The sequence below is a fragment of the Mytilus edulis genome, chromosome 5 (genome assembly GCF_963676685.1).
Source record: "Mytilus edulis chromosome 5, xbMytEdul2.2, whole genome shotgun sequence".
Taxonomy (NCBI): Eukaryota; Metazoa; Mollusca; class Bivalvia; order Mytilida; family Mytilidae; genus Mytilus; species Mytilus edulis.
Window position 1 is genome coordinate 89802629 of NC_092348.1, and position 139402 is coordinate 89942030.

At 32.3% G+C, this 139402-nt stretch overlaps 5 protein-coding genes across 5 annotated transcripts; 2 read left to right on the top strand and 3 right to left on the bottom strand.

Annotated features, from left to right (window-relative positions):
* Positions 1–2698: 2698 nt before the first annotated feature.
* Positions 2699–30537, top strand: LOC139524770 (proprotein convertase subtilisin/kexin type 7-like). Its single transcript, XM_071319841.1, has 17 exons — positions 2699–2810; positions 4985–5554; positions 6229–6322; positions 6506–6607; positions 7223–7318; positions 7966–8056; positions 8726–8780; positions 9949–10087; positions 12690–12787; positions 19392–19559; positions 20199–20306; positions 21050–21155; positions 21462–21618; positions 22143–22237; positions 23145–23238; positions 23739–23856; positions 26429–30537. Exons 2-17 carry the CDS (start codon positions 4988–4990, stop codon positions 27095–27097), a joined length of 2757 nt encoding a protein of 918 aa, XP_071175942.1. The 5' UTR covers positions 2699–2810; positions 4985–4987; the 3' UTR covers positions 27098–30537.
* An 8304-nt stretch (positions 30538–38841) lies between these two features.
* On the bottom strand, positions 38842–66883 carry LOC139524773 (uncharacterized). The gene is made up of 8 exons (XM_071319843.1): positions 66700–66883; positions 58423–58483; positions 55125–56399; positions 52563–52721; positions 49295–49616; positions 47234–47415; positions 45949–46080; positions 38842–40952 (listed from the first exon to the last, which is right to left on the bottom strand). The coding sequence occupies exons 2-8, from the start codon at positions 58442–58444 to the stop codon at positions 38923–38925; spliced, it is 4122 nt and encodes a 1373-aa protein (XP_071175944.1). The 5' UTR covers positions 58445–58483; positions 66700–66883; the 3' UTR covers positions 38842–38922.
* Positions 66884–69645: 2762 nt separating this feature from the next.
* Positions 69646–93895, bottom strand: LOC139524771 (uncharacterized). The gene is made up of 8 exons (XM_071319842.1): positions 93746–93895; positions 87491–87545; positions 85293–86522; positions 84650–85036; positions 80840–81161; positions 77958–78148; positions 76385–76516; positions 69646–73457 (listed from the first exon to the last, which is right to left on the bottom strand). Exons 2-8 carry the CDS (start codon positions 87510–87512, stop codon positions 71440–71442), a joined length of 4302 nt encoding a protein of 1433 aa, XP_071175943.1. The 5' UTR covers positions 87513–87545; positions 93746–93895; the 3' UTR covers positions 69646–71439.
* Positions 93896–98701: 4806 nt separating this feature from the next.
* On the top strand, positions 98702–103275 carry LOC139524774 (sulfite oxidase-like). Its single transcript, XM_071319844.1, has 2 exons — positions 98702–99034; positions 100629–103275. The coding sequence occupies exons 1-2, from the start codon at positions 98767–98769 to the stop codon at positions 102125–102127; spliced, it is 1767 nt and encodes a 588-aa protein (XP_071175945.1). The 5' UTR covers positions 98702–98766; the 3' UTR covers positions 102128–103275.
* Positions 103276–114421: 11146 nt separating this feature from the next.
* LOC139522557 (fucolectin-4-like) lies at positions 114422–122084 on the bottom strand. Its single transcript, XM_071316025.1, has 3 exons — positions 121828–122084; positions 116731–116973; positions 114422–114705 (listed from the first exon to the last, which is right to left on the bottom strand). The coding sequence occupies exons 1-3, from the start codon at positions 122018–122020 to the stop codon at positions 114491–114493; spliced, it is 651 nt and encodes a 216-aa protein (XP_071172126.1). The 5' UTR covers positions 122021–122084; the 3' UTR covers positions 114422–114490.
* Positions 122085–139402: the final 17318 nt, after the last annotated feature.

The window sequence follows — 139402 nt, forward strand, 5'->3', positions numbered from 1 at the left end:
TTTTGTCAAACCTTTGCAATTACAATGGTATACAGACACTACATGACATCAATAATACAGACTAACATGTTTAACCCCGCCACATTATTTATGTATGTGCCTGTCCCAAGTCAGGAGCCTGTAATTCAGTGGTTGTCGTTTGTTTATGTGTTACATATTTGTTTTTCGTTCATTTTTTTTTATACAAATGAGGCCGATAGTTTTCTCGTTTGAATTGTTTTACATTGTCATATCGGGGCCTTTTATAGCTGACTATGCGGTATGGGCTTTGTTCATTGTTGAAGGCCGTACGGTGACCTATAGTTTATAATGTCTGTGTCATTTTGGTCTCTTGTGGATAGTTGTCTCATTGGCAATCATACCGCATCTTCTTTTTTTTTAGTATAAATACATGAATACACGGAGCAAAATATGAACACTATTTACAGTTATACTGATAGTAGTTATCCAGGAAGGCAGGCACACATGGGAATTTATAAATCTAATGAAAGTACACAGCTTTCTCAATTTAGATTTTTTATTTAAATTCATAATTTTCTTAAACATTATTATATTTGGACGATTTACATATTTTTTATCAATACATTTTTTCTTTTTTCTGACATATCTGTGCACATCATAATATGACGATACTCATCTCCAAGATCTTTAGAGTTACATAATTTACAATTTCGTCTATCTCTCTGAATATATGTCCAGCTCCCTATCTCAATGGGTAATAAGGAATGGATTGCGCATGTTATAATCATTTGATGGTCAGTCAGTTTATTCATTATGTAAACCGTTTTGTAAGTTAAACAAAAGAGAAGCAACGAATAACAATTTTGTTGAATGATCCCTGTCATTCTTATACAGGTAAACCGATGATTTGCATATATCTTTAACTTATGACGTGGAATTAAACAGACAAAGAAAAGTCCGGATTGCACGTGCTCGCTATCTATAAATTTATATTAATATTTATGTTTACATTAATATCCATGTTTACATTGGGTAATATGACTGTGGGCGGTCTTCAGAGGTCATATCGATAGATGAATAGGTGGCTTTTGTTCTTAGATACGAACGAAATGCTGGTATATTTTGGCACTCACACAACATCTTCCTATATCTATATATAGCAAGCTCATTTATAGTTAATTGTGACTTTTTTTAAATTTGCATATACGTTATTGATTAGATACGAGAATCATTTTGGTCAAATTGTTGAACAGGAATTTGACAGCTATTGTCCCTTTACATATAGACAATAATTGTGAATTGACTTGACTTTATCAAGATACACATTTGCGACTGTAAGACTACTGAAGAAATAAAGAGAATGCGAGGGCGAGGTACTAAATTTAAATAACGCTTTGTCCAGGTTTCCGCTTGTATATTTTTAAATCTAACTTAGGAAAAACCCACTGTATCTATTGTGTCCGCCTGAAGCCGGATCCTGTTTCTTCGATATTTAGATAGAAGCAACATTGTGTCCAGTTTGAGACGCCACTTTAAGTCGGCCTCATACCTTGACTTACATCTAGAAATTGACATTGAGGGTCGACTGAAAACAAAACTTTACGACAAAAGAGATGATTTCAGCTTTCCAATTGTGAACTTTCCATTTCTAAGTAGCAACATTCCAGCAGCACCTGCATACGGGGTATATATCTCCCAATAGATACGATATTCCCGTGCTTGCATTTCCTATCATGATTTTCTTGATAGAGCGTTGCTGCTCACAAGGAAGCTATTAAACCAAGAGTTCCAAATGGTGAAGTTGAAATCATCCCTTCGTAAATTTTACGGACGCCATCACGAGTTGGTTGACCGTTATGGGATAACCGTTTCACAAATGATATCGGATATGTTCCTTACTTCGTAACTACAATCCCCTTCCCTTTAATGAATGTGACCTACCGAATTAGACTATTTACCGGATTTGTTATCACATAAGCAACACGACGGGTGCCACATGAGGAGCAGGATCTGCTTACCCTGAATTTCCGGAGCACCTGAGATCACCCCTAGTTTTTGGTGGGGTTCGTGTTTTTTATTCTTTAGTTTTCTATGTTATGTCATGTGTACTATTGTTTGTCTGTTTGTCTTTTTCATTTTTAGCCATGGTGTTGTCAGTTTATTTTAGATTTCAATGATGATGAGTTTGACTGTCCCTTTGGTATCTTTCGTCCCTCTTTTAAAATCATAACTTTAAATTGAATTAATTTAAAAATCATTGTTTTCAGCCTAAAATTTATTGTACTTATGATTTCTAGTGTGTCATACAATTGTTATATCCTTTCAAATCACTGCATGTCCCTTTTTCCAATTTCTGTTAGGTAACGACTATTGTACTTTACTGTACTGAAAAAAGGAGGGTGTATTGTTTTTTTCCTAAACAAATATTCTGATCCCTAAATTGAAACCAAATATTGTGGCCAAGCAGATGACAAAAAAAATTATTCAGAATTCAAATTTTCCCAATACCTAATTGTGCTAAATTTTTAGGAAAAAACATTTGATGGAGAGCATCGAAAAACTTTATAAAAAATGTTCACGTTGTGCGCGAAAAAAAATCCGACTCAGACAAAAAAACATTAACCTTTTCAAGTTAATTGGTTGCTCCCCATATAAAAATATAAAACACACATAGAACTAATGACAGCATTTTATTTTTATTACGATGTACCGGTAGTCCCCTTTGTTTTACAGCTACTTCGGTTATTGGTAATATCAAAGCGCCAAAGAGATGCAGATAGTAGAAGAAGACAACTTCCGGTTTATTTTTCTGGTACAAATCCTTATTTGATCACAACCACCGATGAATTGTAAGTACTTTGGTGGCAAGGCATGATAAAGGATTCCAAAATGACATTCCATTTTTCTGTGCACTTTCATAGCTTCCTTTATAGTACACATTAAGCTCCGATTTAAGTATCCCCAAGTATGTGCTGAGACAACCAAAATATTTTTTAGGATAATTTCTATGGAAATGGTCTGAAGGATTTTTCTGACAAAGCACTCGTATCTTACCTTATGCAACAGAACAGGAACCACCTGCTTTATAGGTTTGCACTCTGTCCGTCTTTAAGGATTTGATTGTACAGTACAAATTTCGCGAAAGCCATCCCAAACTCCATACACCGAGTTTTTTTCTGGTGTGACACCAGGAAACTCCGACATCACTCCCTAAATTCTTGGAGAAATTTGGGAGTATTCCCTCCGACTTCCGCGTAAATCCGTTACCTTTTGTTTATTGTATTAGCGACATCTCTCCCAGTCTGGAGTGACGGGGTGTCACACCAGGTAATTAATAGTCCAAATAATTATGACGTCTGGCAAGGCTATTTTAATTTTTTTCTGGGACGCCTTCCTACGACTTCATGACTTTACAGGAAAAATACTCCCACTGCTGGGAAAAATCTGTTAAGAAAGTATTAGTTCATTATGTAAAGCCATTATTACAGCATATTTTCAACTAAAATAGAATTTGCAGCTAAATGATAGCATCAAAGGTATAAACCTTGCTACTTAAAAGAAGCAAAAATTACATTTTTTAAAAATTTTACTCATGAAAAGATATTATTTAAACCTATGTGTTTTAAATGTTGGTAAAACTACAAAATCACAATTTGTGAAAAAACTTCTAATTTGCTACTCAAATAAGTGATTTAAAAATCACTTATTTCAGTAAGTCCCCTGACTGCTGACAATGAAAGGACATTTAAATAATGTATTTTAAAGCACACAGGTGCAATCAAGATCGATTAAAGTTACAAAGGTAATAAATCTGGCTAATCCGATGATGTTGTCACGCATCATTAATTTTCAGTACATCCGATGGGCAATAAACAATAAACAGCCACGCGGTGTTGGGAGAGAATCTTTGGAGGAAATTGGGAGTATAATCCGTGATTCGTGGTGTCACATTGCTACACTCGGAAATCGGTGATTAGAGTTTGCGATTACATACTCTCTTGGCGTACTGTAGATCGACAGAAAAAACCAAATCCAGGTTACAAACTAAAACTGAGGGAAACGCATTAAATATAAGAGGAGTACAACGACACAGCATTAAAATGTAACACACACAGGAATGAACTAAGCATTAGACAAAATCCAATGAGAATAACAAATATAACATCAAAACTAAATACATGAGTTTGGGATAGAAAAGTACTGTGACACGTCTTATAGTAATGTGAATTCACACTCAAATATAAGAGGAAACGAACGACACAACAGAAACAACGTTAAAATGTAACACACACAGAAACGAACTATAATATAACAGTGGCCATATTCCTAACTTGGTACAGGACATTTTTTAAAGAAAAAAATGGTGGGTTGAACCTGGTTTTGTGGCATGCCAAACCTCCCGCTTTAATGGCAATGTTTAATATAACCCTGTCGCATTTTTTGCAATTATACATTTTTTTTGGTAATAAAACATCGCATTAATTTCTGAATTTACAGTAGTCTTTTTCTGGATTTTAGGCAGACAGGGGAAACATACAGTTTATATATAGTTAGCTAGATACATCCCACTTATTCATGTTGTTTGACAATTAAACCTGACATATTCAGGAGTTCAAACTGGCTAATATTTTTTCTGGATCAAATCTAAATAAAAACTGAACAATGCTGTCCTATCATTTTCTTACCAATTATTGGTTATGATTTTCTAGTCATTTCAGAGCAGTAATTAATGTAAACTTTGTATTCCTCATGTTCCTTGACCACCTACTGTGGATTCATTATTATTCGTCGGATATCAATTTTCGTGGATTTCGTGGAAACCGGTGAACCACGAAATTAAATGTTCAACGAATACTAAGTTTTCTAATGGCTTGTGTGCAGATTTCATAAAAACCACGAAAGTAAATATCCACGATCATGTTAGTTTTCCTTAATCCACGAAAACTGGTACCCACGAAAATAAATGAATCCACAGTATGTTTTTATTATTGATAACATATCTCGATTATTTTATTGATTTCAGGACATGCATAATGGAGTAAAGACTTTGATATTGCATGTATTGATTCTTCTTAGTCTTACATGTTGTTCATTTCAAAAACCTGCTGAAAGGAAAAAACAGATTCCAGTTGCTCCTCACACAGACAATTATAAAGACACTTTGTTATGGACCATTGAATTAAAACACAATAATAGTGAACATGTGAAACAAATTCCAGGTCACAGCCATGACCTTCAAGATGATCTCTTCAGATTTGGAAATATTTACATACAAAGTGAAGGTCAAACTGAAAGTGACAGAAATCTGGCAAGAAAAATAGCACCAGAATGTAATCTAACCTTCCTTGGACATATTGGACATTTAAAAAATATATATCTGTTTGGGCATGCCTTGTCTGAGTATACAGAACAGAACACAACACATCAATTTATAAATGTTGACTTTAAAACATTGAAATCTGTGATAGATGATATAGAAACAAAACTAGATAATCATGATAATGTGGTTTGGTTCCACAGAGAGAAAGTTTTCTCCAGGGAAAAGAGAAGGATACAGTTCAGTGATCCAGCTTATAACCAACAGTGGCATTTGGTATGGTGGTTATTGTTATTCCTCTGTTTACTTCTTGAAGATTTCTTATTCATGCTATTTGATATAAATTAGATTTGTTAATCATGTTAATGGCTGAATTATTTTTTTCCTCTTTTTTGCCAGCTGATGTTTCAAAGCAATAAGATATTAACATATTTTACAGTTGTTATTGTCAAGGAGACAATGTAATATCTATAAAGTTCCATCAAACCTAAATGACGATTTTGATACAAACATGGTCGGAAATTAATAATATAAAAAATATAGCCTTTGTATGAGGTCAATACAGGATATATCGACCCAAAGAATTATATCGACCTCGGACTTCAACCTCAGTCAATATACTTCTTTCAGGTCAATATATCCTTGTATCGACCTCATACAAAGGCTCTATTTGTATAATATTGCCAGAGTAAATTATATAATTCAAAAGTTCATCAGACTTAAAAATTATCAATTAATAAGATACGATGAGCACTAACATTGCTAACGCAAGTAACATGCTTGAAATTGATTAAATCTTCTTATTTATAATTAAAACATAGCCTGCTTCTTTTAATTCTGACAGCTAATATACAAGTTGCCATTATAATGTATTAATAATTTATTAACCAATATTTTTAATACGATTACGTAACACACCAAATTACAATACTAACTCCTCTTTATTTCAGAATAACTATGCTAGTGGTATGGATATTAATGTAACTGGTGTATGGGAACACAATATCACTGGTTTAGGTATCACTGTTGCAGTTTTAGATGATGGTAAGTTAGGTTTCACTGTTTCAGTTGTCACATTATAAGCACCTTTAAACACAATTGTTATTTTTTATGCGCCGCCATTAGGCTAAGGGGGCATGAATTGTAACCCATGACCCTGAAAATTGTCACATTGTTGGGACAGTTTAGCATTGAAATATGTATATTTGCATGTATTATTTTTTTCAGGATTAGAATGGACCAATAAAGACATCACAGAAAACTATAGTAAAGAAGGAAGTTATGATTTAAATTCAAATGATGATGATCCGATGCCTAATGGGAGAGTTGGTAAATATTGTTTAAATCAGAAATAAAAAAATAAAGCAATACAAACAAAGCAAGTGATAACTATGGTCTATCAGGGGATTTCTTTTGGGTAGCTGCTGAATTTATAAATTAAAAGCAAGTTCTCTTCCCCTCTGAATATTTTTGAAGAAGAAGAGACATTTATTTTTGTGTTGTTTGGTTGCTGTCTATTTGATGTATATCATATATCTTCATTTATTTCGGATTAATGCAGACAGATTATTCAGTTTTTGTTATGAAATCATTCCAAATAACAGGTATAAAATAAACAAAGGATATGGGATATCCATCCATGACACATAATCATTACATGCACATAAAAAAAACATTTACAAAAGGAACAGCACTGTTATAGTTTCATTTCAAAGATACAGTTAGGCCTCCAAAATATAGCAAAAAGACCAAACTCTCACCACACTGCAAGTTTAAGACACCCCCTAGCACTAAATTATTATTCTATTTCTTAAAAAAATATTCTTGGTATAAATGACTAGTAGAATTTCTTTTTGAAATAGAAAATGAAAATATACACAAAGGAAAAAAATCACAATAACGTTCCCATGTGACTTAAATGTTTACATTTTTCTATTTATATAGCTAATAACCACCATGGTACTCGGTGTGCTGGAGAAATAGCAGCTGTGGTGAATAACTACTGTGCTGTAGGTGTGGCTTATAAAGCTAAAGTTTCTGGTAAGTGGATACTACATGTATAATGCAATTAGCTTGTCTGTCCTATGATACAATGACCTAGTTCTTCAATTTGTCTAGCATTTTGTCCCATTGTGGTGCTTTATTGAGTTATGCCATGTATTTGATTTCTGGATCTGACTGCATAGGTTCCAACCTCTAGCATCAAGAAATCATGCCGTAAAATTGATTCCTGGTAGAATTTAACAAAAGACTTGCAAATTGGTATTTTCTGATTCTCTGCTAAGCACAAAGTTTCAAAGTACACCATAAATTTTGTCCCTGGGGTATCATATCTCCCCCCCCCTCAAATATTTTGAAAATAGTTCAAATCCTCACCATTTAAAATATGTGTTCTTAATTGCCATGATCAGACATTTCCAGTGCAGCAAATTTTTGTCATTAACTTGAGGGTCATTACCTGCCCCTTCATATCATACCATAACACCCTTTCGACCTTTCCATAGGTTTGACCTCTCCATTACCTAAGTTGCTAATGAAAACAAAAGGGGGATATGTGGTCAAGTCCACTAATATAAAAACAGATTCTACTTCTTTTCAAGTCAAGTAAAAAAGAAATGTATATTCAGTGTGGTGTTAGACACATGTTTCGATTGAGTGTAAATGATGTTAGTTATATTTTTGTTTAGGAATACGTATACTAGATGGACCAATGACAGACAGTCTGGAAGCTAAAGGTTTTAATGAAAGGATCCAAATCAATGACATATATAGCTGCAGGTATGGTATTTTTATTGCCAAAACATATTGGAAGTATTTCGGCAGAGCCTTGCAACTTTAGTTACCATCAATTAATTGGAAGCGATTTATCAACATGACTGCTTGTACCAATAAGGACTTATGCCCTTTATAAGCAAAAGTCTAGAATGGACTGTTTCATTTATGTTTTTATAGCCCAATCACTTCAGTCTTACCCTCATAGTGTTACCCTTACCAAATCTGTCATGCCTTCATGTGGTAAGGAACAGTTATAAAGCATTTTATTGTAAATGCCTTCACATATTCAGCTGACTTTTTGTACATGAGCTTACTATGAAGAGTTACAAATTTGGGTTCCCCTCTGCTGATTTTTACAGAAAATACAGTATTTTGACTTAAAATGGCTTCAAGCATTTTTTCAACATGTTCAAGCTAGGCCATTTATGTGACACATCTAGTTTGAGCATATGTTTTCTAATATCAAGATATTATTCACATATTAGGGCTGTTCCATAGAGCAACATACCTTCTTATAGCTATTGGACCCAAGGAATGCACTTTGAATTTGCAACTATGGGTAGGCCTCTTAAACTTTTTCCTACAGTTTATATTTAAGGGATGTTCTTAAATTGCTTCTATAAGTGGTTAAGCTGAAATGTAGTCAGTATAAGCTATGCTTCATATTTACAGTTGGGGACCTGATGATGATGGCAAAACAGTAGATGGACCTCATTTTTTGGCTGCTGTGAGTTTGATAATAAAATATTATTCTAATATATCTGTGATTAATACATTTTATTTTATTTTCTGTTAGTATTTTTAAAGATTTTTATACTTTGATAATGCTAATCTTTTTTTAGGTTGCACTTTGTAAATACAGCTGTTTCTCAAACTACGCCTCTTTTGGGGAGATTTAGAATATTCATAGAAAATTAATTTTGTTTACATACTGGTTCCCAGTTATGCTCACTGTGTTTCATCTCATAGAGACATAACTTGGGAATGTTACCAGTAAATATACATCTGCATGTTGTTTACATTGAAACCTGTGGTAACCTTTCATTCAAGGTAGGGGTAGTTAAGAAAATTAGTTTTAGTTTAAACTCTGAAAAGTTCAGGGCATATTAACGTTGAAAATATGCCGCACAGCCCTATATTTTGACCTTTGAAAAAAATTGTAGTGCATATGAACTTTCAATTCTAGGATAAGATTTTTTTCAAAACTTCATAGTAAAAGTGGTACAGTTTTAGCCGTAAAAGGAGTTCCTATGGGAAATTGCATTGTCAATATTTACAGAAATGCAATCTTTAAGTGTAATTCAAACCAAATGGTCAAATCCTTTTATTAATTTTATTGAAGGGTTACACTGCACATATCTTTTTTCTGTTCCTTGATGTAAAAATTTCCTGCTGTGATTTCTAATATTATGTTAATAAAATTTTAAAAGATGTTCTATCAGAGAAAATTGTTTTAGTTAGTGACAACTGCTTTATGTACAAAATAAATATGGTGATTAAAAGAAAGTTATGAAATAATACTAGATGTATAAAAATACCACATATATGCTGACAAGTCATATAATTTTTCTTTTGTTATCTAGAAAAAAAGGACCAGTGCCTAATCATCTTTCACAAAAAGAACACATGTTCTATGCAGATCCTGTAATAACATTGTTAAACTTACTAACACATCATTCATAAATATCCTTTGAGAAACAGATTTATCCATTGTATCTAGAGAGAAAAGATATTTCACATATATTTTCAAGTTTGACTATCTATCTTGTATAGCTCAATGTAGTTGTAGAATGTATTTAATATGAATATGTTTGTTAATGGTTTTCTATAACCTATGAATTGCAACAATGCAAAAAAAATGAGTTTACAATATACTTTCAATATTTATCTTCCAGAAAGCTATAAGATATGGTATAGATTTTGGTAGGAAAGGTTATGGTAGTATATATGTTGTTGCTAGTGGAAATGGAGGTCGTTACAATGACAACTGTAACTATGATGGTTATGCAAATTCTATATATACTGTAACAATTGGTAAGTAACATGTGGAATCTCCTGATGATTTTATGGTTAGATAAATAATGGTCATATTTTGAATATAGAAAAGTACATTTTTATGACATATAAGTTTTGATCATGGTCTACAAGTTGTAGAATTAAGGTCATGAAACAATCCTCTTTCTTAATTATCTGACTGTGTTTAGGTTATCCACCACTGTGTACAAAGTAATATGTCAAACTTTTTGTGGAAATTACAACAAATCAGTTAATAAATAATTTAAGAGTTATGTCCCTTTGAACTTAGAATCTAGTACTTAGGTGGCAGAAACCAGTTATTTTACAATAAATCTTTAGAATTTCATGGATTTATGATTTTATTTTCTTGAAAATTCATTCAAGCTTATATACAAATAAAATGTATGTTTTCAAGGAACTAAGATGTGTGCGTGCTTATGTAAATATATAGAAAACCTTTAAATTTGGGTGTCTGTCCAGCATGGAGATTTAAAAATTTATAAACGCATTGCAAATAAGGCAAAAAATGTGATGCTTTGATACCAATCTAATCCTCACCTGCAGAATCCTGCTAAAAGCTGAAAAAAAATTCAAGAGAGAAAGGATATTCAGTAAATTAGAGCCTTGTCTGAACCTATCCTTACCATCAAAATCTCAAGATATTTTTGTTTACATAAAACTGAATTTTCCCCCCACTTTGATTGGATGCCGTCAAGTGAGGAGACCACAATTTTGACATCTGATTGGACCTATATGTGAAGGAAATCGCCAACCTGTGTATGCAACTACTTACTTGTGTAGTACAGTAGCCTAGAATTTAACTTCATTTATTTTTTCAGTCCACATGATGCAATTATATCCTTCTTCTTCCGAATACGGGAGTAGACTCCTAGGTAGGAGTGTAAAACTTCCCGGAACTTGTGTGCTATGTACATATGGACTTAATTTAAAAATAATATGACAAAGAAAAATCATTAACAATAACATATATACATTATGTATATCTCAATACTTGACTATAACAAAATTTTTGCGTGGGACACATGTTCTGGTACACCAAAACTGGTACCTGCCACCTTAAAGGCAATCATCTGCATTCAAGTAGGATCCAGATGGCTATGGTTGTGCAATTATTATTGACTATAATTTATTTTAATAAATCTGCATTCATTAATTTCATTGATTTTTTCCAGTGTATTTTAACCTCAAACTAGGTCACACTTACTGTCAGTTTTGCACAGTTTTTTGTTATGCAGAACTACTTTATTCAGATGTTATAACTGTATCTTATTTAATCCATATTTGTCAACAACATTTTGGTTACTATTACATTAGTGTAAACACATACTTTATTTAGAGCATATTGTAACGATAACCGAGCGGTCAAGCTTTGGTGTTAACTATAAATATTGGAACCCTTAGTGTGTTGCTATAAGACTGGAATATATGAACTAAAGTTATAACTGGCGACTCTTCTTTGGTAACGTGGTTCTCTGGTATCGTGGTATTTGGGTAGATCTACAGTTGGTTCTGTATAGGTTTTGTGGTACGTTGTGGTATTCTGATAGATCTTAGTTTGGTTCCGTTTAGGTTTTTGTAAGAATAACAGACTCGTCGAATAAAAATCAACTTGTATTTTATACGTGCAATAAATATCAGCAATTCGTAGACATAATAAATAACTTAAGTAACAATATTCTAGTTTAACAAATAAATACCTTACTTTATTAGAATATCGTAAAGAAAATGAATAGCGGAACTATAATACATAAATACCTAGAAAGTTTACGAACAAGATAGTTTGGTAATCGGCAAATGGTAACGGAAATTCAATGTCAAAACTGATAACGTTTCTCTCGAGAAGTAATTCTCTAAATACAACTTGTTATGGAACTAACAAGCCAACATTATACGGAAATAGTCTGGTTATTTCTGGTTATTCAATCGCTTGGAATTAGCGTGTGTCACTTGCCCAGGGTAAAGTCGTACTGAAGCCTTTTTGGCTTACTCCACGGTATTTATACTTTGGTAAACCATTACCAAAATGGTTTAACATTTACCATTTCGGCTTACCATTTCCGCTTACCATTTACCTAAATTACCAAACCCAGAGCCGACGTCATAGAAAAATTAGGTCATTGGTGTACTTAAAATGAAGTAAACAATTCACAGCTGTTCCGAAAGTAAAAACATGGACGTTAAGAATAATAAAAAGTTAACAATGTTTACACAAAGATGTACAAGAAATATAAAATAAACACAGTCATTTAACGGTAAGGTTTTAACAACATCATCACACAATTTTAGGGAAAACAAGTTCCATTTCAAGGAACCCCCATTTTGTTACAATATTGACTTGGTCTCGCGAACGTTTTCAGAAAATATAGTCAGTTTCAAATTAGAGCTTTGAGTAAACAGTTTAGCAGTATTTTTGTTATTGAGGTATTTTGCACACACTGCAAGTTATTTAGCACATATATCAACTTATTTATATTAGTTAATTTATTCAAAGTTTTGAAGTAAAATACTGTGACATTTGGAATTGATATTTGCATAATGTCTGCCAACCATTCAAATATTCAGTTTTTAAACTTGACAAACAATGTATTTATTTCTTCAGGGGCAGTTGATGAGCATGGTAATATGCCATACTATGCTGAAGAGTGTGCCTCTATGTTAGCTGTTACCTTTAGTAGTGGAATGGGAACCAGGAGTATCGTAAGTCAGATAAAATAATTTACCAGATTCTGGTTCCCAGTAATAACCCCTGTCACAATATATGTTTAATATCAACTGATTATTTTTATGCCCCATTTATTGGCATTATGTTTTCTAGTCTGAGCCTCCGTCTGTCTGTTCGTCCGTTCGTCCGTCCATTTGTCCCTGTCTGTCCCATTTCAGGTTAAATTTTTGATTAAAGTTTTTGGTCGATGTAGTTTTTGATGAAGCTGAAGTCCGATCAACTTGAAACTTAGTACACATGTTCTCTATGATTTCATCTTTCAAATTTTAATTGCCAAATTAGAGATTTTATCCCATTTTTACGGTCCACTGAACATAGAAAATGATAGTGCGGATGGGGCATCCTTGTACACAGGAAAAATTGCAACATATGTTTATCATATGTTTTCAAAACATATGAAAAACATATGAAAATCATATGTTTTTCATATGTTTAGGACAAACATATGATAAACATATGTTTACAATCATATGTTTACATATGATTTGAAACATATGAAAACATATGTTAGCAAACATATGTTAACATATGTTTTATGACATATGTAAACATATGTTTACACACATATGAAAAACATATGATTTTCATATGTTTTCATATGTTTTAAAAAACATTAATGAAAATTGGAAAAATTTCTAAATTAGTATTGAAGCCTTTATCCCAACAGCAGAGCTTTCTAATTCTGAATTGAATAGAATGTAAAATAAGTGAATGAGTTATGATTAATAGATAATAATATGAATAAATATTCTTTACTTTTTATAGTTTGTTCTTTATTCTTAATTAATTTTTTTATTGATTATTCCATTATTCTCTATCTGTTCTTTATTATTTATTTTTATCATTTATTTTGCATTTTTTTTTCTTCTTATTCCCCTTTCTTAAATCCCTAATTTTGATTCCAGAACCTCGTATAATTTACGTACTTGGCACGTCGAATTCGAAAACCGGGAAAACTCGGAAATATTTTCACCGTTATCGTTTTGTGCACTATGACGCAAACCATGGACGCTCACGCGATCATTGCAAGCAGTCTACAGCTTTTATTTAAGTTTTAAGAATGGACAGAGATAGATTCTACTTCTTCTTCCACTTATAAACAGATAAATTGAATTGAGTAACTTGTCGATTAACTAGAAGAAACCGGGGAACGAAACATAGAAATGAAAGTCTAGAGAAAGTCAGGGCAACAAAAGTTCGAAATGTCGAAAGTGTTTTGTTTTCATGGATTACGTACATTTATGTAAATGTACCTTGAAAGGGCAACGAATGGTAAATATAATAATGCACCTTTTTTTATAATTTAATCGGACAAAAACAGGAAGAAGTGTGTGCAAATTTTTCACAAAAAAACCTATTTGACTGTTTAAACCCGAGAACGATATTGTAATGTATATATCCGATAGTAATCAGTAATTGCATTTATTAATTATCAGTTTCATTATCTATCATGAGGTTATTTTTAATTCATCCCAAATAACAATATTTTAAAACTCTGTAGAGATTAGTTAAATTTTAAAGAGAGAGGGGGGGGGGGGTCTATACTGAATGAATGGATAGATGTCCGTGAGGTTCTAGGTTCTATTACTCCCATTCTTTTTATATAATTTAGATTTATAAAAGGTATACAGCTTTTCATACATCGCATAGCCAAAGGTAATAATGTTAATGTAATTTTTTCCCAAATTTTAATTATGATCAAGCCAAGGACGTAGATTAGTTATACATCCTTGGATCAAGCTGAGACTACAATAACACTGTTATCAAGTGGTTCCAAGACGAGAATCACATTCCAGCATAATCAAGAAAATCATGATTCATTACATTTGATTGAAGCTCAAATTATTATGAGTGCATGAATCTGAAAGGTCTCCTTAACATGTATAATAATTTGGACTTCATGTTCATTTGTATCTTATTTACAAGTTGACTTCAACAATGAGCAAAGCAGGCTAAAGTGCGTAATGCAAAGTCCGCTTTAAAAGACGCAAAATGTAATGATGTAAACAATTCAAATGTGCAGATGTCCTGTAAAAAAAAACCTGGTACCAAAGTGAGTTCATATGTAGAATTGTATTTGATTGAATAATTTAATGTTATCTATTCAAAACTTTTTCAAGTGTAATTGTACATGTATACAGTTGTTTAATTTTCTGTCTTTTTGATGTCAAGTATGCATCGAGGAATCCTTACCAGTCTGATCTGCTTCTGCTGCACACGCATAAGAAACTAGAAGCTCAAATAATTATAGCATTTGCATCACAGACCGTATATTATGAATTGTATATTTAACATGATCAAAAGGTTGTTCTTGTCTTGAATATACATTAAATATTTGCCACTGTACATTAAAATAAACAAGAAAAATTAATTTAATAATTTTCTTTTAACCGTAGAGCGTTTTTAAAGAACTGGAATATTGATATAAGGAGATGGGGTATGATCCTCAATGACAATGTGACAACTATCAATTAAAAAACTAAAGAACGAAGATAAAACATCTACTGGTCACTGTTCAGCAAGGCCATAAAAAAGAATAGGTTTGTTTGCCCAAACGCTACCTACCCAGAAAAAAGCTGCCTACTCAAATTCTTTTATTGTCAAGATTTGAAGAAGTTTTTTTTTAATCAGATAGGCATGAAGACTAATAAACACCCGATACTTCAATTTCTCTTTTTGGAAAAAAAAAAAGAAAATGCCTACCTACCTACCCACTGTCTCAACCTTTGGGTAGGGTTTTGGCAAACCAAAGTATTTTTAATTGTGGCCCAATGAACAATTATCAAAATCCATACCATAAAGTAACCTTCAACTTGTTTAAGGATGTAAAATGTGAACCATTGAAAAATTAAAACTACATATTGTATGGCAGACATTAATTAATATGTTTATGGAATGGTTGTAAGGTGTTTATATTTGTCTTGCAGGTGCAATTCTAAACTTAAACTATATTTTAATATCAGCAATATCTTGGTAAGTTCATTACTTTTGACCGATTGATTATTTTCAAAAGAGTTATGCCCCTTGAAAATATTAGATAAAGGAAAATGGCCTTGTAAGCGCTCTCATCGGTTCAATTTTTAATAAAACACATAGTATACTGTAAGTGATGCCCTTGAAGGTCTGTTTGAAATATTTCGTATACAAGAAAAAGAACTTTTTTTCCGAGCACACTTTTTTTATTTATAATTTTATTCAAGTGCCTTTTTTAATTATTGCCCCATGCTAGATAAAATATGTGCAACTCAGTGGACATTGAAACTCTGTTCTGTTATTTTTATTTTCAGGAACTGTCAGAAAAGTAAAGAAACAGAACCAAAGAACATTCATTTTAAATTAATACAATATTGAACTCAAAATTCAATCTAGTTGTCTTTCTTAATTATAGATATTAGAAGATGTGGTATTAGTGCCAATGAAACAACTCTCCATCCAGGTCATAATTTGTAAAAGTAAACCATTACAGGTCAAAGTATGGTTTTCAAAACAGAGCTCACACAAAACAGCAAGCCATTAAGGGCCACAAAAGCGGCAGAATACACTAGCACCTGTTATAGCTAGCAGTGTAGACAATTACAATGTACATATCAATGTGTATGGTGATATAGCAATAGAAATATCACATCCATCAGAGGGAAATAGAATATAGACAATAGAAATATCACATCCATCAGAGGCAAATAGACTATAGACAATAGAAATATCACATACATCTGATTAGAATAGATTATCAACTATAGAAATGGTGTATGTCACAGAGACAAACATATGAAAATAAAATATAGACAATAAAAATTCGATATGTCATAGAGATGAAAATAGAATTAGGGTATGTCAAAGAGGCAAACATAGAATGGGATATGTCAAAGAGACAAAACCATGAAAATAGAATATAGACAATAGAAATGGGATATGTCAAAGAGACAAAAATATGAAAATAGAAGAGACAACAACTAAATAAAAAAAAGTTTTACTAGATATACAATGCAAATTATTGAGCACTGACTGTGATAATTATTTTTCTGCATAAAGGAATGCTAATGTATACAGTTGCTTTTTATTTGTTAGAGCTTTGGATTTTGCCATGTATTTTCTGTGGAGTCAAGTATTTGGGGTTATTCAAATCATCATATTGAAGTATTTACACTCAAAATGAGTTCCTGACAGAAAAAAAAGATGATGAAGAAGAAAAACATCAAAAACATTACCATTAAAAACAAACCAAATAAAAATACATATACATGAAAAAATAAATGCATTTGAAAAATAAAAAAAAAATAAAAATATACATATATTTTGACCAATATAAAAACATGAAAACATATGTTTGGGCCAAACATATGAAAACATATGTTTAGGCCAAACATATGAAAACATATGTTTAGGTCTGGGATGAAAACATATGAAAAACATATGTTTATAAAAAACATATGAAAAACATATGTTTTTCATATGTTTACATGTATGAAAAACATATGTTTTTCATATGATTTTATAAACATGTTTTTCATATGTTTAACATATGTTTTTCATATGATCAAAAACATATGTTTTCATGTCGGGCCTAAACATATGTTTACATATGTTTTCAAACATAAGTAAGTAAGTAAGTAAGTAATTTTTATTGGTTTAAAATCCAAAATTACAGGATTGATACCAAGACAATACAAATTTGTTATACACAAAAATACAAACATATATATATCATAGCAATTTCATAAACATTATATGAGGAGGTGGTACCACAAAGTTATTTAGTGCTTAATAAAGCATTTCTAGAAATGTACATGTCGCTTATAAATTTAACTATAATTCTAATTATATCAGTCTCAACACACGTATATAAAAATTTAAATCTTGCTTCATTAGTCATATTTAAAAAAGAGGGAACTATTTCACTAATTTTGAAAAACAGTTGGTCTCTAATTATATTTAGTTTTGTACATTTTAAAGTGAAATGAAATTCATCTTCAACTTCTAAGAGGCACAAAGGACAAATTCTTTCTTCTACAGGGGTTTTAGTGTGACGCCCTTGTTCAATTCTAAGAACACTGTTACTAATACGAATTTTAGCAAAATGCCCTATTACTTTTTTCTGTCTATATTTAACAATAAATAGTTTTCCAATTTATAATTTTCTTTAAGCTGTCTATATGTTCTCAGCTTATTACCATGTACTGATTTATTATCACAAAATATATTTTCTTTCCAATAATTAAGATATCTATCATTAAGTTTGGTATGAATTGCATATAATAAACGCCTTTTTGAAATAGTATCATGATTTTTCCAAACATGTGAAAAATTTAATGTAGCAAGTAACTGTTCAATCTTTTTAGCAAATCCATTGGTTAATTGCAGGTTGGAACAATATACATCTTTTAGTAAACAATTGTTATCAGATTTGATCACATGCAACCAGAAGCCAATTGACAGTTTTAAAGCTTCTATAAAAACTGGATACATACCAAGTTCAGCTAGTACTGCTAAATTGACAGCTGATTTATTTACTCCTATTAAAGTTTTTGCAAATTTAATTTGGACTTTGATGGTAGCCAATGACCAATATTTTGACTCTAGATTTGTAATATCTTTTATCATATACAGAGACCAAACTTCACTACAGTAAAGAAGTATAGGTTTAACACAAGCATCAAAAAGCTTTAAGTGAGGTAATACATTGATATCTTCAGAAAATAACAGTTTTCTAATACAAAATATAGCTTTTGAGGCTTTTTTACAAAGAAGTCTCACTGCTTCTGTAAAACTACCAGATGGTTTAAACAGTATACCCAAATATTTATATTCTGTACAGGGTTCCAAAATATTATCACTAAAAACAAACTTGTCTTTTGTAAGTTTTTTACCTGATTTGTTAAAAATCATAACTTTGGTTTTGTCAAGATTTACTGTTAAATCCCAACTAGTGCAATATAAACTAAGCTTGTCAAGGCATTTTTGTAAGCCATTAGCCGATTCAGAAATAAGGACTAAATCATCAGCGTATAACAGACATGATATATCATTATCATTTAACTTGGGTGGTTCACATGTTGAGTCAAAAATAGATGGTAAATCATTAATATATAAAGAAAATAATGTAGGGCTTAAAATACACCCTTGTTTTACCCCAACTGAGGAATTAAAAAAATCAGTGATACCTTCCGAGATCTTTACCGAGTACAAAACCTCTTTATACATATCTTTCATTATACTAAAAAAGGGACCATCTATGTTGTAACATATGAAAAACATATGTTAAACATATGAAAACATATGTCGCAATTTTTCCTATGTACATGGGACACATTCTTGTTTTTACCTAAAAACAAATAATTTGTGTATTCACCAGTCTGCCAAAATAGTAAAAAAGCTTAAATAGAATCTAGTAAGTTTTATTTTGCTTTCAATAATTTTGAGCATTATTAGTTTATTACAATATAGTTTTTATTATTTATTTAAGTGAACTTGTGTTTTTTTTTTATCTGTCATACCATTATTATTAAGTGTGTTTTTTCTTCAGAATATTTTTTTTAACATTCTTCAATGTATATTTTACCATTTTCTCTTTGACACCAGGTAACAACAGACTGGAATAAGCATGGAGCTACAGGATGTACATACTCCCACACAGGTACCAGTGCATCAGCTCCTATCGCTGCGGGTATGGTAGCGTTGATGTTACAAGCTAGACCTTGCCTGACATGGAGAGATGTGCAGTATATCATTATTATGACAGCACAAAAGGTAGGAGTCACATTAGTATTAGATTTACTGGTTGTTTGATTTAGTAAAGTTTATGAAATACTACTGTTTAAGGGGAAAGCTGCAATTTATTGCTTCATTTACATATATGATAATGAGAGCAGGAGACATTGGGAGATTTTTTTATAGTACAAGAAAAGAGACCGAAGTAATTTACAAAAGTAAAAGATTGTGTTAAGGTGGTACCTAACACTATAGGGAGATAACTCTGTAAAGTCAGCTAAACGTTTTAATTACGTTGTGTTGTAAAAGGAATATTAAGCTTCTCAATGATTAAAATTGGTGTTTGTCAAACTGCTATATGACCAGTGTAATTTTCTGACAAAACGGTTGGTTCAAAATTTTTGAAATTTTGATATTTTCGTCAAAGGGTCAAAGTAAATACTTTGATAAAATTTTATGAAAATTAAACGAGCCAAATAAATTTTAGTGAAAGTGTTGGGTACCACCTTAAATAAAATATTTACATTTTATGTCATTACTATCAAATGAAAAGGTAAATTTTTTACATGAACTTTTTTTTTACGATTTTCTTTAAAATGAATGAAATTTTTGCCACTTGACATTAGCAAATCATCAATCGATCAATTATTCTAATAACTTAACATGATTGTTCTATAGGTGGACATAGATTTAGCTCATTGGCAGAAGAATAAAGCCGGTTTATATCACAGCCACAAACATGGATTTGGTCTAATGAAGGCTTGGAGGCTAGTTAATGCTGCAAGGGTATGTTGGACTAATAATGTTATCTAATGAAGGAATGTGGTCTATGCTTACCACAACTTGAAAAAAGACACATAAAAATGATTTATATATAGATCTACAAATACTTAAAAGCATGAAAAGTGATTAGTCTAATACTTGTCAGATTTTTATCTTATTTTACACTTGGATAGACTATGTTCCCCAAAACTACTTTCTTTAAAAATGCAATCACTATTTTCAGTTATTATAAATTTATTGGTTATACACATCAATGGAATCCAGGAGTATGCCAGACTCACAAACTATACATAAAGTCTTTTGGTACACATGTTGGTGCTGTAGAGCACTCCCCTCCTCTGTGACTATCTAGTCCATATGTTAGAAAAGTAACCCAACGAAGAAAAAGAGCTGGAAATCCAAGTGACCTAGAGGATGACCACTTGAACGTGGAAATAAAAGGTGGCAGATTATTTAAAAAGCAAGGTCAAAATGTTCTCTTTACTTCAGGAAGCTAGCTAACAGCTCAAGAAAAGAACGAAACATACTTGAAACAGGTTTCATGTAGTCTATCGATAAAATTTAATTGAAATCAGCGATATATATGTTTAATAGAGACCATTACCCTTTCTTTTCAAATAAACTGAGTAAACTTGCTGGATACCTTCATATGAATTGTTAGTAGACTCTGCTATATGTGCTTAACTAATTTTAAAATGTTTTTCACATTTGTTATTGCAGAATATAAATGACTTTTTACTTTGTAGGTATGGGAACCTGTTCCCTGGTTGACCTCCTATATGCATTCCAGTGGTGATATCAATGTACAGATACCAAAAGGTGTAAACAAACCTCTTATAATCAAGTACAAAGGTATATAGTCAATTCAGTTATTTATGTTCATTTAACATTTTGGTTTTTATGCCAACCCTTCAAAATGTTATCTTCAGTCTTTCCAAACTAGCAGTTCTTACGGTCTGTTCAAATGACATTCTACATTTTTTGTCAACCTCTCATAATGTAACCTTCAACCTCTACTCAAGTCAGTGATTATTACTGATTGATATTTTTTGATGTTTCAAATTGTTTTTGTTATTTCAACCATACACAAAAAGCTGTGGCAAAATTAAATAGGTGTTCTCAAAATATAAGCAGCTTATAAACGTATTTTGGTTTTAGTTTCCAAGGCAGACATTGAAGGATTTGACCTTTTTACCCTTGAGAATGCCCAGTTAGCAGTTACAATAACACATGGTACCAGAGGGGACTTAGAAACTGTCCTTCTTTGTCCCAGTGGAACCAGATCTATCATGGGGGCTTACAGAATGCATGATAGGTGAGATATCATTGTTTAAATAGAATATATTTATCTGTATCTTAATGTTTTTCCAAGTGCAATTGAGAATTATTTCCCCTGATCCTTGTTCAGTTATATTTTTAAGGTTTTACAAACTCTGAAAATTTATTTGGATAAAACTATCTATACTAAAAGCATACAGGAGTTAACATTTGAAAAAAAAGACATTACACAATTGCCAAGTCATAAATTTTTATCAAGTTTATAGTATTTTGTTCATAAAATTCATAAAACGCGATTGTTTGCTATAAACACTAGAATTTTGTGGAGTTTCTTTTGTAAAGGAAATTTATGTCAGCACTACCAATAATTTTAACACCATTCTTTGCTTAAAGAAGGCTTTTACTGCTTTTGAATTAAACATACAATTTCTAAACTGAAATGCAACAGAATTGCATATTTTATTTGTTTTCAAAAGTCACCTTTTTTCTTACTGTTTTATATTTCTTCACATGCCATAATTTTGAGAATTGTCCTCTGATATAATTAAGTTGATATTACAGATCTGATAAAGGGTTGAGTGACTGGACATTTAACACTGTAAGATGCTGGGGAGAGAGTCCAGTTGGAGAATGGGTTATAAAGATTACTGATAAAGGTATGAACACATATATATACTTACCATCTTTTGGTGTGCATAAAACACAGTTATGCATAGTACCTTTTTAACCTCTGAAACCTGTGAAAAAAGTACTAAATTATAGGGGAAAAAAGAGTTTTAAATGACCGTTTAAACTATCCAAGACTCTGTAATGAGGCGAACGTAAAAAGTACACATCCTTGTGTATGTGTTCCTAAAAATTGACATATGTGTGTTTGTTTTATCTGCACATTTTTAATAGTTTGACTATAGTACTGTCCATGCTTGTTATGAATTTTTTAAGCAGTGATCATGAATACCTGCAACATATTCTAGCTACTTATTTTTGGAAGTCTACTTTTAGTGGATGTTTTTATATTTTACTATTTTCACTGGAGACAGTGTGACAGGTTTGTGTATCTTTAAAAAACATTAAACTATGTTTAAAGATGTATATAATTGCAAATGACGAAAAAAATCAGATTGTTAGAAACCTGTAAGATTTCTAGCTTCCTTATGTCAAAATGGATGCAAGTTGGATTAGTGGATTTACAACTTTTATATTAATTATATTTTTACATGAATACAACATGTAAAAATGATATTTTCAGCTCTTTTATTACTGTAAGCAAATAATGCTCATCAGTACAATGCCATGCATTATATATAAAATCAGATAACTGACTTAGTTTTTCAGAGGCGGATCCAGTCATTTTAAAAAGGGGGGGTTCCAAACCCAGAGTAAAAGGGGGGGGGGTTCAACTATATGCTCCCATTCAAATGCATTGATCGGCCAAAAAAAAAGGGGGGGGGTTCCAACCCCTGGAACCCCCCCTCTGGATCCGCCACTGTTTTGGCATCAATTTTGTGTAATTTAAAGGATTTCGCATACATGTAAATAAATATTTCTTACACTACATTATAGGAAGAGATATGTCCTCTATTGGATACCTGAAAAGATGGAAACTACGATTGTTTGGTACATCTATGTCTACAGATATGTTTCAACAAAGAAGAAGGTAGAATTTTACTGTTGTTTTCTATTATATGTTCCTAATATTACATACGAGTTAACTTCTATATATTTGCCAGTTGTCAATATCAGAACAGAAGGTTAGTGTTTTTTGTGATTTAGTTCTGAAAAAAACCAAAGACATCAATTATCATAGAATTTTATTGGAATTTGATATTGGGGTCTTAAATTTTTATGCTCTGCATAGCATTATGTATTCTGGTACCCCTGTTTCTCTGTAAATCTGTTCATCTATTTTGTATGTGGTTAAAGTTTTTGGTTAAGGTAGAATTCACAAGTTCATTATAATGTGAAATTTTTAGATTATATTCCAAATTATAAGTTTGACCCTGATTTCACATAAGAATCATCAAACATTGGGATTTATAGTAAAACATTATTTGTGAAAGATAACTTGAAACAAAAATTCTGCAAACTTTATGTGTTAAGTAGTTTTAACATTTGATGAATTCCTAAAACCATGCCACATTTTATTCTATTTAACAGTATAATAGAAGAGGCAATGAGTGGACAGTATTTGAACCAGAGTTACATTCCAGAGTGCCAGGCACCTCCCAACACAGCCAAACCTGATAGTACTGCCATGAGTGAGAAGACACTAAAGGTAAATACTATTTATTCACTTCTGTAAGCAAAAAACTTCATAAAACCAGATGCTCCGCAGGGCGTAGCTTTATACGACCGCAGAGGTTGAACCCTGAACAGTTGGGGCAAGTATGGACACAACATTCAAGCTGGATTCAGCTCTAAATTTGGATTGTGATTAAATAGTTGACACAGCATAGGTTTCTGACACAGAATGAATGTGTTCTAATGAACTTAAAATTTTTGTTTTCTCTTAGAGCAATTCACTATGTTGTTGAATATTAATCCTCTCAAAAAAATGTTTGAAGAAATTTTCTTTTTTATTTATGAAATTTCAAATGAGAAAAATTGAACCCAATTTATTTAATCACATTCCCCTTTCCCTTATTCCAAAACTAATCTCAATTAAAATTTCTAATGGAGTTTGCAACAATAACTACTCATTTAAATACATTATAAAATATTAAGATGTAAAAAAACTGATTGTTATCACTGAATGGTAAAGATTATTTTAATTTATCAGTTGGTAATAAAAAGTGAATATACATTGTATATTGTATATAACAAAGATTTAAGTTGATTCTGGACAAAGAAAGATAACTCCAATTAAAAAAAAATCTTGCTATTGCACAATATTTTGCAATTAGATATTTCTTGCTTAGTATTCTGGACAAAGAAAGATAACTCTAATTAAAAAAAAATTTGCTATTTCACAATATTGTGCAATTAGATATTTCTTGCCATTGCGCAATACTGTGCAATTGAAAAGACTTGCTATTGCACAATACTTAATATTATAATTTTGAATCCTGATTTGGACCAACTTGAAAACTGGGCCCATAATAAAAAATCTAAGTACATTTTTGGATTCAGCATATCAAAGAACCCCAAGATTTCAATTTTTGTTAAAATCAGACTAAGTTTAATTTTGGACCCTTTGGACTTTAGTGTAGACCAATTTGAAAACAGGACCAAAATTGAAGAATCTACATACACAGTTAGATTTGGTATATCAAAGAACCCCATTTATTCAATTTTTGATGAAATCAAACAAAGTTTAATTTTGGACCCCGATTTGGACCAACTTGAAAACTGGGCCAATAATCAAGAATCTAAGTACATTTTTAGATTCAGCATATCAAAGAACCTAACTGATTCATTTTTTGTCAAAATCAAACTAAGTTTAATTTTGGACCCTTTGGACCTTAATGTAGACCAATTTGAAAAGGGGACCAAAGGTTAAGAATCTACATACACAGTCATGACAGTTAGATTCGGCATATCAAAGAACCCCAATTATTCAATTTTGATGAAATCAAACAAAGTTTAATTTTGGACCCTTTGGGCCCCTTATTCTGTTGGGACCAAAACTCCCAAAATCAATACCAACCTTCCTTTTATGGTCATAAACTTTGTGTTTAAATTTCATAGATTTCTATTTACTTATACTAACGTTATGGTGCGAAAACCAAGAAAAATGCTTATTTGGGTCCCTTTTTGGCCCCTAATTCCTAAACTGTTGGGACCTAAACTCCCAAAATCAATACCAACCTTCCTTTTGTAGTCATTAACATTGTGTTTAAATTTCATTGATTTCTATTTACTTAAACTAAAGTTATTGTGCGAAAACCAAGAATAATGCTTATTTGGGCCCTTTTTTGGCCCCTAATTCCTAAACTGTTGAAACCAAAACTCCCAAAATCAATCCCAACCGTTCTTTTGTGGTCATAAACCTTGTGTCAAAATTTCATAGATTTCTATTAACTTAAACTAAAGTTATAGTGCGAAAACCAAGAAAATGCTTATTTGGGCCCTTTTTGGCCCCTAATTCCTAAAATGTTGGAACCAAAACTCCCAAAATCAATTCCAACCTTCCTTTTGTGGTCATAAACCTTGTGTTAAAATTTCATAGATTTCCATTCACTTTTACTAAAGTTAGAGTGCGAAAACTAAAAGTATTCGGACGCAGGACGACGACGACGCAGACGCCAACGTGATAGCAATATACGACGAAAAATTTTTCAAATTTTGCGGTCGTATAAAAAAAACACTTGTATTTTCTATGTACTGTGGATTTCTTTATTATTTGTGGTATACCAATTTCCATGGATCATGAAGTTTAAGGTGAACCATGGCTACATGTAGGCTTGATTGCAGGCTTTGGCTTAACCACTAAACAAATATATAAAACTTCTATTTTTTTCTCGAAAAATTAATTTTGTTTTCTCCAAAAATTAATAAATCCAAAGTAGTTGACTGGTTTGTAGTTTTTGTGAATGATTGAAAATTGAACATGAGTAAAAATAAGTCAAATGAAAGAATGCTTTATAAAAATTACCTTATTGTGAAATGCAAAAAGCAGTTACTATATATACTAAAACATGTCTTTCACCAAATATATGAAATGCATTTTGTATAGTTTTAACATTCATGCATTTGAATGTAAGGAGATGTGGAATATACGTCAATGAGGCAGCACCCGGATTTCAAAAATAGCCACAAGACATCGTAGTCTTAACAATATTTCTATAGTAGATTCGTAACTTGTAAGTAGATTCCAATTGTCATCTGATATGAATTTTTATTTGTAGATTTTGACACTTGCCAGTGCATTCTGTGTAGTTTTGGCAATTTACCAGTCTTTTGAATATATGTTCTGTTACAATGAAGAAAAAAAACTAGTTTCCAGAATGAGACAAGTATATACTAGAGCTCAGCAGCTTTCACAAGGCAATCACCCATCAGAAACCACAGGGTTGTTGTCGTCTGCTCAGGATACAACAGGAAGTAGTAATGAATTGTGGGAAGAATATCCAATGCAGGATTTAAGTTCTTCAACAAGTGAAGAGCAAGCTGATAGAGATCAGTTTTATAACCTTCGAGTGGCACTGCCACAACAAGGAGTTTATACAGAAAGACATTCCAGTTTACAGAATGGTAATAATGAGATTCAAAGTGACCTGCATGTGGCAGCAACTGACGGAACATGTCATAGTTCTGCACATGCTCGGTCAGACAATCTTGAAGAACGAGAATCATTTACAAGTAATGATACAAATCATATAGAAACAGATTTGAGCAGTATCCATAAATGTGCCAACCATTCAGAAAATCCACATACAACACATTGTGCCATAAATAGGTTACCTACAATCAGTGATGCAAGTGACAATGAGAATGTTATTTATAGTCAAGTTCTTTTAAATTCTAGTCATTCAGATGAGGAGCATGCTCATTTGATAAGTTCTAAGTCTACTTAACAGTTGCATTTTGTTTATGTATTTTGAAATTTTCAAAATATTAAAAAAAAAAAAAAAAATCATGTTCAAATTTTCAATTTAAGGATTTCTTCTTCAAAATTCTAAACAGAAATAAAATAAATTTTGTATTACTTATAAGCATCATTTATCATAGCTTTTATAATAAGTAAAATGGAATAATAGTCTGGTACATTTATTTTGATCTCACTCTTCTTTGTATTATAATTAGATTGTAATACTTTTAAAAAAGAATAATATATGCCAACCTTTTGAAGTCTTCATTATTTGATATATATGAATTTTCTGATTCCATATAAGTATTTTATATTGTATTTGTACAATTACAGAAAATTAGTAAAAACTTACACTTTGTTTTTGTTTTTTAAATAGAAGTAAAACATACTTACAAATGTTTATTATTTATTTCAAATATCTGTATAAAATCCATATCAGAAGTGCCATGTTTTGTCCATAATTATATTTTCTAGTCTGTTATTTTTATTTAAATGCATATTATGAATGTTTTATACAATAAGGTTTTTTTAATATTTTTTTTGTATAAAAAATTACGTTATCATGATTATTAGCTGTTATTTTATAAAGCTTCTAAGATATAGTGCAATGGGAATTTTTAAGCATTTTGGTTGGTGATGGTTAAAAATTGGAAAAAAACAGGGTTGCTGAAACATGGTTTTGTCATATGGGGTTAAAAAATATTTAAAGTTGTTCCTAAACTATATATACAAGTTTTCCAAGATGCTTTTCTAAATAAAATGGTGTTGGTTTAAAAATAGTTATAAAGGGTAATATTAGTCAGTTAAAAGTGTGGTGTTATGTTTATGGAAATGTTGTATAAATGGTATTTATAAATAGTTTAATGATCTCCCTAAAATTTTTATTACGATTCATTCAAACTATTGTGCAACTTCTATTTAGTTTTTTCAGGAGAATCACTTTTTGGGTTTCCCTCGGCAAGTCATGAGGGGGAGGGTTAAGGACCTTAATCGAGACACTGGGATCGGTGTTTTTAAGCTCGGAATTTTAGGATTGATCCTTTTGGGATCCGGGAATTCTTTTTTCGAATTTCAGGATGTCGGGATTTAAATTTCTTTAAATTTGGTCTGATTTCATGTTTTTAAGCCCAGGATTTCGGGATCATGACCCCTCCTACCCCCATCCCCCCCTCAGTCATGGTCTTTGCAAGAGACCAGGGAAATCTTTTTGTGATCTTTGATCTCTGACAGTAACTATAGTTTTAAAATTTAGATAACCATGAATTGGAAACTGTGTTAAAAGCAGTTGTTAAGTGCCTTCTAATTTATGCAATTTTTATTTAATTATTTATAAATCAAAACATTTTAATAAACACCAAGCTAAAAATAAATCGTTTTTTTTACACTGTGAAACTAAAATGCCAGAGTTCACTATGCAAAATTATACTTTTCTAATTAGACAAGTGAGACTATTTACAAAACTTTCTCAAAAGGAAAAAATATTCTGTGTAGTTTTGGCAATTTACCAGTCTTTTGAGTATATGATCTGTTACAACGAAGAATAAAAACTAGTTTCCAGAATGAGACAAGTATACACTAGAGCTCAGCAGCTTTCACGGTTGTTGCCGTCTGCTCAGGACACAGCAGGAAGAAGAAATGAATTGTGAAAAAAAGGAAAAACTATTTGTAACTTTTGAAACAGCTGGTCACTACTTAATACTGCTTTCTTTCTTTTTTGTAATTAAAGGCTTATTCAATTTTTTTGTATGTATGTTAAAAAATATACCATATATGCCTTTAATGCCTATATTCAATTTCTTCAAATGATGTTCAATTATCTAAAATAATATAGAATTTTAATGTTAAATTATGCCCTATCACTTTTTATGATATCTATTATTTTATTGCTAGGATAAATTCATGTGAATATTTTTATAATTGCAACTTGTCCATTAATTAATACCCATTTACCTTATTTTTTTTCAATAGATTTATGAATTGCATAAAGATTGTAATATCTTATATGTATAATATGCACAATAAGATTCCTCATGTGTCAAAAGAACAACATTTCATTCAAGAAATCCATTTTTATTAAATTATACCTTGTAATATGCAGGCCATATTGCTTTATTTTTTACTGTTTATTGGACATCAGGTCTCTCAGACATAAACTTCTACTCAGGAGTGCAAAATTTGTGCTTGAAAAAAATAATTCCAATATTTAGTTTTGTTGATTTCTGAATCTGAGTATGATAATCGTACCTAAGATGTTTATGACTGTAAGGCCAGATGTTTTGATTCTATATTAGTGATTTATATGCTACAACTGATTATGTTTTTAGTTGAGATCAGTTTAAATCATAAAATGAGTAGACCTTTGATTATTTATTATATTTTTGTTGTTTCTGTGATTCATGATTTTGAAATATACTCAAGTTTCTGGGCTTTTAGCATTATTGTTTAGCTGATTTTGATAAAACTCGTTGTTTGTAGATTTAATAGCTTACTACGTTTGCCTTTTCCTTAAATAATTTTTGAACCACTTTAAAATAGTTTTGATTATAAAATCAAATATATTTTTGAATCAATTTAAAGAAATATCAATTTAATGTCAATTTTTTTAAAATCATTTTATGATATTTACCTGTGTTATATATATACATATTTACATCTATTTGCTGTTATTTAATTTGCTTTATCATGAAACCGTAATTTGTTTCAGCATTCGTATGGGGTTCCATATGATCTATTTGCAATCAAAATTTCATAAAAGTCTGAATTAGCATTAAAGAACCAGTAACCTTATAAAGAAAAAATCATTTTACTCAGGAAAGGCACTTTGAAATTGGGTGACCAACTATAGAGGCAAATTTAGATTTTCTCATAGTAGAGATTTCAAAGCCTTTCCTTAGCACCATGTATGTTTAATTTGAACAACACTCTGAAATACTATAAACCTCTACAGATAAACTTTTTTTTTTAAATGAAAAGTACCTGCCTTATGGGATAAAGCTTTTACATAAATGTCAGTTTTGAATGCATGCATTTCACAGATTGTTACCTTGTGTTCACATATTTGAGTTTTAGTGTGTTCAAACTATAGCCAGTATGTAATTAGGGCAAATTCACATGCTTTTCAGAAATTATTTTTTTTGGTTTGATATTCAACTACTGTGGATTCATTTATTTTTCATGCGTCTCAATTTTTGTGGATTGAGGAAAACTTGCATTTTCATGGATATTTGAGTTGCATACAAAGCTTATAAAAAATTTATAATTCATTGAACACTTGTTTCACTGGTATCAACGAAAGCCACGAAAATTGTTATCCAATGAATAAAAATGAATCCACAGTATAATGATTGTATTGTTATGATTTCTGTTATTTTGTGGTGCTACAATTATTATATATATTTATAATAAAGGAGGGATAACTTTTATAAACTTTGACTTTTTCTTATTCTTCTTCAAGTATGTGTATTTAAAAAATATAGGGGACTTGGTGCCCAAGTGGTCTAAGTAGTTCCTACTGTAATCACTAGCCAGTAAACACTGAAGTTGTGAGTTCAAATCCCGCTTGGGCAGGTGACTCCAATCTTAATTGACGAGGATTGTCAGTTTTCCTGTTGAAGGTCAGTGGTTTTCTTCAGGCACTTTGGCTTCCTCTACCAATAAAAACTGGCCGCCACGAAATAGCCCAAATGCGATGCTTAAAAGTGGCGTTAAAAACCCATAAAATGAAATCAAAATATTTGTCTTTGAAATATTTATTAAATACCAGTATATATAAAGATTTTTCTCAGTCCTGCAGTATATGAAGTCAATTATTCATTTATTTCCTCAATTGCATTGCTACAAAGGAATAAAGGAATAGTCTGAATTGAATTGGCCATTGCCTTTGCGACTGTAGCTCCTCATAAAGAATGAAGAATATCTTTCATAGGTGAAAAAATGTTCTGTTCAAGGTAGTAAATGACTGTTTTCTATCATCCTTTTGGTGGGGTTCATGGTCAACACTTTTTATTATAACACTAAGGATTTGAATATATATTGGTGGTCATAATTATGTTCAGGTATTTGATTATAAAGTTCCATTGATTTTGATTAATTTATGTCTTGGACCTGACATACACATGTCATTTTTTGGGCCCTTTATAGATTGCTGTTCGGTGTGAGCCAAGGCTCTGTGTTGAAGATCGTACTTTGGCCTATAATGGTTTACTTTTACAAATTGTGTCTTGGATGAGAGAATTTTCTCATTGGCACTCATACAACATTTTCTTATATCTAATAACAAGTTGATTTCAGTTTAAATAGTTTTTACATGAGGGTGGTAATGGGGGTACCTTCATGACGAATAACGGTAAAATTTCTTGCCAAATGACATTAACAGTAATTGTTGGTGTTTAACGATAAAATGTACACTTTCTTTTAGACGATAAAAACATCGACTGATTTTGTTAATTTTTATTACGGTAACGATAATTATTTGACACCTCTGACAAATCACGATAGGGATATTTTGATGAATCACAGTAAAATTTTAACCAATTTGATGCTAACAGTAGCTGAAATGACTGTTTGACGCCTGACGTTAAAGGGCATTACTACCCTCTTACATGGACCCATATTACATTTTTTTATTTGTTGTATTGTGTTACAGTCTCATTGACACATTCTCTCCATTTTATATTCAAACCTATCCTTCACTATTATTCCTTGTTCATCTCTTAAAAAATGTTAGTTTAGTTTGAGCATCCTACAAAAACCTCTAACTATTTAAATTAGAGGTATATTATTTTAGTTTGAACACAACTCTTCGAAAGTTTAATAACAAATACATCTGATACAAGCAGTACATATTCAAAGATTTTATCATGAAGTTGAGATTAGCATGCAGATCTGAAAATATTTTTAAACACATTGCACGACCCAACATCAAAACATTCCTTCATGCTGAAGCTGGGTATCATGTAACAAATTCGTGGACAAACTGTTGTCTTGTGTAACCAACCATTCAGTGAGAGGGTGTTTAATTAATTACATGAAGAATGATTGCACCAAAGTTGATGAATATTTGATTAAAGAATGCTTACAACTGTTAGATATAGAATAAGATGTGGTATGATTGCCAATGAGACAACACGCCTCTAGAAAAAATTACATAAAAGATAACATGAATAGCTCATCATAGGCCTACAACAAGCTTCATATAGTAAGCTATATGTATAACAATTCAAACAAGTTGAAGGCCGTACCTTGACCTATAATGGTTTACTATTTTAAATTGTTATTTGGATGGAGAGTTGTCTCATTGGCACTCATACCACATCTTCTTATATCTAAGTAAGCTATCAGACAGATTCATATACAAAACAATTATGAAATACAGAAACAAATGTCAACCACTGAACTACAGGCTCCTGACAGGATATATAGTTGTCTCATTGGCAATCCTACAACATTTCCTTGTTATATATAATAACTTTTCCTTTGATGCAATAATATAAGAAACCTTTAACCACTAGCCTGAATATTATATATTTACATCTGAGTTGGAATCATTTTGTATCTTTTTGGTTTAGATTAGACTATCTATTGATCTTTGTTGTGGCTATATTGTGGTATATATATAGAAACATATATGTTAAACAAGGCACCATTTCAAAACAAATGCCAAATGTAAGATATGCTGATCAGGATTGAATTTTTATTGAATCTCTTGAGAGAAAATGATTATACAAGTTTTACATAGAATTAACATTATCAAAAATACAAATAAAAGAGGCAAAGGTTAGACGAAACCTGTCTGACAAATGTTAGTCTTTCAATCATTCTATACACCAAAAAAAGTTGATCTATTGCTTTTGTTCGAGTCAAGTCATATCTAAGGTTTATATCAGATATCAACTAATTTTTGCATTAACATAATGGTAAACACATCGTCCTAAGACATATGGTTTCTAGACAATAACACGAGTATAAGTGTATAGATCTCTATAAAATTGTACCATAAAGTTCCAAACCACAACAGGAAGTATAAGATTGAATTTGGGGGTATTTTGTCCCAGCTGTTCATGAATTAGGGGTAAAAAACAAGCAGGTTCTTGAGTTATGTCCCTTTATAAAGTTATAATGCACCTACTTATTTTGAAAGCCCATAGAAACAGATATAAACAGTTCAAATATACCAACTTGGCTTTTTATACCTTCTCTAATAAAGAGTTTCAATTCATTGTTTTATTTAAATAGTCAATTGGCTATCAACCTGTACGAGATACATTTTGTATATATGAAAAAGTCTTAAATATGAAATTAGTAATTTGGTATATTCCTAAAATATGCTATTCCTTGATGATTCCTGGTGTTAACATTTTTCAAATTGGGATGAGAATAATATGATATATATAAAAATACTTTATTCAGATGCAATATAGCTGAGTTTATATAATATACAATTTACAACAAATATTAATTTCATGAGTGTCATATATTAATGAAAGTCATTATACAAAATACATATATGGCGAAGAATGACAATAATCATATGATATAGTTAGTACACATTTTTATTTAGGTGCCAGCTGAAGTCAGTCTCCATGCAGGATAGGTGGCCTTGGGCTGTTTCCTGCTCTTTTGTCGGGTTGTTGTCTCAATTTGACACATTCCCCATTTCCATTCTCAATTTAGTTTTTGCTTAAAAATCATGTTTTTTGAGATACTACTTTTCCTGCTGGGATTTATGTTATGAAGGTATGATATGCTATTCTATGACGATTCTGTTGTCAAATGCCAAAAGAATTAAAAACTTGTAATGCTTTAGTGTATACTTAACGGTGGGTCTCATTGGGGTCTAAGCGTGACGTGGGATTGTCAATTTTTTGTAAGCTTGACACGTGAACGTCAAATTATTGTGCTGTAAAAACGGGAAATGAAGTAAAGCAGGACACGGGAAATTACAAAAATATTAGAATTGCTTACGTACATAGTGTAAGCTGGATACGAGAATTTGACAAAACAGTAAGTGGGATCCGGGATCAGAACCTTCCAATGAGACCCCCTTAACAGGCAGAAAAAAACGACAAGTCAGTGTCCTAGTATTTGAGATATAAGCCATTTAATTCTCTGCTTATATTGCTGTCAAGTTGCTGACATCATATGAAGCCTTTCTATATAAAGTAGAGAAAAGTGTGACAAAAATATAGGTTTTCAAGATACAAATGTATGGAAAAAATTATCAGCATGCAACAGGAAGTAGCTGTCTGACAAATCAAGGTCATGCATGCTGCTGACCAAACATGAAGTCATTCTGTTGATGAGAATTCATAGTAAAAGTAAAAAATATTGGTGTTTATTTATAGTGGATTTAGAAACAAGTTATTACAACTTATATTAACCCCTTTCGATGCAAGTGCTGCCTTGTAGCTAGCTGCATTAGCCTCACATGATGCTCTTTTTCGAAATCTACAAGGGCGTCTTTTATGTGCACGAGATATTGCTCTCTCTTAACACTAATCAGCCAATTATCGTCCCCTTCTGACGGACTATCGTTATTTCTCAAGATCATACTTGCAAATGGTGTCAAAGGGGATGCCGAAATTTCAGTCCCTGAAATTTTCTCAGCAGATCGAACCAGGAATCTTTGTGTTTGTCCTTTGAACTTTGTAGTCCAATACACTATAACCACTATACACCACAGCTATCCATGGTGTCAAAAATATAAATTGAACAAAGGATGGCAAAGGTAATTTCAATACAGCCCCCACTCTTAGAATACAAATTGAATATCCCTTACCAAAAAGTGCTAACATGTTGCACATAAGTTGCACATAAGATGCTCACATTAGAAACTAACATGATTGCACACAAGTTTTTTAACATGCAAATTAGGTGAGCATTTTGTGAGCAAGAAAATTGCACATATGAAACTAACCTAATTTGCATGTTAAAAACCTCATGTGCAACTGCTCATATCAGCTTTTGTTTCACATGTGCATTTTATTAGATAAAATCTTAAATAATTCAGTTGAAAATAAAATAACTGATACATCATGAAAAGAGTTATTCTTTAATTATTGTCAGTTAATTATGATTTTCATATCATTTTTTTTTTTATTTAAACAATAATCATGATCATGACTTAAAACATAACATTACATTATAAAACTAATAGAGGTACTTGCAAGTTTAGTACACATTGAATGTCTTTGATTAATAAGTACTGTATTTCAAAAAGTTTAAAAAGGAAAAATCTTTATACATGTAGTACTTATTTTGAAGCAACCTGTATATATATTCCTATAAAGGACTTAAAATTGTAATATATTTCAAAATCTGACACAAAAATGAAAATAATGAAATAGAAATGATAACTTACAAATAATTAACCACAGCCACACTGGTTTTATCAGATTTCAACAATGCCTTTCTTCAAATAGCACAATATAGGACTTAACATTTTCCATATCCATCTACCTCCATTTATTGCATGCTTTTCATGAATTTGAATTTACAGGAAGTACATGACTGGGCATGTCATTTTGAAAAAGCTCATATGAGCAATGATGTAGGTTAGTTTTGAATGGTAAGAAGAATGGAAAAACTTTTCAAAGTACAAAACTAACATAAAACTAACATGGATGATAAAAGTTCACCTGAGGTTTGAATTGCACATGTGAGCATTATGTTAGATTTTTGTGGGCACATATGAACTACCAAACTGCACATATGAGCAACCTGATTTGCATACAATTCTTACTTGCATCTCATGTGCTTCACATGTGAAACTTATGTGCTTTTGTTAGCAATTTCTGTACGTGATAATATATGAAGATTCTTGAGATCATTCAATGCACTCACAAAACAAATGGCTACATATTGTGAAAAGCAGCTGTTTCTTTTTAAGTAAGTAGTAGTATGCAGATAACTGGCTGATAGGTACATCAACCTGCTTCCCCAATGCATATATACAATACATAGGCTCGTCAGCAAATGTTCAATAGAATAATCAGAACAGTGTAATTATTAAGCATTATAATATTGACATATATAAATGTGAAAACAAAATACAAAAATCTATACAGTAAGAATCTTTTTAACATATAATTTTGGGCATTTCACTTTATCCTTGCTTTAACACAATTTATTTTCTATATTCAAAACTTTTTCTAAATTCTTTTGAGATATTTTAATGAAACTCAAATTTCATGTTTTCAATACTATAAATATATACGAAAAATTATATAAAATGAAAGAAAAAAAATCTGTTAAAATATATTTTGGTTTAAACATAGTATAATAAAATGCTCCGCAAAAAATGGAAAACAACACGTTTAATAATTTATTGCGTCCGAAGCGCTTTTCTGGATTTACCTTCATCAGGAACGCTCAAAGCCAAACATTTGAAATCCGAAGATGTATAAGCATCGAAAATCGTCGAAGAGCTATATGTCAAAAATACCTAAAATAATTTAAATAGCCAAATTCATCTAAAGCCAACTTTGCCTGAGGGAGTTGAAACCTTTAACAAAGCTTCAAAATAATTTCAAAATTTATAAACGGACAATTTTAGTAAAGTTTGTTAAATCAATTGTCAGTACCGAAGCACTGACTACTGAGCTGATGATACCCTCAGGGACTGATAGCCCACCAGCAGAGGTATGGACCCAGTGATGGTAATAAATAGAAAACTACACGTTTAATAATATATTGCGCAAAGCCCAGCTTGATACGAACGCTGAGGTCAAACCCTGAACAGTTGGGGCAAGTATGGACACAACATTCAAGCTTGGCTTGATACAGCTTTGAATTTGGATTGTGATTAATGACACAGAATGAATGTGGTCTGAGAACTTAAAATTTTTAAATTGGACATTTACCTATTATGATTCAATATCCAAAACCTAAATACATGGTTAGATTCAGCATATCAAAGGACCCCAAGAATTCAATTTTTGATGAAATCATACAAAGTTTAATTTTGGACCCTTTTGGACCTCAATGTGGACCAATTTAAAAATGGGGCCAAAAATCCAAAAATTTAATACACAGTAAGATTCAGCATATTAAAGAACCCCAAGAATTCAAGAATTAAACCCCATTGAAATTGGTCAAGAAATAAGCAATTTTAACAAAGTATTAGAAAAGTTTTGTTTTTGGTCCCTAATTCCTAAACAGTAAGGGCCATAACCCCCAAAATCAATCCCAGCCTTTCTTTTTTGGTATGGAACCTTGTGGTACAATTTCAGAAAGATCCATAGACTTTAATTACACACAAGTTATTGTCTGGAAACTAGAAAAATGCTTATTTGGACCCCCTTTTTAGGCCCTTATTTTCTAAACTGTTGGGACCATAACCCCCAAAATCAATTCCAACCTTCCTTTTGTGGTTTCAAACCTTGTGTTTAAATTTCATAGAGATCCATTATCTTAAACTAAAGTTATTGTCCGGAAACTCAGTGTATTCCGACAACGTGGACAACAACGACGATGACGTGATATTATTGAAACGCAAATTACAAAAATAATGTTCATAAAACACAACAATATAGACACATGCACTGTTTCAATCATCCTAAATTCCAGAGAAAATAAATGCCTTCCTGTGAAATAATGTTTTGTTCCCATATCATATATATATATTATGTATAATCAAATCTAGAATTCTGGTTGATTTAACCATGTTAATTGCCTATTCCCAAGAATTAAACAGCTGTCACAAATTCCTGAAGACAGTTAATACACACAGGATAATTTGTTTCCTTAAAGTCTGAACACTTAGTTACAATTAAAAATAAATGGGGAATTTGTCCATGGGACACAGATGATACCCCCACTTGTATGTAAAGTTATAAAGGGACGTAACTGAAGAACAGTAAAAGTGAGGCTAGACAAATTTGTACTTTATTTGAGTTTTGTGGTAATAAGCCCTGTGAATGAATTTCATTACATTCAGTGGAAATAACTTCTATGGGTAGTTGGTTGAAAATTTTGGCCATGGGCATCATGACTAATTTTTAGATCAAATTTTGCTGAAATTCAGAAAACTGATGATTTTTTATTTTTTACTATTTCTCTCCATCTATTATACCAGTAGTTTGTGCAAAGCTTCAAAAATAGGAAAGAGGAGAAGATTCTTCTTTTTTTAAGTTAAAGATGACAGACAGATTATTCGGCCAAGTGATAGTAAAAGCTCACCTGGATATTTATCCATGCGAGCTAAAAAAGGTGAGGCAAATTTAGATAATGGAAACAGTTAGTTAACCATACTTAAAGACTCTGCATCTAGAACCTACCAAAACAAGAATGTGTCCATAGTACATGGATGCCCCACTCGCACTATAATTTTCCATGTTCAGTGAACCATGAAATTGGGTTCAAAACTTTAATTTGGAATTAAAATTAGAAAGATCATATCATAGGGAACATGTGTACTAAGTTTCAAGTGGATTGGACTTCAACTTCATCAAAAACTACCTTGACCAAAATTTTTAGACGAACGAACGGACGAACGAACGGAGGCACTGACCAGAAAACATAATGCCCCTCTACTATCGTAGGTGGGGCATAAAAATATAACATTTCCATTTTTACTCCTGAATGACTAGGTGTTTATATAATAATTGCGGTTTTTATCCAACCCAATCATAGGTTTGAACGTAGTTTTCAATTTAGACTTGTTTATATATATATATATACATGTATAATTAATGCAGAAAATGTCAGTGTAAACAAATCACAATTTTAAAGCACTTTTTAGTCCCAATTATGATGATCAATACAATAATGCATACATCCATTTTAAAATTTCTAAGCTTGAACTTCAATTAATTAACTATAAGCCTTCATACTATCTTGTTTTTCTAATGCTTCTTTCATTTTATGTTTATTGCCTAACACTTTCCACACATCTGCTAATAGATGAAACGCTGATGGAGTGGCTAAACTATTACAAACAGAGTCAAACTGGTCAACATACTCCTGAAAATATTCAGGCTGACCTTGATAGAGGTAACATTTATATAGACTATACAAAGCGTTAGATAAATTAGCTGATAGTGCAGTAACATAGGCTTGCACAAGATAATCAATTTTAGTGTCCATTCCTTGTCTGAATTGATGACCTTGTATAATTTCTGCCATGATTGAATCGGTATCATTCAAAATGGCTGTCATCATTCTGATCAATCCTCTACAATAGTGAGCAGCCAGGTGATATTCACCCTCATTCAATAAAAATGCACACAATTGTATAATAAAATAAATATCATGCATCGACTTGTAATCATATTCGTAACGATAAGACTGAAGTACAATGTTTGGTACCGAGACATCATCAAGGTCACCTGGAGGACAATCTCTCATCATATCAGAGATTTTCTTGAAAGGGTTTCTATGTATAAATGATGGTAAAGTATTTTCTTTCTTGTAAAGATCTACAAAGAAACAGAGCCACCAAATTTGATAAAAATGGAGTCCAGATTGTCCAGTTGCTTCTTTAATGAATCCTTCGAGTGTTAAATCCCCATAAGGATGACCACTGCCATCACTACAACACGGAAGTTCCTGGAGCATTCTATATCCAGTGGTCACAGCAGCTACGGCTTGACGGAACTTCATCAGGCTTAGGGATGTGACCGCGATCTTAGAGTATGCAGGTATAAATGTATTGAGCATTGAATCATGAATATTGTTATGATCGGACAGGTGATTTAAATCATCTATAATCTGATCAGTGGCATATGTTGTCATTAGACCATGACTTTCTGCCATCAGAATAACAGACATGATGGGAAATTCACGGACAACATTTACTTTTTCGATCAACTTATACAACACACTGCCATCTAAGTGTGAAATGATGTTGTTTGCAGGAATGAAGTAGTGGGGTATTTTTCCTTCTTTTAAGCTTAACAGTAAAGTTTCTATCAAATACAATACGCATGCTGATGGACAAACCTCCCATTGTTGACTAGGAATAACTTCTAGCATGTACAGGAAAATGGTCTTAAGAACAAAAGTCGATAACTCTTTTCTCCGACCTGTATGATAGTCTATTAACAGTTTGAACACATGAAAGCAGTATTTCTTATCTTTTGTTACATTATCTTTCAAAAGGAATTTCTCAGGAAATGAAAAATCAAACATCCATTCCATGTCTGGTTTTCTGCTAAGTAAATGACCGATAGGTGTAAGAACACATGGCACTTTGGTTGTCTTTTTAACTAATGTAATGTCAGGCCAACCACTTGGCCTCTCTCTTGAAACCCATTCTGTTGCTTCTTTTGGCCACCTTGGGCATTTTCCATAGTACCACTTATAACTGCATGCTTTTTGGAAAGGTAAATGGGGATTTTTAGAGTGTGGTATATTTATTTTCTTTGGATCTGGTTGAAAGTATACATTTGAAAGGCAATAGAATCCATCAACCTTCTTAAAATACTTTTTTGGGTGATTTATTCCTAGTTTCAAGACTGCATATCCTGGAGAGCTATTTTCAGTGTCAATTACAATAACTTCATCATTTAATTCCATAAAGTTTTCTTTAAAAACCAAAGTGAAGTTACCATTTTGCTGATACAAATTTGGAAAACTAGTTGCTTTAATTGAGTTCAGGCTTTCGTTTCCCATTGATCGATCGTTCTGAAGACTAATTGAATATAAATTTACAGAAAGACCTTCTTCAACACTGCCTGCTATCTCAAAGACTTTTGTGGTTGCACTTGTCACTAAATAATCTCGACCACCATGATAGCGATATGGGGTATAAATATTGCTTTCTGGCAGCACATTTTCTATAATGAAATTCAAGTGAAAAACTGGAACATGACTGTATTCATCTGTGAACTGGTAACTGCAATCTGGAAAACACAGAAATTTAAAGATTTACATTAAAAAACATAAGTATGACCTTAATATATATGCCATAGGGACCTGAATTTTAATTGGTGAACAGAACAGTATTTTGTTGTTTGTTTATATCCTGTATGAATAAAATAAGATGTTGTTATAAAAAAAGAAGATGTGGTATGATTGCCAATGAGACAACTCTCCACAAGAAACCAAAATGACACAGAAATTAACAACTCTAGGTCACCGTACGGCCTTCAATATTTTCCATAGAAACCTAATGACAAAAAATTATTACAAGACATCTGGAGGACAACAATTGAATTAACAGACTTCAACAATAGACAGTTGTCTATAAAACATGTTCATATCCAAATCATCCTGAGTCTATTAAAACTGTGAATAAAATAAAAAAAACAACTAAAAGATCTGTTTTTTTTAAAAGACACATATAATGTTCCCACACATTATATGTATACAAATAATCTCCAAATAACAATGTTCTAACTTGCAAACCAGTTGTTGCAAATAGCCGTTTTTTTTTTTTGAAGTGGGGGTTGGGATGGGGGTTGTTTCACTGAGGTAGTAGTCAAAAGTGAATTTTTCATGGTTGCCAATTTTAGATATTCAACATGTTCAGCGGTTTCTTTAAATGAGAGGCCACAATTGTTTTATGATATCGAACTAAAAGTGGAAAGGCCATTTGAACCATAGAAAAGACACTTATCATTCTGTATAGTAACACACCATTTAACATTCAAAGTTTGTGTCTCTTATGTACAACAAAGGCAGAATCTTTATTGTAAAATATTGATGGCCCTGAAAAGGACTGTTTATAAGAGATATCTCTGTTTTGTTTACTTATGTCAGAGACATTATTTTCATGGGAAATAACTTGTGAACAAATCAAGAAACTCGAAAGGTTATTATTCACAGGTGAATAAATTAAAAGGGTTATTCATCACTGGTGTAAATTTTTAGGGGTTGTTTGTCCTTCCTTGCAATTAAATGAAAATTATTTGAATTATTCCATGTCACCTGATAACTTTTTACCTAATAAATATAGATTATAACATGGCATTTTTCATATCAGACCCCTTATCATCCCTAGGTCATGATATCAGCCTGAGAGCCGACAGGCTCAAGGGATGATCTTGACCATGGGCTGATAAGGGGTCTGATATGAAAAAATGACATATTATAATCTGTTCATCATATACTTCAACAGAACTTTGAAAAAATGTTTTTGTTGTAACATTTGTTTTGCATTCTTTAATAATATACTTTTCCTGATTATTAATATTTTCTTTTTATCTAACTTTGTTATGTTTTACACAAAAAATTTTGAACCATTGAGGTATATTTTCCAAAAAATTAAGGAATGACTTCGAAATGTCATGCGATATTGTTACAGCAAAGCATGCGATAATAACCATAAAGCAGTTGATAACAAAAGTCATATCACACGGCTAAGGCAATTCTTCAAATTTAATACAAATAAGTTTTGTCATGGGGTACAATGATACCATTATTTTCCATAAGTATATGATAAAACTGTTTATAACATATGTAAGATATTATAATATCCCAAAGTTTACCATGCTTTGCATGTGCAGGAGCCTATTTTGTCCAGAATAGAACTAGACGTATACAATTAGCAAAAGGAAACAACCTGTGTAAAAGGTCTGTTTTAACATAATGATCAAATCTGGACTACAGTAATATACTTCTGCCAGACTGACATATAAACTAGAGGCTCTCAAGAGACTGTATCGCTCACCTGATTCTACTTGGGTTTTTGAAATCATATAAAAAAATATAAAATTTGGCTAAAAGTAACAACACTTGGCCAGCACCTCATAAGGAAAGGAACATTCATGCTATGTTTGATTTCATTCAATTCAGTGGTTCTTTAGAAGAAGACTTTTGTATGCATTTCCCATAGGGTCCTATGTTAAACTAAGTCCCCCCACTGGCGGCCATCTTGGATGTTGCAATGACAACAAAGTAACAACACTTGGTCAGCATCTCATTAAGAGCATTCATGCTATGTTTGGTTTCATTCCATTCAGTGGTTCACTAAAAGAAGTCATTTGTATGTATTTCCTGTAGGGTCCTATGTTAAACTAAGTCCCCCGCTGGTGGCCATCTTAGATGATGGATCTGCTACAAAGTAACAACACTTGGTCAGCACCTCATAAGGAACATTCATGCCATGTTTGGTTTCATTCCATTCAGTGGTTCTCTAAAAAAAGACATTTGTTTATATGTCCCATAGGGTCCTATGTTAAACTAAGTCCCCCAATGGCGGCCATCTTGGATGATGGATCGGCTACAAAGTAACAACACTTGGTCAGCACCTCATAAGGAACATTCATGCCATGTTTGGTTTCATTCCATTCAGTGGTTCTCTAAAAGAAGACATTTGTATATATTTCCCATAGGGTCCTATGTTAAACTAAGTCCCGCGCTGGCGGCCATCTTGGATGATGGATCGGTTACAAAGTAACAACACTTGGTCAGCACCTCATAAGGAACATTCATGCCATGTTTGGTTTCATTCCATTCAGTGGTTCTCTAAAAGAAGACATTTGTATATATGTCCCATAGGGTCCTATGTTAAACTAAGTCCCCCGCTGGCGGCCATCTTGGATGATGGATCGGCTACAAAGTAAAAACACTTGGTCAGTACCTCATAAGGAACATTCATGCCATGTTTGGTTTCATTCCATTCAGTGGTTCTCTAAAAGAAGTCATTTGTATGCATTTCCCATAGGGTCCTATGTTAAACTAAGTCCCCTGCTGGCGGCCATCTTGGATAATGGATCGGCTACAAAGTAACAACACTTGGTCAGCACCTAATAAGGAACATTCATGCCATGTTTGGTTTTAATTCCATTCAGTTGTTTTCTAAAAGAAGTCATTTGTATGCATTTCCCATAGGGTCCTACATTAAACTAAGTCCCCCGCTGGCGGCCATCTTGGATAATGGATCGGCTACAAAGTAACAACACTTGGTCAGTACCTCATAAGGAACATTCATGACATGTTTGGTTTCATTCCATTCAGTGGTTCTCTAAAAGAAGTCATTTGTATGCATTTCCCATAGGGTCCTATGTTAAACTAAGTCCCCCGCTGGCGGCCATCTTGGATGATGGATCGGCTACAAAGTAACAACACTTGGTCAGCACCTCATAAGGAACATTCATGCCATGTTTGGTTTCATTCCATTCAGTGGTTCTCTAAAAGAAGTCATTTGTATGCATTTCCCATAGGGTCCTATGTTAAACTAAGTCCCCTGCTGGCGGCCATCTTGGATAATGGATCGGCTACAAAGTAACAACACTTGGTCAGCACCTAATAAGGAACATTCATGCCATGTTTGGTTTTAATTCCATTCAGTTGTTTTCTAAAAGAAGTCATTTGTATGCATTTCCCATAGGGTCCTACATTAAACTAAGTCCCCCGCTGGCGGCCATCTTGGATAATGGATCGGCTACAAAGTAACAACACTTGGTCAGTACCTCATAAGGAACATTCATGACATGTTTGGTTTCATTCCATTCAGTGGTTCTCTAAAAGAAGTCATTTGTATGCATTTCCCATAGGGTCCTATGTTAAACTTAGTCCCCCGCTGGCGGCCATCTTGGATGATGGATCGGCTACAAAGTAACAACACTTGGTCAGCACCTCATAAGGAACATTCATGCCATGTTTGGTTTCATTCCATTCAGTGGTTCTCTAAAAGAAGTCATTTGTATGCATTTCCCATAGGGTCCTATGTTAAACTAAGTGCCCCGCTGGCTCATCTTGGATGATGGATCTGCTACAAAGTAACAACACTTGGTCAGCACCTCATACGGAACATTTATGCCATGTTTGGTTTCATTCCATTCAGTGGTTCTCTAGAAGAAGTTCAAAATGTAAAACGTTAACGACGACGACGGACGACGGATGCCAAGTGATGAGAAAAGCTCACTTGGCCCTTCGGGCCAGGTGAGCTAAAAAGAAGATGTGGTATGATTGCCAATGAGACAACTCTCTACAAGAGACCAAAATGACACAGAAATTAACAACTATAGGTCACTGTACGGCCTTCAACAATAAGCAAAGCCCATACTGCATAGTCAGCTATAAAAGGCCCCGAAATGACAATGTAAAACAATTCAAACAAGAAAACTAACAGCCTTATTTATATAAAAAAATGAACAAAAAACAAATATGTACTGTGGATTCATTAATTTTCATGGGTACCAATTTTCGTGGATAAAGGAAAACTTGTATGTTCGAGGATATTTGATTTCGTGGTGGTGCCGAGGTCTGCAATACAAGACAATAGAAAATCTGTCATTTGTTGAACATCTAATTTTGTGGTTTACTTGTACCCACGAAATCAACGAAAATTGGTACCCAACGAATATTAATGAATCCACAGTAACACATCAAAAAATGCACACCTTACAATCATTTCCATTCACCAAATATAATTAATGTACAGCTTACATTACCTGTGAATCAAACCAATTCAAAAACTTTAACCTTGATATAAAGTTATAAACTGATCCATGAAAGTAGGTTGCGGTCAGGTGAAACCTGTTTGAGGGACATGTTGAACTTGCAAGGAACCTATATACTAAATATAGTTAGCCTATTACCCATAATGAATGAAAAATTCATATGACAAAAAAAATGAACGTAATGTTCAACCGTTGGCATATAACCACAAGGTCCTTCAGGTCAGGTGAGCTAAAAATGCATTCATTAACAAGATATGAAGCCTCTACTCTCTAAAATACATAGTCTAATTCGAAAAGTGTATGCAGCAGCCAATGCATGATTATAATCCCTATGTTTTGCATTCTGCAACTTTGGTCATGTTTCTAATATTTGCCATTTTTCTTAAAATAAATATTTTGATTCACATTCAGAAAAAGATAAACAATCCACATGCATCTCTGTCTTGTACAATTTAAAGCTTCTAAGTTTAAATCATATCAATGTACATACTTATTAGTTTACTTGGTCTACATGGTGACGTTAATTTTTCCATTTGTAGTGACTCCTCTTCGATAATCTCTTGGTTGTCTTTGTCTTTAGCTGCATTATTGATCTTCTGTTCCGACTGTATTTTTCTTGTCTCTGAATTTTAACAAAAACCAAATACTTTTTTTTATTAAAGTGCTTGAAACTTAAATAGGATACAGACACGACTTATATCTGGTAAATGATGTCATAAAGGTGTGTGAAAATTGACAATATGTTACAGGGACAGGCATGATTAAAGATATGGCCTATTATATATATTATTCATGGTGAATGTAATAAAGCATAATCACAGGTCTTCAAACCTTACTTAAAACTACAAAATAGCTTAATAAGCAGCTGCGCCATGAGCCCATGATACGACTGATGCTTTTTAAAAGAATAAAGGTCAATAACTCCAAAACATAAAATCTAAAATTTTAAAAAATCGAAAGGGAACTTACAACAATAGATATAAACAATTCACCGAAGTTTCATGAAAACTGCTTAAATCATTTTTGAGTCATTGTCCGAAAACTCGAAAATCCCCCCTTTTTTAATAAATAAAACCCCATTCCTCAGAAACATAAAATCATAAAATTATAAAAAATATAGTCCCTAGTGTGAACAGTGTATAACTTGCATATTTTAATTGATACACTTTCCCAATTCATTTCTATTTAATGCATGAAATATTAAATAGGGGGATGAAATTACATGTTAAAAATTTGGGTGCTGAATCTTTATGTTAAGTAGTGATTTGGTCCAGTAAAAAAAGGTCAAATTTTATTACGTCTGAAGCTGTCAAACTGAATGTTAGACCCTCTTAACACAGAATTGTCAATATTTTGAGTTAGAGCTGGTAGAAATTTCTATAATTTTGTTAATATTTGTCCCACTAGTGAACACTACACTGTAAAAATCTTTTTGAGATAGAGCAGGTGCGATGTTTTTAATTTGAATTTATTGTCTAAAAGAAATGCACTACGAAATAACTGTGTTCTCAGGCCTAAGATACCATATTACGCCCCATAAACAGGCATATAAAAAATGTGTCAAATTGCCTTTACAGGTCAAATTCACCAATTTTAACATATTTAAGACCTGATTTTAGTGACATTATGATCACAACTTATTTGTGTGAACTGAAGTTGCCAGGTTACATATTACTTTATTCATTTATCAGCAGAACTAACATATATATAACAAAAAAATAATTTTACATACTTAATAAATCCTTTCATAAATTAAAATAATAAAATATTCCTACCTTTATACCACTTTTCATGCCAGCCTTTTGGTCTTAAGCTGTAGTAATGCTGATCATTCACATGACCCAAATATATCTTTTTGACCTTGGATGCACCTTGAGGTGTAATGGTTGTCTGATTGTGTGAATCACCAAATGTACTTATGATGCAAATCTCTCTATCAATAACCTCAGCTAATCCTCTTCAATAAAAATTTAAATGTTCAATATATTTAGAGACATCTTTTGTTTATTTTTATAAGCGTATCAGCAAAGTGTAATAGGTACAACTATTACAGAATGTCATAAAGAAGAGTTTGATTAAATCATCTCCAAAGGCAAAGTTTGGTATCTGAAAAGCTATGACTGCGATACCTGCTAACCAGAAGTAGTTTTTTTGCAATAAAGGGGCACTAGCTGCCAAATTCATGTTCACCGATTTGACTCAAATTCTCATATTTTATTTATAACAATGTAAAACAATTTTCCAAACTATCAAAAATATCAAATAAACAATTTACAGGACATGGTCTCAATAAGATGATGCTTCGTTATGTGTGAAATTTAGCCAAGATGCCATCTAATTAACTATCGTGTTGACCTTCTACGACCATATAAGCGATGAAACATAAACACAGATATAAATAGATTAAGCAACTCTTGGAATTGGATTTTTATAGGTCTTATAATTTTGTATTATAGATTTAAAAATTATGTTTATCATCGTTTTCAATTTTATAAGAAAGATTTTGTGTGGATCAAATCAGTTAATCAAATTATTTACCTTTGTTTCACTTTCAATGTTGACATTCTTTTCCTTTAAATACCCGTACACTGACAGTGCATGCCTTATTCTATTAATTTCTACGGGGTTAAATAATTGGAGTTCACATGCATATGGATTTAATGAGGTGGAATTATTCACTTGCAAGTGAATAATTTATTATCAATGTTTATTAGCTTAATTTGACAAAATTGAACCATTTTAGCTGATAAAAGCAAATAATTATTTCACTTTTTTCCTTTCATTAATGATTGAACAAAAAAAATCATACTTTTGATTTTTTATATACCTCGTAGCTAGTGCCCCTTTAAGAATTTGAAAGAGTTAAAAAAAACTCTGATATCAGTATCCATCAGCACCTTTGAATGTATGCAGGACACTTAAACACCTGTTGTACATGAATGTAACCCCATTATTCTATTATCTAGGTGAATGATGTCACAATTTAAAATATATTAAATGATAGCATTGCAATCTGAATTTCAGTACATGTATTACAGTAAGGAATCAACTTTCAGTATAAACTAATCTACCAATAGTCCATTTGCCAATTCCCGTAATTTACCCTGTAATAAGAGACTTTTTTTAGTTATCTCCCTAAATATGAGGGACAATAATTTTGATTAACAATGGAGAGCTAGCAGAAAGAGTAAATTTACCTGTGTGTATAATGTGAGTAATCTTTAAGGTTTTGAAATCTTTTATTACATTAATTTGTTGTTTAACTAAATACTTTCCACATCAGAAATTATTTTTCATGAAAAATCAGTTAAACCGCCAATACATCATTTTCAATTGATCATACTTTGCATTGGCAACAGCCAATATTGTTCGGTATAGAACCAGTCTAAGATTGACAAATTTAAGGAAGTAATTTGTTTAAAAAGTGTGTAATAACAGAATCAAATTGGTAATTGGCAAATGGAGTATTCTTCTGCCAAAAATATTTTGACTGATCTTATTTTCCTTGACATTCTCCCTACAACTAGTCTATAACCCTAGAATTATATATTATCTAAAGGCAAAACATCATTGAGTTTTAAACTGTCCTATCATAATCTTACTAGCTATAGGTTAAATTAAGTTCAGTCAGAATTTTTCATCCATCACCCCTTTACATTTTCTCTAAGTTAAACTTATTAGTTCTGTCGTGATTTTCCACTCACACTGACTCACAAAAACCTGTAACAATCTCCCAAAGTTAAACTTAATATATTATTACCAGAATGTTGCACTTATCCCCCCTCCTCAAATTGTCCCCAACTTCTTTGACACTCTCAAGTTTTATCGAAGTTTACCTGAGTACAATCTGGTCTCCCCATTCACCATCTTTAGACATTCTTCTCAAGAACTCTTCCCATGATTCATCAGCAGCCACAAAGAAATCTTCAAGATGAGTGCCGTCATTCTGGAGAGGATTATTACGAAGATATTCTACGGCCATCTGTCTGATACCGTTACATGTCATGGTTATTATCCCCTGCATTCTAAGCTGGTCAATGATGGCTCTGAACATACAATTTCCATCAGGAACAACATCATGCATTTCTAACCCTTCCGTTCTTACCAACTCGTAAAGCATATGTTGATTCTTTGTAAACTGGTTACAATTGCAACATACTGGAAGAATAAAACAATTGTATTTCTTACTTAAAACTATATATAGGCCAAAAATAAGCGTTTCATTAATATCTAATGGTTATTTTATTGTTAATGGCATGTTGTCTTTCATTATGACAATTTTACATACAATTACTAATAACATAATTAACTTTTGTCAAATTGGTGAAAGTAAGCTATTCTAACCTCATTATTTTTTTTTAATTTATCCTACACAAAGTCAGAAATCAATTATGATAATTTTTCATGTTTTTCTTCATGCAGAAACCATTCTATCAACTTTTCATGCTGGATCAAAATAATTTTTTAGACACAAGCTGCATGAGTATTCAACATGCTAAGATAAATTTGAGAATGAAAATGGGGAATGTGTTAAATAGACAACAACCTGACCAAAGAGCATACCACCACTCTTAAACCTAAGAATTTGATTGAAACAGAAACAATAAAAAATACAGATATGTGGTATAATTGCCACTGCTACATGTGCAACTATCCAAGAAGATTTGTTTGTCCACATGCTTTAGATTTATACAGTATGAACAGAAAACAATGGTGGTTATTTACAGAAGAAAATCAAGACACATGTATCAATCAACATTTATGAATATAGAAGCAATGCCAACATTTCTACAAAAAGACAAATGCAAGAAGATAACATTGAATAAAAGCCCAATCTCTTTTCATCATATACAATATGACTTGTTTTAATACTTTCTAACATGTAAAAACTTGCTTTTTTCTAAAAGACATTCATCCTGTGCAACATGGATTTTAAAATACATACTACATAATTTTTAAGAGATTTTTTTTTTTAGCTCATTGTTAAGTGAAAGCACAATCAAGAACAGTTTATTTTGCTCATAAGCTTTTGTTTGTCAATACAATTTGTTTACTTACAACAATGTGGTCCTGAAAAAATAAATTCATGTAAAACTACAAAAATGTTGATGAAAGCTGTCAGGCCATATACCTTATAGCGGTTTAATTTTGCAGGGTGTCAATTTTCTCTTATTTTCACCAATTTAAAAGTGCACATGCAAAGGTATTGATAAAAGTTTTGATTCTGCCAAAATAATAAGCACCACAATATTTTGTATACCATATTTAATGAAAATCGTGGAATTCTACACCCATGAAAATATTCTATATATATGGTATATCACCTTGTTCTTAAAATTTTGTTAGATTTAGCAAGAATGGCTGCTCATACTTACACTAAATATAAATAAAATACTGCACTTGATGAATAACAATATTTGTTGATATGTGGCTAGGGCTTAAAGTTACGAATTATCATTCTTGTACAAAAGCAAATTTTTAGTTACTTAAATAGGATATAATGAAGCAATCAAAAGAAACCATTGAAAAACGCTTCTTTTCCTACCTCCTATCAATAGCATGAGACATCATAATTAAATTTATGAAGTTCTTAAAATACAGAGGTAACACCTAAGTAGGGCTGGTTTACGGGACTGAAAAATCAAATTATATGCTGCTGACATGGACTTTTGACCTAGAGAATCCAACATTACTCCTGATACACTACCTATTGGTATAGAATAAACAGCACATCAGCATTCAAATATATAGCAAATACCTATATTGTGAAAGATGCAAGTGATTATAGACAAATTTAAGAATTACTTGCAAATTTCAAATTGTGCAAAGGCTGTAAAATTCATGTTCTCCAGTTTGACTCAAATTTTCATATTTGATTTAAACCATATTAAAACTATATCCAATTAGTCCAGTCAATCTAGCATAAATTTGACAGATTTTTAAGTTTTAATCTTTAGCATTATACCCCAAATATACACAGAAAAAAGTCCCATAAATTTAACTTGAGGAAGACTAAAAAAATCACTATTTAAATTTCCTATGGATATTTGCATTGAAAAGGGAGATAACTCTTGCAAAAAAGGCAGAAATATCAATAAAAATTGATACAAAATTATAACTTTACCGCTTCTATTCATCAGAATGTATTGATTCTTGATTTTTTAGCAGTCTTTAGAGTAAAACAAACAACTCTAAAGGTGTTTTCATATATTTTATCAAGCTATAATCTAGTCTTCGTAATTCATTAGTTGACCATTTATTGAATTTTTCAACATGTCAAGGTAAAGAATCTCAAATTTAATAAAAATTAATTAAGCATGTATTCTTCTTTTTGTGGTTTAAAGTTTCTTTAGATAAGTAAGTTGCTGAAAAAATATAATATACAGATATGAACAATACCAAATTTTCACATTATTTTTTCAAAATGGTTACAAAGCTTCAAATATGCAATTTCTTTAATGAAAAATGCACGAAAAAAATAAAACTACCCATAACACTTCGGTTTTGTACATTTCATGAGCAGAAAATTATATAATTTAGCCAATTACAAACTTATAACCCCATCAAAGTATCATACTTTACATAAATTTCAAGAAAAACAACCAAAAAAGACTCATTTTTGAAAGAGTTATCTCCCCTTCCAATGTTAATTTCCATATAGGAAATTAAAAATGCTGATTTTGAGTTTTCCTCAAGTTAGATTTTATGGAACTTTTTTCTGTGTATATAAAGGGCATAATGCTATAGATTAGAACTAAAACATTTTCTGTTGCAATTAGTTTTAGGTTAAATCTTAGTTTGACTGGACTAAATATAGGTGAATATATGAGTAACCCATCTCCAGCTAAAGGCATGAATTCAGATTCAATGAGGTCTAATTATTCACTTGCAAGTGAATAGTTCATCAGTGATGTTTCCTAACTTAATTTTACAAAATTTAACCAAACTAGCTGCTTAACCCAAATTATCATCTCAATTTTTCACTTTCATCATGGATTGAACAAAACAACTTGTATCTAATGCCTCTTTAACTTTACCTTGCAAGTCATATGCATATTAATATTGTAATTGTTATATGAAATGAGATCCTATTACTAATGTTACCATGGTGTTTTGCTACAGCTGCAGGACAATGGTGCATGTGTTCTTCAAATAGAGTCTGAGGGTCTGTAGGTAGTGAAGCGGCACTTAAATTTTCAAAAGGGGCATGGCAATCCTCTGGATCATACAAGCCAGGCAAATCCTCCATCTCAGGACCACACTCTAAAAACAATTGCACAAGAATAATTAGTTAATAATTATATAATTATAATTCATAATATATGGATAATTTAGCAGATCAAGCAGAAGAAGCGGCTTAATAAAAGAGAGCAAGGCAACCTCTACAAAATTATCAACATTATCTGTGGAAAAGGCAAGTCATCCCAGTGAAAGACAAACAGGGAAATTTACTAACATCAGAAAAGGAGCAAGAAAAAAGATGGGCAGAACACTTCAGTGATATTTTGAACAGACCATCTCCAAAAGAACTACCTACTATTCCAGAGCCTAGCATTGAACTGGAAATAAGTATTAACCACCAACCATATCTGAAATTGTAGCAGCAATCAAGACTCTAAAGAACGAAAAAGCTCCTGGTTCAGATAATCTGAATGCAGAACTGTTCAAAACTGATCCCATCTTAGCAGCCAATACCCTCCAACCATAATTTTCCATAAGATCTGGAAAGAAGTTATAGTACCAAGTTACCAACAGAATGGGATAAAGGTATTATCATCGGAATACCTAAAAAGGGTGCATTAAATAATTGCAATAACTGGCGTGGAATCACTCTTATATCTTTTCCTAGCAAGATCATGGCCAACATTATTATAAAAACAATATCCCAAGCAATCGACAGTATACTAAGAAAGGAGCAAGCAGGATTTTGCAAGGGAAAAGGCTGTGTTGACCAGATTTTCATTCTGAGAAATATCATTGAACAATGCACAGAATGGCAGCGGCAACTCTACATCAATTTCATCGACTTTGAAAAAGCATTTGATAGCATTCATAGGGAAACTCTTTGGAAAATCATACAACTTTATGGCATCCCACAACACCTGATCAATCTAATCGAGGCCTTTTATGAAAATTTCAAATGTACAGTCGGAGGTGAACAACTTTATTTCCCAATTAAAACTGGAGTAAGACAAGGATGTGTAATGTCATCTACACTATTTATAATAGCCATTGACTAGGTGATGCGACAAACAACTGCGGATATCCTAAGAGGCATAAGATGGGGAATTTTCACCATTCTTAAAGATTTGGACTTTGCTGATGACATTGCCATGCTATCGCACACTCATAAACTTATCCAGGAAAAGTCCAGTAGAATAGAAAAGTATGCAGGACAGATAGATCTCAAAATAAACACTAAGAAAACTGAAGTAATGAGTTTAAACACTTACAACCCAGCACCAATTATAATAAACGGGAAACCATCCACAGACCGATACCTTCACTTACCTAGGAAGTAGTGTAAGATCAGATGGTGGAGCCAACACTGACATCAAACAAAGACTGTCAAAAGCTAGAGCTGCATTTAATAACCTGCCGCCTGTATGGAAATCCGATCAATACACCATCTGGACAAAGCTAAAACTATACAACAGTTGTATACTACCTATCCTGTTGTATGGTTCTTAATATGTTGGCAAATGACAGAGGCAGACCAACAGAAGCTCTCTACATTCCATACCAAGAGTCTGAGGAGAATTCTCAGGATATTTTGGCCACAAAAAATCACCAACCAGGACCTCCTCAATAAATGCAAACAGGAAGAGATCAGCATACTCATTAGCAGGAGAAGATGGAGATGGATTGGCCATGTTTTACGTAAATGCCCTGAAGAACTTACAAAAACAGCAATGTTCTGGACCCCAGAGGGAAATAGACGCAGAGGACGACCTAAAATAACATGGCAGCGGCACACAGTTGAGTCTGAGATGGCAAATTTCCAATATACTTGGGGGAGCTTGAAAAAGATGGCACATAACAGACAGATGTGGAGAAACTTCGTTGCTGACCCACAGGCCAATGGACATAATCGGCAGTAAGTAAAAGTAAAGTAATTAGTTTATAACCCTCCCTAGATAAATAACCAAATTTCTCCCATTTATATTATGTATATCATGTAATAAAGGCTGTTCCATTTTAACATACATGTTCAGTGTGAAGACTGTACTTTAATCTTTAATGGTTTATTTTTGACTTGGATGGAGAGGTGCTTCATTGGCACTCATACCACACCTTCTTATATCTATATATGAGTCCCAATGACAGCTTTTCAAAATATGAAATTGTGGAAGATTGTCATATATTGTCATATATTATTTTTTGTAATGTGAAAATGTAAGCAAAAATTTTGAAATTATCTTTAATAATAGCTAGGTGGTTTTCTCCATTAACAGAGTCATTGCCACTGGAATTAAACTAAGAAGAGGTGTAAACGGTAGGGATACCTATAATTACTTTTATCTTTATCATTTAAACTAAGGTGAATAGTTGTCTCGTTGTCAATCACGGCATATCACCTCATTTTCATAAGAATATCAAAATAAAAATAGTTTAGGTTTAAGAACATATAAACTACAGCTATAACTTAGTATAAGTATAAACTACCTGGACCAAAGATATCATCCGGTGGATCATCAAAGTCATCCATTTCATTACTGAGGAAGGTGTTGCTCTGCTGAATCTTGTAGGGAAAAGTATCATCCTCACTACTGTCTGACTTATTGAGCTCTGTTCTAGAACCTGGGGAACTGTCTTTTTCAGATGAGAACTTTCTCTGACTAGATCTTAAAGTTTTAAAATCCTCTGCAGACTTTTTTGTAGTTGCACCTTCATTCTGTACATCACTAGTGAAAGACTGACTAAATCCTGGGTTACTGTCTTTATCAAGGTCTGACTTGGTATTTCCGTGGGTAGGAAGTGACTGACTGCATTCTGGCTTCTTTTGTTCGGAAATTTCTGATGACATATGAGAACTAAAATCAATGGAAATGCTCAATTTATTTTCATCTGGAATGACTCTATTAATACTACCTGTGTCTCTGATTTCAACTGATTCATCTTCGTCAGTAGATTTATCATCGTTCAAATGATTGATACTTTCAATTACTGACTTTTCAGGTGTTTTCAAAGATGCATCATTTTCATTTTTCTCATCTTCATCAACAGAAATTGATAACTGAAACACCATTCTAGGTGGTTTCGGAGGTGGTCTTGATTGTTTTGGCGAAAATTTTAAATCTTTGCTTTGTTTCTTAGTATTCTCATTTTCATTCTTGTCTAATGGTCTTGATTTCCTGTCAAACCAATTCGGAAAAGCTTCACTTAAAAATTTCATTGTAGTAGATGACCTTAAATCTTTCTTTCTTTCTTCATGATCAGATGATGATTGAAGTTGACGTTTATCATCACTGTCACCTCCAAGCATAATTAACGAAAGAAAAGAAAACGGAAATTTTTCTTCGGAGGCTTTATATGATTTCATCATTTCAAAGTCATTGATCATTCTTTTTTCCGGAGGGTCTTCCTCTTTAAGTCTATCTTCCCTTGTTAGTCTATCTATCATGTTTAAAGCACAGTTTCTTCTACCACAGCGACAAGAACTATTGTTTTCTCTCTTCTCTTTATCATCCCCATTATTTTCAAACACCTCTTGCACCTGTAAACAGTTCTTTGTTGTCATTGACTGATGTTTTCCATCTTTTCTGATATCATTGTGATCTGTCATGATATTATCTTCTAGGATTTGATGTTGACAACCACCATTCCCTTCCTTATAACGAGGTTTCCAAACATCAGAAAGGAAGCTTGAAGAATTCTCTATCTTCTTCTGGAATATGTCTTTCAATGGCATATTGTTTCTTGGTAATCTTGATGATAAATCTACAAAAGGAAATTTGATTTATTAAATTATAGTTTATACACGACACAATGTAAATTCTCAGAAGTTAGAAGCCTCTGTCAATCTATTTTTAGACTCTATTATTGTTTGATCCTAGAGGGATATATGTTTTATGACCTCATTATCAGATTAACGAACTTACCGTCACTTGTAACATGCTTTTTAATCAGTTATCCCACCCACCGTCCCCAGCTACACCATCTGGGTTTCAAATAATATACTTGTATCTTACCAGCATGTATTAATTCCATCAGCATTAATCAAAGGTTCAATTATATAACTTGAAATTATTTTCAAAAATCTATCAGTTCAGTTAACCACATAGGATGATTAACTACATTCATGAAAAACCTGTTTCAAACTCATTGTTAGTTCAAAAGATAGTGTAAAATCCCTATAAAAAATACACTCTATTGTTATCTCAAAGTTGATTGTACTGAAAAAATAGTTTGAGATAACAGGAATTTCGAGATATCACAAATTTTAAAATGCAATTCAGAGTTTGAGATTATATTCAACTTATTAGGAAAAACCAAGACTCACTGTTTTTAAAACAATTGAAATGTGTATCTCTCTAAAACAAGTGCATCGATACAGTTGACGCATATATATTTTTTTATTACCTCTTGTGCAAAAAGTCTTTCACTAGTATATATATATATCAATTGTTTTAGAACTATTTTAAAACGACGTTTGAACTTCCTTAACCTAGCATTTAATCTAAATGATATTGGTAATTTTCATATAAGTAAACCTTCCTGTTTCTTCTAAACTTTACAGATCCTTGATTGACACATGGTTCTTTTTAAGAAAATATATAGACATATATACTAGTTTTTCAAAGTAAAATAGCATGAGGATGACTAAGTTTCCAAGTATGAATTTAACAAATGTCTTCAAAACAGATTCTCCCAAGAGCATGTATATGCATGTGATAAGTCCAAATCTTTGAAATATTTTGTTTGTGAAATTGTTTTTTAAGATACACATAACGTAAAAATTGTACATTTTTTATAATCTTAGTTCATTGAAACTTCATTCATATGTTTTAGAGATTAGTATAACATCCATTTCCACTGAACTAGTACACCGCTTTTGTTTTAAAGGGGCCAGGCTATACCCTCTTGGGGTGCAATAATTCCTGCTATGTTGAAGACCAATTCGTGGCCTTGGGCTGTTTTCTGCTCTTTGGATGGGTTGTTGTCTCTTAGACACATTTCCCATTTCCATTCTTAATTCTATTATTTATCATTAACTGTACATACTCCCACATTTACCAGATAATAAGTATTGTCTCTTGCTTTTAACAAACTATTTACCTCAGAATTGTCACGCCATGTAATTCAATAATAAAATCTAAACAAGCATAAATACTATGTCAGGTAGAAACTGGACTGACTAAAAATAAATACCTCTCTTTATGCTCTGTAATTTGGAATGCAAAATAATGTAGCAGATTAAGATTTTTTTAGTCACTTTAAAAAAGAGGAGGGAGAATTGATGAACAGTTTTATGCATTACATATACAAAAGTTAGATATATATTTGTATATATAAATTTATTTATTCATCATTAAAAGTTAAACATTTTTTTAACCAATTTGAAGAAAACAATTGATAGAACTAAAAAACACAAGTTACAATGAGTTACTTAAATTGCATAATTTTTTTTAACAGATATAATAATCAATGGCACAATATCAACTGATAAGATAGAGACAGGAAAATTTTATGTGAAATACATATTAGTTATTATCCCATTTATCAGGACAAGTTTTTGACCTGAAGGACAGAGGTCGATCATGGCTAAAAATTTAACAGAAGTTATGACCTATTGTCAAATGGACATTATAAATGCACATCTGAATGCTTACAGTTGTATATATACTTTTTCAATCTATATTCATATCTGAGCAACAGATTTTTAATGTTTTTCTTTTTAACATGTTTTCAACTACGTTGAATTGGAAATGATAAAATGTATTAACCTTTGATTAAAATTTACCTCGATTCTTTTTTTCTCCCATATCACAGCATTATTTGTATTTGACTCTTTAGTTTAACATCTATAATGGAAAAATAATAAATTGTACAGTACTTGAATATCTGTTTTCATGTTTTTAAGTTTGAAGGCTGCAACTTGACTCACCAGAGTGAGTGAGGCCAAACCTTCAACTATTAGTATTAGTACATATATTACAGTATGTATGATCAAATGTTACAGCTTCCTGTTACTATAGGGATTTAAATTCAAAAACTGATATACACTGGTCTCGATTTCTTTTCAGAGTCTTCTTGTTTATTTGACCTTTTCTGATCAAATTGACTTAATTTTTATTTGTGGAATTTCTATAGGATAATACTGATATAGTAATAGTTACTGGATTTTTTATTCATTTTCTTATTTCACTAAAAAAAATCTACGAAAAAACTGTTTGACAAAAATAATTTGAGATGATATACAACAAAAGAGTCCCAAGAAATCAGAACTTCAAGATGACTGCCACTAATTTTTACTTTGCATTAGCAATTTTAAAGTATTGAAACTTTGTTATATACTTAGATATATATAACAGGCTATTATTTGAACTTGGCATTATTTTTAATTATGGAATTTGCTTAAATTCTTGTTATTGAAATTCTTAATAAATTCCATGTTTATTTTGTACTATAAATATGTGCTGTGCTGCGCACAACACTTTCTATTACAAAGAAAATAGTATATTTTCACAAGAATGTACTGTGCCGCGCACAACACTATCTAACCAAGATACATTGTAGGGAAAGTGTAATGAACTGCTCAAAAATCATAACACCAAATAAACATGGAATTTATTAAAAAATTTAAACACAAGAAATTATGCAAATTCTATAATTAAAAATAATTCCAAGTTCAAATAATAGCCTGTTATATGTTTTATATATGTTTTATACAGTTATATATGTTTTACGGGATTGTACAAGTGATGTCCAGAAACGCCTTTTTGTTTTACTCGCTCTCTTTTAAGACGTAAGACGTGTTTTTATTCTGAGCTAGTCACAATCCCAACACTAAAGTATAAAGACAAGGCCCATATCATTACAACTTTTCTTCTGTTAATATATTGACAGAACACAATGGCCAAACAAGTGGATGCATCTTTTACAGAGGACTACTACATGTCATTGTTAACAATCCAGAAAAGTACTCTGCACTACTGTTGATTTCTGTAAATACACGCAGACAATTTCAAAGAAAATATACGAGATATAACAATTAAAACCAGAGGCATCAGGGATACTGTATCTATATAACACAGATAGATATTCTTCTTATTTGTTAACAGATTACACTGCATAAAGCCTTGAAAATTCCAAAAGGATTTTCAAAAACCCCATGCAGAAACAAACAGAGCAAGTGTTTCTATCTTATCAAACTAGATATATTAAAGGATACATTGAACAGATACAGTTAAGTCCACCTCATGCCAGTTGAATTACATCTAGAAATTGACCATGAGGGTCAGTTGAAAACAGAGCATTATACAAGTAGAGATGATTTCAGCTTCCCAATTGTGAACTTTCCATTTCTATGTAGCAACATTCCAGCAGCACCTGCATTAGCAAAATATATCTACCAAATCATACGATATTCCCAGGCTTGTATTTCCTATCTTGATTTCCATGATTGAGAGTTGCTGCTCATAAGAAAGCTATTAAACCAAGGGTTCCAAATGGTGAAGTTGAAATCATCCCTTTGTAAATTTTACAGACGCCATCACGGATTGGTTGACGTTATTGAATATTTGTTTCACAGATCATAGCAGATATGTTCCTGGTGTCTAAACTACAATCCTGTTCTCTTTCCACAAAAGTGTCACCTACCAAATTAGACTTATTAATGGGTTTGTACTAACATAAGCAATAATCAGGTGTCACATGTGGAGCAGGTTCTGCTTACCCTTCCAAAGCTCCTAAGATCAACCCCTGTTTTTGGTGGGGTTCATGATGCGAAGTCAATAAACCATAACTGAATGTCAGGGTAAAATAATCTCCATGGAAATGAGATATGCCAATGCTAATACAACTGTATACCAAATATCATTGACCTATCATTAGTGGTTCCCCATAAACCAATCTTACCATAAACTAATACATGAAAACTTAGGCAAATGTTTCAAAGTCAATTGACCATGACTGAGGGGGAGGGGCCAAATAATCTCCATGGAAATGAGATATGCCAATGATTATACAACTGCTTACCAAATATCATTTAATTATCACTAGTAGTTCCTCATAAACTGACCTAATCACAAACTAATACATGAAAACTAAGCAAAGTTTCAAAGTCAATGGACCATGACTGAGGGGGGGGGGGGGCAAAATAATCTCCATGGAAATGAAATGTGCCAATACTTATACAACTGCATACCAAATACCTTTGACTTACCAATCGTGGTTCACCATAAACTAGACCTAATCACAAACTAATACATGAAAACTAAGCAAAGTTTCAAAGTCAATGGACCATGACTGAGGGGGCAGAGCCAAATAATCTCCATGGAAATGAAATGTGCCAATACTTATACAACTGCATACCAAATACCTTTGACTTACCAATCATGGTTCACCATAAACTAGACCTAATCACAAACTAATACATGAAAACTAAGCAAAGTGTTAAAGTCAATAGACCATAACTGAGGAGATGGGGTCAAATAACCAAATAATCTCCATGGTAATGAGATGTGCCATTACTTGTACAACTACATACCAAATATCTTTGACTTACCACTAGTGGTTCACCATAAACTAGACCTAATCACAAAGTAAAACATTAATGTCGCCACCGCTGATGCTGGAAACAGCATACCTATGTCTCAATTTTTGACTTGTCAAGCAAGACAAAAATTGACATTAAACCCCATTTCTGTTTATCATTTTGGGTCCTATTTCTCGATTCTTTGTGTTAATGGCTCACTGATCTCCATTCTCTATATTTAAGTAACAAATTTTTCTCTATTTCAATTTTTTAACCTAATTTCTATATTTATAAAAACAATTCTTCTGTATTTTCTATTTCCTAAGTTAGTAATTAACACGAGTAGTTTAATGCATCAATCATTGTAATTAAAATAATGAACATGTTCCTGTTTTTACACTTAAGGCTCTTTTGATAACTATCATTTTGCATTGTACAAAGTCATAGGTACTTGTCTTACGACTATTTCTGAAGTTTTACTCACTGTTGATGCATTTATTATGCCTGTCTTAAATGCAATTAGTTTTGCTCAGTTAAAAATCTCCATAAACGTCCAAATTGAAAAAAAAATCAAAACAGTTTAAAGTGAGTAATACAATCTTTCATTCAGGAAAAGATAAAGCCCAGAAATTGTAATTACAAAATTTTGTATGTAAATGCTTCCTGCTGGAAATTTTTCATCACTTTAATTTAGTTTTAATACATTAATTCCTCAACAAATCACTTTGGAATCTTTAAATTATCAAATTTTAGAGTCTTAACAGATAACCATGGCTTTCTGTGGATTTTTCTTCCCTGCAGAATTTATGTTTATGCACAAAAACACCTACCACAATAGACTGTTTTGTGAAAAAAGTCTTTAATCTAAAAGTATACAAATATTTCAAAATTCCATACTATAATTTTAATTAAAAAAATGTATATAAAATGTATAAAAATCATAAATTATGAACCTTAGTACATTAAACCTTTAAAGCCCACAGAAACATATGTAAGAAATTCTAATATACCAATTTGGCCTTTTTTTACCAACTCTAATAAAAAGTTAAACATTTCTTTTGTTTAAGGTGGTACCTAACACTACAGGGAGATAACTCTGTAAATTCAGCAGAACGTTTTAATGACGTTGTGTTGTTAAGAGAATATCAAGCTTCTCAATGATCAAAATAAGTTTTTGTCAAACTGCTATATAACCAGTGTATTTTTTCTGATTAAATGGTTGTTTCAAAGTTTTTGAAATTTTCATATTTTTGTAAAAGGGTCAAACTAAATACAAATGTCAAAATTTAAAGAAAATTAAACGAGCCAAATTAATTTTAGTTCAGGTGTTAGGGAGCTACCATTTGATTTTTATGGGGGGGGGGCTAGGACGAAAAATTTTGTCCTGCTTTTTTTTTTAGTTGTAATCCCTGTCCTGCTTTTTTATTTTTTACTCTATTCGGTCCTGCCTTTTTTTTTTACTAGTTTATCCTGACTTTGTTTTACACAAATTGTCATCCTGCCTTTTTTTTTACCAAGTTGCTCATCCTGCCTTTTTTTTTACTCAAAACTCCTGTCCTGCCTATTTTTTTCAAATTTCATCCTAGCCCCCCCCCCCCCCCCCCCCCCCATAAAAATCAAATGGTAGCTCCCTTAGGTACCACCTTAATTTTAACTGGATATTTAGCCTGAAAATTTCACCAAATAAAATGTTGTATTGCTGCTACTAGATTACTATTTTTCTTTGATTTGCACTGAAGTGTACAGGAAAACAAAATATCAAATATATCAAAACAACTGAAAATCAAGTTATTTGTATGTATTTTATTTTTATACATTATAACAATTTCAAAACAACCATTAACAGTAATAACAAGATCCAACTTAAACTTAGTCATTCACGTCACACACCCGTTATGTCCTCTCACTATTTTCTAAAGAGCACTGATTTGAAATATATAATATAAACAAACTTCTAAATGGACACAATCACACACTCTACTTTTCTCCATGATTTACGAGGGCCCTCATGGGGTTTTTGATTATGTGATTACTTGGCCGTTTTTTTAATGATTATTTGATTATTAAGCCAAATATTTCATGATTATTTGATTACCTAGGACTGTATTTTTAGTTTATGATTATTTGATTACTAAAGATAAGCAAATATTTAATGATTATGTGATTATATTGGCAAAAAAATGGTGATTATGTGATTACTAGGACCCCCCAATGAGGGGCCTCATTTACTAAATAAAATATAATTTGAGATAAAAAAAGCCATGCAAGCTTTGGAAAAAATTCCTTTACATGTCTTACAATGTTTTCACTCATTCCATGCTGACTAATTATCTACAAAAACACTTATCTGAATTTTCCCCGTCTAATCCACCAGAGACAATTTATAAAATGATCGGTGAAATCAAAGACATCACAATTCTAAGTTAAGGATGTACTTACATGATTTAGGTGAGGTTTTGGAATTTGTGTCAAATGGTCGACTCCTTGATGATACAAGGTAAAATATTTTGTTCATTAAATTTCTGACATATTCGAAAGTAATTAAGTTATCCTAAAAATTAAAGGGATTTTTAAATTAGAATATCAGTTTTAATATACATGCTTTGCCTATGTCAACATTTTTTAAAAGAAGACATATTTTTAGAAGTTTCTCATGAAAGTGTATGTTTCTATATATATCATGTATTTATTATTTTCTGTTCTTAATACTGAAAACCTGAATATATCAAAACTTTGTTTAAATCGCTTTTTTGCCTGAAAAGCCAAAATAGGGCTCAATAGGCTATTTTGACAAAGCTGAAAAAATAGCTGTTGCCTTAAAATTATCATTATATGATCATCATGATAAAGGCAAAAAATACAGTTCAATGGTTTTGTGTTTAGATGAATTAAAAACAATTTTCACCTGCAGTGGCAGGCATTTACACCTATTATAAACTCAATAATAGAAATTGCAGACATGAATTGTTTTGTCTTTAAAACTAACATGCACATTGCATAATTACTTGTTCGTGATGTCAGCCTATAGTGGTTCCACCAATAATGTGTTGGACTAGTAGTTTACCATTGTAAATAAAAGATATAATCTCATTCTGTATGCAATTTTGTATCATTAAAGTTTTTAAGTTGTATTCTATCAAATATATTACATACATTAAGGTATGAAATATGCATTACAATGCACATATCAAAAACATGACGTAACCATAGGTAGCAATACACAGTTAGGGCACACATAGTATTGTTACTTATCAGTTAATTACTAACCCAACCTAGCAATCAAGCATTTAATGTCAAACTTTTATCATTACATAAATTTCGAAGTATTAACCGTAGTTAATGCTTGCTATACATTTCCATGCTTTTTATTTGATTTTATAGAAATATATATTTTCTGTAATATATTTATGTAATAAATATCTGAGTAAGTTTTAAAAACTTTAATCAATACTTAATATTATTTTATTTTAATGAAAGTATAGGCCAAATTCATTAACCAAGGGTGAACATTACTGGTCGGGCAAACCAAACAGAGCAAACATTGTTATTTAGGCAAATGGACCCAATACCACCTTACATAGCATGATGATAAGAAGAGAACTATATAGGCTCTTAAGAGCCTGTGTTGCTCACCTTGGTATATGTGCATATTAAACAAATTACACACGGCAGATGTATTCATGACAAAATTGTGTTTTGGTGATGGCTATGTGTTCCTATATCTTACTTTACTGACATTCTTGCTACTTACAATTTTCTCTATCTATAATAAACTTGGCTCTTTCATTACAGAGAATTTACCAAATTAATCAAAATTGTTAAAAATTGACTATATTCAATTCAATATCTTATTGGAAAGAGCACAATAGAGGTGTGATCCAAATACAGACAATTATAATATTAAAACAACATATAAATGAAATAAAGATGCATATAACAAGTCATAAGCCAATTCTATGTATACCATTATTACATTATAAACTAAAATTGATACCATAAACTCATACATCAGTATTATTCTAAATTTTCATAAATTTACTTAAAAAGGGCAATAACTCCAAAAGGACAATAACTCCTTAAGGGGTCAACTGACCATTTTGGTCATGTTGACTTATTTGTAGATCTTACCTTGCTGAACATTATTGCTTATTACAGTTTATCTCTATCTATAATAATATTCAAGATAGCAAGGCAGCAACCTAACAACCAGTTTTCCAATTCATCTAAAAGTTTCAGGACAGATAGATATTGACTTAATAAACAATTGAACCTTGTTAGATTTGCTGTCAATGCTTTGGTTTCAGAGTTATAAGCCAAAATCTACATTTTACCACTATGTTCTATTTTTAGCCATGGCGGCCATCTTAGTTGGTTGGCCAGGTCACCGCACACATTTTTTTAACTAGATACCCTAATAATGATTGTGGCTAAGTTTGATTAAATTTAGCCCAGTTGTTTCAGAGAAGATTTTTGTAGAAGATTGCAAAAATTTACAAAAAATTGGTAAAAAATGACTATAAAGGGCAATAACTCCTTAAGAGGTCAACTGACCATGTTGGTCATGTTGACTTATTTGTAGATCTTACTTTGCTGAACATTATTGATGATTACAGTTTATCTCTATCTATAATAATATTCAAGATAATAACCAATAACGGCAAAATTTCCTTAAAATTACCCATTCAGGGGCAGCAACCCAACAACTGGTTGTCTGATTCATCTGAAAATTTCAGGGCAGATAAATCTTGACTTTGATTTTACCTCATGTCAGATTTGCTCTAAATGCTGGTTTTAGAGTTATAAACCAAAATCTACATTTTACCCCTATGTTCTATTTTTAGACATGGTGGCGATCTTGGTTGGTTGGTTGGCTGGGTCACCGGACACATTTTTTAAACTAGATACCCCAATGATGATTCTGGCCAAGTTTGGTTAAATTTGGCCATGTAGTTTCAGAGGAGAAAATTTTTGTAAAAGTTAACGACGGACAACTGATGCCAAGTGATGAGAAAAACTCACTTGGCCCTTCAGGCCAGGCGAGCTAACAAGAAATTTGTTAAGGGTGGCCAAGTCATTTTGAATCTTAGAAAGCTAAATGACACAGTGGCAGATCCAGAAATTTTCATAAGTGGGGGCCCACTTAGACTACCCAAGAGGAGGGCCACTCCGGTCATGCTTCAGTGATTCCCTAGACCAAATAATCTGTCGTTCAAAAGCTTTCGTCACAAAAGCACAAACCAAAAAAAAAAAGCTTTTGAACGACAGATTATTCGGTCTAGTCATTCCCTATATAAGCAACCAAAATTTTCCCAAAATAGGGGGGGCCCAGGCCCCCTGGTTCTCCCCTTACTTCGCCTCTGTGACATCTTACATTGATGGGGTTTTATATGGAACTTGTGCTTTCTAAGTTTAACCAATGCCTCCTGTATGAAATGTTTTTTTTTCTCATTTTTATTTTGGGTTGACATAAACCTAGAATAGGAAATAGGAACACTTCAAATTTCTTCCTTGTTTTTGTTATTTTAAAAACATGCCATTTACCTTTAGGTTCAACTGAAAAAGACGTTTATGAAATCTTTGTACATAAAAATATGTTCACACTGATTGAATAGCTCCTGTCATTACTCTGTTATTACAAAATATGTCCACAATCATACAGTTAGAAATTGTTGAATGATCCCAAGTTGAACCGAAAGTGAAAGTGGAAAACCCCGCGGGAAAGGACTTCGATCCTTGTCTTTTAAATGCTTGAAATGGTGAACTATAAGCTTTTTAATAAGCTTGTCTGACTGATATTGGAAATTATCCTATTTGTGTGTCTTTTAAGCACTAAAGACTGGATTTGAAATAATTCATTAAATAATGTTTAAAGCCAGAAATAACACAAGAAATATGCTTTCAAAATTAAAATTTAATTTTCTAGTTTCAGTCTGTTTTGTCAAAGATTACTAATTATAATAACCACACAGAGAAAATTACAAACTTAGTAATATTTAAAATTACAATGTATTATTATGGAAAAGTAATCTTTTATACAATAAGAGTTCAGTATTTAAAATGAAAATAAGTTTAAATTACAGGAAATCTTAACTTTTTAGTTTTAAGTATATGCATCAGAACTTGAAATGAATCTGAATCATACCACATCTTCTTTTTTATACTTTTTGAGGCATTTTATTAGATATGATTTAATGTAAAATACTAGTTATGCTCTGCCAGGCTCAGCGTTATATGACAGCAGAGGTTAAACCCTGAAAAGTTGGGGCAAGTATAAACACCTTGTTTAAGTTTGAAACAGCTCTGAATTTTGATTGATAAAAATATTCGACACAGCATAAATTTGGATTCTGACACAGAAGGAATGTGGTAAAAAAAACTAGAGAATTTGAAATTGGACTTTTACTTACTATGATCCAAAATCTGAATAAATGGTTAGATTAGGCCATAACAAAGGGGACTTACCACCCAAGTACACCAAGAATTACATTTATCTATTAATTAATGGACAAAATATGCTAAAGACCTAATAAACTAGCTGTTATCACAGAGATATGTCTCGCTTTTTGTAATTTCTATAATGCAAATGTTGAAATTAAAATAGCAACACTATAACATGCAAGTTTTGCAAAAAATCAAATTCAATGAACCATGACTGAAGGTACATGTACATGACTTAACAATCTCCATGGAAATGAGATGTGTCAATGCTTATCCAACTGCATCCCAAATACCATTGACTTATCATAACTAGTTCCCTTTAAAAAACATAAACACTTCTAAGTCAATAAACCATAACTGAGGGTCGGGGTAAAATAATCTCCATGGAAATGAGATATGCCAATGTTAATACAACTGAATACCAAATATCATTGACCTAGCTACCACTAGTAGTTCTCCATAAACCAATCTTACCACAAACTTATCATTAAAAACTTAAGCAAAAGTTTCAAAGTCAATGGACCATGATGGAAATGAGGTATGCCAATGCTTATACAACTGCATACAAATTTTCATTAACTTACCACTAGTGGTTCCTCATATTCATAAACTGACATAATCACAAACTAATACATGAAAACTAAGCTTACCACTAGTGGTTCACCATAAACTAGACCTAATCACAAACTAGTACATTATTGAAGGCGCTGCCGTCGCCAGAAACAGCATACCTATGTCTCGCTTTTTGACTCTGTCAAGCGAGATAAAAATAAAAAGTCTGAAGGCATGTTTTTAGATTCATAATATCAAAGAACCCGGGAATTCTATTATTTTTAAAAATAAAACTAAGTTTAATAACTATAAGTACTTATAATAAGACTATAAGTACCTTGATGTAAACCAAATTGAAAACCAATACCAAAATAAAAAATCTAAAAAATGGTTAGATTCAGCATGAACCCAAAGAATTCTGGCTTTTTAAAACAAGCTGAAATGTCTCGCCTTCTTTACTAATCATTGATATTATGTTGATAGTCTTAAGTATAAAGCTTTATAACAACTGTCACATAACTTAACATTAACCAAGATAACAAAGACCAATGAACCATGAAAATGAGGTCAAGGTCAGATGAAACATGCCAGACAGACATGTACAGCTAACAATGCTTTCATACAACAAATATAGTTGACCTCTTACTTATAGTTTAAGAAAAATAGACCAAAACACAAAAACTTAACACTGAGCAATGAACCGTGAAAATGAGGTCGAGGTCAAATAAAACCTGCACGACTGACATACAGATCATATAATATTTCCATACACCAAATATAGTTGACTTATAGCATATAGTATTAGATAAAAAGACCAAAACTCAAAAACTTAACTTTGACCACTCAACTAAGAAAATGAGGTCAAGGTCATATGACATCTGCATGCTAGAGATGTACACCTTACAATCATTCCATACAACAAATATAGTAGATCAATTGTGTAAAGTATGAGAAAAAGAGACCAAAACACAAAAACTTAACTACATGTATAACCACTGAACCATGAAAATAAGGTCAAGGTCAGATGACACCTGCCAGTTGGACATGGACACCTTACAGTCCTTCCATATACCGAATATACTTGCCCTATTGCTTATAGTATCTGAGATATGGACTTGACCACCAAAACTTAACCTTGTTCACTGATCCATGAAATGAGGTTGAGGTTAAGTGAAAACTGTCTGACGGGCATGAGGACCTTACAAGGTACGCACATATCAAATATAATTATCCTATTACTTAAAATAAGAGAGAATTCAACATTACAAAAAACTTTTTTTTCAAGTGGTCACTGAACCATGAAAATGAGGTTAAGGACATTTGACATGTGACTGACAGAAACTTCGTAACATGAGGCATCCATATACAAAGTATGAAGCATCAAGTTCTTTCACCTTCTAAAATATAAAGTTTTTAAAAAGTTAGCTAACACCACCGCAGCCGGATCACTATCCCTATGTCGAGCTTTCTGCAACAAAAGTTGCAGGCTCGACAAAAAATCAAACACAATTTTATTTAAGACCTTTTGGACCTCAATGTGAACCAATTCAAAAACAGGGACAACAATTGAAAATCTAAATATGCTGTGAGATTCAGCAGATTAAAGAAACTCAACCCATTCAAATTGCTCAAGGGATAAGAAATTTATACAAATTAACAAAGTATCAGAAAATCGTTTTTTGTCGCCCCTGATTCAGAAATGGTTCGGACATATCCCCCAAAATCCATCCAAACCTTTATTTTAATTTTTGAACATTTGGTCTACATTTTTATATCCATACACTCATACACAAGTTATTGTCATGAAACAAGAAATATACTTGTTTATGGTCCCTAATTTCTTAAGATTTAGGGCAATAACCCGCATAATCAATCCCAACCTTCCTTTTGTGATAAACCTTGAGTTAAAATTGAATAGAGATATAATTGTCTGGAAACGAAATATCTTCTGACGACTACAATGATACTTACAACATTATATTATGACTGCAAATATTTGGTGGTCATTTACAAATGTATTTTTTAGTTATATGCAACCTATCCAGTTTCAATTTTTTGCAAAAATAAAAAAAATTAAAGGGGGAATGTGTCTGTAGGACACAGATGATGTTCCTTGTGCATACAACATTATAAAAGGACATAACTCAAGAACAGTAAAATTGACACCAATTCAAACTTGATCTGTGATTTGTGGTAATAAGCGTTGTGTATATAACATATGCTTGAGGCAAACTAAAGTTAGAGAAAGGGAACCTATTTCAGGACCCACGGACAGATATGGGTTAAGCTTGATGACCCCTCGGCTACAGCAGAGGCATACAAAAATCTAAATTCACAGTAGTAGACTTATCATTCTTTCTTAGTACATACTGTATATATAAGGGACATTCCAAAAGTAAATCTTTGTTTTGACCCTACTTCCTAACTGTTTAGCCAATTCCAACAATTCAAACCTTCCTTTTAAAGTTTGGAACCTTGTGGGTACATTTTCATAGAGATTCATACAATCATACACACTTTATTATGATGAAAAATTTTCTAAACATTTAAGATAGTAACCCCCTATATCAATCCAAAGCCAACCTTCCTTTTGTGGTAAACCTTGTGTTAAAATTAAATAGAGATACATACACTTCTTCTTCAAAACATATATTTTAAAAAAGAGGTGATAAGGTAAATAGGAGGGCATTTCAAAAGGGTCCCAAGTTATAATATAATAAAAAGTATGTGTGACTGCATGGGTTTTTTTTCACGCTTCAAGTTTTGCAAAAATGTCAGATTTTGTATAGACTATGCATGGAAAACCCTATTTTGTGTGATAAAAAGAAAACTACACCATAGAATTTCAAGATAAAATATGACATGATAGCTTGAATAATATAGTTTCAGACAAGTAAAAGAAAAAATGAGGTCACAAGATCTGTTTTCTTGCTACATAATAACGTAAATTGCTAAATAAATAAGTGAATTCACAACACATTCTATTGTAAAAGTTATTGAGTTATTTCCCCTTAAATCTGAGTTAATTTGTAAAACAGCCATACATATTATAAACCACATAGTTTCTATATTTTAAACACCAAAAGTCCTACACATGAATTAAATTTTATTCTCCAATTTGCACATTTCCTTAATGATCTAGACTGATTGTTTTCTGCTTTTTTCAAAATCCAATTTGAGGAAGACATGACAGCTACCTTAATTTATGGTTTTTCTTCCCATAAATTAAAAGTTCTTATTGCAGATTTTTTGTACATATTTAACACTTGCTGTTTTTAAGTTTTTATGGTTTTAATGTTTTAAAACATCCTTAATCTTCTTGCTAGTCCCTAATGATCTGCCGATTTCAGCAAGAAAAGATAAAGCAGAGGGCGTGGCCATGTTCTTACAAACAGATTCAAATTGTTCAATGTACTCTTGAAAATATCCGGTCTGTCCTTGATGCTCATAACATCGGTACAGATTTGTGAAAATAATGAACAAATGTGATGACATTCCAGTTATAAAAGCTTGCATAAGATAATCAATATTTTTCTCCTTTGACTTTTGACAAGTTGGATTCTGTAAAACTTCCGCCATTATGGCATCAGAGTCATTCAAAACTTTTGACATCATTTTTATCATTCCCCTGAAATAATGTCCTGCTAGACCATATTCTCCCTCCTGCATTAAAAATGTGCACATTGCAAAAATAAAGCCAGAACCTTTTACTTGCTTGTATTCAAATTCTTTACTGTGAAACTGTAATATAAATTTAGGGACAGAGACATCATCAAGGTCACCTGGAGGACAATCATCCATGAGATCCACGATATTCTTGAAAGGATTGGTTCGTGTAAATGATTTCAAAGTATTTTTCTTCTTGAAGAGATCCACAAAGAAGCATAGCCACCAAACCTGATACATTTTCATCCCATCAGTGGTTTCCTGAATGAACATTTCTAAAGACATATTTTCATAGGGATTGAAAACATCATCACCGCATAGTGGAAGGTCTTGCAACATTCTATATCCAGTGGTCACTGCAGTAACTGCTTGGCAGAATTTTTTATGAGCAAGAGAGGTAACTGTTATTTGAGCGTATGCGGGAATGAATGTATTTAGAACTGAATCATGAATACTGCTTACATCTGAGAGATGATTTAAATCTTCAATAATTTGGTCAGTGACATATGTTGTCATAAGACCATGACTTTCTGCCATCAGAATAACAGACATGATCGGAAATTCACGTACAACATTTACTTTTTCAATCAACTGATAAAGAATAGTACCACTCAAATGAGAAATAATGTTGTTTTCAGGAATGAAGTAGTGGGGTATTTTCCTTTCCTTCAAACTTGACAGTAGGGTTTCTGTCATGTAAAGCATGCATGCTGAGGGACAAGTCTCCCATTGCTGGCAAGGTATAACTTCTAATGTGTATAGGAAGATGGTTTTGAGAACAAAGGTAGACAACTCCTTTCTTCGACCTGTATGAAAATCTATTAAAAGTTTGAAAACATGAAAGCAGTATCTCTGTTCTTTTGATATGTTATCTTTCAGAAGAAATGTTTCAGGGAATGAAAAGTCAAACATCCATTCAATATCAGGGTTTCTGCTCAATGGATGGCATTTTGGCGTTAGAAGACATGGAGCTTTCAGAGTTTTTTCTAGCAAAGAAGTGCTTGGCCAACCACTTGGCCTTTTCCTTAAAATCCACTCACTTGCCTCTTTTGGCCATTTAGGACTTTTACCACAATGACAAATCATACAAGCATCTTTTTGAAAAATGAGATACGGATCTTTGATGCGTAATTTTCTTATGTTTTTCAATGTTCCATTTGCATTCATTCCAGTATAAAAGGATGTATTCGATAAAAAGCATGTTCCATTTACTTCTGTGAAGAATGGCGGTGGTTGTTTTTTTTCTGATTTTACATGGGTAAATCCTGGACTAGTAGTTTTAGAATCTATGATGGCAACATCACTCCCTAATTCATATGGGTCATCTTTAAAGACTAAAACTTGTTTTCCAATTTGTTTGAATAGATTTGGAGAATTTGATGCCTTCACCGCATTTAAGCTTTCATTTCCCATTCCACGATTATTCTCAATACTCGAGGTATATATATTTACAGAAAGTCCTTCTTCCACACTACCAGCCATTTCCCATTGCTGTTGTAATGCAATCGATATTATGTGACTTCGGCTACCGCTGTATCTATATGTTGTGTATATGTTATTTTTTGGTAGCACATTCTCTATTACGAAATTCATGTGAAAAATTGGAGCATGACAGTATGCATCAATGTGCTGAGAACTGCAACCTGGAAAAGACAGGAACATTTTATATATGTGAAATAAACAGATTTTTTTTTAAACAGTCATCCTATCATGGAAACTATAACTGTGATAGTGTGCTCATAAAAGAATACTTCATGCCCTGCAATATTATTATATTGAACTAAGTAAATTTCAATATCTCCCCTTTATTGTGATGGACCAGATTATATTTTTTTATGCAAACCCTCAGGTTGTGTGCTACAACTGTGTAACACATAAGGGGATGTGGAGTTACAATAATAGATAATTGTTAAATTTTAATTCATAAGTCTGACGTCCCTTATGGAGGCTCGAGGTTACAAACATTTCAGCAATAAATTTGAACATTTATTTTTCATTTCAAATTTTCTTTATTACACTTTTAGTTATTACCTTATTATATGGTACAAAATCAACAATTTCGATATTACATCTATTTCTCCTATTAGTTCAACAGAAAAAAGTACCTTAACAAAACACAAGCTTCTTTCGATTGCAGATTGTGAGCTAAAATAAATGGTGAACCCCTTTTTTTATTCTATTTTTCTATTATGTATATGATAAAGTTCATTTATAGCAAATGGAAAAATCCTATATAAAAATAAAATGGATTTATACCCTCGAGTCCCTTAAATCTCTTTGTACAGAAAGTTGAATTTGTTTAACTTGAACAATACATCAGAGGTACAATGTGGCCTATTATTCACCTCAGGTCAAGGTCGGTAGCAATGATAAAATGTATACCTCTACTGATATGTTATAAAGCAGTATAGCATCCTAGTTCCTATATCTGCCCATGATTATATTATATAATAACCAGTATATCCACTTTTCCATAATGGGTGAAGTTTTCATTTATATAAATCCAAAGTTTTATGTAAAGGTGCAGATTCAAGAAAAAATGTGGTTCAAGGAAATTTAAATCTTTCAGTCTTATGGAGACTTGTTTTTGTTTGTTGCAGCGTGTAAAAAATGGAGATTAGCCACTAGGGGTCATGTTCAGTGACCTTTAAACAACAAATCTTTTCCATCAAAAGGTTCCGTATTTTTTACTGTGGACTATCAAAAATATAATAATATGATAGTAAACTATTTCCTAATACAGTCCTGAAATTCTATGTAAAAACCATTTAATTTTAACTCAGCAAAACAGTGAATTTTCATTGTTTATTGATATTATAATAATTATATTTTATAATCATACCTATATAAAGTAAGTTGATCGAAAATTGAATCAATATAAAATGAACTAATATTCAATTGTGTCAAAACATGTTTGCTTGAAGACAAAATATCTAATCAAAACACCATTGTGTCATTCATAAAGATTGTCTGATTAAAATTAGCATAAAAATACATCGTAACATGACCCCTTCTGGGATATTTTACAATCTTGCATGCAGAAATAAATAAATCAAACAGTACATATAAAAAGTTCTGATTTTTATGAAAAAAGAAGAAATTTAGCATGAAAAATTGTAAAAATGTTTGCAAAGTATTCTTAACTGAAGATATAAAAGTTCCTGTTTTCTGCCATATAAAAGAACAGAGTTGTAATGTCTCCCACATTGCACATATTTTGTCTATTAAAGGTACAAGGACAACATCTAAAAAATGTCCAAGGTACAAGGACAATATCTTAAAAATGTTCAAGGTACAAGGATAATATCTAAAAAAGCACTTTTTTGTTCTTTAAAACTTTTGTTAATATCTTAGAGAAATAAAGGCTACAGAGCAAATGAAAAGGGATATTCCAAGGGGCATAACTTGTTAAAAATATAAAATAAAAATATTGGATCAGAACTTATCTTTCAAAAGTGTCAAGGGCATTGCTGATATAAATAAACCCATTATATTAGTTTCATAAAATTCTGGAAAGAAAATGAACATATGAGAGCACTAACAATGCAATTTTCCATATAAATCAATATTTCAAAGGGGTATAACTCTTTTAAATATAATTGATCAGCACTGATTATTGAACTCATCAAAGACATTTATGATATAAACCTATTATATAAATTTCACAAGTATCTGGCAAGAATTGTACACATTAGAGTGTGCATAAGGTAATTCTCCATTTAATTAATATTTCCAAGAGGCATAACTCTATAAAACAAGAATGTGTCCCAAGTACATGGATGCTCCATCCGCACTACCATTTTCTATGTTCAGTGGACCGTGAAAAGGGGATAAAATCTCTAATTTGGCATTTAAATTAGAAAGATCATATCATAGGGAACATGACTTACCAAGTTTCAAGTTGATTGGACTTCAAATTCATCAAAAACTACCTTGACCAAAACCTTTAACCTGAAGCAGGACAGACGGACAGACGAACGAACGAACGCATGGACGAACAGACGAATGAACGGACGCACAGAACAGAAAACATAATGCCCATAAATGGGGCATAAAAATATTGATCAAAACTGATTTCTAACTCGTCAAAGACATTGATAATATGAACCTATGTTTAAAGTTTCATAAAAATCTGTCAAGAATTGTACATGTAAGAGTGCTGACAATGCAATTTTCCATAAAATAATGCTTCCAAGGGGAATAACTCTTATATAAAAAATTGATCTGCACTGATTTTCCAACTCGTCAAAGACATTCTTGATATAAACCTATCATATAAAGATTCACAAATATGACAAAAGTTAAAACAAGTGTTAACGACATATTTTTCCTTACAGTAAGTGTTTCCAAGAGGCTTAACTTTAAAAAAAATAATAGATCAGCTAAAAATGTAAAAATGTTTGATTTTGTCAAAGACATTGCTGATATAAACCTATGATATAAGTTTCATAAACATCTGGCAAGAATTGTACTTGTAAGAGCACAAACAAGACCTGATGAACAGACAGAAGGACAACATGTTTTTCTATGTCCTCCTCACCACATGGCACAGGGGACAAAAAAGACATACCTATTAGTTTACTTGGTCTGCATGGCAATGTCAACTCTATTTCTGACGACGATTCTTCCAAAGAATTACTCTGTTCTTCTCCATCATTACTATAGAAGTGACGACGTTCCAATAATTGCTTTCTCCTTGCTCCTGTTAGTAATCAGAAATCAATACAAAATGGTCTTAGTACATAGTATACATACTGACCTACAGTTGTTAATTTCTGTGTCATTTGGTCTCTTGTGGAGAGTTGTCTCATTGGAAATCATATAACATCTTCTTTTTTATATCAATAAGCAATTTTTATACATGTAGGTACCGGTAAAATTGATTTAATTATCATATACATTTGTACATACTTATCTACAGTTGTTTTTCCTGTTTAAATGGGTTTTCACTAATCATTTTTGGGGTCCTTTATAGCTTGCTGTTCAGTGTGAACTAAGGCTCCATGTTGAAAACCGTACTTTGACCTATAATGGTTTTCTTTTACAAATTGTGACTTAAACTGAGAGTTGTCTCATTTGCACTCATACCACATCTTCTTATATCTATATATTGTCTATTCTGCAGAAGGAAATGAAGAATAAATGGGCTCATTTAGTTAAAATAATAAAAATAAAATTCATTCTACTGCACCTGTAAAATACTCTTCACTGAACTAGAATTTGGAGAAAAGTATAAATATTTTGGTATCAATTAAGGGATTTTATCCTATTCCATATCAGAAACTTTTTATTTTTTACAAATTGCATGTACAAATGGACAGTCTCTCTCTTTCTTACAAGACATGGCAATTATTAAAGTTCTCAACTTCAGATAAATACAATACTGTGGATTCATCATTATTCATTGGATACCAATTTTCATGGATTTCTGGGTACATGTGAACAACGAAATTAAATGTTCAACGAATAACCAATTTTCTATAGGCTTGTATAAAGACTTAAGCAAAACCATGAAATTAAATATCCACGAACATGCAAGTTTTCCTTAATCCATGAAAAATTGGTACCCACGTAAATAAATGAATCCACAGTATACCATTATAACAATGTTATTGAGGAAGTTGATATCTTGAAAAGCCAAATCCCTATGGAATAATATGCCCAGAAGTAAGGGAACTCTTTTTTGGTTGTCTTTTATCAGATCAGATAAAACACAAAAATACAAATAACCAACTAAATGAGAAATAATAAGTTGACTGACCATTATTCTAGATGACCTAAAGGTATTTGTACCATGAAAAACCATTGACAAATGGTAGTCCAGTAATTGCAAGTACCAACTTTATATTGTCATTTTTATACAATTTAGAGATAACTGTAATGTATTTGAAGCTTTGGAGTTGTCCATTGGTAGTTTTACTGTCTTAATTTGAGGTTATCTGTGATGCATAGCCTAGACATGTAATTTATATGAATTGACAGAATATGAATAAAAATAGGTGTGGCTATCTGTGTATCTAAATTTTGGTGACTCTAACATTGAAGATATTTGTAATTATAATATTTCAAATTTAAATATTATCATTTGTCTATTACAAGAAAGTCGTTCAATATTCCTGAGATGTTAAATTTTTTGGTCATACCTCTATACCAGTTTTCATGCCAGCCTTTTGGTCTTAAGCTGTAGTAATGTTGATCATTCACATGTCCCAAACATATTGTTTTGACCTTCTTGTCTTTTTCTGCACCTTGGGGTGTTATGGTTGTCTGATTGTGAAAATCACCAATTGTAGTTATGATAGAGATCTCTCTATTTACAACTTCTGCTAACCCTCTAAAATAGTAAATGAAAAATAAATCTTTGTGAAGTCTAACAATAAGCTTTTATTGACAGTGTCAACTCTTAAATGAAAAATAAATCTTTGGGAAGTCTCATAATGAGCTTTTTTTCAAGTGCTGACTGGTAAATTTTAAGCAATTTATAAGATATTAAAACAAGTATGTGTCCCAAGTACACGGATGCCCCATCATCACTATCATTTTCTATGTTCAGTGGACCGTGAAAATGGGATAAAATCTCTAATTTGGCATAAAAATTAGAAAGATCATATCATAGGGAACATGTTTACTAAGTTTCAAGTTGATCAGGCTTCAACTTCATCAAAAACTACTGTGACCAAAAACTTTAACCTGAAACGGGACAGACGGACAAACAGACGAATGGAAGGACAAACAAACGAACGGAAGGACGAACAGATAGACGGACGCACAGACCAGAAAACATAATGCCCATAAATGATGCATAAATACTGAACAGCACAATAGGAGGGGGTGGACAGGGTAAAGAGAGACACAGGGAGAGAGGGGCCGGGAGAAAGGAGAGAAGGGGCGGGAGAGAGGAGAGAGAGGGCCAGAGAAAGGATTTTCACATATTATCCTGCGCTTCTATAGTTTGTATTTATAAAAATTCATCGGGAAAAGGCGTGCATCCAAGTTCCAAATTCAATGTAAACAGACAGTTTAACAGTCAGTGAAAAAGTAATAGAGGTTCTTGAAGCAGAAGAAACAACACTTTTATCTTGTGAAAGGACAAGATGGGGAAGAGCCATAAAAAACAAAGACATTTGATTGATTTCTTTTAAAATTAGCATCCTATAAACTAGTTTTTCATGTTATCAGGGTGGGAGACAAGATAAAGGGGCAGGAGAAAGGAGACGAGGGGCGGGAGAAAGGTACCCCTGTTCGGCCCCTCCAATAGAGTAGACAAACTGCCAAAATATGACTCTTTTAAACTAATAACCATGACCAACAATAATTTTTGAACTAGCTGTCAGTAGCTGCAAGTACTCTCAGATCTGTACTTGTGTCTTTATTGTTGTGGGGATGTATCAATTATCTGCAATGTCTGAATTGTGTCTTTGCTAGATGTTTTTTCCTGCTTTGTATCAATATGATGAGTTAAGACCTTTTCATCTGATTTATTGTGTGTTCATATGTGGTATTTTGGGTTTTTTAATAAAAAAATAAATTGCAAAGACATAGACAAATTATATACAAATATATCATGCTTACAAGGGGTATTTGCCAAAAATACCGTTTGAGAGGTACAAATATCCGGAGCCGTTAGGGGTGGGAAATTTGATAACCTCGAAACTGGTATTTTTGGCAAATACCCCTTGTAAACATGATACAATTGTTTAATTCGACCGAATGTTCCACCTCAGAAAGTTTTATAATCAGGTATCATATGAAATTTTGACTTGAATGTATACTGCAGCTTTGCTATTTGTGCATTGCATTGACAGTATAATCATTTCTTATCATTTTTTTTATGTCACTGACTGTATATATATCTCCCTTTTTATGATAATTATAAAGCTGGTTCTCGGCTGACTACTACACTTTGTTCATCAGTTTCAGTGAAGCGTAATACAAGTGGATTCCAGTTTTATGCGACCGGTTGACAATTCCTTACCGTTGAGTTTTATTTATGACGTCATTCCCGTAATTTTTACGTCGTTCGGTTCAAATTCAATAATGATGCTTTTTATCCTAAATATTTCATCTGGAACCATATATTTAGAATGACCATGAATTTGTCATATTAGAATAGAAATAATTCATTGAGTTATTTTTAGACATGGTATTTCCCATCTGCCATGGTATTTGCTAGCAAATACCCCGGCACATGGAATTCCATAATGGCAAATACTCCGGCAGAGAAAAGAAAATCTCAATATATAGAAATTGGTGAAAAATACCATGTTTCTCATCCAATCAAAATACAGCATTATTACACAAGGTGGAATTATCTAAGAAATGCACTAAATTTTCTAAATACTTGGAGAAAGAACACAGATGATGCCCTGCTTGCATTTAACATTTCAAAGGGACATAACTGGAGACCTGTGTTTTTAATAAGCTTTGACTATAAGTTTCATAAAAAATTTTGAGGCAAACTTAAGTTAGAAAAGGGAAATGAAAAATTCAGCAAAGGGTAAACCTTAATGTGCAATGGAGGGGGCATAAAAGTAAAGGAATCTGTTCAATTAAGGGGAGATAATTAAACTGGATATTAATACAAATTTTAAATTGTATTCTAATTCCTTAGCATTCTTCTGCTAGTCCCCTAAAGTACTTTTATCTTTTTAAGTATAATCTGGTCTCCATATTCACCATTTTTCAACAAGATCCTTACCTTCACTTTAAGATTTAAATGTATCTTATTATTATAAGCAGACTGCAGTTCTCAATATAACTTTATCAAAATCTTTTATCCACTTATCCTCAACTTCATTATCCTAATCATAGTTTGATCTTCCAACTTCACATTCCTAAACAAACGCTTCAACTTTACTGAACAAATATATGATCAGCCCTTTCCATTTACCATTCCTAGATTCTCTTACACTTTACTTTAAACTGTAATCTAATCTACAATTATTCCATATTCCTAAAAATTCTCCTCACTTTTATCTACTTATAAATCATCCCCAAATAAACCTTGCCATCTTCTTGAGTTTACCTAAGTATAATTTGGTCACCCCATTCACCATCCCTAGAGATTCTCTTTAGATATTCTTCCCAGGATTCATCATCAGCAACAAAGAAATCTTCAAGATGAGTACCGTCATCCTGGAGAGGATTATTCTTCAGATAGTCTACTGCCATTTGTCTGATACGATGACATGTAAGAGTTAGTTCCCCTTGCATTCTTAGCTGGTCAATAATGGCTCTGAACATACAATTTCCATCAGGAACAACATCATGCATTTCTAGCCCCTCAGTTTTCCCCAACTCATATAGCATATGTTGATTCTTTGTAAACTGGTTACATTTACAACATACTGAAAGAATAATACTTCAATAATTAAGAGAGAGGCAAGTATAACATGTAAAAGAGGACAAAATCTGTATCATTTTCTGATCTAAGAAATCAATTATAAAAAAAAAACACAAACTTTTCCCCAATCCAAGTAAAAATTGGTAACAACAAAAATAAAAGAATCTACTATAGCTTATCTATTAAAATATTGTTCCAAATCATTTTTTGTTGATGCATGCATTCTTGGTCCTAAAAGCCAATAAATATTGTCCCTTTTCTTTGAATTTGGTGGAAATTTAAATACTAAATGCTTATTTTGGCAACATAAAAAGTAGGGATATCAACTCAGTGAAGATTTACTAATCGAGTACTTGTTGGATTTACCGAGCGAGTACTCGAGTATTGCTGGGTAAAAAAAAATCAAATGGAAAAACAGAATAATAACCCATTTTATGTATTGTTGGTCTTTATGAAAGTTAAACCCTCAGCATTATACTTTGATATTTAAAATAGTTCAAGAAATTTTACATCATAATTAATAGCCCATTTACTCAATGTGCCTATTATAAAATCTTACAATAATCTAATTAGTAATTAATTAAAATCTATAGAGAAATGATTCCTGAAACAACAGTATTTGGGACCCATAAAAAACACATTTAATTATTTCCCATGGGCTGATGCATTCAATCATTTTCTGAGGGCCGACAAAGGGTGCAAAGAATTTGTTCTTATTAAAAAATATTATTTTTGTCAATTTTGTCTCAGACAAAGCAATTTCTCAACTTTGTTAGGTAAATAACAGTCCTGCTGATGACAATATATGCTCTGACGGTACAGAGGTTAGGGAATGACTAAGAATTGCTAAAAGTGTAAGCCTTGGAAAAGAGCTCTTATATCCTTCCTCTATATTTTTGGGAATTTAAAATGACAGTTAAACTCACACCTTTCGAATCGTATTTTAAATTTCATTATATTTTATTAATATTTATTTCCCAGGAGGGGCTCTCAATAAAATTCAAAAATATGTTTCATTTAAGCTTAAGAAAGTAACAAAATTCTAACAGGAAACTGATTAGTCAAGTATCATTTTGGTAATCGATACTCTATACTACCAAGTGAAACTTGAGTACTCAAGTACTCGTTGACATCCCTAATAAAAAGATAACTTATAATATGTAAATTTTCAAACATAAATGAATGGAAAGATTGATGTTTTAACTTCAAGTGGAAAATATTACAAACGTATCAGGAAAACAACATGTTAATGCAAGTTGAATGCAAAATAATTTGCACCCAGGTTAAGACAAACATGCAGAGACACATGCTTAGCATAGAAGCAGCAAATACCAATTTTCAAGTTCTATGTTAGATAAGACACAGCCAGAGATCAAACCATGACCTACAGAAATCATGATTACCATTATCATTTCTAGGTCTTTTTTGCTTTCTGTGCAGTATAGGATTTGCTGATTGTTGAAGGCAATACTGTTCTATAGCTGCTCACTTCTGCATGATCTGATCTCTGGTGAATAGCTGTCTTATTTGAAATCATACCACATCTTACCACATTTTTATACTATTATAACTAACAAGTCGATTCAAACAAGAGGACTTTAATTTGTTTAACTATAATACATTAGGTGATACTTGTTATTTATTCCTTTCTTGAAATTTTAGCTAGAAATAGTAATTTTAGGGCTTTATGAAACATTATACTCCTTTAAGATATATCATACATGCAAGTATTCAAAGTAGAAGATACACTCCTGAGCGTATTTCTGTTATTTTCACAGTGATGTATAATCACACAAAACTGTGTGAATATAGTATGCAAACTATAGCATCAACATGAATATAGCATTTATTAAAAAATAGTAAAACATTCATAAATACTATTTTGAAGCAATGCTGACAGTTTCACATAAGACAATATCACTGGGACTAACATGGAATAAAAGCTGATTTTGCATTCTGACCCATTCAAACAAACAAATGAAAAGTACATGCTAAATAATTTATTTTAAAAGTAGTAGTTACTCTTCTGCCAAATATTGAGTAAAATCTAAAGCAAAATTTTTTTGCAGCTTAGTAAATGCATACACAAGAATTTATTAGGTTTTTTTTCACATTTAGCAATTTTGTCAATGAAACAAATTTGTTTACTTACAACAATTGGGCCCTGTAAAAAAGTTTTTCTCAAAATATGAAATAAAACTGAATGTTGGTATTTAAAACCCCTAATGTGAAATAAAAATTGATCAAATTATATGTTTGTTTCAAACTAACCTTTGTTGTCATGCAGCTCTAGATATGATGAGTATCTGCGACTATTATGCTATGAAATTTGTATAAATCATTATCAGTTTTAAAAAAATAGTACATTATATAAAGTACACATGTATATTTTATAACTAATAATATTTTTGAAAAAAACAAGAACGTGTCCATAGTACATGGATGCCCCAACTCGCACTATCATTTTCTATGTTCAGTGTACCATGCAATTAGGGCCAAAACTTCGATTTGGCATAATAACTACTTTGACCAAAAACATTAACCTGAAGAGGGACAGATGGGAGTACAGATGAACAAACAGACGGACAGATGAATGAAGGGAGACACAGACTGAAAAACATATAGCCCTTAGGTGGGGCATACAAATTTTTGACTTAAGTCATTTTTATTTGAAAATACATGTAGACCTTGTTGCTATTTGGAAATCTGTGCCTCTTGAACTATTGATGTCATACAACAATCACTTTTCCATTGTCACGCATAAGATATTTTCTATTATGACCTCAAAGTTTTTCTTTGTGATGTCCAGTAATGGTGGTTAAATAGCGATAAGGTGAATAGAAGTTGGAAATTAAAAAAATATTATCATCAACTTTTAAGTGTAAAATGTAGGTTAGCAGGATCTATTTTATTAGGATATTATAAAACTTACCGACATACAAAGTAATCTTCATCTTCATACTTATGACAAAAAAGTCAATAAAAATCAATAATAATGTGACCTAATTTTGAAGGAAAGCTAGCATTCTTTCCTAGATGCATCCTTATGCAGTCTCTGGCATTTGTTAGTCTAATATGGTTTTTAATTTTAGTTCATTCATATGTTTGGACATCCATTATCACTGTACCAGTATACTCTTTTGTTTAGATGCCAGCTGAAGCACACCTCCAGTTGCCAGGATTTTCTCACTGTGTTGTAGACCAATTGGTGGGTTTCGGCTGTTAGCTGTTTTTTGGTCAGTTGTTGTTTCTTTGACACATTCCCCATGTCCATTCTCAGTTTTATTGTTTCAATGTAGGTTATTTATTTAATATCTTGGAACTTTGATATATAACTTGAATGCTTTCAAAACCCCCATAAGTACAATATGTCATATCAATATTTCAATCAGTTACTGAGGTCCAAATGCGAATGTGGATGCAAACATTGTGGTACATGTATTTATAAAAATTGTAGCAGCCATATAAAAAGATTCTAAGTACTTATTTTACCATTGTGGTGATGAGCTACTGCAGGACAATAATGCATGTGTTCTTCCAGTAATGTCTCCGTGTCTGTACGTGTTGGCATGTGTTCTTCCAGTAATGTCTCCGGGTCTGTACGTGTTGGGATGTGTTCTTCCAGTAATGTCTCCGTGTCTGTACGTGTTGGCATGTGTTCTTCCAGTAATGTCTCCGTGTCTGTACGTGTTGGCATGTGTTCTTCCAGTAATGTCTCCGTGTCTGTACGTGTTGGCATGTGTTCTTCCAGTAATGTCTTAGGGTCTGTTCTTGCTATAGGTGGTGAAGCAACACTTTCTTTTACACTAGAGGCACCACTTTCCTCTGGTTTATCATGACTTAATAAGTCAGGAAATTCCTCAAGCTTAGGACAACACTCTTAAACAAAACAGTTTGATTCATTATCATTATTGTAACCCATAATTATACATCACAGTTAACTTCAAGAGAGCAGTGATATTTAAAATATACTTAAATGACAACAGGAAAGTTTAAAGTATTATTTTCTGAAACAGAGGGATTTGTTGATTTGGGTTTTTTATTGCTGTTGTAATTCTAAAAATAGATGAAAGCTTATCATACAAAATAAAAATGAAAATAATTTTGTTTCATAACTAAACTGTTTTTAAACTACCTGGACCAAATATATCATCCAGTGGATCATCAAAGTCATCTATTTTATTGCTGAGGAAGGTATTACTCTTCTGACTCTTGTAGGGAGGGGTATCATCCACAATGCCTATAGAGTCTAATTGGTCAATTTTCAAACCCTGAGAACTGTTTTTCCCTAATTTTTGCTGGCCAGATCCTGAAGTTCTTAAATCCTCTGCAGACTTTTTTGAGGCTGCACCTTCAGTTCGTAAACCACTAGTGAAAGACCTACTAAATACTTGGTTACTATCTTTGCCTAGACTCGACTTCTTGTTTCCGCTGGTTGGAAATGACTGACTGAAATCTGGCTTCTTCTGTTTGGAATTATCTGATAGACCATGAAGACTACGATCAATTGAAATGCTTAATCTATTTTCATCTGTAATGACTGAATCATTGTCATCAATAGATTTTCCATTGTTCAAATTAACTGCCTTATCAATTGCAGACTTCTCAAGTTTATTCAAAGACTGGTCATTTTCAATTTTCTCCTCGTCATAATTAGAAATTGAAAATTGTAGTTTTCTTTCTATCTTTCTAGGTGGTTTTGGAGGTGGTCTTAAAGATTTTGGCAAAAACTCAAAATTTGTGCCCTGTTTCTTTGTTTTCTCATTTTTATTCTCTTTTAATGATTTTGATTTCCTGCCAAACATACCAGGAAAAGCTTCATTTAAAATTCTCATTGAAGCAGATGACATGAAATCTTCACTCCTTTCTTCATAAGAGTCATCATCAGATGATAGTGGAAATGGACGTTTATCATCACCTTCACCTGGAAACCACATTAATGAAAGAAAAGAAAATGGAAAAGTTCTATCTGTTGCTTTATATGATTTCATCATTTCAAAGTCATTGAACATTCTTTTTTCAGGAGGGTCTTCATTTTTATGCCTTTTTCTTATTTGAATAGGACAGTTTACAATACCACAAATACATGGTATTTGTCTCTCTTCCTCATCATCACAATTGTTTTCAAACACCTCTTGCACCTGTAAACAGTTCTTTGTTGTCCTTGAGTGGTGCTTTCCATCTTTGCTGATATTATCTTGATTTGCCATGACATTATCTTTCGTGATTTGATGTGGGTGACCATCATTTCCCTCATTATAACGAGGTTTCCATACATTTGAAAGGAAACTGGAAGAATTCTCAATCTTTTTCTGGAATATGTCTTTCAATGGCATATTGTTCCTAGGTAACTTTGACGATAAATCTACAAAATGAATTTTCTAGAAATTAATTCCAGCAACATCAATCAAAGGTACAAGAAGTAACCATGGTGAATTCATTATTAAAATAAATTGTCTCTTCATAAAAGGAATTTCCGTTACCGGTACATAACTCGGAAGTATTGAGGAAAAAATAACAAATTTTGCTTAGTTTTGAAGTTATGAAATTCAAGGACCAAGGGTAAAAGGGGGGGTTCTAACAATATGTCCCCATTCAAATGCATTGATCATGAAAAAAGGGGGGTTCCAATCCAACACCCAGTACCCTCCTGCTGGATCTGTCTATGTCAATCATCAAACTTCAACTTTTAAATTCTTTGTAAAAAATAAATGGTAGTTTTTAAACAGATCTAATAATGTATAACTATAAGATATAGTAATTGTACAATACTGACTTATAAAATAAGAACAGGGAAATATTATGTGAAATACCTATTTATAATCAGATTTATCAGGACATATCATATTTGTCTTGTTCTATATTTGTCTTATGTGACCTGGGGGTCATGGCTAACATTTTAACAGTTGTAAATGCAGTAAAACTTATGACCTTTTTGTCCATGGATAATTATAGACACACATCTGAATGTTCACATGTGTATATAACTATAAATTTCCGACTTATAGGTCTCAGAAATATTTCATCCTATATTTAGATCTGAGCTCTGGATTTTAAATGTCGTTTTTTTTAATTTTAACATGATTGTAAATGATGAAATATAAACCTTTACACAATGTGTAAATTAATGATGAAATGTAAACCTTTACACAATGTGTAAATTAATGATGAAATGTAAACCTTTACACAATGTGTAAATTAATGATGAAATGTAAACCTTTACACAATGTGTAAATTAAGGATGAAATGTAAACCTTTACACAATGTGTAAATTAATGATGAAATGTAAACCTTTACACAATGTGTAAATTAATGATCTTCATTTAAATTTACCTTGGTTCTTTTTCTCTCCCATTTCACAGCATTTGTATTTGACTCTTTAAACAATCTGTAATGGAAAAAAGTAATTTGTAATCATAAGGAGGCTAGTATTTGGAAATCTTTTTACATGTTTAATTTGAAGGCTGTGACTGTACTCTCAGTGCCCACTCTTCAACTCTTAATAGTACACATATGATCAGAACTGTTGACCTTTGTCTTACAATACAGTATGTATGTATAATCAAAATGTTGTAGCTTTCTGTTAATTTAAGGAGTTAAATTCAAAAACTGAAATAACTCACTGTTCTAAACTTATCAATCTATTTATTTATCGTAACTTCTCCTGATCACTTGAACTTTTTTGTATGGAGTAAAATGAAAATTTACTATAAGAAAAAATGTCCAGTTGTTGTTGTGGTAATTTCTGGAATTTTTATTCATAATCAGGTTTTTTACACTAAAAAAAAGGTACATAAAACTGTGATGTAAAAATAACTTAATTATTTGAGATTACATCATAACCAAAAAAGTTCCAACAATAAAATCTTCAAAGATTGACTTCTATTCATTTTTATTTTGCATCAATCAACTATACAAATGTTTCAACATTATTATCATAGTCAACAGGTCAAACTTATATGTCTATATAAGGGCAAGCTAGGCATATCATTGTATGACCTTATATGTCTTACAAAGGGCAAGCTAGGCATATCATTGTATGACATTATATGTCTTACAAAGGGCAAGCTAGGCATATCATTGTATGACCTTATATGTCTTACAAAGGGCAAGCTAGGCATATCATTGTATGACCTTATATGTCTTACAAAGGGCAAGCTAGGCATATCATTGTATGACATTATATGTCTTACAAAGGGCAAGCTAGGCATATCATTGTATGACCTTATATGTCTTACAAAGGGCAAGCTAGGCATATCATTGTATGACCTTATATGTCTTACAAAGGGCAAGCTAGGCATATCATTGTATGACATTATATGTCTTACAAAGGGCAAGCTAGGCATATCATTGTATGACCTTATATGTCTTACAAAGGGCAAGCTAGGCATATCATTGCAAGGCCGTAACTACCATTGAGGCAAGTGAGGCAATTGCCTCACTAAAATTTCGACAATGATTTTTTTTTTGTGTGTGTATTTATTTGTTTATGGTAATTTTAAATATGAAATATAGTCATTTGTTGTTCTGTCTCAACCTTAATTTCTACAACTTGTCATCATTCCTTTTAAATTATTCTTCCCCATAACTCAGCATCACAATTGGTGATGTTTGAACTTTCTCGATTACATTAACCTAGAAACAGTAAACATCATGGATCTCTGGTAGAAACAGGCTCTTGCAGAAAAAGGAAAAGCGATAAGATTTCTAGTAAACTAACTGAGTAAACTAACTGATGGTGTTTTGTGATCACAACAGGGGTGAACAGTTTGAGTATTGAATATAACTTCATTTGAACTAATCCAAAAACTACAAATAGATGGGGAAAATCAAGTACTGGGGTATCACATTGGTGTAGTCCTGTCTGTGTATTCATTTCTCCGCTCTCTTTACAGATAAACAAAATATAAATAATATGAAACCTGCATGTATGAGATTTATCCATATGTTTCTTTAACCTGAAATATTGAAAGAACATCCCGTGTTCCAATTTGACCGTTTATTTAGGGACCTTCTTTTCTAATTCGGGACTACTGAATTTTGTGTATTTACATTCGGAATTTCGTGATTGAACCCCAAACCCAACCCCCTAATTTATTGATTATGGATCTAAAATATCTTACCACTGACTATTTTCAATAAATAATTTGAAATCACGGACCTACATGATTGATTGATTGCGGCAAAAAATCCAGTCCAATATTAATTCCCTTGTACCCATATGATATCATTACGCTAGATAGAATCATATGCTTCTTTTTGTTATTTCATAGTGGTGTAACAGCGTTGACCCATTGCACAATTTTTTTAAATGAAGCGCAGAAATACAAAGTGTGCTTCTGTCAACGTTTTTCCTTTACATGGCCCCAATGAATTTATTAAAAGAAGTATTCAGTTCTTAAATGAATTTAAATAAAATTTGGTTAGTAAATTTCTTTAAATATGAACAATTTATATAAATAGTGTCCAAATTTAAAACATTGTCAAGCTCTCTGGATATGCCTAGAATGCAGGATTAATTTGCACCATTCATTCCATACTCTGCCAACAAAAAAATTTAACTCGCTTCGCTCGGCTCAGTACTTTTGCCTCACTAAAATAATAGGCCTAGTTACGGCCTTGTCATTGTATGACCTTCAATAAGGAACAAAACCTATACCTAATAGTCTATATGCCAATACACATAATTAACAGTGCCTAGTGATGTTTCATAGTGATGTATGTTAAGTCATACTTTACTTAGAATATTTTTAATGTTTAACACTTACTGTCGATTTTTTTTATTTTCGTGAATTGAAGGAAAAATGTATTTTCACTTAGTTTTATTCAGTAATAGTAATTCACTTAAGCCTTTAGAAAATTTATTGAACATTAAAATTCATGATTTACATATCCCCAAGAAATGCATGAAAATTGGTTGTCACAACTAATAATGAATCCACAGTATGTTTTGAATAAAGTGTGAGACTCACAAATTTTGTATATTTTCATGCATTCATGCAATCCACATTTTATAGTCAATTATATATTCTCTAAACAGTATAACCAGTTGTATAACATTTGTACTTTTTTGTAATTCAAAGCAACATCAAAAGTAACTACATTTGAAAAATGATTCTGACTCATTTTAGTTGAAATATTAATTGAAATTATCATAAAAATTGGAACACTGTGATATTTAGTCAAAATAATAAAATTTGGTCAACATCTATAATATTATGAAACACTGTTAGCTTTACTAAATGCAAATATACTTGCTTGTTAAAAATCTTCATAAATATCCAAATTTTAAAACAGTTTCATCTCTTAGAAATATCATCTGTCATCAAGGAAAATGAAAGAAACCAGAAATTGTAACTTATATATCTTTGTGTGTCAATGCTTCCTGCTGGAAATTTTACATCACTTTAATTTAGTTCACAATCAATAAATGAAAATAGTTATCCTTCCTGCATTAATTACATTTTACCACATATATCTTAGCTAACCAATAGTTACAATCCAGTTCCCTTCTTTCATGGAGAGGAGAGGACTGAAGAAAGTAGAAGGGGGTGGGACTGGGGGGTAACCCTTGGCTTGCGAATAAAAAATCATTGATCCTAAATCATTAAATTGATCTTTTGCATTAACCACAACATCTTCAAGTTGGTTAAAATAGATGTACACAAAATCTGGTTTAAACCCTCACTGGTGTCTGTAATATATGTACTACAAGGTTTTTTTTTTAAGTTTTCTTGCTTGCTCTTTATGTAATAAAATTTTATAGTTAAAAGTGATAACCATGCAAATGCAATGATTTTACATAAAGTTTCGTTAAAATATATTAATTTCTTTCAATTTTTACTGTTTTATTGTGTGATATATTAAAGCGTTAATTATCATTTCTATACTGTTTCAGAGAATCTGATACAGTTTCAATAGGAACTACATCCTGGCACTATGTTAGAACATGAAACTATGGAGGAGTTCAACTAGGTTTCTTACCCAGTAAATCTGTCTGTCCTTTTTGTTTATATCCAACCGTGGAATAATCAAATGTATGAAAAGAACAAATGATAGAATAAATACAGGAAAAATTCATAACTAAATACTAAAGGTATTAAAAGAAAACACTAGTACATTTAGCCTATGATAATTTTGTGCAATATTTTGAAAGTTTTCTACAAGGAAAGATAATGTATAATTCAGAAAAAAAAATTTGTATTTGAATTTCCCTCTAACTGAAAATATAGGAATATTAGTGCTTAATATTAGGCCTAAAATAAAATATTGGAGATTGCATTTCCTATCTTTATTTTCTTTTAAAAAAAAAAGGTTTTAACTTGTCTTCCCTGCATGCTGTTACACTGGAAAATTATACATACAATATAAAAAAAATAAAACAGATTATAATCTAACCATGATATAATCTGCACCAATTAATGATGCTAAAAGATGCCTGCGAAATTGTGGTACAATGGGGCAAGTATTGAAATAAAGAGTTTTAAAATTTCTTTGGGCCAGTACCCTGGTACGTCAACTGACACAAAAGCACATAAGACACAGAGCAATGACTATCTCTGAATTTGGATATTTTCTCAAAACTTTGTGTTTTCTGAGGAAAATAGATTGTTTCAAAGTTTCAAAGACAAATTAAGGAAGTACAAAACACTGCATTGTTATGTCCTATCACGAATATTTCTGACTCTGTATGGTTTCAGAGGAGATGAGGCCTAATGAAATAGGTCTCTTCCTGTTGTACTTACTGTATAGATGTGTTGAAATTATTAGATATTCTGACTGAAAATTATGTAACAGAATTGTCACACAGAAAGAAATGTTATGTTCTATAAAATTGTGGATGAACTTCCCATTCAAAAGTCTGTAGATATTTTCAAATAAGACAATGATGACCTTCTTGAAGTACTATTAGGACTGTAATTGATACAGTATACGGTCTCAATCCTACAGTTCGATCTAGAATGATGTATTACATAAAAAAAACATGTTTAAAAAATTCAGACATGTTTTATTAGAAAACCGTTTTAATTTTGAATTTTGAAAAGACATTGATTGAAAAACATTGTGTTTTTGTTGTGTATACCAGAATCTTTGTATCATGTGTATTACTAGATTTATTTCACGTGACCGGTCAGTGATATTGTTTGCCTTAAATTAGTGGAGAATAAAGGCTTTTTCCCCTGGAGAAGAATCCCAATTTGGAAAAAAAAATGGCTTAAAATTATTCCCAAAAAGACAACTTTTTATCCAAACAGTGCAGTCTCAGTAGTAATTGTGCTTGAATACAAACTGAAAAACACTCATTTAAACAATTCTTGCCTAAAATGACTGTATGTGCACATTTGAGGGTCTATTTATGTATCATCACTGACAAAATGGGGTCTTATTTTAAAGCAGGGTTTGACTCTTGAAAATGGGTCTGAAAATTGAAGTTTCAGTCAAATTCATGGTTTATTTAAAATTTCCAAATTTGTAAAGTGACGCACATTTTCCCAATAAAAAAAGGTAGAGGTAGTTTTGAGAAATGCCAACAATATCACTGCTGGCGGGGTTTAAATATTTCACTTATTTAAGACCAGTCCATCTAAGTGAGAAAAAATATATATGATGAGCATTAAAATAAAAAAAAAAGCATTTATGTGTCAGTATAAAGAGAAGTCCTAATTCTGTGTGCTTCTGATAAAAAAAATTGTTAGTGAAAAAAATGAGAACAAAAATGGTTCCGAGAAAAAATTATGATTTTGTTTTATTTATAAACATAACCGACAGTTGATTAACACTTGAGCACATGAGATCACACCTAGTTTTTTGTGGGGTTAGTGTTGTTTATTCTTTAGTATTCTTTGTTATGTCATGTGTACTATTGTTTGTCTGTTTGTCCTTTTCATTTTTAGCCATAGCGTTGTCAGTTTATTTTCGATTTATGAGTTAGACTGTCCCTCTGGTATCTTTCGTCCCTCTTTTTGAACTATATTTATTGATTCCATAATGCAGGCAAACATAAGTTCCCTTGTCAACCCATTTCTCCGGCTGTATTTAGTCAAAAACCAGTTATTTTTTATCATTTTTTTGTTGTTGCATTTATTTGACCCCATCTTGAAACTCGACTAAAACTTCCCCGACCCAGGGTTGATGTAGAGTTAACTCGGGTAGGTTCAAAAGGTCAAACTTGGGGTGTTCGGTTAAACTCGACAGACTCTACTATTAACCTGAGTTGGACGAATCGAAGTAGGCCCAGGAGTTTTGGGATAAACTCATCAATGAAGTGTCCAATTATTTGTCCCATAACATACACTCAGTTCTTTTGTATATGCGTTTGGTGACACTGATAGGTGATTAGAATTTAACAATAATTATAACGGCAATCTAAAACATAATCTCGGCCCGATCAGTTGAAATAACATTGGTAATCATAATTGTGTGTTTATCTAAATATGTTTTTTTCTTTTCATTGTGTTTTTATCTCAAAATATATAATGTTTTGTTTAATGTGTAAATAATTACTTGTTTTCTTTTTGTATGCAAAATTTTCATATTCATGGAGGAAATAATGATTCATGATTCATTGACATGCCATTTATCATTTACCTTTCAGTTCGACTGAAAAGAACGTTTATAACATCTTTGTACATAAACATATGTTCAAGTTCACGCTAATTAATTAGACACTGTCATCACATAGTTTGTCCACAATCTATTATTTACAAAAGAAAAATCTCTGCCAGTCCAATCGAAAGTGAAAGTGAAAAACCCCGCGAGAAAGTACTTATAACTTCATCTTTTAAACGCTTTAAATGGTCAGCAAACTTTAAGCTTCTTAAAAAAGCGTGTCTGCCTGAATTCGGAAGTACTCGAGCTCTCTTAAAACTTGTCTTGTATAGGATTTTGACTATAAACATAAGGTATCGTTACATAGTCGGATCCAGGGGGGGGCCTGGGGGCCCGGGGCCCCCCTTTCGTGGGAAAAATTTGGTTGATTATATAGGGAATCATTGAAGCATGACTGAAGCGGGCCCCCCTTTAGGTCAGTCAGCGAAAATGTGATCCAGGTGAAATTCACTCGTGAACAAAATTTGCCTGTATAATTTTGGTGAGTTAAGAAAATCAGTTGTCTCACTGGCATTCCTACTACATCTCATTATTTTTATAAAGATAACCAGCGATAACAAAAGCCTCGAAAATTCGCTTCAAATCAGAGTTGTAATTTTGAACTTGAAAAGTATATTATTCTGCAATGTATTTTTTTCGCGACAAGTTGAAAACAATTTTTTTCTTTCAATTTTTTTCAAATGGTTGCTGCCTTAGAAAATAAAATGTGGCCCAAAATAGATTAAAATCCTTCTGTTAAATATCTAATTTTGTCGGCAAACGTCCCTATTACATGCTTGTAAAGTTTATGTCACGGAAAGATGTCTTTTTAACTCACTTACTGATAGGGCAAGTCTGGATTATTGTCATCCCATTGCGTTATTCGTCTGGCGTCGTCGAGATTGCCCTTTAACAAAAAAATCTCTGAACACTTGGGCGGAATTGAATCAAATTTGGCAACAGTCATCATTTGTTATATCTGGTGAAATATGTGCCTGACTGAATTTTTCGCTCAACCAACATGGCCACCAGGGCTAAAAATAGAACATAGGGGATAAAATGCAACTATTGCATGTGTCTTTTTGTTTTGAAAACAATTTTATCACTAGAAAATCTGACGGGGCAAAATGTTCAGCATACTGTCTATTTCAACCAATACTGGCAGACGTCTAGGGGTTACTGGCCTTACTCCAATGTAGATTCTTTTACCAACGTTGCTGTTGTTGCAAATTAGCAAATTATCTTGAAAACTATGTTAAGAAATCGAAAACTTGATAAAAGTAAAAATAATCAGCAAAGACCAACAAGGCATAATTTTCCATCGATACCATATATATATATATATATGTAGAAGTTACTGCCTTTGTATGATGATGATATCTCTTTTTTACATTTTTGAATGCACCAGATGCGCATTTCGAAAACTAGTGTCTCTTCAGTGATGCTCGAGGTCGAACCATTTTAAAACGGATCCAAAATTCAACCTGGTTTAAACCGTTGAAAACATTAATATGTTATCAATCAATTTTGAGCATTTGAATCAGTTCAACGCTTACGGGGGGCACACATGTAGTTAGCAAGGATGAATCATGGAGAAGAGAAATCAACATTTTCTTTCAGAACTAAGAAAATATTCTAGGGAAAATAGAAAATTCAGCAAACAATGGATGTATCGAGAACACGATGAATAAAAAAAATGACAGAACAGAAGAATAAAATTGAGAATGGAAATGGGGAATGTGTCAAAGAGACAAAAAACGACCATAGAACAGACAACAGCAGAAGGTCACCAATAGGTCTTCAATGCAGCGAAAAATTCCCGCAGGGCGCATCCGAAGGCATCCTTCAGCTACCCCCTAAACAAATATATATACTAGTTCAGTGATAATGAACGCCATACTAAACTCCAAATTATACACAAGAAACTAAAATTGAAAATAACACAAGACTAACAAAGGCCTCTTACTAGATGTCTTATACATCTTATTGGGCCACGATGTTTCTGTCTAACTGACCCCAATGAGATATCGCCAAAACAGGAAAAAGGTTTTTTTAATGAGAGTACCTTAAAAATTGTGAAACTTAGCCTTATAAATCTAGCCAGTTTGTTTCGTATGTTCATATGTTCTTACTGGCGTTATAATATATCATTGTTTATTTTAAAGACAATGATCATGATGAATCCAAAAGTTCTTTCCACCCAATTCCTCATCCAAAAACCATCCGAAAAGAACAAAACTTTTAAATATAACGTTTTTACCATCCCACCTTTTCGCGATGTTGATTTTCGCTGAATAAAATCAAAGACAAAAAAACGTGAATAGCCGGTAAGCATCCTACATACATAATTTTACTACTGGATTAAAAATTAAGATTATTGCAGTTAAACTTTTGACCCTTCATTTGTGAACATTTTATATAAAAGATAACTGATTATATATTTCTATATTGTTTTGAGTAGAGGGGATGTGTCATTTAGTAGAGGATATATGTCGCAAGAAGGAAAACAGTTATCGACAATCAATTAAAACGATAGTTAAAACGACATCAATCTTACAAATATTTATTTACTCTTTCCAATATAGACTTTAGTTATTTTTGATAACATAGAACCAGATTTCAAAAGAAAATGTAGCACATAAGAAAAACGTCTATCTAGTTTAAGAGATGCATTTAATATAAAGTTGAGGAAATACTTACAAACCACAAGGTAGGAACTAAGGAAATTATCTAAGAAATCGACTGAGACTGTCTTGCAACGTCTTTATGAGGGTAGTAATGGCCGTACCTTCATGCCGATTAACGGTAAAAATTGCTTGCCAAATGACGTTAACGGTATTTGTTGGTGCATGACAATAAAATATACACTTTCTTTTAGACGATAAAAAAATCGAATGATTTTGACTTATCACGTTATTTTTTTTCCTAAAAATAACGGTAACGATAATTATTTGAGACCTCTGACGAATCACGACAAGGATATTTTGACGAATCACGGTAGAATTTTAATCAATTTGACGCTAACGGTTGCCGAAAATGGCCGTTTGACGCCTGACGGTAAGGGGCATTACTACCCTCCTTTATATATTGAATTAAATTGAATTCAATGTATATACTGGTTAACCAACAGGACTCGGTTTGCAGATGCGATTATATTTTCCTTTCTTTTTTATTAAATTTCACGTCTTTGCTTGTTTTGTTTGCCTTCTAACAGTTTTGATTCGAGCTTCACTGATGAATCCTGTGTGGACAAAGCTTACGACTGTCGTCGAGTTTCACTTATGAGTCCTGTGTGGACAAATCTTACGACTTCCGATCAATGTTATAAGTATTTTTAATTTATACACTTATTTTAGTAAGCATACAAACCTTGGTGCCAACGTTAATGATTTGACACGAAAAAGACTTGAAACATGGTAAAATTTGTCACCAAAGGACACATACTTACGACCCAATGAATAATTTGACATACTTTGTTGATTTTGTGTTGTGTGTCAGGTTTTTCTCTAAGTCAATAAAAGTTTTTGTCAAAATATTAAACAAATACTAAAATAATGATGAAAATCTTCAATTATAGGGCATTATCCCCTGTGTAGAGGGAGGTTCTGTCCCCGGGGGGGGGGAGAGGGTTACTGACTATCCTTTCGGGTATAACTGTGCCGACAGCACCTGCCAAATCATACCCTGTTCTTACCAGGAAACATTGAAAAAACATACCCTGTTCTAAACAGAAATATTGAAATTGAAAACCTGGTTCTAGACTGTATCTAGAAAAGTTAAATAAGCGATCCTGTTCTCTAGACAAATACTTTGTTTTAAAAAAAGACCGTTCTCACCAGCAGAGGATGAAAAAGGAACCCTGTACTATCCATCACGGCATGAAAAAGCGACCCTGTTTTGCGGCACACTCGTACCACTGAAAATATAGGAAAGGGGGGGGGGGGTCTGTCAAATTTTGAAAATTTGTTTGCTTTTATCATATTTTCTTTACCTACTTAACATGGTTTAGAAGAAGTACGTCTAGTTGAATTAGCTGAATACCTTATATGAGAGGGGGCCTTATATTTGATGACAAGGAGGTTATGTTGATCCAGTTTGGTTCCAAATGGAAGATTATTTTAAGGGAGCAGACGATTTGCATTTGTGTTACTTAAAAGTTAACGGACGACGGACGCTAAGGAATAAGAATATAGACTAGTCTCAATAGCAATTCTGGCCAGGTAAGATACAAATGGGGAAACGTTCAGATTTGCGTTTAAATTAAATGTTGAGTTACTGTCATTACAACAGGTCAAGTCGTGTAAGGCATTGACATCTTTCGTAAAGGTGGCCCGAGACTTCTTTTATCAATTATAATATATATAAATTCGCACTTAGTCAGCGATTTTTTTGTTGTTGATATCTCTAATTAGTCATACTATCTTGATCAGTGCAATTATCGTTGATAGTTTTTCGTAGGAGTTGGGTGTTGAGTCTGTTACGTGTTGCCGGTTGCTGGTGTAGTCTGTTGTGCTTCAAAAACGTTTGGATATTTCTGTATGTACATGTATTATATATTTATAGATTAAAACGAGATTAGAAGACAAACATTCCCAAGATAAAACATTCCGTCTTGACAAAATGTTTATGACCCCATACCTTATTTATTTTATTTATCTAATTCTGTGTCCAGAATTATTTTGCAAGTTAGCAAAAATGAACAACGATCGATTTGAATAAATTGCCCACATATTTTCACAAATCTGAATTCAATCAGTATCGATTGAAGATAGGTCTACCCAATTTCTAGCATTATTAAAAGGATCTTGATATCATTTGATCCTTATTCTACACATTAATGTTTTATTTTCTCTATTACATACACATCATCATCATGTAACGTATTACTTTAATCTTTAACAGTAATAGTTATTCTGATCGAACTTTATTACTTTGAGACCACCCCTGGTTAAACATGTTAAACGCCTCGGCGACCTAAATTATTTGTTTACAACATAGCTTACCGTATACATGTACAGATCATGCCTATTTTAGCAAGTATTGCAGCTGCTTCTACTAGGAGATTTAATTTATATGCTTTAAAAGGGAATAGATCATGTTTAAGTAGACTTCCTATACTTGGCAGTTCAGTTGAAACATTGAAATTAGAACGAAAAATCGACATTACGCAGAGTCAGAGATCCGCATCATCATCGTCAACAAACACACGTGGCTTTGAACACGAACATGATGAACACTTTAAATGGATACAGCATAAAATGGTATTTGCAGCCATTTTTGGACTGACAGGTAAGATTTAACACAATATTTTGTTGTGTCACACTTTTTGACTGACGGGTCATTTCAGGTGAAAGGGACCGTTTCAAGATACATACATGTACCAAATGGAGAACCCCGAATTTAGCTGTTAACTGCTTATTTATATATATTTATCATTGTTTTATGTTTTAAAGAATTTAAGATCAACATTTTAGTTTTGCGTAAATACATTGTCGGTTATAAAAGCTCAAACAGCTTATGTTATTGTTATGTGACATGCCGACTTTAAATCACGAAAGCTAAAAATGAATTTAAATCGGTTTAAAATAACCCTGACATGCGCTTATACATGTTTAAGTCATGTACGGCAGTTGTAAACTGGCCATGGCCTCTGGCGCTTCATACTGATAGGATATTTTCTGCCGTCAGTGTATACATATATGATATACTATTGAAAGATATAAAGGTTGCAAATACTAGTATATAACATAGTATAATCTGACTGACCTAAGGGGGGCCCGCTTCAGTCATGCTTCAGTGATTCCCTATATAATCAACCAAATTTTTCCTACGAAAGGGGGGCCCGGGCCCCCCAGCCCCCCCCCCTGGATCCGCCTATGAAGAAATTCTGCTTGTTACGTTTAACCCAGACATACTCGATCACTATTTGTTTTTTTTGGGGGGGAGGGGACTTCAATTCTTAGTATTTCATTAAAGAATTCTCTTCATTAATACATTTAAAGTCAACTCGGGTTTCAAATCCTCTATTTATTTTCCTTTCATTAATAGTCATCCGTTTTTTCGGAATTCATTAAATCTAACAATACATGAAGGGGGAGGGGGCAAAGGGGTCCTGATCCCGAAATCCCGGGATTAGAAACACGACATCCTGATGTCCCGAATTTAAATAAATTTAAATTCCGACATCCCGAAATTCGAAAAGAGAATTCCCGAATAATCCCGAAGTGCCGAGCTTAAAACACCCGACCCCGGAGTCCCGATAAAGGTCCTATCCCCCTCATACATGCTCTTTGAAAACAATCACAAGGAAACGCTACCTTTCAGATTGTTTACCTTCAGTGTCATTCTGGGAAACGATTGCTTTCTGATTCTCAGGAAACGACTTCTTCCAGATGAAACGATTCGCAAATATTTGGATCACATGCGGACTATATTTTTTGTTTCGAAATTTATTTGTTAACACCCAACGACACAGAGGCGGTAACTATAACACGTCAAATTGGCGCCTTGCTTGATCAGCTACGGGTAATTTCACTTCAATAAAATATTTTAAAATATACACCGTGGAATTAAGATTTCGAAAGATGACGAATTAATCTATCCCTTCAACGTTGTCAACTTTTAGAATTCAAGTTTTTTAAGACATCAATAGCTTTGTCAAAATTTTTTGATCGGGAATTTCTTTGATAAAAAGATTTAATCTGATTAAAATTCAAATCCCTCGTAACTCACTTAGTCGTCGACGTCAGAGATCTCATCTATCATAATGTTTTTTTTTATATAAAATTTGATTGGAGAAGTAGTATCAGATCTAAGATTTTTTTTTTTAATTTTCCTTTATATATATATACTGATAAATGGACTTCTAATTTTATATTTTCAGGTTCTGTTTTATATTGGAAATCAAGAAATGGTGCGATCAAAGCAGCTTCGGCTAAAAGTAGCCTTCAACCTGGAGGTGGAGTACAGCCAGGCCTGCCCACTTATACTTTATCTGACGTTGAGAAGCACAAGACTAAAGAAAAACGTATTTGGGTAACATACAAAAATGGCGTCTATGATATTACTGACTACGTCACTAGTCATCCGGGAGGAACCAAGATTTTATTGGCAGCAGGTGGCTCTATTGAACCGTATTGGAATATGTATGGAGTCCACAAACAAGGAGAAATCGTTGAAATGTTGGAGGAGCTTAGAATTGGAAATATTACAGAAAAACCAAAGGAGCAAGCATTTGACAAAAACGATCCGTACGCAAATGATCCCAAAAGACACCCAGCTATTATACCAGCCTCTTCAAAACCGTTTAATGGTGAACCACCTTCAGCTATTTTGACGGATAACTTTTTGACACCGAATGATTTGTTCTACATACGGAATCACCTTCCAGTACCAGATGTAAATCTGAAATCTTACAAGCTTGACATTTCAGTACAAGGACCGGGAAAGTTTACGTCCTTTAGTTTTGACGATTTAAAGCGCAAGTTTCATAAGAAATCTACAGCAGTTGTCTTACAGTGCGCGGGTAATCGAAGAAGTGAAATGGTTAAGATAAAACCAGTGAAGGGATTGAACTGGGGAACATCAGCTATTGGTAATGCGGAATGGTCTGGACCTTGCCTTGATGACCTTTTGAAACAAGCTGGTATAGATATTGACCAAGTAACGCAAAAACATATTCTTTTCTGTGGAATGGATAAAGATCCCGCTGGTTCTCCGTATGAAGCTTCTATACCAATAGAATTGGCACGTTTGCTCAAACGTGACATCATCGTGGCGTACGAAATGAATGGTCAGGAGATCCCACGTGATCATGGGTATCCAGTCCGTATTATCATTCCTGGGATCGTTGGCGCCAGACAAGTTAAATGGCTGACTAGTATAAAACTGAGCAACGAAGAAAGTATGTGTCACTGGCAACAAAATGACTATAAAGGTTTCCATTCATCCATTGACTGGAATAATGTCAATTTCAAATCCGTGCCTGCTATCATGGAACTTCCGGTTACCTCTGCTATTTGCGAGCCAATTGAGGGTACTGACTTGGCACCAGACGCTGATGAAGTAACTGTTAAAGGATATGCTTGGAGTGGTGGTGGACGTGGTATTGTCAGAGTAGATGTATCCATTGATGGTGGTAAAACTTGGGATTCAGCAACCTTAAGTCCACCCAAACAACCAATGTACAAAACATTTGCATGGACTTTCTGGGAAGCAACTCTTCCCATTCCAAAGAACCATAAAGGGAAAGTTGAAATAATCTGTAAAGCTGCCGACTTGTCGTATAATGTTCAACCGGATAGTGTAGAGGGGATTTGGAATTTAAGAGGAGTATTGAGCAACGCATGGCATCGTGTGAATATATCTATTCCAAAGTCATAAGTGGCCGTTAGGCAATCAGTCGAGTAAATGTTGTATGTACTAAGTCTGTACAAGAAATTCGTATACAAGAGAGTCTTTTCCTCCATTTAATTGCAAATATATCACCGATATTGTATATGTTTTCATTTTTTTCAAATTTGATATAAAAATATAAAAGATGATTATACAATTCTGACGGACTACTGTTTAGTGCACATTTAAGAGTACAAATTTGTATCGTATTGGATTCATAGATGCCTTATACTTTCTGATACCAAAGAGTAGAAAGTGATCTTATTATACCTTCCCCAAAAATCATCCGTTTACCGTCGTTAAGCTTTAGTGTCACTCGCGAATTAATTCGTTTACATTTATGTTCGACCTTTGGGTAAGAAAATGCAGTTTTTTTCTTAAAAAATTCCCAGTTGGCGACGAGAATATTTCTCAGCACAACTTTCTCTTTTTGTCGACGTTTTGTTACAGCTGATGTTCATTAGTGTATAACTTTTATGTTGTTAATATGTTCTTTCCATAGCATTGACAGCATTTGCCTCCCCATGACAAGAACTCTGCTTATTGTTGTCCGGATTGCTCTGAATCATTAAGAGTAAATATTCTTGTTGTGTGAAAGTGGGTATAACGCTTTGATCATGACCTGATTACCTGATTACCTTATAGATTATATTTATTCAAATAAGCAGACATTTTTTTTAAATGATAAGAAGCATAATATAATCGAAAATTAGCAAAAAATAATTATGGTATTTGTGATATTTTGTTCTTAATCTGTATATTTCTGCTATGTTACCAAAATGTGTTGTTTAATTGGACAATCCTAAAATCTATAACTATTATAAACTGTTCAGGGAGCTATATATAGATACCAAGGACATACATATAAATTAGAATTATATATTTAAGTTTATAGATAACTTTTAATGAAGATAGAAATTGATATATATATATACATATTTGGTGATATGAGAGATATTTTATTTTCAAATTTATTATTAATTATTCATGGGTTTATTGATTTAAACCTAATTAAAATTATTTTTTTCTTGTACGTGATCTATATATATTACCAAAAATCAACAGAAAGGTAAATATAATACACATTGTATTAACTCAATTTTGTGCAATGTTTGTTAATAGAATTTCATTGTAAATGTTTCACAATTATATGTTGTCATCGTTTTGAATTGTCCGTTTATAAATCTCGAATTGATGCGAAATCTATAAAGAAGATGTGGTATGATTAGCAATGAGACAACTCTCCACAAGAGACCAAATCACACAGAAATTAACAACGTTAAGTCACCGTACGGCTTTCAACAATGAACAAAGCTCATATCGCATAGTCAGCATAATCACTAATGTAAAACAGGTCAATATAATACTTCCATGGTAAAACATTTCAAACGATTAAACTAACAGCCTAAATAATGTACAAAAATGAACGAAAAACAAATATGTAACACAGCATCACGGAAAAACAGGTTTCCTGGCTTGATACACAGGCACATGCATACAACTACGGTTTCAACTCCCCCAGACACAGTTGTTCTTTAGTTATCATTTGGTTTCTTTTTTTGGTCGTATAGCTCTAGAACTTTTCGTTTCGTATAAAACTTGGCTTTTAAATATTCGTCTTTGAGCGTTCGTGATGAAGGTAAATCCAGAAGAAAAAACCTTCGGACGCAAGAAATTTATATTTTTTAAAGCATCGACATTTATGTCTTGACTCATTTCCTCCAATGTTATATTACCATTGATGGAACTCTTTGTTAAATATATAATCACAATGTTCGTTTAAACAAACTTTGCCCTGATTGATTTTTTGGAAAACATAAGGAGGACTTGAGACTTTGACATCACTTTTTCTCCAGATGTTTCCTTCCAATTTTAAAAATATTTTTCTGTCTAAGGCTGCATGGTTTCTTTCATCAGTTGATACACACCTATGGTCGTTGTTGGTATAAGGAATAAACATTCAATAGTATGTCCTCAATTGTTAGTTCAATTCTGATTGATTGCTTCTATTGTTTAAGGTCCAGCAACAAATATTTTCATGTATATTCAGGTGTAGCCAAATATATATGTATACATGGTTCTGCAAACATTAGATTTAACAAACAGTGATGAACTACAACTTGTAGTGGTTTTGTCTGTTAGACAGATCGGATGACCCCTTTTAGTAATGATTTATTGGATAATGTAGGGCATTTGATTGGTTTAGTTATTGTTCCTTTCAAACCTCATAAATCAAGTTTTGCAAAGTAATGAGGGAAAATAAAATGTGTATATAATAACAGAAAAATGTCCATGGTAAGTGTAATATATACAGTAGTCAATTGTTCTTGATGAATGTGAGACTGGTGCGATAAAATAGTGGCGAAAGATACCAGAGGGAAAGTCAAACTCACAGATCGAAAAACTCCCAATGCCATGGATAAAAAAGAAAAAGTTTGATGGAAAGACAAACAGACAAATAAAAGCACATAAGACACGACATAGAAAACTTAAACTTAGCAACACGAACCCAACCAAACACTGGGGGTGATGTCAGGTGCCCCGGAAGTGTAAGCAGATCCTGCTCCAAATAAATTGTACATCAGACGAAAGCACTTTTTTTTTACACAAAAAATTTAAAAAAACGACAAAATCCGGACAATTTGCATATCATTGGCATGATTGTGTTCTAAAACCTTGAAAGTTAAATAGAATGAAATTCAAAACAGTGTGGCTGTGGCCATTGATTGACACATTAAATTCATCCATTGACTGGGACAATTTAGTGAACGTTTGTATGTAACAACTACTGCTCACTATGTACTTTTTAAAGACACCTAAACTATGGGGTCACCAAAGGTTCTCAACACCTTAATAAAGTAATTCGAAAAACTAATCAGAAATAACACGATGTTTTGATTTATATCAATTATATAAATCAAAACATAAAGGTTATTCCTGATTAATTTTTTGAATTATTTTATAATTAAAGGCGTTAAGAAACCTTTGGTAACCCCACAGTTTACATGTCTATCGTAGGTACGTCGTGAACAGTGGTCGTTACAGACAAACGTTCACGTAAATTGTCCCAGTCAATGGATGAATTTAATGTGTCAATCAATGGCCACAGCCACACTGTTTTGAATTTCATTCTATCTGTAGGAGTTTGCTGGAAAACACTACATGGATGATTTCTCCTAAATGACAAAAGTTTTACATCCTGTTATATGTAAAAAAAAAATCACGCCAATAAACAAATCCTTAGAAATTATACTAACACCGGGCATAATATAGTCTTAGCAGCCTTAATCATGTACCCCCTCCCCCATACTACTCCTGATCATGCATACGCATTTTCCATTGGGCGTTATTTAAGCAAACTTAAATCGATATTTTTTTACGACTAACAAACTAAAGATTTACCAATGGATCTAAGAATATTGAACATTATTGCAAATGATACGATCATTTTTCTTATGCAAGTATTTTCAATTTAGATTCAAGCAAGGGAAACTCAAAAGTAGAATAACAAAAATACCGATTTCCAATGAAAATTCAAAACGGAAAGTCCATTGTTAAATGGCAAAATCAAAAGCTCAAACACATCAAACGTATGGATAACAACGGTCATATTCCTGACTTGGTAGCTGCAGAATATAATTATTTTTCCCCTTGGCTGCAATGAATTTTTTGGTTAAAGTCAAGTTGAATTTAAAAAATTGCACCATTTCAAACATGAAATAAATTTAACTGCTTATAGACCATTATTATTTTTATAAAATACGCTTGTCCCATGACAATCCATCAGTGCTTTTTCTTTTGAGAGGCGTATAAGCATGCCTTTGGTAGGATTTGAATCTTGAATAAATGACGAAGGCTAATTTCCACCCTACTTTGATTTTGACCAATTCGCTACTTTCACTTTCAAAAAAAAAAAACTCCGCATGTTTTACTTATTTCAATATATATGCAACTGATAGGACCACTTAAATATTTTAAACATTTCAAAGAAAACAGTAGACAGATTATTTCGGATGAAATACCCCATATCATAATTGGGAACTATATTCCTATGAAGGGAACTAATTGTGGTCTGAGGCCTGGTACAGGCATTTTCTTATGTTGAAAAGGGTGTATTGAACCTGGTTTTACAGGGCCTAGCTAAACCTCTCACTTGTTTGACAGTCGCATACAATTTCACTATATTGACAACAATGTGGGAACAAAACAAAGACATACTAGGTAAAATGTCCAAAATAGGGGTACAACAGTCAAAATTGTGTTATAATCTTAATCACTATAAAAACAATCAAATGCGTATCACTGAAAGAAACACAAAAAGGCATATACCACATCTGCTTATATCTTACATCTATATAGATAAAGTATATTAGCAAAAATGAAAGACAACAATACAAAAATTTACCATAGCACAAAATCACAATTACGGTCATATAAAAAAAAACCCCACACACACACACACACACACACACACACAAAAAAAGGGACCATCTTCAAAAAAACAATTCACGAATTATTTCTATTTTTAGTAACAGTGACCTTAACTTTTACAAAATTAGGGATTCGTTTACGGACTTCTTAGTTGTGGTCTCTATTTTGTGACTCGCCGATGGCTTTATTTTGTGTGTCGTTGGTTTGCTGTTTGAAAGTCTTATAGCTAGTCTTTATTTGGTCTTCTGTTTTTCTCTTAGTATTTTTGCCCCTATAGATGATTTTTTTTTGGTTTTATTGTTAATGGTGTATACATACTCCATTTGTATTTTCCAAATATATATGTTTAATCACTTTTCATTTCTAGCCTTTTTTATAATGTAGAAAATATAAAAAGAATACTTAGTAATTTGTGTTTAAATGCATATAAATTTATCTGATGTTTCAGGTGCAAACACAGTAACTTCAGACAACTGGAGGAATTCTTTGCCTATGATGGTCACTTTGACATAACGACCATTCATTGGGTAAATTTACAACCACTTGGTCAATGCTACTGCTGGTGGAGTTTTTATTCCCCGAGGGTATCACCAGCCCAGTAGTCAGCACTTCTGTGTTGACATGAGTTATCATTCATACGGTTATGATTATAAATTAACTGCTTACAAAACTTAGAATTTTTGAAAAACATAGGCTTTTTTACCTGAGGAATAGATTACCTTAGCTGTATTTGGCAAAACTTTTAGGAATTTTTGATCCTCAAAGCTGATCAATATCGTACTTTAAGCTTGTTATCTAAGTTGTTTTTTTTCTAAAGTTCAATAAAAAAACGTAAATCACTCAATTTACGAATAGTATAAAATCAACCCCCCCCCCCTTTTTTATATAGTGAATTGGGTTTCTATCGAAAAAAACAATATTTCTGTCTCAGAGAGAACTTAGCTAGGGTTATAAACATACATGGTTTGTATCATTTCTAGATCTTTGAAACAAATTGAAATGAATAAACATTACATTGTTAGTGTATTTTACTCAATATTCAAGCACTTCCTTCGACAACGGAAAATTTGAATAGCACTCGTTAGCATTGAAACAACTGTTGGTTCAATGTCTTTTTATACGACCGCAATTTTTTTTTGCGTCGTATTAGTTTCCGGACAATAACTTTAGTTTTAGTGAATGGATCTCTATAAAATTTTTACCAGAAGGTTCAATACCACAAAAGGAAGGTTTGGATTGATTGATTGGAGGTTATGGTCCCAATAGTTAAGTAATTAGGGGCAAAAAAGGGGGCTCAAAATGAGCATTGTTTTAGTTTTCAAACAATAACTTGTGTTTAAGTGTATGAATCTCTCTGAAATTATTCCACAAGTTTCCATACCATGAAGGGATAGTTAGTATTGACTTTGGGGCGCTATGGCTCAAAATGTTTTGGAATTAGGGGCAAAACAGGGGGGAAAACTAGGTTTTTTCTGGTCAATGGACAATTAAGAAAAGGAGTAGGTTCAGTAAGACCCTTTTTTGGCCCCCAAAATATAGCAGTTTTAAAAAATTGTTAAAATGTAAACTTTTAGTTATTTATTGTACAGTAGAATGCTTCTGCTTCATAAATATGGGCTATTTTTTACAATACAATGCACATATATATCAGGTATTAGCACCATAAAGTCATGCTAAATTACTGAAATCTTCACAATTCTAGCATTTTAGTTAAATTTTAGACGGTTTTCGTGTGAAACGAAAGTGGCCGCATTCGTGTTCATCCTTAATATTAAAATGTAAGTTGTATTTTATGATAATACATAACATATATATAAAGATTGAAGATGAACACGGATGCGGCCACTTTCATTTTTGACGAAAACCATCTGAAAAGTGACATTTTTCGGCATATTTGGTAGATTTTCATATTTTAGCTTGAATCGGGTCGTTTTTAATGACAAAATCAGGTAAAATCTTTCACATAAACTAATTGATTCAAATGAAATAGACACTTAAATGTTTAAAAAGTGGTCAAAATCTTTCGTCAGATGAACCTGAAATTTGAGGCCAAAATCGGTCCTTACTGGACCTACTCCTTTAAAAGCAGTGTAAGGGGGGTAATTCAAAAACATTTAACATACAATGTTGGGTATGTACAGATATACCTCCCTTACACAGTTACACTTCTTGTAAATTATGTATTAAGGAATGTCAGGTTTCGGACTTATTGCAAAAAAAGGGGGGTGGTAGTAGTTTTCATTTTTTTCCAAATTTCTCAGATTCCAAATTTTTGAAAAGTTTGAAGAAGAAATTTCTAATTGCACAATATTGTGCTATAGATTTGTAAGATCTTGACATTTGTTTTGTGTCAGAAACTCATATTATGTCAAAAATTTGATCACAATCCAAATTCATAGCTGTATCAAGCTTGAATGTTTTGTCCACACTTGCCCCAATTGTTCAGTGTTCGACATCTGCTGTCGTATAAAGCTGCGCCCTGCGGAGCACCTGGTTTTATATTTACACATGTGTCATAAAAAGTAAAAGTACAAATTTACTGAACTCCGAGGAATTCAAAACGATTTACCTAATCAAATGGCAAAATCAAATGATAAATATATATAAGACTATATATATATCGGTAAAAATGATGAACTATCACAGCTGTCAATCATCAGTAGTGGAAACTACATGTATATAGAAATAAGGAGATATCGTATGATTATTCTGACTACTCACCCAAAGTCTATGAGACATACATGTAGCCAAATATGGGTCCCCGTACCGCCTTAAACATTGCGCAAAACTTATTTCAATCAGTTAGATATGAAAGACCCGAACGTGAATAAATTCTAACGAGAAAACTATCGGACTGATTTATGAATAAAATTAAAATAAACTGAAAACAAATATGACAGACAGCAACCAACAGCAAAAACTGGGACATGCACATACATGTAATGAAAACTTGAAAAAAACCTACTAAACAGTAATGCTACTTAACAATATCTCCTTTAAAGATTCGAATCTTTACAAATACGTTTCAAGCACAGGCACTTGTCTCAGAAAAAAAATTTCCTATATACCTTAATATAACATATATTGTTATATTAAGGTATATAGGAAAATTTTTTTCTGAGACAAGTGCCTGTGGTTTCAAGCGACACTAAGATAAGTGTATCCTCTGCAAACACGCTTTGTTAGGAAATTGGAATTTGTGGAAAAGAACGAAGGAATAAACTATCGAACTCTTCCAGTTTTATGAATTTAATCATATATGGCGTAACGAAACAACGATACAACACAACCGACCTCTAAAATACTTCGAGTTCAGAAAAATTTTGAAGTCATATAACAGAATTCATCAAAGAGTGCCATCAATGCCATACTTCTTACAAAAAAAATATAACAAGATATAACCACAAAAATAACACTGTATCACAAGATGAACGAAAGATATTAAAGGGACAGCCAAACTCAGAGATCAAAAACAAACCAACAACGCCATGGCTAAAAAAGAAAAAGACGAACAGACAAATAGTAGCACAGAAGACACAACATAGAAAATCTAAAGACTAAGCAACACGAACCCCACTAAAAACAGGGGATGATCTCAGGTGCCCCGGAAGCTCTGCTAATCCTCATGTGGCATCCGTCGTGTTGCTCATGTTATTAAAACTCCAGTAAAAAGGTCTAATTCGTTAGGTCACATTCGTGAAAAGGTAACGGGATTGTAGTTACGACATAAGGAACACATCCGATATCATCTGTGAAACGACTTTACCATAACGATTTACAAACTCGTGATGGCGTCCGAAAAATATGCGAACGGATGATTTCAACTTCGTCATTTGTAACTCTTGGTTTATAAGCTTTAATAATATAGATCCGCAGAAGCTCATGTAACAATCTCAGACCCATATTTTATAATGGACCGGCTTAGTGTCGGCCCAGAATCACTATTTATTACAGACGACATCACAATTTTCGGCCTGTTTCTCACAAACCAGCAAACCATTAAATATAAAGACTGTGGTTGGGTCAAAAACATAAATACAACAGATTGCTAAAAATATAAAGAATATATAGATAAAACTATCACCCTGATAATAATTAATACATGTACACTGTTTATCAAACATTATAAAGACAAAAATACTTTTAATCAAAGAAACTACAGAAAAACACACTTTTTACCATAGTGCCATCATGTTAGATTAATATAAAAAAGTAAAAATAACAAAAAACCTAACTACTGGGAAATTCAAAACGAGAAGTCCCTCATCAAATATAAAAATTAAAAGCAACAGTCTACAGACTACATATAGGATCACTATTTATTATAAATTAAAGATCCCACTATTGATACTAACAGACTTTATAAATGATTAAACCATAAACTCAAGACGGTGAAGATTATGAGCGCTGCAGCCAGATAGAAAGGACAAAATGGCCTTTAATATAAACTTTATCATTAAACACCTAAAAGGTCACAATTTGGTTCATAAGTGGGTCTATTTCAAAGGCCTTAATACTAAATAAATCAGTTCTTTTCATTATAGTTCATAATATTCTTCAAAGTAACCCATTTTTGACATTATGCCAAAACTGTTAAAATTATGGAAAACAATTACCAAAATTTATCATAGAATACACATACTATATATTTAATTAAGGGGCCATAACTTCATAAATGTTCAAGGAAGGTGCCAAACAAATATATTTTTGTCTCAATTGTAATATCACAAGAATTTCTATGTTAAATTTGTATTTTTTTGCTCAATGCTCTCCAATTTTGTACTTGTTTGGCTTTATACCTATTTTTATCTGAGCGTCACTGATATGTCTTATGTAGACGAAACGCGCATCTGTCGTATTACATTATAATCCTGGTACCTTTGATAAATATTTACACAACTGGGTCCATGCCTCTGCCTCCCCGACGGTATCGCCAGCCCAGTAGTTAGCACTTCGGTGTTGACATGAATATCAATTATTTGGTAATTTTTATAAATTACCTGTTACAAAACTTTGAATTTTTCGAAAAAAACTAAGGATTTTCTTATCCCAGGAATAGATTACCTTAGCCCAATTTGGCACACCTTTTTGAAATTTACAGTCCTACTGCTTTCTCCAAAGTTGCTAAGACAAGGCTATGAATCAATCAAATTAAGGTCATCACTCAAGAAATTTTACGGTCGCCATCATGAGCTGATTGGCCATTATGACAAAAGTGTGTCAGAAATCATATCTGATATTCTTCCTCAGTCATAATAACCTTCCATCATTACCGAACTGAACAAAGAAATAACACGACGGGTGCCGTATACGGTGCAGGAAATGCTTACCCTCCGGAGCACCTGATTTCACTCCCGGTTTTTAGTGGAGTTCGTGTTGTTTCTTATTTATTATTTATAACTGTTGATGTAAATTTCCTTTGTTTTTTTAGTCTTTGTTTACTCCTTGGTTTTAATTGTTATTGTCTTAGCACCCTTATAACAAACAAACAAAAACCAACTAAATAACGGCACAAAATATAGTAATAGTATAAATCTATAGAAAAAAGCTAGAACACTAAGTGAATTAAAAAGTTAGGATAGTCCAACCATTAATAGTACAAAGAAATAAATTATAACACTTGAAGCGGGCAAAAACTGTTGCATTTTATTTTGTGATGTTACCTGGTTGTAACATCTGTTGAAATAATCATATTATGTTTTGGTATTTTGTTTTGTATTCGTTGTGTATTTGTTTTACTCTAAATCTTTTCGGGTTTAAGACGAAAAGATATTAATTTAAATCAAACAGTATAATCCTCCTACTCTTGTAGTACGTTATCAACTCAATAATTCATTGTAATTATGTTGATGGTTTTTATTGTTTTGTTACACATTAAGTCGTTTTCACAATTTAATTGTGTTATATTGTTTATGTCAGAACCTTTTATAGCCTACTATACGGTATAGGTTATTCTCATTGTTGAAGCCCGTGCAGTTGTGTCATGTGTACTATTGTTTGTTCTTTTGTCTTTTTCATTTTTAGCCATGGCGTTGTCAGTTTATTTTCGATTTGTTTCATATAGAATATGTACATGGATTATCAAACAGTACGAATCGCTATCATATTTTCTATATAGCCACAAAGAATATCCCTTTCTGTGCAGCCATTCTTCTCTAAGACGGTTCAAATTGAACCAATTTTAATATCCTGGGATACTAAGGCGCAAGTAGGCTTTTCGCATTTTAAGTTTGTTCAATTGCGATTGCTTTTGATTTGTTGGGCGCCAAGTAACAGTTCATCTCATTGACACTTACCCTTTTGAGCATGTAATAAATAAAGGCAACAGAAGTATACCGTTGTTCGAAATTCATAGATAACATATTCGTCGATACAGTTGCACTTATGTTATCATTATCATTTGCACTATATTGATCATGTTTCTCTTAGCTGTCATTCTTTGATCTAATGTAAAGATGTTAAAAAATGAATTGATTGTCTAATGGGGGTTATAATTTTGAGTATTATGAAATAAAAACCTTTGAGGAAAATAACGTGATATTTTCGTTTTTTATCTATAATTATTTCTGTGTATCGTGATATTCACAAGGTTGATTCATTGCTGACATATCCGATGTGATGTGTTGAATACTACTTTGAAAACACAGAATAAATTCATCCTGACCAAATTAGTTATTTTGATTGGCCAACCAATTCACGGCGTTACAAAGAGAAAAATTGAGAGATAACAAAACTCTATAATGTCAATGTTGCAGACGACGTTAAGGTAGAAAGCTGAAACGAAAAACTGATTCTCTCTGAACTGCACTTTCATTGAGGGTTTAGAAATTGGAGAAGCAAATAAAATTGTACAATAAATGCTTATTTTCGCCTTAAAATATGTGACAATTCATTTCAGGGTACCATTCCTCATCCTAATTATGCCCCATTTATGGGCATTATGTTTTCTGGTCTGTGCGTCCGTTCGTCCGTCCGTTCGTCTGTTCGTCCCGCCTCAGGTTAACATTTTGGGTCGAGGTAGTTTTTGATAAAGTTGAAGTCCAATCAACTTGAAACTTAGTACACATGTTCCTTATGATATGATCTTTCTAATTTTAATGCCAAATTAGAGATTTTACCCCTTTTCACGGTCCACTGATCATAGAAAATGATAGTGCGGATGGGGCTTCCATGTACTTAAGACACATTCTTGTTTGAATTTGTTTTTATAGAAACAATCACTTTGACCTTTGATATGTTAAACTGATAATGAAAACGCTTCTTCTCTTCCCCTATAGCTGTCATCTATAAATTGTTCATGCCAATTAAGCAATGGAAACAGAACACACCATCATAATTCATTTTTCCTTAATTTAAACTTTGTTACATTTAAATAGCGATGACCTATAAGTTCAGACTCATTTCAATAAAGCAAGGAAACTCGAGTTATCATCTGGAAATAATTATTTGCCCCATCATATTAAACAAACTATTGATCTCAAAATGAAAAGTAATCTTCTCCTTCCATCTATCTGTATACGTTTCTTTAATATCAGGCAAGGGAAACAAAAGTTACCATCCTCAAAACTTTTGTTGATTTTAGTTTTGGTAACAGTGACCATGACCTTTTACATATTGACTCCAAAGGAAGGGTTTATTCATAGACTCTTTTTTTTACCTGATTAGTGTAATTTGAACCAAATATATCGTTGGTTCTGTGTGTCGTTGGTTTTCTCTTTTGTTTTTTAGAATGAGTGTTCATTTGGACGTCTTTGTTTCTATTGTAGTGTGTATGTACCTATATATGTGTTTTTTTCTTGTTTACTGATTTATTTTTACTCCATAATTATTGTTAATGATTGATACATTCAGTTTTAGTTTCTTCTCTTTAATGATGAATACAATATTAATAAAAGAATAATCAGTAATTTTTTACATAAACTATTCTGATATTTCAGGTGCAAACACCATTACTTCTGACAACTGGAGGTATTCCTTGGCTTTGATGGTCACTTTGACATAACGACCACTCATTTGCTGATTGCAATGGAAAACAAGATGCTCCCTAGTCTTTCCTGGACCTTTATAGTGTGCACATAAGGACATTTCTTTCAAGGTTGGCCCAACTGTAATGTCTACGTCATGGAGACGTTCACCTATCAAACAGTTAAAAAAAAAAAACAGATGGATAAAATACTATTAATGTTTGATTTCGGCCTGTACAAGTTTTTATTTAGGTTCAATCTTCATATTTTACAACATCTCGAGTTATTCAGTGAGTGTAATTTCGCGATGTTCGACTATATATTCTTTATCATTTGTTTTTAAAATATGAACTTCAGTCTTAGTACATACGTGTTACTGATGTCTAAAAAATAGTCCAGCATTTTATCCCGCTGTAATACCTAGTCTTTTGATTCAGCGATGCCCCTCTTAACTTTGTAGATTGAAAGTGAAATGTCTACGATTGTAAAACGCTTCTTTTGTGATGTATTTATGGTGAACTATGATTGCTTGTATCCACTTCCTTTGAACTCTGGTGATAAGTTATTTTATTGGCAGTCATACTTAATTTCCTTATTTTGCATAGTTTATAAATAAATGTGAATTATTTCAGGGAAGATCCCCAAATGTTGTTTAACCTTAAGGAAAACCCAAGCATGGAACCGTAGCTCGTATGTCCTTATGATAATTTTATGCTCTCCTAAAACGTTTGGCGCTTAAACGGACAAAGCTGATGTTAAAGGTCACACGCACATTAACCAGGACCGACAAGTCCTAAATTTTCTTTAAAAGACGGCACATTCCGACAAAACCAATGACATGTTATAATATATTTATTGATCGAAACCTTTTTTCCTATTTGAAAATCCTCTTTCATACATTGCATTCATTGGATCCCATCTTCAAAAGTATACAAACTTGTTTGGTTATCGAATTTTAAACCCCTTTGCAATTAATTGTTAACAAATTCTATGAAAGGAAATATTAAATAGATTTATCATGTTCAGAAGAGGTTTTTAGAAAAGATTCAGTTTAGTTAGGTAAAATTTCCTGAGTCGTTAGGCTAAAGAAATTTCTCCCCGCAACAGGGTTTTCCGTATACCATAAAACAAAATGCATAAAAAACAGACATCATTCATTCAGGACACAAAATTGTTCGCATCACACCACGTCCATGGCAAAAGAAGAGGCACGAAAGATACCAAAGGGACAGTCAAACTCATAAATCTAAAATAAACTGACAACGCCATGGCTAAAAATGAAAAAGACAAACAGAAAAACAATATTTGCTCAATGCAAAATTACGTGACATCGCTTTTCGTCAAGTTCAAGACGAATTTAGCAACAACTTTACTGGATTTGTATAAATAAAAAAACAATTAACAACTGTCTTTAAATATACCACATAACGTCACATCCATATACTACTATGAATAATATTTTTTTCTATTAAATTGTCTTTTAAAATAATTTTTGAAGCGGTCATAATTTCTTTTTAAGTGATATAACTTTTGTTTGTGATGTGTGCTTTATCTGTTCTACTGTTAAAAAGTTTCTTGTTTTAATTTTTATACGACGTTCTGATATGAAATATCTTTATTCCAATTATTTGAATTAGATAGAGAGCCTTGAAAAATAGGTTAACCCTGACATATGTTCACGTAATTGTTAAAACTTTTTGAGGTTGTATTCATCAATAGTTATCAAAAGTACCAGGATTATAATTTTATACGCCATACGCGCGTTTCGTCTACATAAGACTCATCAGTGACGCTCAGATCAAAATACTTAAAAAGCCAAACAAATACAATGTTTGTTTCATAGTTTTGATATAATCTGCTTTGAATATTTAGACTGTAGTGACCTAATAGCCTGACTTCTATTTATTTCATATATCATAGATACTTGACTATTCTTGACGATCGTATAATTACATCTTTAAATGTTATTTTTCTTATGTATCTTATGGTTACTGTCTTATAACATAAACTTTCACGTATGCATTGGATATCCAAATACAATATAGATTCCTTATCAGTTTATTATGATTTAGATACATTTTAAATCGAAATTAAGGAATACCCATCTTAGACGTTTTTCAATCGAGTAAACGTAATTTCTGACTTCATGATTTCCTTCCTGTAAGTAGGAGAATAAAATAACTGAACTGAACTCACCAGCTTGATCTGATCTGTTTATAATTTCAATCCGCTTTATATCATACACATGACCAAGATCTACCCACCAATATGGCATATTATCATGGTTAGTAACTGAAAATGTGGTTGCATTTCCATCGTTTGCATAATCAGCTGCACAGCAGATATAATTTCCCTTGGAACGTGTATTACCGTACCATGAGCTTTGTTGGGTTCTTTTCCTCAGGGCAACATTCCGAATTACACTTTTTTGTATGCAGTCTGAAATAAGAAAGTAAAGATATAAAATTCGTTACTGCTTATATGTGAGCGCACATTGTTGCGTTGAGTAGGTGCAATATTATAACGTTATTTATAAAAAAATATATAACTTCATAAAGAGGGGCGAAAGATACCAGAGGGACATTCAAACTCATTGATTGAAAATAAACTGACAACGTCATGGCTAAAAAAGAACAAGACAAATAATAGTACACAAGACACAAAATAGAAACTATACAGTCGTACTGTTACCATGTCATGTAAGAAATAAAACATTAGACAAGTGTTTAAGCGTGTGTAGATGTTATATAAGGATTATAAACTTATTGGGTAGTTTTAATTCGCGCAATGCTTTTCATTTGGGGTAAATTGCGCTGTCCCCGCTGTTTTTCCTTTAACTTCGTCAACTAAAAATTAGAATTATGCCAGTTTAAAGCGCAGAGTCTATTTATTTAAGATGTATAAGTACGCAGCCACGTTCAATTACTTACTCTTTTTTATTTTTTTTTTAATCATAGTCCAGTCAAACTAAGATTTAACCTCAAACTAATTGCAACAGAAAATGTTTTAGTTCTAATCTATAGCATTTTGCCCTTAATATACACAGACAAAAGTCCCATAAAGTCTAACTTGAGGAAAACTCAAAATCAGCATTTTTAATTTCCTATGGAAATTAACATTGGAAGGGGAGAAAACTCCGCAAAAATGAGTCTTTTTTGGTCAGATTTTGGTTGATTTATGTAAAGTATGATACATTGATGGGGTTATAAGTTGATATTTGACTAAATCATATAATCTTCTGCACATGAAATGTACAAAACCGAAGTGTTATGGATAGTTTTATTTTTTTTGTGCATTTTTCATTTAAGAAATTACAAATTTGAAGCTTTGTGACCAATTTGAAAACATAATGTGAAAATTTGGTATTGTTTATATCTGTATATTATATTTTTTCAGCATCTAACTTGTCTAAGGAAACTTTAAACCACAAAAAGAATAATACATGCTTAATTATTTTTATTAAATTTGAGATTCTTTACCTTGACCTGTTGAAAAATTCGATAAATGGTCAACTAATGAATTACGAAATCTAGATTATAGCTTGATAAAAGATATGAAAACACATTTAGAGTTGTTTGTTATACCCTAAAGACCGCTAACATATCAAGAATCAATACATTCTGATGAATAGAAGCGGTAAAGTTATAATTTTGTATCAATTTTTATTGATATTTCTGCCTTTTTTGCAAGAGTTATCTCCCTTTTCAATGCAAATCTCCATAGGAATGTCCAGCTTGTTATAACTTACTGTTGTGTCTTCTTAAGATTTGAATTTGTTTTCCATTTATGAAAAAAACCCAATGTGAATTCAAGAAGCCCATAAGAAGATGTAGATAACAAGACAAGATCATACGCAAATAAAAAAAGATTTAATAATTTAGAAAATACACCATACTCAAATAAAACTGTTCAGAATTTTTTCCAAAAACAGAAAATTAAGACAGTATGTGCAAATATATCAAGTCAATAACTTGCTTGAAATTTACAAAACAACAATAATTTAATAATAGATAAGAACTTATTGTCACATAATTTTGCATCAATGTCGTCAGAACATTGTAGTTACTTTTTCTCAAATCTTTACAAATTGAAAAGTTAACACCATAATCTCTAATTGATAGTCCTTTTAAACTATATAGACCCTGTTTGGATCCTTCAAGTAATCTTCAATGTATAATAAAAAATAACTTTCAATAGCTTATAAAGGGATACAAGTGCAGCAAATAACTTCGGCTTTATTTAATCATTTCATTCGAAATTTCGAAAAACCAGAAATCATCGAATCATCGGATATCTTTGATATTTTCTTTTGCTTTTATTCTAGTCATTTAATAATCTAATAACATATTTTTCTTCGTCATAATTATTTAGTTTTTTTTCCCAGAAATAGATATGTCATTATGCATTAAAATAATTAAAATATTTAAAGCAGCCGTCCTAACTTACTTTAGCACTACCTTTATTTAATTTGTTCGTAAAAAAGTATTTTAGAAGCCAAACTAAAATTGGAGTTATTTGGTGACATGCCTGTCTTATTGTTCTTTTCGCTATTCTTACAATCGTTTGGTTCTTAAACATGTCAAATTAGAAATAGGCGCACTTATGTATTCCTGCATTTGAAATTATTCATAAAAATAGTTCGTTGTTTATATTTTAAATTTTTCCTTCTTTATAAGACTTAAAAGCTGTTGATGAATAAACATGATTCGAGCGTCACTGATGAGTCTTTTGTTGACGAAACGCGCGTCTGGCATATATACAAAATTTAATCATGGTAACTATGATGAGTTTTTTTTTGCTTTTTAGGAATACAACATATTAACATTCATTGTAAATGAAAATAATGTGATAAGTCTGATTAAAGCCTATGAATTTAAAAAGAAATATAACAGATGATAAAAATATGATCTGAAAAAATAACAACAAAAATTTGCTATGCTACTTCTCATCGGTAAGGAGCAAGTTAGGGCGGCAATCAAATCAACGCCAAGTGACTTATTTTTCAGTAAACGTAAGTTTCAAATATACATAGTCTGAAGTGTTGTTTCTCTATTGACTCGATGACCCCATATTTGAGCCCCCTTGATAATAAGATTGAGTCACAGATATAATTATCAAAGAGTATCTTTTTTCAAAGAAAATACAAGATAATAATTTTTGCAATGTACTTTCTGGAATGACATAAACAGTGGCAATAATGCTAAACTAGATGTGTATTTCTAGAAGGAGTGTGTCTCCAGTAGAGTTAAAGACTCACAATATGCAAAAATAAAATTATATCTTACTATTTTAGTTTTTTTCAAACATAATAAGTGATTTCCCAAGACGAAATATATTTCTGTAATAGTCAATACGATAAGTTCGCACGAAATGAAGAGCCAAAAAGAATGGTAACGTATTTATTTTTACTGTACCATTTTGCATATAAACATATAATTCCTTGACGAATATTAACAACGGAAATAAGGACTCAAAATTTTCAAGGAACCTGTGGTAGGTCAGTAGTAATTTTTGAAGTATCGAAGGTGATGCATTATCAATATTTTGTTCAATGCATTTTTTTATGCAATTGTAAAAAACGTATGAGGTTTAGTTTGCTATAAAACCAGGTTAAATACACCAATCTCAACACAAGGAAATTACTGTACAAAGACAGAAGCATGACAGTTGTTTTCCATTTGTTTGATGCTTCTGATATTGCCAAGAGACTTTCCGATTTGAGTTCTATATTTTTGTTATTTTACTTTTTATACAGAAAGATACGCAAATTAGAAGATATGGTTTAATTGCTACCGGAGAGCAAATGACATAGAAGTTAACAACTTGGTACTCTTTCGACCTCTGGTGAAGTAATTACGGAACACAATGGGATATATTTTCTGAAAGAGTTAACAGTAAATACCAAAATTTTAAATGAATTGGAATTATACCAATTGAAATTTAATCTTTATTAAATGAAAGACGGGAAAACATAACATTGCCCTAAAAAACAATGCCTAACAAATATTATTTTCATTTATATAGGAGCTGCCAGGTACCAAGTGGGATATCACCCCAAAACCTGGTTTGACAAATAGTAAAAGATTTTGTTTTAAGAGTTCATGAAAAAATATCTGGAAATCATAATGTAAACGAATTTAGCTGGCAAAATGTAGTATAGAATAGTCGAAATGGAAAAAACCAATAAATTCATGTCAGTAAAAAACGAGTTAGAAAACGGAAAGAATTCAATGTCAATACTATATGTAGACGCAATTAGCATAAACTTTATTGAAAGGGTGTTCAAAAGTAAATCTCAAGAAATAATCATTTGTTCAAAACAAAAGTTCCATCTTTCTCGTTAAAATAAATACTGTAAATCAAACAATGAAAACGCAGAAGCGATAATTGATTGAAATAATAAGAGAACGGTCGTTTGATATTTGTGATAATTTGATAATTTTTTGAAATACTAAGGCTTTTCCACCTCAGGCATAGATTACTTTAGCTGTGTTTGGCAAAACTTTTAGGAATATTGGTCCTCAATGCTCTTCAACTTCGTACTTTATTTGGCCCTTTTAACTTTTTTGGATTCGAGCGTCACTGATGAGTCTTTTGTAGACGAAACGCGCGTCTGGCGTATATACTAAATTTAGTCCTGGTATCTATGATGAGTTTATTTACAACCATTGGGTCGATGCCACTGCTGGTGGAGATTTAATTCCCCGAGGGAATCACAAGCCCAGTAGTCAGCACTTTTTGTGCTGACAAGAATTGTCATTGGTTATATTTATAAATTTACTGTTTACAAATTTTTGAATTTTTTGAAATGCTAAGGCTTTTCTCCCTCAGGCATAGATTACCTTAGCTATATTTGGCAAAACTTTAAGGAATTTTGGTCCTCAATGCTCTTCAACTTCGTACTTTGTTTGGCAATTTTAACTTTTTTGGATTCGAGCGTCACTGATGAGTCTTTTGTAGACGAAACGCGCGTCTGGCGTATATACTAAATTTAGTCCTGGTATCTATGATGAGTTTATTTGCATGGTTATGTTAATGTAGGGTAATTTTGGATAAAAATATTCTGTACAGGTAAGAACTACAAAAATATCAAATGACCGTTCCCTTGTTATTTTAAAACAAAACGAAAATGATTTGTTTTGGCCTCACAAAATGCAGGAAATGAATTGATGTAAACGTTTACGAACATATACGATGATGTACATGGTTATAATATACATATCTGTCAAAATACTTTTTCGATATTAAACAACTTATTAAACTTAAAAGATTTAAGTTACAGGTATGGTTTACCTTTTACTTGTTCGTTAATTTTCTTCAGCAGATGAAGACTACGATCATACTTTGCTGTGAGGATATCAACTTTAGATTCGAGCCTACCATACCCCTTACAGTCATCTGAATTAAACTTTCCTCCGGATATTGTTATTTGACATGCTGACGTTAAGCAAACACATACCGCAATAATGAAAACTACTTGCTGCATTTTAACGTGCGCACACAATTTTAGTATCAACGTGGCTTAGGATATTTCAAAACGTTTGAAATTATTTCTCTGTTTCTAATGAAGTAGATATTGATACAGATATCTGTTTCATACACAGCTTGAATTGGAAGTGTAACCATGTCATGCAACACAGTGTATCATTTACAAGTTTCACACGCAATCTATATTTAGTGCCTTTGGAGCAAAGCTGTTTTAACGTGTATTGAACAATAAGGATACAAACTATTTGAAAAGAGAAAGACTGAAACATTTGTTTTTGTAATTAAGCTTTAGACATTATACACACGTGTTTAAAGACTATAGACAAACATACTTGCTATCACAATATAGAGTTTACCAAACTATTATTCATTAAGACTATAAATCGGTAAATATCAGAAAAGCCTATCAAACTCATGATCACCAGTATTAAAAACATTAAGGATATGTCATATTATTGCTCTGACTATTCAACAGAGACATAGATGTAAGCAAATATAACCTTCAACATTGTGTAAATCTCATTCCGTGCAGTCAGATATGAAATGTCTGAAACGTTAGAAAAATCATACGAGAAACTATTGTTCTGATTTATGACAAAATAATTAAATTAAACCAACCTCACAGACAGCAAGACATGACAAGCACTTAGAACATGCACATACTTTATGTAGTGGGAATATACATTTTTTGGGGACCTCGTTCCCTCCCATACATTAAAGCAAAAAATAAGAACTGTGAAATCAATTAGAAATGGCTTAACTCAAAAGATACGGAAAACATAAAAAAAACAACCTTAAAGACAAAAACACGAGACTTGTTTGCTGTCACTGAAACCCAATTTCGGGCCAATTACCAGAAATAAAGAAATATTGTTCCCCCAGACTAAATTATGAATCAGTGAAAATCCAACGGATTCAGTATGAAAGAGTGTATGACAACGCATATTCAGTTATGTTTTAACTTATCAACAACAAAGTCGATGTAAGCACCGATTCTTCAAAAACTAATAAACAAATATATTACAAAACAAATATCCTTTAAAGCATTGATTCTTTACTATAGGATTAAACACATTTTTTCTAGAGGTTACTGATGTGTAAACCGGGGCTCTTACTCACAAACTTTACATAAAAGTCCTTCGGACTCATATTCAGTTTGTGAGTTAATCGCCCCGGTTTACACATCAATAACCTCTAGAAAAAATGTGTTTAATCCTTATAATTCTGATGCCAAATAGTCTCGATTTTTATCATCATTTTTTGTGCAAAGGCTACTATAATCACCATCACATGCACAACTGACAGGTCGTAACTAGGGAGTTGACCGCCATAAGCGTTCGATAAATGCAACGGAATCTAAAATAAAATATCACCTACCTCCAAAACTTCATTTTAATGTGATATTATTCGAATTTGAAGCGTCCACGTAACGAAATAATCTTTCCCTTAGCAGTATTAGTCATTAGTATGACGTCGTGTTTTGCCATGACGTAAATTCGCCAAATCCTTCATGAAATTTCGCGGAATTTATTTAAATTTTATTTTTATACATTTTCGAAGCTTTTTTGCTTTTATTTTACTTCTTTTTTTGTGATAGATGCATTGGAATAGAAACAACTGTAATGCATTTGTTTTTTAATCTCAATTTGCTGAAAATCAAAGTATCCCTGCAAAAATGTGTATTGCGCAAAGTAGTTTCGGAAACATGGTTTATCGAAGTGTAAACAAAGAGAAAAATTCTAATTGACCAATCCAATTCAAGATTTTATGGATATGCAAATCATATCAGAATTATAAATACATATACGACTCTGGTATACAATTTCCTCTATAAACATGTTCTTAGGTATGACATTGGAATAAGTCCCAATATTTTTCGTGGAAAATAACGGGGGAATAAATTATCTAAAGCTTTCAGGCTTATGAATTTAATCTGATGTGGCGTAACGAAACAACAATACAACACACGACCTGTAAAATACTCGATTTCGGATAAGTTCTTAAGTAATTTAACAGAATACATCAAAGTGTGCCATAATGTCATACTTTTTACAAGAGAAAATGACAATATATGACCAAAGACATAACACTGTTTACAGTACCAAATAATGCACCTTAGTACAAATTTCTCACAAAAAATTATTTTCGCTTCAGAAGAAATCATGGCTTCTTACACTTAGATATTACGTATTCTACTACTGGTAGACGTCGTACAGTAGCACATATATTATTCGGAAATCTTGACATTGTGCAAGTTTAAAGTATATGTGTATTCAGAATCTAAAAAAATGTTTATTGTGGTTGGATTTTATTGATATTTATAGTATAAAAAATAGAGACGAAAGATACCAGAGAAATAATCAAACTCATAAGTCGAAAATAAACTGGCAACGAAAATAAAGTGCTATGTTTATTAGTGCCGGTCCATAATAAGAACAAGCTATACAAATCAGTTGAAAAAGGCTCAACTCGTCATGTATATATATATAATTACATTAGTTTCATTATAATACTTCATTCTAATTGGCTAACTGCACATCACGTGTTATTCCGTAAACAATTGCATTACTCAATAAAACTTTTCATTCATGATAACACGTGGTCCCACAATAAAGTGCACAGGTGAATTAAATAAAAAAATCATAAAATTCGTGTTTCATGATCATAGTTAAAAATGTAATTATAAGTATTGAATGCTTCTCTTTATAACTTCATAGGGTTGTAAAAGCGTTGACCGTGCGCACATTTTTAGAGTGAAGCGCTTCCGCGCTTCATACAAATTGTTCTTCGGTCAACGCTTTTACACCCCAATAAAGTTACAAAAAGAAGCATTCAATTCTTAAATACAAATACAAATTTTGTTTTTCTGAAATTGTTTATTTCAGCTGTGTAAATATTTAATTTAGCGGCCTTTCTGTTCAATTTTGTTTTTCGTGGATTGTTTAACATAATTTTTTATAACCCCTTATGTGATTGATTTTGAATTAACATTGCGTCATAGATCAAATTTATTTGTTCAGTGAATGTTCACCTGTGTTAATATGTCTTTTGATTGAGTTAAGTCATTTCAATTGATATTCTTTTGTGTGTCTTTTTTATGTTGTGATGTTACACTATTGTTTCAGATAAGGGTGAAGTTTCGGTACCTTTAACACGTTTAAACCCGCTTTATTTGTTTGCACCTGTCCTAATTCAGGAAATTGATGTTCAGTAGTTGTTGTTTGTTGATGTGGTTCTCGGTTTTTTTATATAAAGATAAGACTGTTGGTTTTCCCGTTTGAATGGTTTTATACATGTCATTTTTTGGGCCCTTTATCGCTTGCTGTTTGGTGTGATCCAAGGCTCCGTATTGGAGACCGTTCTTTTACCTATAATGGTTTACTATTACTTTTACGAATTATGACTTGAATGAAGAGTTGTAATTTTGGCAAAAATATGAAGAAAAGAACGTAACTTAAACTTGATAATGTTTTTGACGGAATGACGGAATGAAGAAGAAGGGTAAAACTAAATGGTCCCGACAACTTTGTTTCGGTGCCATAAAAAGTAAAATAACAAAAAAACTGAACTCCAAGAAAAATTCAAAACGAAAAATCCCTAATCAAATCGCTAAATCAAATGCTCAAACACGTCAAACAAATTGAAAACAGCTGTTATATTCCTAACTTGGTACACATCATTGGCGGTTTGTCTGTGGTCAACGACAGAGTTACATTTTTATTTATTAGCAGTCATCCCTTATTTAACATAACTACTTAAAAATCCGTGTGTAAGAGTTAATTTGATTATTTTACGAGTAGTATTTCAATTTCAGTTGTTTAAAAATCATTAGTCGTTGATATTACAATGACAAGTTGACTGAAGTATGCCTAGTCTTACCTGTCAATAATAAGTCAGCTTTATCAGGAATCTGATTAATTTTCTTTTTCTCATCAAAACAATTGGCCTGACTTATTTATCATTGAACATTTGGGATTATAGAAAATCAGAGCTCTTGAAAATCGTCTGAACGCATTTAAAGAAAATAACACGAATACGAACATAAAGGAAAATTAACAAGAGGCTCCAAGGAGCCTGTGTCGCTCACCTGATATTTTTATTTACAATTGATGCATGAAATAATGCAACCGTTATACTTTTGCTTTAGTTCCAGAGCTTTAAGTCAAAAACTTCTGTTTTCCCCTATGTTCTATTTTTAGCCTTGTCTGCATGTTGGTTGTCAGGCAGGTTCATCGGACACTTTTTTTTTAAACTAGATACCCTAATGGTGATTGTGTCTAATTTGTAGCAGTTGTTTCAGGATGAGACTTTAACAAAACATTACAAAGACTTACGAAAAATTGTTAAATTTGACTTTAAAGGGCAATAACTCCATATGGGGTCAATTGACCATCTAGTCATGTTGCCTTATTTGTAGATCTTACTTTGCTGACCATTATTGCTCTTTACAGTATATCTCTATCTATAATAATATTCAAGATAATAACCAAACACTGAAAAATGTCCTTAACATTACTAATTCAGGGGAAGTAACCTAACAACAACATGTCTGATTCGTCTGAAAATTACAGGACAGATAGATCTTAACCTGCTTATCAAATCACAGAATGTCAGATTTGCTCTTAATGTTTTAGTTTCAGAGATATTAGCAAAAAACAGCATTTTACCCCAATATTCTATATTTAGCCATTGTAGCCATCTTGGTTGGCAGGCGGGCTTATTGGACACATTTTTAATACTATATACCCTTGGTTAAATATGGCCCAGTAATTTCAGAGGAGAAAATTTTTTTTAAAGATAAAAAAAAAAAGAATATGAGAAATTGTTAAAAATTTACTTTAAAGGACAACAACTCCTTAATGATCAATTGTCAATTTGGTAATGCTTACTCATTTGTTGATCTTACTTTGCTGAATATTATTGCAGTTTATAGTTTTTCTCTATCTTTAATAATATTCAAGATTATAACCAAAAACTGGAAAATCTTCTTAAAACTACCAATTCAGGGGCTGCAACCCAACAATGATTCGTCTGAAAATTTCAGGGCAGATAGATCTTGACCGACCTGATGACCAATTTTACCCCTGTTAGATTTGCTCTAAATGCTTTAGTTTCAGAGATATAAGCCAAAATCTGCATTTTACACCTATGTTCTATGTTTAGCCATTGTGGCCATCTAGATTGGTAGGCCGGGTCATCGAACACATTTTTTAAACTACATACCCCAATGATGATTGTGGTAAAGTTTGATTATATTTTGCTCAGTAGTTTCAGAGTAGAAGATTTTTGTAAAAGTTAACGACGGACGTCGGACGACAGACGACGGACAGCGGACGCCAAGTAATGAGAAAAGATCACTTGGCCCATTGGGCCAGGTAAGCGAAAACGGGATTAACTTTTTTTATCAAAATACAAATCAAATGATCAAGCACATCAAATTAATGGAAAACGATTGACATTTTCCTGACTAGGTACAGGTATTTCTGTTTGTAGAAAATAGTGGATTAACGTTACATTTACTGTTTAGTCCATTTTGGTGTGGATTGGTACTCAAAATATCCCGTAATTGTGTTATTTTGCTATAGTCATTTTGTTTTGTATTCTTGTCTTTGTCTAAATTGAAAACAATCCGTTTAATAATTTCAGTTTACCTTCATCAGGAACACTCAAAGCCAAACATTTGAAATCCGAAGATGTATAAGTACCGAAACCGTTGAAGAGCTATATAACAAAAATAACTTAAATAAATAGCCAAATTCATCTAAAGTCAACTTTGCCTGAGGGGGTTTAAACCTTAACTTCTTAATAATCTCAAAACTTATAAACGGACAATTTTAGAAAAGTTTGTTAAATCATGTCAGTACCGGAGTACTGACTCTAAATTTCATTTAGTTTTTCTTTGTTGAAATATCTGTTTTTAAATTGATAAAGATTACTAGCTAGTAGAACACAATGTTGACGGCTATATCCCAATTTTTGACATTTGTATATAATACTACGTATTATCTCTATCTGTTTTATTCGCACATCGTTATCAATATAATGACAATTTATGCGATTGTCATACAAGCGAGAGGTTTAGCTATCTATAAAACGAGGTTTTATCCACCATTTTCAGTAATAGGAAGTAGTTATTCATTCGTTTGGTGAGTTTTCGGCTTTTGATTTTGCCATTTGATTGTGGACTTTCCGTTTTAATACTAATCGTAGATCCGGGTATATCTGTCATTTTACTTTTTATTACATGAACGCACATAACAGGAAATTTGAGACTAACATCCAAACTGACTTGATATTAAATTTACACTGTTTTCAAGTGTTTGCTTTTAATTATTGATATTCCGAAAATTGTACAGCAAGTAAGATGAAGTTATATATACAGCCATTTGTTTTTATGTAAAGTTATTCTGTAAACATATTCTTTGAAGTCAAGGACACTATTGAGAACCTGGAGGATCAGTAAGACCAAACATCGATAAAGCTAGTATATTTCTGTAAGGCTCCATAAAGCAATCTAGACCATCACATGGATCTGTTAAAAGAGAACTATATTCTATATATACAATTTAAAAGTTTCTGAAAACTCTATAATATTTTTTCAGTATTTACGTATACGCAGAAAAATAGCGATAATATTTCTGGTTACAAGAAGATTCAAAACATATAAGGTCAAAAGGATATTACAAAACAATATAAAAAAAGAATATAACAAAACAACATAAAAAGAAGCATATACAAAAATAAAGTACTGAGGAAGTTATCTATTGTTTTAATACATTTATATGAATTAAATGAAATAATCTAGAATCTAGGATCAAATTTAATCATCAAATGCTTTTTTAAATGTTCAAAGTTAATTGTTGTTTATAAAGAAGCATTCCAGTGTGTTGATTTGTTTCAAGTATCTTTGATCTACGCACCCCCCCCCCCCAAACGTTTATTCAGCCATAAATGTCTAGCACATTGATATTTTTAAGTAAAATAATATTTCAGTGTATAAATTAGATTCTTAAAGTCATATGGAACGAGTCACTGGTGAAAAATAATGTTTATCCAATTCTTCAACCAATGCATTTATATACATGTATCACAAACTTAGTCTTCTGTGCACGATTTTATCATCATGTCGGATAATCGTCATTTTTTTTCTCTCTGTCTGTTACGAAGTGAAAATATGGCCGCTGATTAATTGTCGTGTTTTGAAGCCGTAGTTTACCGATTGTCACCTTATAGTAAACAATCAACAAAAAAGCATGGATATAGAGCACGTGTATAACTTGTTCAATCAGATAGTAGTTTATTTCAGTGACAGATCCATGCGTATTGCGATAACCGGATTTTTACGAGACGGGTCACACTCAGGTCACTTTGCATACGGAAAATATGTCGGCGAATTGCTTGCTGGAAGCAAGCAATTAAAAAAAGTGAACTTTTTTAAAATATGGACAAATTAAAGAATTTTCTTCAGAAAAAGTATATGTACATAAGTTTAATAATGAAAACTATCCATTTTGTTATAAAAAAACATATGCATCATATTTTTTTTTATTTGAGGTTTCATATGACATTAATGACTGGTAACTTTGATAACTATTTACACCACTGGATCGATGCCACTGCTGGTGGACGTTTCGTCCCCGAGGGTATCACCAGCCCAGTTGTCAACACTTCGGTGTTGATAAGAATATCAATAATGTGGTCATTTTTATGAATTTCCTGTTTACAAAACTTATTTTTTCGAAAAACTAAGGATTTTCTTATCCCAGGCATAGATTACCTTAGCCGTATTTGACACAACCTTTTTGGAATTTTGGATCCTCAATGCTCTTCAACTTTGTACTTGTTTTGCTTTATAAATATTTTGATATGAGCGTCACTAATGAGTCTTATGAGATCACCCCTAGTTTTTGGTGGGGTTCGTGTTGCTTATTCTTTAGTTTTCTATGTTGTGTCATGTGTACTATTGTTTGTCTGTTTTCATTTTCATTTTTAGCCATGGCGTTGTCAGTTTATTTTCGATTTATGAGTTTGACTGTCCCTCTGGTATCTTTCGTCCCTCTTTTATGTAGACGAAACGCCTTCTGGCGTACTTAATTATAATCCTGGTACCTTTGATAACTATTTAATGAAATTATTTTACTCACATGACAATCCTGCACACCCACTACCATCTTTGCATCCGGGCTACGAACAACTGCATGCTGAAACCTGTGAAACACATTGTAGTCCGTCGGTACATTTAGTCCTGTATCCGATTTTACAGAATAATACTATTAATTAATTTATTTAAACATTCACATACATTATCGTAAAAACAATCAAAGCACAACATGCACAACCCGTGAGTCACCCATAGAATTTTTCTATATTACCCTTGGGTACGAAAAATTGCTACATCATTTATGCCATCACTGTAAATATCCATTATCCTTGTAGCTGCAGTCAAGATATCAATTCCTTGGTCTCGTGTAAAAGAAGTTAATAATTTCGTTTGCCTCTGGAAGTCGGTAGACATTCATAAGTTTGTATAATTGTACTATATAGCAGTAAACTCTTGTGATGATTTTGTGACTTTATATAGTTAACACTAGTTACTTTTCGGTAGAATATTCATTTGAAGTCTTTACAAAGTATAATATACTGAGATAATACGTAGAAACTAAGATGAAACTGAGGATTCAATAGTATTTGTAGAATATCAATTTTCGCTTGTATTGCGAATTTGGCAAAATCACGAAATTAGATATCCTCGAAAATTGATACGCACGAAAAAAAAATGAATCCACAGTATTGCGCTAATACATGTTTAGTAAAGGGGTAACAATACGCAGAATGTCAAAACACAGTACATTAAATAATTAAGATGTACAAATAAAATTATATCATTAAACATTAAACTGCCCTTTGTGTTCTTTTTAAATGTACCATGTTTTGACATTTTTTTTCAAATACATAAAAACAAATATCTTCAATGATTATTTTTTTTTCAAATAGATCGCATCACCGGTGTACACGTTACACCATGTATCAGTAGAACTGAATGTCGAAGAAGAAATATTCATGCATGCTTAAATACGATTTTTCAAACTTTTTATTTCAATATTTTCATAGAATACCGCAGGTAAAGGACTAACTGGATATATTTAGCTAACAAAATCTAGTGGAATGTTTAGAATCCTATCGGTGTCTTATCATGCACATTTGTAAAGTTTGTTCACGATTTGCAAGAAAATAACGGGGAGTTTCTGGTAGGTTAGAAGTTTTTACCTTTCTGAAAGGTGGGTGGGATGATACTTCTATTTTAGTCACTATGGTAAGTGCAACAAACCTTATTGTTCGACTGTTTATACAAGTTAAAAGCAAAATCGAATCTTGATTGGTTGACATCATTCCACGTGACATTGAACAAATCTTCATATTACCTTCTGAGTATAGTATCTCCCTCAAAGTATCATATTCTCTTCTGAATATGGTGACTTCCTCTTGTAACGTTACGCGCGGTTAATTTAACATTTTAAAATTGATTTATTTTTAGGGGGGAAGGTGTCATGGTGTTACACTTTAAAAATGATTGAAATAGGAATCCAAAGAAAGAATGATTTGAATTTTCTTTTATTTGATATTCTAAAACATGTTTTGATCTAAGTTCGTATATATAACTTTTGAACGATGAATGTCAAATCCATTATTGCCGAACTGACATCACAGTTTCTAAATATTCTATTTAATTTCTGCTTGTATATGAAATGTCATGCATTCTATTCTTTGAAATACTTTGGTAGTACTTGTTCGTATCATCAACTCATTTGTCAGTGCTCCGGTACCGACTTACTGTATAAAAAATTGTTCTGAAAGTTTCCGTTAATATATTAAAAAGTTAGGATTTAAATATCTGTGGCAGTTGAGCTTTAACAAATTTGGCTATTTTGTTAGGAAACTTTTGGCCATTTAGTCCCTCATGTTTTAAAGATGATTAATTATTGATGAAGAAAAGCTCCCCTGACGTACGAAATTTATAAAGTGTTATTTTCAAGTATGGGAGTTCGTGAAATGAGAGTCTCTCAAATTTTGTCACTACGAAGTTATCTACCCGAAACCTAAAATCCCCGTTAATGGAAACACAGTAACCGTAATAGGGAGACTAAACTGAAAAATGTTTTGTATTTAGGCAGTTAAAAAGAACGTCGTTACATAAAAAGGAACACTAATTGTCAAATTCATGGTCACCGATATTCATGTGACTCAAATTATCATATTTGATTTATACCATAATATTCTTATTTTTTTTAACGACATTATATATTTATTCACAAAATATGCTTGTTACATTGTTACATCAAGAAACCAAGCTTTTCTTGATGTATCCTGTTATATTCTACTGATTACCAAGGTTAGTAACCATACTAAAACTTTTATTTAAATTATAGAAAGTCATAAATAAACAATTTACAAGACATGGGGTCGATAATATATCTCATCGTTTCTTGTGTATTCTAGTCTAGACGCAATATAATTAACTATTGAGTTGACCTCCGAATACTGCCGATGGTCATCTAAGTGATAAAAGCATAAACATAGATATTAGTCCAGTCGATTTGTGCAGATTTTTGACAAAATTGCTCAGATTGTGGTAAAAGCATGAAATTTGGCATAGTGGTAGTATATGTCATGGACAACATTTTAAGCTATGGGCCCACTCTGAAAGTCAAAATTTGCGGAAGAGGCGGCAATTTTAAAATGGCGGCCGTTTGATCTCTATAGATAGATAAAAAAAATCATGAAAATGATATTGGAGAAGAAATTGACATGAAACCTGGTTAATAGAATAACAGTGCTGATTCTAATTGTCTTGTTGAACAATATTTTGGAAATATTACCCATATTGAATGGCGTCATCTTAAAAAATCTTGATTTTTTAAGCCATAATAGGTAGTCGTTTTTTGATAAAAAAAATGCATTGTCGAAGATATACAAATGTATTTGTTTGAGCTATATAAACAGGACTAAAAGCGAGTCTATCCCCCCTCCCGATTTATTCTTCTGTTTCATAGCGGGTACAAATTACTTTATATTTTCCGACTATGTACATTTATTGTAAGTATCTAAAAGTTCACACACAACACTTGAAACTATAGTTGTTGAAATCTGAATCATTGTATCTAAGGTCCAAAGGTATCGACATAGTTAAAACGCGATCAGAAACAGAAGAATATAATGGGCTATTAGACTGGAAGGAATGTGTGAAACGGCAAGAGAGGACATTTGAGCTGGCAATCACTCTTTTGAAGCAGGCATACGACGATGTTGGGTCTTGAATTGGTTTTCCTTTTGCTCAATTTGAAACAGTTGAATGAAGGTTATGGAACTGCAGAATCACTCCAGAATCACAAGGCAAAATGGCACAAATCCTGTCAAACAAATTTTCAGACCTCAAAATATTGCATCAGTAAAATGGAAAACATACTTCTGATGTTGAAGATAAGTTGCCAGTCGAAAGAAAGCAATAAGTAACCAGACACTGTATTAAAAGTGATACTGAATCAACAAAAACAATGACTGCAATGTATTTTTTTCTGTGGTGATGTATCTGAAGATCTTTATGATACATCGAAATTTTCAAATCGACAAAAAAAGGACATGACTGTGCACCTGTACTACAAGACATATTTCCTTAGCCAAAGTAAGAGCTGGAGATGTCAAATCACTAGTATCCTGCTTGATGATTGATAAAACTTGACAACATAGCAAATAGGCAGAATAAAAGACACAGAAAGAAAGCCAAGAATCTTTTATCCTTGGAGTTGTGCTTCCAAAATAATTAAAAAACATTGACGGCACACGGTCTGGAAGAGGTATTGTACCAATCTCCAAGCTTGCAGATCACGCTAAATTGTACAGTAAACGCCTGGAACAACTTGGAGTAATCATGGAAGAAAGAACTGATAAAACGCATCTAACAAAATTGGAATGTAGCTAACAAAGGATATCTGCAAGCATACAAGCAAGATAAATTAGTTCTCTTGATTTTCATCAAAGGTATTCGTGAAGCTCTGAAACAGACCTCATAATAAAAGGGTATCACCATAGCAATAGCAATGATACAGGATGGCCAAACATCGAGTCCAGTAATATCGTTTAATGGCAGACAACACTTACCATTTCTCAGTTATAATAGCTCAATTGTGCAACTCGTCGTCGAAAGGATACAACTGCAACTTATCAGTCCTCCGATAGAGAGTAAGATGTCTCAAAGAATGTGGAACTGATTCATTTTGAAAGCCTACAATGGATGTCCCTGTAAACCTTTTTATAGTAGCAAGCCTAACTCTTCAAACTATTCTAGTTACTTTGACTATGAAGATGCCTTCACCATCACGACTAAAAGACATGGCCTGTTTCAGAACTTCCCCAACATATTCATTGAGAATCCAGAGAAAGACGCAATCTTTCATGTGTGCTTGCATATCATCTATGGCAGCTAGTATTCAATTTTTCAGAAGTGTTGTATTAATCATTCCTTTCATGACAACTAATATTTACTAAGAACGTTTACTGTGAGCCGTCACCGTTTTCTATCATTTTGGCAAGACCCATTTCCATGGATAACAGATTCTTGACTTTCTTTCTGTGTCTCGAATTCTGTCTAATTGCCTTGTCGTGCAGTTTTAACAAACATTTAGCATGATATCTGCTCCTGAAATATAAATCTCCAGCACTGAGTCTGGCTACAAGAACAATGGTTAGTAGTTCAAGTGACAGTCACATACTCTATTGTCGATCACAATTGTTGATGCTTCATGATGATAGTCAGATACATCATCACAAAGAAAGAAAGAAATCTCTGCAATCATTGTTCTTGTTGATTTATCACAACTGTGGCTGGTTATTTTACTGGTATTTTCAATCCGTGACTCATTTTGTTTTTCCTGACTAAATATATTAAGAATTGCTTTGACAGGATTAGTACATTTTGCCTTGTGATTCTCCCATTACATGGCCTTCATCAACGTGGAACAGTTGTATGCTTACAAAAAATGACTGATTACCAGCTCATATGTCTATGTCTGCTCTTTTTGTATTTGCTTGGCATTGTAAATCATCACGTGTCCTCTTTTGGTGTTACGGAATTCTTTCCAGTCTATTTATTTATTAGATTTTTTCAGCTCCAATGATTTTGATACCTGCGTATTTTTCCTTTTCAACATACAGTGGTCATAACTCATATTGTATCTACGCATTTTTTTATGGTAAAAAAAGTAACTAAGCCCTACATGCTAAACTTTAATTAAAAGAATTTACGTATTTCTTTAAATACATTTATTTGTTAACATATGCATGCCTTATTTGAGCATTTGGTGAATATATATCTTATATAAAAAGCAACAGTCATAAATAAATGATTAGCAAAACTAGTTGTAAATGCATATAAAATTAGCATTAATTCAAAAAAACAATTTAGGATAGCGAATAATGATATATTGGAAATTTACGTTTCCAAAATGGCCAACATTTAAGATGGCCACTAAATACCTCAATAGTCCAGAGTTAATAGTCTTTGTCATAAGAAATACGAAAGTTTATCAAAATTAGTTAAGTAACATATTTTTCATATTTTTTCTAATAATTTTTATTAATTTTTTGGACATGATTTCAAAATGGCCACCCAGAGCCGGCGTTTTGATTTTCTGAATTGGGTCCTTAGCTTTAAATGTTAGTTATTACTTCAACTAACACTCTGCAAAGTTTGAGGCTTTTACCATAATCTGAACAATTGTTTCACAATTCGACTGGACTATATAAATAGATAGATCCCGTGGATTTTTGTAGGTGTTTTTAATTTCATTATTTCGGATGAAAATATATTTTAATAATCGTTTTTATCTGTAAAGATATGAGTTTTCGTGGATTGACTCAGTCAATCAAATGATTTACATTTGTTGCACTTTCTCAATGTTGACATTATTTTCCTTTTTAATAACTGAATACGCACAATTCATGCGATACATCACTAGCTAAGGGCTGAAGTTCAAATTAATACAGATTCAATGAGGTTGAATTATTCACCTGCAAGTGAATAATTCATCGTCGATGTTTCGAAACTTATTTTGACAAAATTGAACCGTACTGGCTGCTAAAAGCGAATTATTATTTCACAATATCACTTTCATGTTTGATTTAACAAAGCAGAATCATGTTTTAAATTTTATCTCGTAGCTAGTGTCCCTTTGAGACATAAAACATTCAAAGAATCATTATTAGCGTTTTGCTTTTTGAAAATTAATCGATATCTGTTGCCATTTAAACTCAGAAACCGTTACTAGTTGTATACACCTGGGGTCTTAAAAAGGGGAAATGATCAGATTAATTACAAAATATCTATAATTGACAGTTTGTTAAAATACATTATAACTTTGAGTTAGTATAACTCTTAAACCATTGGTGGTCTTTAATAATGACCATCAAATCATACGACCTTGAATGCGCATGACTGGTTTAGGAAAGATATAATCAATTTATATGTAACAGATAATAATGTTCTTGAAATAAACAATTCGTGACTTTCTTACAAACGAAATTTCATATTAATAGACATGTTTATTTCGTTGCTGATTCACATATTCTAAAAAAAACATGTTAATTCATGACATTATATCTTATTATGATAAATTAAACGAAAAACTCTTTTTTGTGGTATCAAGAACTTTATTGCACGAACTATGTTAATAAAGCAAATGAAACTAACAATGTTGATATACCGTAAGTTGGGTTATTTTGGTCAAGTTGTAGTTTAATTTTGGTTAATTTGGTGCCTCCAATTAAAGTGCCAAAATTAAACACACGAAAAAAACGCAAGCACTAAATATTGAAATGCCACAATCGAGGACCGGTACGACGATATCGTAATGTTAATTGTTTGGGTAAATAACTATCCGGTACCTATAAAGATAAAAATTTACCCCCCCCCCCAAAAAAAAAAAACAACAAAAAAGCAAAATGGGAACTTCATATCGTTTGGTATGTTTAAGATAACTTCTGATATAAAAAAAAAACTCTCAAAACAAAATAAAATTCTAAAGTGAATATATTCTAATATATAAATTATACTTTAAACCTTGCTAGTAGCCAATTGTGAGAATAAGGTGAGTATGTAAAACGCGTCCGTCCCGTCGAACTTTTGATAACGGATACAACCAATACAACAAATACATTTTAAGGATGTACTTGGGTGAGGTTTTGGAATAAGTGTCAAAAGTTCGGACTCCTTGGTGTTTTTCAATATGATACACAGTAAAATATTTGGCCCCATTACACCTATTTATATTTTTACATAAGACTTAATAGCACATAACAGTTCATTTGACAAAATTTAAGCAGATTCTTGATTTTCTTTCTTTTGATTTTTGAGACGCAAATAATACCAAGGCAAATATAAGGTAAAAGTCCGAGTCAGCCTTTTCCCGCCATATTTAATAAATCAAATATCTGGAAAAGGAGCTCCATGACCTATGAATATTTTTAGCTTATTTTGATCCTCAACTTATACTCTTCCAGCTTAGTAACAATTTTGAATTCTTGATTTATTCAATTTTACCTTAGATCACCTAAGTACATCCTGAAGTCATATGAAACGAGTTACTGGTGACACATAATGTTTATCCAATTATTGATCCAATGCATGTATATATCATAAACTAAGTCTTCTGTGCACGATTGTATCAAATTTTGTTTTATCATTTGTCAACTCGGTGAAGATTTATAAATCGATAATCGAGTACTCGTTGAATTTACCGAGCGAGTACTCGAATATCGCTCGGTAAAAAAATTCAAATGGAAACACAGAATAATACCCATCTTATGTATTGTTGGTCGTTACACAGAATAATACCCATCTTATGTATTGTTGGTCGTTAACACAGAATAATACCCATCTTATGTATTGTTGGTCGTTACACAGAATAATACCCATCTTATGTATTGTTGGTCGTTACACAGAATAATACCCATCTTATGTATTGTTGGTCGTTACAAATAGAAACACAGAATAATACCCATCTTATGTATTGTTGGTCGTTACACAGAATAATACCCATCTTATGTATTGTTGGTCGTTACACAGAATAATACCCATCTTATGTATTGTTGGTCGTTACACAGAATAATACCCATCTTATGTATTGTTGGTCGTTACAAATAGAAACACAGAATAATACCCATCTTATGTATTGTTGGTCGTTACACAGAATAATACCCATCTTATGTATTGTTGGTCGTTACACAGAATAATACCCATCTTATGTATTGTTATTCGTTACAAATAAAAACACAGAATAATACCCATCTTATGTGTTGTTGGTCGTTACACAGAATAATACCCATCTTATGTATTGTTGGTCGTTACACAGAATAATACCCATCTTGTGTATTGTTGGTCGTTAACACAGAATAATACCCATCTTATGTATTGTTGGTCGTTACACAGAATAATACCCATCTTGTGTATTGTTGGTCGTTAACACAGAATAATACCCATCTTATGTATTGTTGGTCGTTACACAGAATAATACCCATCTTATGTATTGTTGGTCGTTACACAGAATAATACCCATCTTATGTATTGTTGGTCGTTACACAGAATAATACCCATCTTATGTATTGTTGGTCGTTAACACAGAATAATACCCATCTTATGTATTGTTGGTCGTTACACAGAATAATACCCATCTTGTGTATTGTTGGTCGTTAACACAGAATAATACCCATCTTATGTATTGTTGGTCGTTACACAGAATAATACCCATCTTATGTATTGTTGGTCGTTACACAGAATAATAACCATCTTGTGTATTGTTGGTCGTTAACACAGAATAATACCCATCTTATGTATTGTTGGTCGTTAACACAGAATAATACCCATCTTATGTATTGTTGGTCGTTACACAGAATAATACCCATCTTGTGTATTGTTGGTCGTTAACACAGAATAATACCCATCTTATGTATTGTTGGTCGTTAACACAGAATAATACCCATCTTATGTATTGTTGGTCGTTACACAGAATAATACCCATCTTATGTATTGTTGGTCGTTACACAGAATAATACCCATCTTATGTATTGTTGGTCGTTACACAGAATAATACCCATCTTATGTATTGTTGGTCGTTACACAGAATAATACCCATCTTATGTATTGTTGGTCGTTACACAGAATAATACCCATCTTATGTATTGTTGGTCGTTACACAGAATAATACCCATCTTATGTATTGTTGGTCGTTAACACAGAATAATACCCATCTTATGTATTGTTGGTCGTTAACACAGAATAATACCCATCTTATGTATTGTTGGTCGTTACACAGAATAATACCCATCTTAT

What these genes read in the sequence shown, in the direction of transcription:
- LOC139524773 (XM_071319843.1), bottom strand. Translation starts at nt 58,444, where the DNA reads ATGGGAGAAAAAAAGAATCGAG. An exon ending in GGGAGAAAAAAAGAATCGAG is followed by an intron (nt 56,400 to 58,422) that starts GTAAATTTTAAT and finishes TTCCTTTTGTAG; the next exon opens with ATTTATCATCAAGATTACCA. An exon ending in TAGACCAAGTAAACTAATAA is followed by an intron (nt 40,953 to 45,948) that starts GTATGTACATTG and finishes TGTGTTTTCCAG; the next exon opens with ATTGCAGTTACCAGTTCACA.
- LOC139524771 (XM_071319842.1), bottom strand. Translation starts at nt 87,512, where the DNA reads ATGGGAGAGAAAAAGAACCAAG. An exon ending in GGATGATATATTTGGTCCAG is followed by an intron (nt 85,037 to 85,292) that starts GTAGTTTAAAAA and finishes GTTTTGTTTAAG; the next exon opens with AGTGTTGTCCTAAGCTTGAG. An exon ending in GGTGACCAAATTATACTTAG is followed by an intron (nt 78,149 to 80,839) that starts GTAAACTCAAGA and finishes TTACTATTTTAG; the next exon opens with AGGGTTAGCAGAAGTTGTAA.
- LOC139524774 (XM_071319844.1), top strand. Translation starts at nt 98,767, where the DNA reads ATGCCTATTTTAGCAAGTATTGCAGCTGCTTCTACTAGGAGATTTAAT. An exon ending in AGCCATTTTTGGACTGACAG is followed by an intron (nt 99,035 to 100,628) that starts GTAAGATTTAAC and finishes TTATATTTTCAG; the next exon opens with GTTCTGTTTTATATTGGAAA.
- LOC139524770 (XM_071319841.1), top strand. Translation starts at nt 4,988, where the DNA reads ATGCATAATGGAGTAAAGACTTTGATATTGCATGTATTGATTCTTCTT. An exon ending in ATAACCAACAGTGGCATTTG is followed by an intron (nt 5,555 to 6,228) that starts GTATGGTGGTTA and finishes TCTTTATTTCAG; the next exon opens with AATAACTATGCTAGTGGTAT. An exon ending in ATGTTTCAACAAAGAAGAAG is followed by an intron (nt 23,239 to 23,738) that starts GTAGAATTTTAC and finishes TCTATTTAACAG; the next exon opens with TATAATAGAAGAGGCAATGA.
- LOC139522557 (XM_071316025.1), bottom strand. Translation starts at nt 122,020, where the DNA reads ATGCAGCAAGTAGTTTTCATTATTGCGGTATGTGTTTGCTTAACGTCA. An exon ending in AATTAACGAACAAGTAAAAG is followed by an intron (nt 116,974 to 121,827) that starts GTAAACCATACC and finishes TTCTTATTTCAG; the next exon opens with ACTGCATACAAAAAAGTGTA. An exon ending in AAACAGATCAGATCAAGCTG is followed by an intron (nt 114,706 to 116,730) that starts GTGAGTTCAGTT and finishes ACTGTTTGATAG; the next exon opens with GTGAACGTCTCCATGACGTA.